At 37.2% G+C, this 113,956-nt stretch overlaps 6 protein-coding genes across 10 annotated transcripts; 5 read left to right on the forward strand and 1 right to left on the reverse strand.

Annotated features, from left to right (window-relative positions):
• The first annotated feature begins 3,636 nt into the window (after positions 1 to 3,636).
• On the forward strand, positions 3,637 to 6,557 carry LOC106167703 (piRNA biogenesis protein EXD1-like). 2 transcript variants are annotated; one of them, XM_013546541.2, is made up of 2 exons: positions 3,637 to 3,775; positions 4,537 to 6,557. In XM_013546541.2, exon 2 carries the CDS (start codon positions 4,561 to 4,563, stop codon positions 5,638 to 5,640), a length of 1,080 nt encoding a protein of 359 aa, XP_013401995.2. In that variant the 5' UTR covers positions 3,637 to 3,775; positions 4,537 to 4,560; the 3' UTR covers positions 5,641 to 6,557. The 2 variants fall into 2 exon arrangements, with proteins under 2 accessions (XP_013401995.2, XP_086850088.1); XM_086993962.1 differs by lacking the exon at positions 3,637 to 3,775 and adding an exon at positions 3,782 to 3,926.
• Positions 6,558 to 17,981: 11,424 nt separating this feature from the next.
• On the forward strand, positions 17,982 to 20,489 carry LOC147760527 (piRNA biogenesis protein EXD1-like). Of its 3 annotated transcripts, none has more exons than XM_086994631.1 (2): positions 17,982 to 18,096; positions 18,754 to 20,489. In XM_086994631.1, the coding sequence occupies exon 2, from the start codon at positions 18,771 to 18,773 to the stop codon at positions 19,728 to 19,730; it is 960 nt and encodes a 319-aa protein (XP_086850757.1). In that variant the 5' UTR covers positions 17,982 to 18,096; positions 18,754 to 18,770; the 3' UTR covers positions 19,731 to 20,489. The 3 variants fall into 3 exon arrangements, with proteins under 3 accessions (XP_086850757.1, XP_086850755.1, XP_086850756.1); XM_086994629.1 differs by lacking the exon at positions 17,982 to 18,096 and adding an exon at positions 18,162 to 18,333; XM_086994630.1 differs by lacking the exon at positions 17,982 to 18,096 and adding an exon at positions 18,346 to 18,486.
• Positions 20,490 to 21,719: 1,230 nt separating this feature from the next.
• Positions 21,720 to 25,793, forward strand: LOC106151321 (piRNA biogenesis protein EXD1). Of its 2 annotated transcripts, none has more exons than XM_086994211.1 (2): positions 21,720 to 21,954; positions 23,730 to 25,793. In XM_086994211.1, the coding sequence occupies exon 2, from the start codon at positions 23,754 to 23,756 to the stop codon at positions 24,831 to 24,833; it is 1,080 nt and encodes a 359-aa protein (XP_086850337.1). In that variant the 5' UTR covers positions 21,720 to 21,954; positions 23,730 to 23,753; the 3' UTR covers positions 24,834 to 25,793. The 2 variants fall into 2 exon arrangements, with proteins under 2 accessions (XP_086850337.1, XP_086850338.1); XM_086994212.1 differs by lacking the exon at positions 21,720 to 21,954 and adding an exon at positions 22,600 to 22,985.
• An 809-nt stretch (positions 25,794 to 26,602) lies between these two features.
• LOC106172579 (uncharacterized) lies at positions 26,603 to 36,052 on the forward strand. The gene is made up of 3 exons (XM_086994214.1): positions 26,603 to 26,654; positions 27,283 to 27,414; positions 33,516 to 36,052. The coding sequence occupies exons 2-3, from the start codon at positions 27,297 to 27,299 to the stop codon at positions 34,769 to 34,771; spliced, it is 1,374 nt and encodes a 457-aa protein (XP_086850340.1). The 5' UTR covers positions 26,603 to 26,654; positions 27,283 to 27,296; the 3' UTR covers positions 34,772 to 36,052.
• Positions 36,053 to 66,254: 30,202 nt separating this feature from the next.
• Positions 66,255 to 89,470, reverse strand: LOC106151697 (bifunctional peptidase and (3S)-lysyl hydroxylase JMJD7). The gene is made up of 8 exons (XM_013525081.3): positions 89,067 to 89,470; positions 88,511 to 88,685; positions 83,733 to 83,886; positions 81,641 to 81,832; positions 77,234 to 77,366; positions 76,842 to 77,002; positions 75,874 to 75,996; positions 66,255 to 66,787 (listed from the first exon to the last, which is right to left on the reverse strand). The coding sequence occupies exons 1-8, from the start codon at positions 89,233 to 89,235 to the stop codon at positions 66,602 to 66,604; spliced, it is 1,293 nt and encodes a 430-aa protein (XP_013380535.2). The 5' UTR covers positions 89,236 to 89,470; the 3' UTR covers positions 66,255 to 66,601.
• A 97-nt stretch (positions 89,471 to 89,567) lies between these two features.
• LOC106151706 (platelet-activating factor acetylhydrolase 2, cytoplasmic) lies at positions 89,568 to 113,712 on the forward strand. The gene is made up of 9 exons (XM_013525090.3): positions 89,568 to 90,056; positions 99,895 to 100,009; positions 107,949 to 108,114; positions 108,667 to 108,835; positions 109,277 to 109,390; positions 110,014 to 110,105; positions 110,378 to 110,551; positions 111,043 to 111,191; positions 111,484 to 113,712. The coding sequence occupies exons 1-9, from the start codon at positions 89,907 to 89,909 to the stop codon at positions 111,567 to 111,569; spliced, it is 1,215 nt and encodes a 404-aa protein (XP_013380544.1). The 5' UTR covers positions 89,568 to 89,906; the 3' UTR covers positions 111,570 to 113,712.
• Positions 113,713 to 113,956: the final 244 nt, after the last annotated feature.

Consider the following 113,956-nt stretch of genomic DNA (forward strand, 5'->3'; position numbering starts at 1 on the left):
ACTGTTGCTCATTGGAAGCTTACAAAGTCTAACTGTTTAGGTATAGAAAATATCTAAATTTTCGAATACGATCATTTATTTAGATGAGTTAATTTCACTTACGCGATATATCTTTTCTTAATGAATGTGCGTTTGACACATCTATCGGTTGAGTTTTCTGAAAATGTAGGCAGTATTTTATAATCACGTTAGAACTAACCACACCCGTTATAATCATTTTACTAGTACCACATTACAGATGTTTGTTGTCAGTATAATTAAAGTGAAAAAACTCTTCATTTTGTTAGTAAAGCTGCCATAAAACGGATTTTCCTTGAGAAGCCAATTGATTGATATTTAAAGTTAATAGTTATTTATTTATTTATTTTTTTTTTTTTATTTATAACAATCTCTTAACGGAATGACAACTCTTTATTCAATGTTAGTTGATTGTTTTCTTAAAGTGATTTTTTGTAATAAACCCTCAAGGCATAATAATTCTTCATTTTAAGATTAAAATATTAAAAATATTAAGCAGGATAGCCAGCTATGATGGTCCAAATAGACCAATGACAAGCAAAGATGTCAGAATAATTGCTATAACCACCGTTTTGGTGGAAAAATGGAATTAATTATATTTCTGTGTGTTGTTTACAGTTTATTTAATAGAGTAGTTTGAATCGCAAATGAAAAGTTGTTATCCATTTTATGTGTAAATATAATTGATTTATGTTTTGTCGATTTTCGCTTTAAAATGTCTGCAATATTTGGTTGTATGGTTGGCCATTTGTTAAAAAAAAAGGATTTGAAAATCATTATATATATATGTGATTTTTAGCATAAACATGTGTGGCACATTTTCAATTAAAAGTTTCAGAAATATTTTAGAAAAAAATTGATATCATTCATGAATTAAAACTACTCCTACAGCTCATCACTGGCGCATGGCTCCTCTTGTATAGTGTTACCGCTTGTGGCAGGTTAAGAGTGTTTGCAACTTTCTGCAGTTTACTCTTCTCCCTTTTTGCTAGGAAAAGGTCCACTGTGGGTAAATCTGATCAAGGTAAACTTAGGTCTCATGACAAAAGGTCCACATTTTCAGAAAAAGAAACCCTCCATTTGCAATTGCTTGCTACGGGCCTGGGGCCGGTTTCACAAAGCAGTAGTTAGTTAGCGATCGGTATTTGGCCTCTCGCTAGTTATAGTGCCGTTTCACGAAGCAGTCGCTAGTTCTCTCGCTCGTTATTGTCTCGTTGTTGCCTTGGATATTTAACGACTGGTCAGACCAGTCGCTAACTCTAGAGTTTCATCGTACGCATGCGTAATGAGTGAAATAAAAAGGTTGCTTAGTTACCGTTGTCTGTCGTTTGTCTTTGTATCCAATATGGCGGCTACTTTTCTTGCTATCCGTACCGCCAGACGGCAACGTAGACTACGACGTTTTCATGAAAGGCAGAATCTATTAGAATATACACACGATGATGCAATTTACGAGAGGTTGCGCCTAGCTGTAACAAAAAGAGCGGCAAAAAGGTGGTGGAGATCCTTTACGACGACCTCAAAGCAGACGTTCGTATGCATTTTCAGCCACCAAAAATTGGAGAGTTAGTGCTTTCGTAACACTTTTACGCAAGAGTTCCACTTCCGGCAGACGGTTTCGAGACTACGGTGAGTAACGAGAGAACTAACGACCGAACTTTACGACCGAACTTATAGCGATAAGTTAACGACTGCTTCGTGAAACACCCCTCGAAAATCGCTAAGTTTGCTCGTTAGCGAGGTAGTTCAGTAGTTAGGCCTAGTTGTTCTAACTAACTACTGCTTTGTGAAATCGGCCCCAGGTATCTTCCAGGTTCTGCTGGGCTTGCATTATTGCTTGTTAATCTTTGAACCCCTAGTGCCCCCTTGCACATTTTTAGATTAATCTGTTCAAAAGGTAACTTATTAATTAATTAAGAAGTTGAATAACATTTTCTTTTGCTTAAAGACTTCTTGGTACTATACCTCACACCTGTAGGTTAGAATTGGTTTCATAAATTTATGGAAAAGTCTCATTGTTAATACGGGGTGTGCTACGTTTTGTGATTTTCAGGTTGCTTTGAGGGAATAAAGCCCTGACACCTTTTAGCTTAAAGTTTTCCATGGCCTTTTTAAGTGAGCCTCAGCTTGTAAATGTGATTCCAAAAAAAAATCTTTTACTATTTCAAGAGTGCTTCCATTTATAGTGAATTTTAGAAATGAATGGGAAATATAAACTAAAAAAAAACTAAATATTTGTTGGACAGTCAATATTTGTTTTCCTATAGAATTCTCGAGAATGGTATGTAAATATCGAGATCGTGACTTCAATTTACGGCTGCCAAAGGGGGGAATGGGGCGGGTGTTACCAGTCACGATAAAGACAGTGTGAATAAAATCAAATATCACCGATAACAAATAATAAATCGATTTACAAGAATAAACGTAATCAAATGATTGCTGATTCACAGCGTCATGGTCAACAAACAAACGTGTCTGGGAAAGTGTGGAATAGATTTCATCGATCACTGATTACGGATTTCACCCATCGCCATCCTCCCGTCACCTGGTTCCTTTTTGGGGAAATACATTCTTGTTTGTGATATCAATTATTTACGCATTCGAATTCTTGCCTTTATAAAGGAGTTGAGATATCAATTCCCGACAGTCTTTTTCGGAGAACTGATCAAAAGGCAATAGGTTCCTGTAGTCCACGGGCAGTTAAGCAACAGCCATAGGCGTCGACGTAGCATCGTGAAACAAGTTTTAGGGACACTGGTCTACATTTGTTATAAGTTGAATAAGGGTCATAAACTTTGTGTACGCAAGTACACTGTATAAGCAGAGCAGTAAAAACAAAAAACATTCTTTATTGAGCTATAATTACTTATTTGATCATTTGGGAGATTTAAAATATATCACCATATTCACGCCTTTTGATATTTCAATTACAGTTCATTATAATCAAGCTAAATCCTGCAGGGAATTCTTAAAAATCTTCATTTGTTCTGAGACAGACTAGAAGGTAAAGATGTAAGGGATGGTTATTCCGAAGCTGAAGGGGTGAGGCAGAGGTACGCCCCCCCCCCCCCCCCCCCCGATCCTCCATAGCTGTGAATAATGGTAGCCTACAGGTTAAATTTGATAGTTTTCAACTTGTTTAAAATGTGCACCTGAGTAACTTTTTAATGAAGGCTGTCATGTGTTTTACACTGAATCATAAGTCTGTTGATATGGTTTTGAGCTTATAAACTGATCAAAGTCAGGGAGGCATAATGCATATTCATATTACCCACATATCAGCAGAAATTAATAAAGAAAATCAATATAAAACATTTATTTACTGTTTTTCATCTGATTTTACATTTCATTTTCATCCTTCTGTTCATATTTATCCTGTATATCCATGAAAACACATATTCAGTACATAGGCTACAAGCACTGTTTGTCCCTAGCTTATTGTTTACGTTCGAAGAAAGCTGGAGTTAATGGAACTTACGCGGAAAGGTAAATCAAAATCTAAGTCAAAATATTGTACTTTATAAAACCGATCAAAAAAGCAGTCATGTGTTAACAATTAAAGCAAATACAATATTCAATAGACGTTAAACATTTTCGGAGAACTGTACAAAAGCCAACCAACCTATTTAATCGGTGTCTATGTCAAACCTTAAAGTATACACGGAAAGCTTAAGTCTAGTACAGTCATAGACCTTGCCTTAGCGTCATAAACCAGTTACAGTTTCAGGGACATTGGTGTGTACTCGTACATTGTAAGGTAAGATAGCGTTACAGGATTTGTAATACGAAATATTCTGTTAGGATATTGGTGATATTTTACGTTTTTCAAGCTATTTCATTGCTGGACTCCCGTTAATCCATTGATATTGGGAAAGATCTTTACTTGATCGTTGTACATTTGCCTACAGGTAACGATATTAAGTTATGGCTACAAAGAAAACAGTAGATTTTATTACGTAAAATTTTGTGAGAGAATTAATTCTTGATACGTAGCTTCCATTTTCGTATAATACTCTGTACACAAGGTCGTCCCTCTGATATACCAGTACGTGCAGTAATGACGTAGGCCTACATTTAGATCTATCGCATCAAACATAAATTTGCACCTTGCGTCATAAGTACAATGATCAGGACTACCCAACTACCAGACTCGGCACATAAGGATCCTGAATTAACCGGTATATCGGACCACACTACTCGTTTTTAATCCCAGAACAAATTTTTTAGGACGACCCCGGGCTCATCCTGTCGGTGTTCTGACTGATACTCCGAAATGCGATCTGTCACACACCTTGAAAAGGGGTAGTGTGGTCCGATATACCGGTTAATTCAGATCCGTATGTGCCGAGTCTGGTATAGTTTGGTAGGCCTGATGATTTTCCCTTCCGAGATTTAACGAGTTCCCCGGGTAAGCAACATTTCCCCTCGATTTTACAACCTTAAATCTTCCTTTCCTGACACTAACTTTCACTCTGCAACAATTTTTCTTGCAATGTTTCTATTTTGTTTCTATTCCAGATCGACGGGTGATCTCAGAAATCCATGATGTCCAAAAGTAAGGGACCATCGGCCAGTTCACTTGGTGCACGTGGACCGAGGGCACATCGTGCCAAAGAGTACATGTACACTTTGGTTAACACCAGCGAGCGCTTAGATTCAGCCCTTGAAACCTTGAGAAGCGTGAGTGAAGAAGGTCCGAATCTAGCTGTCGATGGCGAAGGTGTTAATTATTCCAGAAGAGGAACGCTGTCTTTAATTGTCATCGCAACAAGAGATCACGTTTTCCTGTTTGATATCCTTGAGCTAGGGAAGCGTGTTTTTGATCGCGGGCTTCGCGAGATTCTGGAGGATCCTACACGTGAAAAGCTGATGTTTGACTGCCGTGAAGATTCTGATATCCTCTGGCATCAGTACCACGTGAAACTCGACGGTGTCCTGGATTTGCAGCTTTTGCAAATTATGTTTTGTAATAGAGATAACTCGGATCTCTCGCCGTTTGGTCGAAACAGAGCTGCCGTAGCACCCTGCGTAAAGGTGCTTAGTTTGTTGCGTTGTCTTGAGCTTTACACCGACGATGTTACGTGTATTGAAATAAAAAAATCTGTTGGCTCAACCTTCGTGCAATCACCAGAGCAGTGGATGGTCAGACCTATTCCCAGCGACATGATCAATTACGCATGCGTCGACGTATCAACCCTGTTTATTCTCTACGAGAAAATGAAAATGGGCGATCTAGACATGAGGCGGTTGAAAGTTGCATCAACGTGCTACGTCAGTCTGAAGCGTTCGATAAAAAATCGCCGTTATGACAATTTTGAGAAAAACGGGTACCTTCCGCTTAATGTAATACCAGAAAAAGGATATGTCAATTTTTCACCCTATCAATCCTCTGAAGGCCCCGAGTGTGTGGGCTGTCAAAGATGCTTTCCGCGAGAAGCATTCACTAAAACACAGCTTAGAAATGGAGAACAAAAATGCAAAGTTTGCAGGAAGGTGAAATACAATATAGATGTCCAGAGAAACAAAGAAGAAAACTGCAAAAGTGATAGCTCTGAAGATGATAGCGATACCCCCGAAGATGATACTTCCATTTTGACCTCGGACTATGACTATGACTATTAGGAATAATTGGGATGCAACTTAAGTTTCTTCGGAATATTAATGTTCTTTGGGGGTTTGGCTGTGCCTGTGGGGAAGGGTGATTTTTTTCTTCTTTATATAAACTCTGCTATCTCCTCCTAGATCATTGGAATGAGGAAGTTGAGATTTTTGGGCTTGTTCTACTGGAGGTTTGGCTATCTCCGGGGGAGGAGGATTTTTTAAACGCTGTAATTGCTTTTACATTGTACCTCCACCTAGGCCGTTAATGTAAAAACTTGGAGGTTATTAAGAGTATTGTTATAGTGAGAAATGACGACAGCAGTTTGGGAGCTTTAGAACGTTTATTCACCGACTCTCTCTTCATACAACTTCACAAATATTTATACTCAATTTCTCCGTACTGATCACGCACTTACTTGTTTTCTTTTCCATTGTCTTTGCGTGATTACAAAATATTTTCCATTCGCATGTTGCAAGTCACCATGCAACATTTCCTTATTAGGTAATCCCTTAGATACTTGTTTTCAATTAAAGATATCTAAAATATTATTTGGATTACTCATGCTTGGACCTTATCCAAAACTCAGCTATCATGTGATAAATAGATGATCAAAATTATTATATGTTATGAAATTAACCAATCACATTAACTGTTACTGACTTTGACCTTTTCCATCTTTTTCTGACACTAAAAACATGTTCTACACTTGTTGACTCTTGGAGAAACTTAACTTACACTCAATAACTCTCTGTCCTTTTACTCTTTTGATTCCGCTTTAATTGTTATCTGTGATTAGTGAAAGTGTAAGTAATTTGCTTTACAACATACACCCCTTCTTCAAAAGAATTCGTCCTCGAATTCTAAAACTTTACAACATACGCTCCTTTTTCATTTTTTCTAAAGCAAAGCAAATACTAAATAACACAAAATACATAAATTTTCAAAAAGATTAAATGATAAGGTCACATATATGTCATCAATTTAAATGTTATACGCAAGTTCGTCAATTTCTGCAAAATGAAATAAAATAATAAGGAAAGAAAATAATGATTATCTTCCTTAAATACTTCATTTCTACCACAGAGTTAGGCAAAAATATAACTAAGAAAAGTAATTCTATATAATTAACTTATACATATAATTAGAAACACAGTCAACATGAAACAAAAAATATAACATGAAGGAAGATACATCAAATTTATTTCACATTGTCATGTACACTTTTTTATGTGTGGCCTAAGAGCTCAGATACTTTTTGTTTGTTTTCTCACGCGGATATTGAAATATATTGCTCTCTTATTATGGATATGACACACTTTATTATACAGTTTTCTCTTTCGGTTGCCATTTAAGACATAGTATTTAGGAATGCACTACATGAGACAATAGGGCCGATCGCTCCCTGTCCAATGAACAGCACTCACCACAACGTTGCGACCAGCGCATCGCTCATGATGAAGTACATATTCATCTTCATATTTGTCCACATTGTAGCTCTCCCCTGTGATGACTATAAGATAAATATTTTGTTCATGATACTTCAATCCACGGATTTTATAAAATCATACTGATAAATAATTAAATAGCAAAATGTAAAAATCTTCCTTAATGCATATCATCAGTTTCATGTCATCATTATTAAAAAATCAAATACACTTTTTAAATAACAAAAATCATCTGTTCAAATATTGATAACCAACAATCATAAGATCAATATGTAATATGTTTTTAACATGCAGTTACATTGTAAAGTAATTAAAATAAAGCATGTTAACAAATGATCATGGTTAAGACACAATAAAATGCTCATCATTATATATGATAGTACATATTGATTAAAAAAAATCATAATATTTGTCAAGACTTACAAGTGTCATGTTAATTCCGTGCATTTCGCACACTCTCAATAATAATAATCTGAAATGTCTGAAATCATTGAAGTAACAATAAGAATGAATCATAAAGTCATTAATATGTTGTGATCGTATACACACTTCTTATACCAAAAGTTCACTCGCAAAGATTAATCCGTTATGTTAATTATAGACACGTGTAACAAGTCAAGTCAAATTCAGATTGGATTAAAATTAATCTGCATTGTGATTATATGTTTCGAACTGAATATAGAAAAGTGCACAAGCATGTTTAATGCGCCAACATGTACAATATTCGTTCTTGAATAATTTTCTGGGATAACTCATTCTAAAATAACGTTTTTTGTTTATCATAATGTTTATATTTGTCAAGCCATGCCAATGTTTTGACAGATGTAGTCTGTAGATACAAATACTTAAATGAACTTTTCTAAATTATTATAGTTATTACTTCACTTCGTAATATGAATGAATCTGTGGTTCTAAGTTTCTTCGGCTTATTAATTTATTTTGTTGCGAAGTTTTATAATCACTACGGTAAAGTAAGCACTATATCGTTTACGTATACTTCTTTAAGTAAAGCCACTATTAGTACCAATTGCCTGACCTTGACAAACAGACCAAATTTCATCACGAGCAATAAGCTCTGTATCCCGAATAAATATTTGAGGTGAATCATCTGTAGGAAATATTTCGTCTGCTAGAATAACATCTGCCATACAAGTATAGGTTTGCTCTTAATTGTCTCTTGCTGTTTGAGCCATGTTTAGCAATCTCAAATGATAACATATCTTTGGCAAAAAAAATGAGAAAAAAATTGTGAATATAACTGAAGAAGAGCTGATTCTGAATTTAAAGGTTCACTAAATAAACCATTGTGTTTCATTGGTCGTTTTATTGTCATTTGATTTGCTGTCTTGCTCATTATTACTTTCATTCAGCCTTTCGTATTTATTGTAATCTTTAGGGTCATAATACATTTTCAATCTATTTGCATGAACAGGCGGTTTATGTTCCTTGTGTGTTTTACAATCTCTCAAATAATACGTGCACCCTGTTGATAAGATCTTTGTAATGTAATATGGTCCTTTGTATTTAATGTACAATTTAGAACTTAATCCTTTAGGTGTCATTGGAGTATATATCCAAACTCTATCACCTACTTTATAAATCGGTTGCTTTGATTTAAGGTCATACCTTTCTTTATACTGTTTCTGAGTTGCTTCCCTATTCTTTGTTGCAATTTCTTTTGCTGTTTCAAGGGTGTCTTTCAATTCTTTAATGTACTGAGGTAGATTTTTATTCTCATGAGATTCAGGTATCAAGTCACTATCTAATGGCGTACGCATTTCTCGTCCAAATACTAAATAATAAGGAGAAAACTTTGTGGACTGCGTACAAGGAGTTGCACGTAATGCCATCATTACTCCTGGAAGTATATCAGGCCAATTAGTTTGATCTTTCTCACAATATGCTCTCAAAGTTTGAGCAATTATTGAATTAGTTCTTTCACAGGCTGTGTTACTTTGTGGATGCCATGCACTAGTATGATAGCGCTTTATGTGGAATAATTTACATAACGATTGAATAATTTGAGATAAAAAATTCTTTCCTCGATCAGAAACGAGATATGACGGACAACCATATCTTATAAACATTTCTCTGTAAAGAGTCTTGGCTATTTCTCCGGCTTCCTGAGTTTTCAAAGGTATTGCTTCAGCAAAATTAGAAAAAGAACACGTTACCAACAAAATGTACTTATATCCTTCTTTTGATTTGATTAAGGGACCTAATATATCCATGTGCATTCTTTCAAACACGCCTGCGATGGGTAAAGGATTCAAAGGTGCTGGAGCATCTCTGCGTAAATGCTTAACCTTTTGACACACTTCACATGATTTGACGTACTCCATGACGTCTTTGTAAAGTGACTTCCAAAAATACTTATTCCTAATGGAGGCAAAAGTTCTATCACAACCTTGATGACCACCGGCCAGTATTGGTGGTGACATTAACGCTTCTTTTAGTGTTTGAAATGACGCTTCACATTCAGGACTCCATAAGAATTGTACATCTTTCCTTAAAAGTTTATTTAAGGGATCTGCTATTTTACTGAATCCTTGTTTAAAGATCTACCTCCATACGCAATAACTCTATCATGGTTGTTGTCATTCTTTTGACCTAAAATATAACCTATAGCTGTAGTAGATGCGTCCGTCGTTAGTGTAAACTCGCGCGACATATCTGGATAAGCCAGTATTGGTGGTGACATTAACGCTTCTTTTAGTGTTTGAAATGACGCTTCATATTCAGGACTCCATAAGAATTGTACATCTTTCCTTAAAAAATTATTTAAGGGATCTGCTATTTTACTGAAGCCTTTTATAAATTTTCTGTAGAAGTTACACAACCCTAAAAAAACTCCTGACGTCTCTTACAGCTTTTGGCATTGGAAATGATTTTATGGCTTCAAGATTTTTCTCATCTGGTCTTATTCCATTTTTATCTATTACATGGCCTAAATATTTAGCTTTTGGTGTTGCAAACATACATTTTGATAGTTTAAGTCTGAGATTTGCAGATCTTAGTTTTTGGAATACTTGATTTAAATGTTTTAAGTGCTCGTCAAACGTCTTACTCATGACCAAAATATCATCGATGTATATCAGTATTGTTTTCCAATTCATGTCTCTAAAAATGTGACTCATTAAGGCTTGGAAGGTAACACCAGCATTACGAAGGCCATACGCTAAACGTAAGAATTGAAAGTGACCGTGGTGTGTGATAAACGCAGTCTTGTGTTTAGTTTCAGGGTCAAGAGGTAATTGCCAGTATGCACCTGCCATATCTAAACTTGAGAAATATCTAGCACCTGACGTACCTATCGTTTCAAAAACATCTTCTAAACGTGGGAGTGGCCAATGCATAGGTTTTGTAACTTTATTTAACTTTCGGTAATCAATTGCAAATCTGTATTCTCCATTTTTCTTTTTTACAAGTACTACTGGACTACTGTACTCACTCATGCTTTCTTCGAATATACCGTGTTGTAACATTTCGTCTACTTGTATGACAATTTCATCTTTCAGCTTCGGTGACGTACGATAAAACGTTTGTTTGACAGGGATATCATTAATTGTGTCAATCCTATGTTGATACATATTTGCTGAACCTAATTCTGATAGATTGGTAGCAAAAACTTCACGATTACGTCCTAACAACATTTTTAATTGTTGTTTCTGATTTTCACTCATGTCTGAATCGGCAAATTTTATATTTAATTCATCTGCATTCCGCAATGCTTCTTGATCTGATAACCTATCACCTTTTTGTGCTGTATCTCCCTTTGACATTTCATTTAAAGCACTGACGCTTGCCAGACTCACTGAACTTGCAACAGCTAATATTGTTCTTTTGGAAACGAAAATACTTTCATCGCTAGGGTTCATTATTCTATAAGCGGATTTGTTTTTATCAATTGAAACCAAACATTTTGCTCCGATAAGTTTTTTCTTTGACTCAAGCTTTCGTACTGGTTCTAGTAAAGCTACTGAAATAGAGGAAGAATGTGATATTTTCACTGGTAGTAAGCATTCACATCTGGGTGGAATAAATTCTGATTTAAAGTTACGCACTAAACCTAATACATGTGGACTATACAAAGGTAAGAGCAAATTATAATCAGGCAATGCTATGCTATCAGACGATAAATCAATTTTTACATTGTGTTTTCTTAAGAAATCTGTGCCTAATATCAAACCTCTTGGCAACTGACTAAATACGTGGACTTTATGTTTTATGATTACATCACCAAAGCAAAGAGGTAGCTCTACTTTTCCTAGAACTTTAATCACAGATCCATCAACAACTGAAACTTCTTTTAATGACGGTTTTTCGTATGAATTTCGATCCTTTTTCCCTAATTTTGATAAGAAAGATTCCGATACACAAGATATGACTGCACCTGTGTCAACCAAAGCATTGACATGTTGTTTGTCGATTTGGATTGATACTAGATTATTAGCTTGGTAATCGGAAATAATAGAAATTGGCACTTTTCTATCTTCAATCTTGTTATAAAACCTTTTTCTTTTTCTTAGCCGTTTGTTTACACGTGCAGAATGACAGACTTTTGCTATGTGTCCTATTTTACCACAACAATAAGAGTTAAAATTGCGAGCAAAACAATTAGTTCTAAGATGCGTGTACTCACCACATCCCTGACACATCAGCCATTTTCTTATCGGATTTCGTTGTTGAGGATAGTTCGTATGTCCAGCTAATGTTAATTTGTACTCTGAGCGTCGCAGATACCTGCGTTGTGTCATACTTCTGGGACCTATGGTGTTGGGAGTGAATTTTCCTGGATACTCTATAGGGCTCGATCTTGGGGTTTCAAAGTTTGTTTCATTTCTGGTTTCGCTTGGTTCTTGCAATATATGGATTGCAGACTGCGCATTGGCGATGTCCTTAATTGAACTCTGAAGAGTGTCTATTTTCTCTGTTATCATTTTTATGTCATTTCGTTGACCTCTTCTCGTCGGCTGAACTGCGTTTTCTGCAATGCGCGCGTTGTGCATAAGAGAATCAAAGTCTGTGGGCTCCCTCTGCAGTACAAATGGGCGGATTTCGGGGAGTAACCCATTCATTACCACTGTAAATGCCGTCCCCTCATCTAAACGCGCACGTTTGGCGTCGTGACGCATCGACTCAATGTAACTCTGTACTGGTTCTTCTGGCAGATGTTGACGTCTGAAAAAATCTGAGGCTTTCTCCCAAGTTTCTCCGGATTTCAGTTCATATCGCTGTCGGAACTCGCGGACTAGCGATTTCCAGTCTTTTTGTACTTCCACTGTTAAACAATCGTACCAGTTTAAAGGGTTTGCTTCATGCCGTCAGAATGGCCTGAACGGAACATATTCTTCAGAAAACATGCCCAACTAACGATATCTTAATCCAAATACACAAATTAAAAGCTCATTTTGTAAATTTTCGGCTTTAAAAAACGTCCTATTTGCTCGGCCTGGGAGTTAATGAGCTACGTGGTCACGTGGTCCAATGACGACAATCGAGCCACTGGAGAACAGAGCGTGCTTAGCTGTCAAATTGAGCTGCATTGTCTACCTGTAAGATGACTTCTCTATCTGGCTTCTGATAAAAGTTTATACTCATTCAAATCTCTTACCCGAGGGGTCTAAATCCTCGTGAAGCTGTGTAAAACCATTTCCCTTCTAGTCATTTCTTTAACAAGCATTTCATTATGGTTATCCCAAGTTGTATAAAACACTGCATTTGAATGAGTTAAGGGAAATGTTGATTATTGCATATGAGGTCCATGTTATTTGTGAAATTCAATTTATTTTATTAAACCGCTGACACTCCGTCTTGCATACTTTTATTAAACTGAGGTAAACAATGCCCGTTACCTTGACAAGTCCTATCTTAATCATCCATCTAACTGGAACTTCCTTTACCTCTTAATTAGAGGGTTAAATGGCATTCAATTTGTCTTGCTTGTATCGAACGCACTCTCTATCTAAGCTTTACTCCAGTTATCTCAGGTAAAAATCTACCTGTGCGTTAGTTACAAAGCGCAGCTCCCGTAGACCTGGGGGTACTAGATAAAATCTGAACACCAGGTTTATCGAGGAGCTAGAGAAAGAAAGGAAGAATTTTTCCTGCACAACTTCATAGGAATTTTAACACGGACTTGATCCAGCTTAGACCTCCAAACTAACAGGGTGACATGGGCAATTTTCACAAACAAATCATAAAACTATATTTCAGTTAACCGCCTTTAAAATAAATATACCGTTCTGGGTAAATTAAAATAGTTATTAAATCGCAAGAATATTTTTGACTTAAATGATGATTTTATTATTAATGGAAATTAAGCTACTATATGAGGTACATTTGCTGTGATTATGGTACGCTGTCCTTCATGTTTTGCGTTAGTCTACATTTTGCTGTATGTGCTTGTAATCTTTTTAAATATGTGCGTACAATTTTTGCAGGTCTGGTTACCCCCCTGTTATGTGATGAGAGTATTAATTTGGCAATTAGTTCCTTAGCTTATTTGAATAGAATTGCAGTGTAAAATTTTCAACAAGATGTTGGCGAAATAGCCCATTACTCTTTGTAGGTATTTCCCCCGTCAAAGTTTGTCTAAAATTATCTTTCAATCTTTACTCTTTCAAAGACTGTATAAAGTTACCTGACATATTTTCGTGTAAACTTAATGACAAGCCAAGTGTCTCCAGTTCATTCCGTACTCAATTTTACCCAAGCAAATTTTTTTCTTGAGTAGATCTTTATAATAGCACGGTGTTATAAGCTTACAAATTTGCAAAAAAAAAAAAAAAAAAAAAAAATTGCGTACTGACGCAGAATTTGCGTTTCAAGTTATAAAATGATCAATCTTTTAAATTATTTAATATTTCAGATGAAATAATCTTCAGAAACAAATCCTCAAAGCATAAACGAATTAGGATAACGAACCATTTTATTATAGCAGTTCCCATTTTTTCTTTAATATAACGCTCTTTTTCCTGTTTTTCCTCAACACGTTTTCTTCCACGGAAGCTTCAAGATACCCTGAGAGCAATTTCTTTTATTAATGTTCGCGACCGTGTTTGAACTTAATTGTTTAAGTATTGATATTTAACGTCATTTACAAATACCAATAAAATAACCCCATGAAATAAATGAGATATATTGAAAAATATGAAAGCCCACCAAGACGAGTTTCATACCTGTTATTACCTGGCTTGGGAATTGCAGCGGTGCATAATTAACAGGTTTGTTGTAAACGAGCTTTTGGTCAACTACAATGCATTTAAAATGCATCAGCAATCAGTAAGTTTGCCAACTGATGACAGTTAATCTGAAAGACTACCAGCTCTTGATATGATCTAAACCACCTGAGGTGACCATGATCTAGAGCATCGCAACTATTGTCACCGAAGTTAGTAAGTAAGTCACGGAAGACCGTCACAGACAAAGAAAGATTGTCAACGAGAGCTGCAATTTTGATGAATCCCACGGCAACACACCGAGGCATAACGAAAATTCCTCAACTCCGTTCTACACAACTTTCCTTAACTTCTCCGTCTGTATGCAACATGCAGCTCAGAGTCTCATAGACCTTTATCGTGATTGTCGTCACAGTACCACGTGACCCAGATCTGTTGCTTCATTTTTGCATATTGAGGTGAGGTTTACTAAAACGCTTTTTTTTCTACTAATAGATTGTTTTTATAATTTTTAAATGGCGGGGATCGATTAAAACATACCTCTAGTGTATAGATTGAGTGCTGTATCTTCAAAATTCGAGAAATGGATTTTTACATGAACATTGTCCTTTAACACTGTTGGATTCAGTAAGAGAGGAAATAAGGCGGTGATTTGTTCATCTTCTAGTTTTTTATACTGGGTGTAGTTTTCAAATGGATTTAACCACCTTTCTACATCTTCGTTTGCGTTACCAGTAAACTCTTCTGGCGCTAAAGTCAAATCTGACAACATTTTCATTTTTTTTTTTTCAGTTATTAATTGTTGCTTGGGTAATGACTTTTGGCGATTTTCAATACCCAGCATACTCAGTTTTCGCTGCACTGGGGCACTGACGATGTTTGCCCTTGGGTGGATGGCATGAACCCATCGGTGTCTACGCTCCTGCTGCCGTTATCACCATAACTGTATCGCCGTTCCGCTTGCCTCTGTAGAGCGGGGATCGATTTTCCTCCACCACTTGTTATAGTGAGGAATGACGACAGCAGTTTGGAGCTTTCGAACGTTTATTCACCGACTCTCTCTTCATATAACTTCACAAATATTTATACTCAATTTCTCCGTACTGATCACGCACTTACTTGTTTTCTTTTCCATTGTCTTTGCGTGATTACAAAATATTTTCCATTCGCATGTTGCAAGTCACCATGCAACATTTCCTTATTAGGTAATCCCTTAGATACTTGTTTTCAATTAAAGATATCTAAAATATTATTTGGATTACTCATGCTTGGACCTTATCCAAAACTCAGCTATCATGTGATAAATAGATGATCAAAATTATTATATGTTATGAAATTAACCAATCACATTAACTGTTACTGACTTTGACCTTTTCCATCTTTTTCTGACACTAAAAACATGTTCTACACTTGTTGACTCTTGGAGAAACTTAACTTACACTCAATAACTCTCTGTCCTTTTACTCTTTTGATTCCGCTTTAATTGTTATCTGTGATTAGTGAAAGTGTAAGTAATTTGCTTTACAACAGTATCAAGGGAGATATGCATAGGCACTTAGGAATTTATGTGTGATTGGGGGTAGAGCTGTACCTGGTGGGTGGATGATTCTAATTTAACGTTGTCATTCCTGCCATCTCATTCTAGACCGTTTGATCGTGGAACTTAAAACTTGAGTGACTGAACGACCTAACATCATGGATGTTAATAAGCAATTCGGAATATTAATGGGATTGGGATTGGGCTGTCCTGGGGTGAGGGATGATTCTTATTTTGCACAAAAATTCCAAATATATATCCATGTATATCCCCGATGGGGAAATGAGGAAATATATGATACAGTGTAGCTACCCGTCGGCATCATCTACATCTTATTGCAAAAGATACAGACTGAAAGAGTGATAAATATATGGACTGCTAATGATTTCCATATACATTCTCAGAGAAGTGTATCGGGCAATGTATGCATCAGTTTAATTACCTAAATATATCGTATTTGGTACAGGTTCTTGCATGATAATACTTAATAATTATTAGGCTCTCTTTTAATACAATTATTACCAAAGATCAAGTTTTTTTACTTTCCTGAAGTTGGCTTGTCGGCATGCTGCTATGCTTCAGTCATGACAAAACGTTTGAGCTTTTTTTAAATTTTCTGTGAGAGCTACCATAATTGCATGAGCAAATTAAACATACTTTGCATATGTCAAGGCATCGACAGGCGGACAGATTTTAATGCTATTTTGAACATTTTCTAGAACGTCTTAGAAATGAATAAACTTTACAGACTGCTCTTTCAGTTTTCACAAGGATCATTTTTGTAAAATACCTGGCATATTCACTAAATAAAATAGTTATGATATATAAAAGAGTAAATTGCTAGATTTATCTCAAGGCGGGTAAATTGGGTAAAAAGGAGAAAATCGTGTTTTGGGGATTTTTTTTTTTTTTTTTTTTTTTTTTTTTTTTTTTTTTTGATGTTAATAATTATCAAAAACGTATCTAAACACTGGATGAAATCATACTTTTTGTGTCTAGACCAAAAGCCGTGTCTTTTGATGAGTATTTCAACTGCACGTGCCCCAGGCAGACTAACTTGTAAACCACGCCCCCGTTGTTAAGGTCTTTGTTATGAGGGGGCGGAGCAAAGTTACAGAGACCGCATTTAGATTCAGACATCAAACCAGCTGGGTCGATCCAGCTCTGCGAGGGATTCTCTCTAAGTGCTCTCAGTGAAACAAGTTTAATTGTCCGACCGAAAATTACCGACACACTTGGCGTTTATCTTCATATGTCAGAGTGGTTATTATTTATAGAATAGCATCTGATAGCTTGTGAAATGTCGGAAGTACAGTAGTTTATTCTGGAAAATATTTGTACATCACACGTCTTATTCTAAGGTATTAGTGAAAAACCAGTCTTTCCACAAGCGAGAATCTGTAGAACTAAACAAAAACATCACTACTTACATGTGTATATACTGTATATCAAAATGTACAACTATCGGTAAGTAACAAATAATGATTATTAATGAACTTAACTCATTGATAAAGACTACATGTAGGCCTAAATGTAACCACAAAATAAAAAAAAAACATGCTACAGTGAAAAGGGTAGGTAAAGATAAAAAAGAATACAAAGGGAGAAAATTTGACTAAGAAAACTTGAAATGGAAAGGAATTTAGAAAGAGTTAATGCTACCTAGAAATACAATTTAATCTTATTATATAGGACTTCTGTGAGGCAGGGCCAACTACAAACGTAGCACACACATGGCTTATCTCCGGGCAAGAAAAGTGAAAGAGAAAATAAAGACCAAAAGTTTAAAGAAATATAATAAGAAATAAGCCTATCACTTATACTATATTTACTTACTCACTTACTTACTTGATCATTCGGGTGATTAAAAATATATTACCTTACACGGTATTTCACGCCTTTTGATATTTCAATCACAGTTAATTACGAATAAGCTAAATCCTGCAGGAAAATCTTTAAAACCTGCATTTGTTTTGAGACAGACGAGAAGGAAAAAATGTAAGGGATGGTTATTCCGAAGCTAAAGGGGTGGGGCAGAGTCACGTGACCCATCGCCCCCAACCCTGATCCTCCATAGTTGTGTAGGTGAATAATGGTACAGGTTAAATGTGATAGTTTTCTTCAATTTGTTTAAAATGTGTACCTGAGTATTTTTTTAATAAAGGCTGTCAAGTGTTGTACACTGAATCATAAATGCGTTATCCACGAAAACACATTCGGAACAAAGGCTACAAGCGCTGTTACTCCCTAACTACTTGTTTACGTTCGAAGAAAGCTGAGTTAATGGAACTTACGCGGAAACGTAAATCGAAAGTAAGTACTTAGGTCAATCTATTGTATTTTATGAAGCGATCATTATTGCATTCATGCCTTCATAATTAAACCAATGGAATTATCAATAGACGTCAACCTTTTTCGGAGAATTGATCAAAAGCCAACAAACCTTTATAATCGGTGGCACTTAAGTCAGGTAACAGTCATAGACCTTGCTTTTCCGTCATAAACCAGTTACGATTTCAGGGACATTCGTATATACTGGTATATTGCTAGGTAAGACAGCGTTACAGAATTTGTTATACGAAATATTCCGATTGAATATTGATAATATTTACGCCTTTCAAGCTATTTGATTACTGGACTCCCGTGAAGCTTTTGATACTGGGATAGATCAAATTTGCTTGATCCTTGTACATTTGCCAACAGGTAACGATAAGTTATGGTTTCAAAGTGAACAGTTTTCTTAAGTATGGTGTTGACGCTTGTGTCAAGAGTTTAAGTTTGATATTCGTGAAATTTTGTGAGAGAATTAATTCTTGATAAGACGCAGCTTCCATTATCGAAAAGATATTCTGTACACACGGTCGCCCCTCTGATATGCTAGTACGTTCAGTAATAACACACATTTAGATTGATCGCATCAAACATAAATTCGCCACCTTGCATCATAAGTACAATTATTTTCCCTTCCAGAGGGAATCATTGAAACTATGTCAGAAACTAGACACTCGGCAATGGTTGGCTCCAAACCTTACACTTTGGTTGACACCAACGATGGCCTTGAAACTGCTCTCAAATCCCTGAAAAGTGAGAGTAAAGAAGGACAAAATCTTGCCGTCGATGGCGAAGGCGATAATTATACCAGAAGAGGGACGATGTCTTTGCTTGCTATCGCAACAAGAAACCACGTGTTCCTGTTTGATATCATCAAGCTCGGAAAGCTCGTTTTTGATCGCGGGCTCCGCGAGATTCTGGAGGACCCCACACGCGAAAAGCTCATGTTCGACTGCCGTGAAGACTCTGATATCCTTTGGCATCAGTTCCAAGTGAAGCTCGACGGCGTCCTGGATTTGCAGCTTTTGCAAATAATACATAGTAAGAGGGACAACTCGGATTTCTCGCCAATCGGTCGAAAGCGAGGTGCAGTAGCATTCTGCGAAAAGGTATTTGGTCTAATGCGTTGCCTTGAGGTTTATACCAACGATTTTGCCTCTATTCAAACAAAGAAATCTATTGGCTCAACCTTTCCGCTATCAACAAAGCAGTGGATGATCAGACCTTTACCCAGCAACATGATCAAGTACGCATGCGTCGACGTATCAACCCTGTTTGTTCTTTACGAAAAAATGAAAATAGGCGATCAAGACATGAGGCGGTTAAAGGTGGCATCGGCTCGTTACGTCGATTTAAAGCGTTCGATAATCGCACGCCGTTACGACAGTTATGAGAAAAATGGGTACCTGCCATTGAATATAATACCTCCAAAGGGATGTGTTGGTTTTTCGGCCTCTCAGTCCAATGAAGGCCCCACGTGTACCGGTTGTCAACGGCGCTTTCCGCGGGGAGCATTTAACGACACGGATCTTAGCAAAGGAGAGCAAAAATGTAAAGTTTGCTTGAGGGTAAAAATGGAAACAAGTGACTGGAAGATAAGAGGGAGGAGATTGTAACGTGCCGAAGATAACGCGAACAGTCTGCTACATTGATTTTTCTAAATTTTGGTGATGATGACACTAAACCTCCGTACCTCCGTCAGTGAGGATTTGTTTTCACCTCTGTTTGTTAATTCGTCACCATCATATCTCAGTATAATTATAGATTCATGAAGTTTTCAGAAAATACTAAATGTAGGCAGTATTTTATAATCACGTTAGAACTAACCACACCCGTTTATAACCATTTTACTAGTACCACATTACAGATGTTTGGTGTCAGTATAATTAAAGGATAAAACAACTCTTCACTTTGGCGGGATAGTTGCCATAAAACGGATTTTCCTTGGGTAACCAATGGATTGACATTTAAAGTTAATAGTTTTTTGTAGTAATCTCTGAACGGGATGACAAATCTTTATTCAAAGTTAGTTGATTGTTTTCTTAAAGCGATTTTCTGTAATAAACCCTCAAGGCATAATAATTCTTCATTTTAAGATTGAAATATTAAAAATATTAAGGAGGATAGCCATCTATGAAGGTCCACATCGTCGAATGGCAAGCAAAGATGTCAGTATAATTGCTATAACCACCGTTTTGGTGGTAAAATGGAATTAATAATATTTCTGTGTGTTGTTTACAGTTTATTTAATAAAGTAGTTTGAATCGCAAATGAAAAGTTGTTATCCATTTTATGTGTAAATATAATTGATTCATGTTTTGTCGGTTTTTGCTTTAAAATGTCTGCAATATTTGGTTGTATGCTTGGCCTTTTGTTAAAAAGGATTTGAAAATCATTATATATGTGCTTTTTAGCATAAACACATTTTCAATTAAGAGTTTTAGAAATATTTTAGAAAAACATTGATATCATTCATGAATTAAAACTACTCCTACAGCTCATCCCTGGTGCATGGTTCCTCTTGTATAGAGCTACCCTCTCGTGGCAGGTTGAGAATGTTTGCAACTTTCTGCAGTTTATTCTTTTCACTTTTTGCTGGGAAAAGGTCCACTGTGGGTAAATCTGATCAAGGTAAACTTAGGTCTCATGACAAAAGGTCCACATTTTCAGAAAAAGAAACCCTCCATTTGCATTTGCTATCTACGGGCCTGGTATCTTCTTAGTTCTGCTCGGCTTGCATTAATGGTCGTTGATCTTTGAACCCCTAGTGCCCACTTGCACATTTTTAGATGAATCTGTTCAAAGAGTAACTTATTAATTAATTAAGAAGTTGAATAACATTTTCTTTTGCTTAAATACTTCTTGGGACTATACCTCACACCTGTAGGTTAGAATTGGTTTCATAAATTTATCGAAAAGTCTCATTGTTAATACGGGGTGTGCTATGTTTTGTGATTTTCAGGTTGTTTTGAGGGAAAATAATAACCTGGTACCTTTTAGCTTAAAGTTTTCCATGACCTTTTTAAGTGAGCCTCAGCTTGTAAATGTGTTTCAAACGTAATCAAATTCGTTTACTATTCCAACAGTGCTTCCGTTTATTGTGAACTTTAGAAATGGATGGAAAATAGAAATAAAAAAGTTTAAGCCAAATATAGAACAGCCCATATTTGTTTTCCTATAGAATTCTCGAAAATGGAATGTAAATGTCGTTCGAGATCGTGACCTCCATTTAAGGCTGTCAGAGGGGGGAATGGGGAGGGGATGTCACCATTCACAGTCTCACGATAAATACAGTGTAAATAAAATCAAATATCACCGATAACAAATAATAAATCGATTAACAAGAATAAACAATCAAATGAGTGCTGATTCACAGCGTCATGGTCAATAATCTGACGTGTCTGGGATAGTGTGGAATAGATTTGATCAATCATTGATCACTGATTTCACCCATCCCCATCCTCCCGTCACTTGGTGGGTTTTGGGGAAATACATTCTTGTTTGTGATATCAATTATTTACGCATTCTTGTCTTTATAAAGGAGTTGAGATATCAATTCCCGACAGTCTTTTTCGAAGAACTGATCAAAAGGTCACCCATCCCCATCCTCCCGTCACTTGGTGGGTTTTGGGGAAATACATTCTTGTTTGTGATATCAATTATTTACGCATTCTTGTCTTTATAAGGGAGTTGAGATATCAATTCCCGACAGTCGTTTTCGAAGAACTGATCAAAAGGCAGTAGTTTCCTGTAGTCCACGGGCAGTCAAGCGATAGTCATAGGCGTCGACGTAGCATCGTAAAACAAGTTTTAGGGACACTGGTCTACATTTGTTATAAGGTGAATAAGGGTCATAAACTTTGTGTACGCAAGTATAAGCAGAGCAGTAAAAACAACAAAAAAAAATTTTTTTTGAGCTATACTTACTTATTAACTTATTTGATCATTTGGGAGATTTAAAATATATTTCCTTATTTCACGCATTTAGATATTTCAATTACAGTTAATTATGAATAAGCTAAATCCCGAGGGAAATCTTTAAAATCTACATTTGTTCTGAGACAGACGAGAAGGTAAAAATGTGAGGGTTAGTTATTTCGAAGCTGAAAGGGTGAGGCAGAGGTACGTGACCCCCCCCCCCCCTCCCCGATCCTCCATAGCTGTGAATAATGGTACAAGTTATATTTGATAGTTTTCTACAACTTGATTTAAATGTGTACCTGAGGAGTTTTTAAATAAAGGCTGTCAAGTGTTTTACAATGAATCATAAGTGTGTTGATATGATTTTGAGCTTATAAACTGATCAAATTAAGGGGGGCAAAAATGCATATTCATATTACCTGCATATTTCACGTCATATTGGTGTAAGAAATGATTTGTCATCATCTAAGGTATATCAACAGAGATTAATGAAAAAATATCAACCCAAAACATTTTTTAAAACATATTTTCAACTGAATTTACATTTTATTCTCGTTATTCGAGTCAGATTTATCCAGTATATCCATGGAACACATATTCGGTATATAGGCTACAGGTACTGTTTATCCCTAGTTACTTGTTTACGTTCGAAGAAAGCTGGAGTTAATGGAACTTACGCGGAAACGTTAATCAAAATCTATGTCAACCTATTGTACTTTATAAAACCTATCAATAAAGCAGTAATGTCTTAACAATTAAAGCAAATACAATTATCAATAGACGTTAAATGTTTTCGGAGAACTGACCAAAAGCCAACCAACCTTTTTAATCGGTGTCTATGTCAAACTTTGAAGTATACACGGGAAGTCTAGTACAGTCATAGACCTTGCCTTAGCGTTATAAACTAGTTACAGTTTTAGGGACATTGGTGTGTACTCGTACATTGTTAGGTAAGATGGCGTTACAGAATTTGTAATACGAAATATTCTGTTAGGATATTGGTGATATTTTACGTTTTTCAAGCTATTTCATTGCTGGACTCCCGTTAATCCATTGATATTGGGAAAGATCTATACTTGATCGTTGTACATATTAACGATATTGAGTTATGGCTACAAAGAAAACAGTAGATATTCTTACGTAAAATTTTGTGAGAGAATTAATTCTTGATACGTAGCTTCCATTTTCGTATAATACTCTGTACACAAGGTCGTCCCTCTGATATACCAGTACGTGCAGTAATGACGTACATTTAGATCTATCGCATCAAACATAAATTTGCACCTTGCGTCATAAGTACAATGATCAGGACTACCCAACTACCAGACTCGGCACATAAGGATCCTGAATTAACCGGTATATCGGACCACACTACTCGTTTTTAATCCCAGAACAAATTTTGTAGGACGACCCCGGGCTCATCCTGTCGGTGTTCTGACTGATACTCCGAAATGCGATCTGTCACACACCTTGGAAAGGGGTAGTGTGGTCCGATATACCGGTTAATTCAGATCCGTATGTGCCGAGTCTGGTAGTTTGGTAGGCCTGATGATTTTCCCTTCCGAGATTTAACGAGTTCCCCGGGTAAGCAACATTTTCCCTCGATTTTACAACCTTAAATCTTCCTTTCCTGACACTAACTTTCACTCTGCAACAATTTTTCTTGCAATGTTTCTATTTTGTTTCTATTCCAGATCGACGGGTGATCTCAGAAATCCATGATGTCCAAAAGTAAGGGACCATCGGCCAGTTCACTTGGTGCACGTGGACCGAGGGCACATCGTGCAAAAGAGTACATGTACACTTTGGTTAACACCAAAGAGCGCTTAGATTCAGCCCTTGAAACCTTGAGAAGCGTGAGTGAAGAAGGTCCGAATCTAGCTGTCGATGGCGAAGGTGTTAATTATTCCAGAAGAGGAACGCTGTCTTTAATTGTCATCGCAACAAGAGATCACGTTTTCCTGTTTGATATCCTCAAGCTAGGGAAGCGTGTTTTTGATCGCGGGCTTCGCGAGATTCTCGAGGATCCTACACGTGAAAAGCTGATGTTTGACTGCCGTGAAGATTCTGATATCCTCTGGCATCAGTACCACGTGAAACTCGACGGTGTCCTGGATTTGCAGCTTTTGCAAATTATGTTTTGTAAGAGAGACAACTCGGATCTCTCGCCGTTTGGTCGAAACAGAGCTGCCCTTGCACCCTGCGTAAAGGTGCTTAGTTTGTTGCGTTGTCTTGAGCTTTACACCGACGATGTTACGTGTATTGAAATAAAAAAATCTGTTGGCTCAACCTTCGTGCAATCACCAGAGCAGTGGATGGTCAGACCTATTCCCAGCGACATGATCAAGTACGCATGTGTCGACGTATCAACCCTGTTTATTCTCTACGAGAAAATGAAAATGGGCGATCTAGACATGAGGCGGCTGAAAGTTGCATCAACGCGCTACGTCAGTCTGAAGCGTTCGATAAAAAAACGCCGTTATGACAATTTTGAGAAAAACGGGTACCTTCCACTTAATGTAATACCAGAAAAAGGATATGTCAATTTTTCATCCTATCAATCCTCTAAAGGCCCCGAGTGTGTGGGCTGTCAAAGACGCTTTCCGCGAGAAGCATTCACTAAAACACAGCTTAGAAATGGAGAACAAAAATGCAAAGTTTGCAGGAAGGTGAAACACAATATAGATGTCCAGAGAAACAAAGAAGAAAACTGCAAAAGTGATAGCTCTGAAGATGATAGTGATACCCCCGAAGATGATACTTCCCTTTTGACCTCGGACGATGATTATTATGTTTAATTGGGATGCCAATGAATTTTCTTCGAAATATTAGTGGTTCTGGGGGTTTGGCTGGCCCTGTGGGAATGGGCGATTTTTTCTCAATATAAATTCTGCTATCTCCTCCTAGATCATTGGAATGAGGAGGAGGTTTTTGGGCTTGATTGAATAGTGCTACTGGAGGTTTGGCTATCTCCGTGGGAGAATGTTTCTTTTCAACACTGCCATTGCTTTTATCTCCACCTAGGTTGTTAACGTAAAAACCTGGGGGGTATTAAGAGTATCAAGGGAGACATGCATAGACACTTTGAAATTTTAGTGTGGTTGGGGATAAGTTGTACCTGGTAGGTGGATGATTCTAATTTAACATTGTCCGTTCTGACATCTCCTGGACTGCTACATGTACGTGGAGGAACTTGAAATTTAAATGATTGAAAGAACTATCATCATCAGCATTTCGGAATATTTTAAATGAACTTAGGATTGGGCGGTCTTGGGTGATGGATGACTCTTTTGAGGTTATATCTACCCACCGGCACCATCTACATCTGGAAATTGGGAAATATAAACTGGAAGAGCGATAAGTATATATGTGAAGATGATACTGTTTTCCAATTATGAATTCTGAGAGAAAAGTATTGGACAATATATGTATCCGTTTAATTTCTTGAATATTTCCTATCGGTACATGTACTTGCAGGGTAATACTGAAAAACTATTAGGCCCTCTTTTAATACAGATATTACCAAAGAACAAGTTTTCTTACTTTGCTGAGGTTGGTTCGTTGGCCGCTATGCTTGAGTCATGAAAAATAGTTTGAGCTTTTTAATTTTCTGTGAGAGCTTCCATGATTGAACAACATTGGACATACTTTGCATATGTCAAGGTTTTCTCTTTAAGCATCGACAGGCGTACAGATTTTAATGCTATTTTGAACATTTTCTAGAACGTCTTAGAAGTGAATAAACTTTACAGACTGCTCTTTCGGTTTTCACAAGAAGGATAATTTTTTGTAAATGTTCTGGTATATTCACTTAAATATAATAGCTATGAAATATGAAAGACTGAATTGACTAGATTTATCTCAAGGCGGGTAAATTTGGTGAAAAGGAGAAAATCATTCTTTTAGTATTTTTGGGATATAATAATTATCAAAAACGTATCTTAACACTGGATGAAATCATACTTTTTGTGTCTATTTTAACCGCACGTGCCGCAGGCAGACAGACTTTTAAACCACGCCTCCGTTGTTAAGGTCTTTGTTATGAAGGAGCGGAGCAAAGTTACAAAGACGGCATATAGACTGGGTTCCCACAGATTTAGATCTATCCATAGGGATCAACCTAACTCCCTGGGGGTTCACGCCAAATTGCTAAATTGCGGAGGATTCTCACTAAGTGCTCTAAGTTATTTACAGTTTTTCAACTGATTTTACGTTATATTCTCATTATTCGGATCAGATTTATCCAGTATATCCATGAAAAAAACATATTCAGTACATAGGCTACAAGCACTGTTTGTCCCTAGCTACTTGTTTACGTTCGAAGAAAGCTGGAGTTAATGGAACTTACGCAGAAAGCTAAATCAAAATCTAGGTCAACCTATTATACTTTATAAAACCTATCAATAAAGCAATTATGGCTTAACAATTAAAGCAATACAATTATCAATAGACGTTAAACTTTTTCGGAGAACTGATCAAAAGCCAACAAACCTTTTAATCGGTGACTTTGCCAAACTTTGAAGTATACACGGGAAGTCTAGTACAGTCATAGACCTTGTCTTAGCGTCATAAACCAGTTACAATTTCAGGGACATTGGTGTGTACTCGTACATTGTTAGGTAAGATGGCGTTACAAAATTTGTTATACGATTGAATATTGGTTACACTAGTATTTTATGCATTTAATGCTATTTGACTACTGGACTCCCGTGAAGCCTTTGATATTGAGATAGATCAGATTCGCTTGATCGTTGTGCATTTGCCTAGATTACATTTCTATACGCCCCCGCACCAACACTCCCCCGCACCGATACTCCCCCGCAGTATTGATGCGGGGAAGCAATGATGTGGGGAAGTATCGGTGTGGGGGAGTAACGGTGCGGGGATGTACAGGTGCGGGGAGTATCGTTGCGTATATAATACAAAAAATAGCTAAGGGGAGTAACGGTGCGGGGGAGTATCGACATGACTCCCTTTGCCTACAGGTAACGATAATAAGTTATGGTTTCAAAGTGAACAGTTAATTTTCTTACGTATAGTGTTGACGCTTGTGTCAAGAGTTTCAGTTTGATATTTCGTGATATTTTGTGAGAGAGAGAGTGAATTCTTGATACGTAGCTCCCATAATCGTATAGATACACTGTACAAATGGTCGCCCTTTTGATATACCAGTACGTACAGTAATGACATACAATTAGATCAAACATAATTTCGCCACTTCGCGTTATAAGTACAATGATTTTCCAGATCGAGAGGAAACCATGGCAGAAATTAAACACTCGGAAATAACCAAGGAAGCGCCAAGGACGCCGAATGTTGAAGTTAAAGGGTCCGCTCTGGGAGACACCAAGAGCAGCGTTGCAGAGAGTGTGAAAAAAGGTAGGGATCTACGGCACACGTATCAATACTAGAGGTGGGCAAATGACAAATTTTTTTCAAACAAGATTCTGTGGCCATTTTGGCTGCTAAGCACAAATCCGACAATAATTTTTACTAAGGTTAAATATTTATATTGGTTTCTGCAATTTGTTTGTGAAAAAAGGCGGGAATGGCTTTTTAACAATATTTTCACGGAAAATATGCATAAAAAATTATGTGTAATACGTCTCTCCATATGTTTTGGGAGTTGCAGAGTTCAAATATTAGCATATTCAAGACAATAACATTTGTAGGGTGATATCTTTAAAATATGTTATTTAAAACAAACATATACAGAAAATATACACTTCGAGTCAAAGATAAATGCAAATAATGGCCATTTTGTACATACTGAATTTATGGATAACAGTTTGGTTTTAAAAACAATGCTGAAAATACCTTCATGCATGTGTACCAACTTATGTCATGCTGTATAAGGGAACATTCCCGCAGATATTTGGATCGAACTATCTCTTTTGGGAGTCTCACTAAATTGCTATCAACTAAACCGGCTTAAATGTCTGTCACGCCTAGTAAAGATGTTAGGAGGTAATTATCTTTACCCCCTAGCTGACTCGGTAGCCGTGACAGACATTTAAGACGGTTTAGTTGACAGCAATTTAGTGATCGGTCCAACCCAGAGAGTTAGACCGAACCAGATGGATCGATCTAGGTATGGGAACCCAGTTTAATTTTCCTTTTCTTTGGAACAGGTAAAACTTTGTCAGGTGGCATCAACTTTTAACAACCTCTAACCTCTTGACATTAGTACTTAGTTTCAGTTGCGTAGTTTAAGAGAATCTCACCACCACCATGGAAGCACCAGTAAGAGATACACTGAGACCAGAAAACACTGTAAAGCCCCCGTCACGCTTGTGTCAAGAGTTTAAGTTTGATATTTATTCGGAATCAGCAGTAATCACGCAGAACGAGTCGGAATGAACAATTTTCAAAATTGGCTCCACATACGGTGGGAAATTTCAAATTGACCATAAAATCTTGTGAACCTGCCTGGAATGATTTGTGCACATTTTGGGTGTATTAACTCTCAAATGCAGCTCGAATGTACTTGACACACATTAGGAATGCCGAAAGAATATTAAGAATGTGACTCATAGTGCAGTTATAATACACTTCGAATGCCATTCGATATTTCTCCACTTGGAATGCACTTCGAAAGTTTTGAGCACGAGCAAAACATTTGGACGGGACGCAAGAATGGGCCCATACATTTGGAATATGCTCAGAATTTTTAGAACGCACTTCGAATATCCAGGAATAAACAAAAAATTTTCATTCCGACGACATTCTAGCTCATTTCGCCTCTAGTGTGACTAGGGTATAAATGAAGACATTAAGGATATTGTCACCCTTCGCCTAAAACTCCTTATTTATTGCCTTACATACATTATTTTGGGTAATAAATAAAGCTTCGGTATTCAGTGATTATATAAATTAACATTTACACGCGTCATCTTACTGGTGACGTTATAATTGCGATTTTGGGGTAAAAACTGAAATTTGTTTTACCCAGAACACCCATGATAACCGCCAATTTAATGATATCATTAAGTACTCCAAAACGCTGCCAGCGATTTTTCTTAGTTTAGATTTTATCGTTGATAAAGCAAAATAATACCTTTGTTTAATGAAAATCTGCAATTACAAGCTCATAACTCCATAACAAAAGCATTTAAACCAAAACGCTGGCACAGGATTGTAGCTCATGCCCCTGCGGACCACTATGTCTTTTTTGTGATAAAATCGTGTTTAGGGATGAAATTACGCCCCATACAGATTACTATCTCACCTCATAAAAGAAAGGTGTCAAATAGACGATTAAAGCTTTGAGTTGCCTATGCTTATACATTGCACCGAAAAATATAAATGCCGATATTTCATATTTTCGAGAGTTTTTTCATTGTTTTGAATTAGCACAAAGATAGATACATTTTTGAATAATTAGATGAAGGAAAAAACTCATCTTCGGCATCTGGATGATAATAAAGGGTTATAATGTCCTTAATGTTCTGCTACTGAGTGTACTTCTATAAATATTCCTGTATGTAACTAACATTATGACTACTCTACATGGCAAGACTGTACACTTCATGAGAACCTTGAATAATATACCATATTTGTTATATTATTGTTTTTCCCAATTTAAAAAACCTTAGTTGCATAAAAATTAGTATTTTGCACATAAAAATGGTGATTTAGGGTGGTTTTTACCTCAAAATGACCAAAAATTCCTCTTTTTAAATAATTTTACCCAAATTGAAATAACCCAACATAAGTGATTTATCTATTTTACGCTCATTGATCATAAAATCATATGGTTAGACATATAACAAGCCATATTTGAACTGATATTTAAAGATTTACATGAGAACTCTATGATTTGATGGGGAGCCATTTTGAAAAAATCGCTTGATACCAATATAAGATGTAATCTGAAACAAAAAAACTTATTAGATTTGTATAGCCAAATTTGTATAGCCAAAATAACCACAGAATCCACTTGTTTGAAATCCCCCCCCCCCCAAAAAAAAAAAAAAAGAAGCTTTCATTTGCCCATCCCTATCAATACTGCACCATACAATAGTTTATTTCATGTGATCAGGCTTGAAAATATAACATTTTCTGCCCTTACCTAATTTCCTTTACGGCCCTAAAGGAAATTGACCCAATACCCCGTATACGATCCTATAGGACAAAAGTTTCTATCAGGATCATCATCATCATCATCATCATTTAGAGCCTATAGTGTTCCACTGTTGGACAAAGGCCTCAGCATGCTTTTTCCATTGTTTCCTATCCTGAGCCTCAGATTTCCAGTTTGGCCAAGGTTTCTTCTTCCAAGACTTCCAGTAGTCATCTAATTCATCCCTCCATCGTTTGACCGACCTTCCTCTTTTTCTTTCTCCATACCTTGGGGTCCATTCTGTAAGCCTGATTGTCCACCTATTGTCCTTCATTCTTTTGACATGTCCTGCCCACCTCCATTTCATTTCTTTAACTGTGAGTAGTACGTCCTTGACTTTGGTCTGTTCACGTAACCATACATTCGTTTTCCACTCTCTTGGATTGATGTTCAACATAATTCTTTCCATCTTTCTCTGAGATACTTGTAGCTTGTGTTCCATGGAGGCATTCAGAGCCCAGGTCTCTGAACCATAGGTGATTGCCGGCAGCACACAAGCATTGAACACTTTCTTTTTCAGGCAGGTAGGAAGGTTGCTCTTGAAGATGTCATTGTGCTTCCCATATGCTGCCCATCCTGCTTTTATCCTTCGTTGGATTTCTTTCTCCAGTGTTCGATCACTAAGGCTGAACCGTTGCCCAAGGTATATATACTCTTCCACTGCTTCTATCTCTTTGGTGTTGACTTTCACTGTGCAAGGGGTGGTTAGTGGTCCAAACATCACCTTTGTCTTGCTGGTGTTCATCTTTAGCCCACTTTTTGCGCTTTCATCTGCTAACGCCTGTAGCATTTCTTCTAGGTCTTTTGCAAACCGTCTGCAAACCTAAGGTGATTGAGCCTGGTACCGTCTATGTTTATGCCCTTGTCTTGCCAGTCTAGATCCCTGAATATACGTTCCAATGCTGCTGTGAACAGTTTAGGAGAGATTGTATCTCCTTGGCGTACACCTTTCTTGATCCTGATCTTATTGGAGGTCTTGTGTAGTTTGACTGTTACAGAGCTATTGGTGTATATGTCTCTGAGGACGTCTACGTATCTATCTTCGATCCCTAGATCTTGCAGGGATGCCAGTATATACTGGGTTTCTACTGAGTCGAAGGCTTTTTCATAATCAACGAATGCTACACATAGTGGAATGTTATACTCGAGACATTTCTCTTTGAGCTGGTTGACAGTGTGCATATGATCAGTAGTGGTGTACTGGCCTCTGAAACCTGCTTGCTCCTTTGGCTGCGCTTCATCTAGTTGTCTTGTTAGCCTTTCGGTCAATATTTTGGTGTAAATCTTGTACAGATTAGAAAGTAGGTAGATGGGTCTGTAATTCTTGATGTCTTTCCTATTGCCCTTTTTGAACATTATGATCATGTTGGCGTTCTTCCATGCTACAGGAATTTCCTTCAGATGTAAGCACTTTGTGAAGAGCCTGGCTAATTCCTGAGATAGGATATCTCCTCCTGCTTTTACCATTTCTGCTTTGATGTTGTCATTTCCTGCTGCCTTTCCGTTCTTCATTTTCTGGACTGCTGACTCTACTTCCCAAGCTGTTATGTCTGGTACATCGCATGCCTTTGTTGAGATTTCTATTCCCTTGTTGCTGTCATACAACTCTCCATAGAATTCTTCTACTCGTTCTAATATTTGGTCTTGTGTGGTGAGCTCATTTTCATCTTTGTCTAGAAGAGTCAGCATTCTATCCTGCCCTAGTTGAAAGGATCTCTTTGCTCTTTTCATGCTCTTTCCATTTTCGATGGTCTCTGCTATCTTCTTCATGTTCTGATTCCTGATGTCTTTCCTTGCCTTCTTCTTGATGGTCTTATCCAGTTCTGCATATTCGATGTTGTTTCTGATGTCCCTGTTGTTGTTTACCTCCGTTTTCTTCATCATCCGTCTTTTCTTCATGAGAATCCTCGTTTCTGTTGAGAGCTTTGAGTCCTTCATTTTACTGGCCGGTGCGACTTCTGATGCACATTCTAGGATGGTGGTCGTTATTCTATCGTTCATTTCATCTACTCCATCTTCACCTTCTAGCTCTAGTGCACTGAATCTGTTCGTTAGGAGGATTTGGAACTCTTCTTTCTTTATGACCAGTTGCTCGATACTAGGTCTCTTTGATGGATTTGACAGACATTTCTGTCTGTCCTTCCTGACATTGATCCTAATCACTCCCATAACTGCTCTGTGGTCACTTCCCGCATCCAGTCTGTTTAGCACTTTCACATCCGTGAAGATGTTCGGTCTGTTTGTCATGATGTAATCAATTTCGTTTCTTGTACATCCATCTGGGCTTTGCCATGTCCATCTTCTTGATATCTTCTTCTTGTAGACGGTATTCATGATCTTCAAGTTATTTGCTGTCGCCCATTCAATCAGTAAGTCTCCTCTTTCATTCCTCTGCCAAATTTCCCTGTGGCACGCTCTTGTTCGTCTGACTTTATCCCGATCTTGGCGTTGAAATCACCCATGACTATGTGGTAGTGGCAGTCTGTTGTCAACTGACGCTGTACTTCTTCATACAGTTGTTCTACTTCTTCATCTGGTCTGCTTGATGTTGGTGCATATACCTGAATGAGTTTCATTGAGAATCTCTGATTCACTTTGAGCTTGACTGTAGCCACCCTTGCGCTAATTTGCTTTACCTCGATGATGTTTTTGCTTAGCGCCTTGTGTATCAGAAATCCAACTCCTTGTTGGCCATTTGAAGCATTTGTATGGTGCAATATATGTCCGCTATTTAAGGTAATTAAGCGTTCTTCCGCTCGCCTAATTTCTGACAAGCCTGTCACATGCCATTTAACTCCGGTGTCCTGGAGTTCAGTTTCCAATTCTGCAAGTCTTTCATTGTTCTTCACAGTTCTAATTTTGTAAGTAATGATGTTGAAATTTTTCACTGGTCTTGATGTTCGGTGATCCTTGCTGCCCCAGAGATTCTTAGCACCTCCCGCACTCTGCTGGTCTGAACCAGGATCACCTCCTAAGTTCAGGGCGTTTGTGCGGCTGGGTACTGGAGGCCGTGTGTTTGTTGGTTGTTTCATGCTGTTTCTATCAGGATGTCTTACAGAATTCTTATGGAGTCCCATAAAGACCTGAAGCAGATTTATAGAGTCCTCTAGGAGTCCAGTAGCGTCCCACAGAGTCCATAGGACACCCTATAGTATATTTTAATAAGGGTGATGCCCATTCAAGCCAGTTGTCTAGCCAGCAATTTCAAAATATTGTATTTCATCTGAAAGAGTGGACCTTTTCGCTCCATTACCTAACTTGAGAAATGAAATAGGAACTAGATTAGAAGTTGGAAAGTTTAAAAATATAACATTAGCAGAAGCCACTCACTAGAAAATAATCAAATGCTCTATTTCAGAAAACGCCCTAGTTTTAAAGGAGGAAGCAGATGGCGCCAAACCATGCACTTTGGTTGACACTACAGAGAGCCTACAGTCTGCAAGTGGAGCACTCAGAGGTATGGGTACAAAAGACCCAAATCTTGCCGTCGATGGGGAAGGCGGTGTCTCCGAGTCCTACACTATGGTTGACACCAAAGAGGGCCTTGAAACTGCACTCAAAACCCTGAAAAGTGTGAGTAAAGAAGAACCAAATTTTGCCTTCGATGGGGAAGGCAGTGCCTCCGAGTCTTGCACTATGGTTGACACCAAAGAGGGCCTTGAAACTGCACTCAAAACCCTGAAAAGTGTGAGTAAAGAAGGCCCAAATCTTGCCGTTGATGGGGAAGGTTCTGATTATTCCAGAATGGGGACGCTGTCTTTACTTGCCGTCGCAACAAGAGATCACGCGTTCCTGTTTGATGTAATCAAGCTCGGACAACTCGTTTTTGATCGCGGACTCCGCGAGATTCTCGAGGATCCCACACGCAAAAAGCTGATGTTTGACTGCCGCGAAGATTCTGATATCCTCTGGCATAACCACCAAGTGAAACTTGACGGTGTCCTAGATATACAGCTTTTACAAGTTATGTATAGTAATAGAGATAACTCGGATCTCTCGCCATTTGGTCAAAAACGATGTGCCATAGCACCTTGCGAAAACGTATTTGGCTTGCTGCATTGCCTTGAGCACTACACCGACGACGTTACATCCATTAGAATAAAGAAATCGGTTAGGTGGTCATTTTTTCTATCAACAGAGAAGTGGATGGACAGACCCCTACCTGCGGACATGATTAAGTACGCATGCGTCGACGTATCAACCTTATTTGGCCTCTACGAAAAAATGAAAATGACGAGCTATTTGGACATGAGACGGTTGGAGATTGCATCATCGCGCTACGCCGATCTGAAGCGTTCGCTCACCGTACGCCGTTTTGACGATTTTGAAAAAAATGGGTACCTGCCACTACTTATAATACCTCCAAAAGGATCTGTTGGCTTTTCGGACTATCAGTCCAATAAAGGCACCGAGTGCACGGGTTGTAAAAGGCGTTTTCCGCGGGAAGCGTTCACTTACACACAGCTTAGAAAAGGAGAACAAAAATGCAGAGTTTGCAGGAAGGTGAAAAACGACAATGATGTTGAGAGTAACAGAGAAGACAATTGGGCACGTGACTGCTCTGACGACAGTGCTGTATACTACTCCACGGATGAAAATGAGGATTATTATTAGGAGGAACGGAAAAGTATTTTAATTTTCAGGGCCATTTGATTGACGCGCAGGTTGTACGTATATGTGTGGAAGCTTGAGTAAGCAAAAAAGCATAGTCTTCTTATATACAGATGATCCTCTACCATGGTCACAGATTGATTTTTTACGAGTTAAATATGTACCAAAACGAGCAGTGTATAAGTCTATACTAAATATATTCCGATTGCCGTTATTTTTTCCCTGAAAGACTTTGCTTGGCATAAATTCAGGGTGAGTTAAAAACAACAACAACATGATGTGACTATTTTACGGAACGTTATTGATATAGTTGTTTACTGCATGCACTTTGAACGTTCTCAGCATAATTTACTCGTTTCACTTTCAGTTTGCAGCGTTTTTTTTTTAATGATTTACAAGGAAACTACGGGGGGCAGTATGCACGACGGTAGGATGTTGACGTACTTCGTATTAGTATTTTTACAATGTTGTCCCCATTTTTGCCTCTTTGCAACCCCACAAATTGAAATGTGTGCACTGTTTCTTTGGAAATTTTATTTTAAATGTAGATATTTCAGGCGCACACATTAATGTTAAATGTCAACACTATTCAGTGTTTATTATTAGTCTGCTTCATTTCTCTTAGTATTGGGACTTTCAATTAATGCGGCCGTCACCGGCCAAATTTCGAACATCATACTTGAGTTTGTCACATTACTTTATAAGCATGTCGTTATATTCAAATTAGTTAGGATCAAGTAGACATAAAAAAAACTATGCTTTGTTTAGTGAAAGGGCAGGTTGGCTTCAAAAATAAACATGAATGGACCCATGAATGAATAATTTCCACAAATATTGCGTCAATGAAGTATTCAACTTTTTATGTAAAATTGTAAATAGTGTCGGTCAAATGAGGCTTAATAGCAAATAAAATGCAGGTAACCAAAGGAAATCAATAACAAGATGATAGAAATATCGGTAAATGTCAACATATTGAATATGCATTTGTGGTGCTTTTGCCACATCGAACAGAACAACAGGGTAGCCTCTTTTTAATTTTGTTTCTACCACTCAATAGTAATGTTTAAATTTGAAGAAATTATGATTTAAAAGGGCAGTATTGGTAAAATTCCCTATTTTCTCCCATTTAAAACATTGGGTAGTTACCATATTTAATGCCACTTATACCGCTGAATGAATTCACAGACAGCTTCAGTGTTCTTCTTTACATGTAACTATAAAATAATAACAAAATGAAATAAAACTGATTCAATAGATAAATGATATAAATTGTCTGTTTTATTGATATGAAATTTAATGGACTAATATAGTTTTAATACAAGACAAAAAATGGATGAAGTAAAATAATTATAAAACCTTTCACCATTTATTTCTATCTAAACATTTATAAATTACAAAAACGTACCACATCATGTTTTCAAGTGTATCATGCCAGTAACCATTCTAGAGTTACTGCACATCTCCATAATTTAAATGAAGATTTCCCTTTTATGTTCACTAACGAGTTCAAAGGTGAAAAAAGCAATAGCCCCATCGATAACGTAACCCCGAAGCATAATTTCATACTTTGTTTGAACAATAAAATTGACTCTATATTCTTCCATTGCAGATGTTTTTATTAATTTCCTTGTGTTTCGTGGACAATTCAAAGATTTTCCGGTTGGATATTCTGATATCTTGATCCTCTTTGGGTGCTGAAAGTGCAGTTGCTTTTTCATCGGCAGAGCAGCTTTGTGCGTCCGCCATTTTGTTTGCGGTAAGATCAAAGTAACTAATTATCTGAATTCTCTTACGGCCATTTCTTACCAAAATTTGACAAATAAATAACTCATTTGAACCGAGAATTAGTTTTTAAAAATATCTAGGTAGGGGTTGCAGAATTCTAAAAACTCGTTAATCTAACTCTAAAACACGATGTTTGCAAAAACTCACCGGAAACGTAAATCAAATTTAGGTCGATCTATTTTTCTATTGTTCTATAGCACCTTTTCGAGGAAGGGTTAAAAAGCGGTATAGTATGACGGCATGACTTCCATATAGGGCTGCATTTTAATGATTTTCGGTAAAAACCTATATTGCTTATGTGTAAAATCAATCATTAACACTTTCATACCTCAAATAAAACAATGTAAAAAAGATGTGACGCCAATCTCGTTCAGAGAACAAATCAAAAGGCAACAGGAGCTATATTCTGGTAACTTTTTCTAACCTTGTGATCCACGGGAAGTAAAGTGGCAGTCATAAACCTAGGGTTTAGTCGAGCAGCCAGAACGCTAACCCTGCAATGTTTTTTCCTGTAAACTTTTTTCGCTGAAATGCATTCTTTAGGTCGAGAGAAGTAAAATTAGCTTGGTTGCTATTTCCGAGTCGTTTTTTGAGCATTTTTCAATATGGCCGCCAATTTATGAGAAAAAATAGAAAAACGAGCAGAAGTTGCCGGGTAAACTTTATTGACAGCTTTTTCGAACGTGTATCCTATCAGGAAAGCACAACAGTACTAGTGAGTACACTTAAGCCCGTTGCATATAGCAAAATAGCCAAAATGGACGTCAAAACATATGGCAGAAAGTAAAAACAGCTGCAAAATAAGTTCGTTTTTTGGAAATTAAGTCTTATTAAAAACATTTCCGCCTTTTCTATTTATGTCCATTATAATAATTTGTGAGTCGTGATCCTAAACTCTCAGAAACTGCTTATTTGACATTAATCAGATGGTGGCAGACGGTGCCATCTCCTGAGAGTCCATTTGCCACTCCGACGAGCCCCATAGTCAAAGCTTGCTATGTTATATCTTGCAAGCTTTTTTAAAAGAAATTGTTTCATCTGGGTTACAAACTTAGAGAAGCTTATATTACGAGATATTTACAATTTTTCAAAATTCAAGATGGCCGTCAATTTGTTATGTGAATAGCGAGAGCCATACATTCAAATAAAAAAGTAATGATTCACTCCATTGTTCATCATTGCATATTTATATTTATATCCATGCAAAGTTTTTGTTCTGAAACTATTCATGAAACTTAAGATTTTTGGTTCTGTATACCAATGTCTTAAACAAATGATTCGTATGAAAATAATCCAGTTTAGAGCTTCAAAATAACAATCACTTTGAAAAATATGGCCTCAAAGATTTTAATGGCTGTCAGTATACCTGTATAACCAAGAGATTTGTAAGATGTTTTACTTATTGACACTTTAAAATGTAAAGTGAAAAAGTCCAGTAATAAGAAAAACTAGAAATGTTGTTATATACTGATGAAATATTCTTACACGTGCCAATCTCAATAAAAAGAATGGGAAGTTTTAAAGCTTAATTTTATGTCCATACTGAAAAAGTTATGATAAAGATATAAAATTAAAATATTAAGGTATGATCAATATAAAAACAAAAACAAAAAAAAAATAAGGTTAATATTCTGACAAAAGTTAAATTAAATTACACTCATCCCCTCCCACCCCCCGTCCCCACCTTGGTTGGACTCCGTGTAAATATGAGAGTCCCGATTGCAGATTAACATTTTGGACTCCCTGTGCCCAAATTCCTGCAGAACCCCCTGTAGGCCCTTAATAAAATTTCTGTATTAAAAAGAGAACTTACAGTACGTAATGGTCAGTCCTATCAATGATCCTCTTTTATAGAGTCTTAGTATAACTGTACCTTACAAGTACACTTTGTCAATAAATAACAGGGTTGGATATATTTTATTATACGCCGAATTATCAGTTTAAAACGTAATTTAACTGCTTTTTTTACCTTTTTTGGGCATGTTTTAGCGGTCATTTGAAATGCGGAATACCATGCACTTTAAACCCGACTCTTTGCTATGTTACATAATTATTCATTTATAATATAATATAATGATATCATAATATATTTTTATATTATTGACGGCCATCTTGAATTTTGAAAATTGATCAATGTTCCATATCTAGCTTCTGCCAAGAAGCCCAAATTAAATTGGCTTTTATACTCCCAAAGTGTTAAATTCTTTTTAAAAATTCAGGGAATATCATTTTAAGTATTTGACTATGGGACCCGGAGAAGTAGCAAACAGACTCTTGGGGGGTTATTGAACTGTCAGATAAGCTTAGTCCAAGAATTTCGGGTCATGACTAACAAAATATTATAAGTAACATAAATATAAAAAGGGGATATGGTTTTAATAAAAATAAATATGCAAAAAACAAACTGATTCTGCAGCTTTTATCATTTTCTGCCTTATGTTTTGACGGCCATTTTGGTTTGTTGCTAAGTGGTACGCACTTAAGCGTATTCAATAGTACTGTTGTGCTCTCCTGATAGGATACACGTTCAAAAAAGCTGTCAATAAAGTTTACCCGGCGACTTCTGGTCGTTTTTCTATTTGTCCTCATAAATTGACGGCCATATTGAAAAATGCTCAAGGTCTCGGAAATAGCAACCAAGCTAATTTTGCTTCTCTCGGCCTGAAGAATGCATTTCAGCAAAAAAAAGTTTAGAGGAAAGAACATTGCAGGGTTCGACAATTGGGCCTATGGGAGTGGCGACTCGACTACTTGTCAACACAAAATATTCAGATTTTCCGGGACAGTGGTATACACTATAAGGTAAGACAGTGAACAAAATAACGCATAGGCATTCCTATTAGATATTAGTGGGGCTACGACTTAGATTTTAAAAGACGTCGGTTTAGTTATGCACACCTTGGACATAATAATGAGTACACACGTTCTTATACCTTCCTTGGGATCTAACTGTTTCCTCTGGCCATTCCACAGTCATCGTTTTTCCTATCTAGGATTGTCGCTCCAAAAATTCACTAAGAAAAAAGGCTACTCACCAAACATTGCCCGGCCCAAACCGACATTTTAATTCGGTGTTTTATTTAATTTCTAATTAAATTATTCAGTTCTAATTGACTGGTTTCCATGTTTTCCTGTGTATTTCAAAGGGAAATATCGACATCAAGTAGTAGAGGGGTTTTGTCGTTTTAAGGGACATAGAAGTAGCCTTACAGGATGTGTAAATGTGTTAGGGATCATGACTGTGGGGAAAATGCTCAGTGGATGGTGGATGGTGCTCAGTCTCATGGTACAGTGTATATTACACCGAGGAAGGTCACAGAGTAGCAAAGAGTTTTGTAATGTCTGGCTTCCATTTAGTGTAGAAAGTGAACATTTTAAACTAATGATTATTACCAACAGACTACACAGATGAATTTCCATCAGAATACTTTATTGGAGACTCTATTACAAATGTTCATCTTTCATGTACACAAGCTTTTATACGTAATGCATAGTTTGTATCAATAACACATTTACAAGTAGCTTCTTTTCCAGACCTAATCATGTCAGAAGTTAAGTACTCCGTAACGATCAAGAAAGAGAACACCGAGACCAGCCTTGCAGGGTGCGGGAGAGAAAGTAAGAGAGGCGCTGGGGCAAGCGTTTTCAGTGCTGAAGAAAAACCCGCCATTTCGGAAAAGATCAATGAATGCTTTATTGGAAGGAATGAATCAGAGAATAAAAGAAGAAAGAGACGAGATAAATAGTGTAGCGGGACCCTCTGGTATTGATAAACCCCCGCAAGATGGCGCCACACCTGTCATGTATACTTTAGTTGACACCAAAGAGCGCCTTGAACATGCTCTTAGAACACTGAGAAGCGTGAGTAAAGAAGGCCCAAATCTTGCCGTCGATGGCGAAGATTCTTCCAGAAAAGGAACGCTGTATTTAATTGCTATCGCAACAAGAGACCATGCGTTCGCGTTTGATGTCACTAAGCTCGGAGAGCTCATTTTCGATCGTGGGCGTCGAGAGATTCTCGAGGACCCCACACGCGAAAAGCTGATGTACGACTGCCGTGAAGATTTATGATATCCTCTGGCATAACCACCACGTGAAACTTGACGGCGTCCTGGATCTGCAGCTTTTGCAAGTGATGCATAGCAAAAGGGACAGCTCAGTTCTGTCGCCAATCGGCCAAAAACGCGGTGATGTTGCAACCTGCGAAAGAGTGTATACTGTGGAGGATTGCCTTGAGCTTTATATCAACGATGCTAAGTCCCGTCAAAGAAGGAAATATATTGGCCTAGGTTATGTGCTATCAGCATGGCATTGGAGAAATAGACATTGTTTCATCCCCGATGACAAGTTTGCGTGCATGGACGTACCAACTCTTTTTATCCTCTACGACAAAATGAAAATGGACGATCAAGACATGAGGCGGTTGAAAATTGCATCAGAGCGTTACGTTGATCTGAAGCGATCGATAACCGAACGCCGTTATGATTATTTTGAAAACAATGGATACCTGCCACTTAATGTAATACCTGAAAGACGATGTTTTGGTTTTTCAGCCTGTCAGTCCTCTGAAGGCTCTGAGTGTATGGGCTGTAAAAGGCGCTTTCCACGGGAGGCATTCACCAAGACGCAACTCAGAAAAGGAGAACAAAAATGTAGAGTTTGTAGAAAGGTGAAAAACGACAAAGATGTCCAGATTAACAGGGAGAGAAACTGGGAAAGTGATGACGAAGAGCGCTGGGTACCAGGACAGCGCTGGGCACCAGAAATATATATAGACGAACACTAAGACCCCATTTCCAGAGATTAGATCGATCTACTTTAGATCGACTTAATTCCCTGGGCGGACACGAAAGTTAATTACCCCCTTACAGCTTGTAGTAGGCGGGACGGACATTTAAGCCGAATTATCTGACAGTAATCTATTGAGACTCCCCGCGGGGATAGATCGATCTAAAAGCTCTGGGAATACGGCAAGATGTATGTGCATGTATTTTAAAAGATTAAACTTTCCTATTCAGAAAACAAGAAAAACGTAGCAATGGCGAATCCACCGGAGGAAGGGGAAACAATGGACATGTTACCCCCCCTCCCTAGCAAAAAAGTAAATAAGAAACAAACCAAGCCATTGCACACCATATTTCACGCCTTAATTATTGATTATCGTTTTATATTAGCACGATGAAAGGAAGGAAAATATCCCACGATCCTGAGGCCGATGCAACTTTTCTTTGTTCTTCAAAACAACACATCGATCGAAAGCGATATCAATAATTGCCTTTTTTAATAATTCAAAACACTTATGTGAATTTATGCCCTCCAAGATGTAAAATATGCAGTGGGTTTTCGTTTTGTTATGTGAATATTATGATTGAATAATTTCTGCTTAATTGCTGTTTTCAGTGGTATCTTATCATTTCTTTTTGTTCGCTTCCTTTATGATAAATCTCTGTTGCATTATTTTAATTCATGATAGACTGCAACGGGTAATTTGAAGGTGTAGTCCAAAAACTATTTTTTTAATCTAAAGATAAAGAAATGATTGTCAACCTTTTTTCATGTTATCAGGATTATTGTCTTCGTGAAGGAGATCATTTATTTAATCAAAGTGATTTATGAGCTTGCTAACTGAGAGCTCATTCAGAACAGGGGACTAACAGATCCGCGGATCAAATATGGCCGACCTACACTGTACTTGCATGCTTGCTGTGTAATCCCCGCAGGATATCTGTTCAGTGTCTAATACTGAATTAAGCGGCAAGCTTTTTAGTGTTCTGAATGCGCTCTGAATTTAAGTCACTTCTCAGGTTTAGCATCCTTAATTAAGGATATTGTTACCCTTTATCATCCAGATACTGAAAATGAGTTTTTCCCGCATGTAATTATTCAATGATGCATCTATCTTTGTGCTGATTAAAAACAATAAAAACCTCTAAAATATGGTATATCGGCGTTTGTATTTTTCCGTTGCAATGTATAAGCATAGGCAACTCAAAGCTTTAATCGTCAATTTAACACCTTTCTATTTTAAAGTGAGATATTAATCAGTGTGGGGCGTAACTTCATCACTGAACAAGCCTTCATCAAGAAAATTGGCGGAGATGATCAGCAGAGTGTAAGTTACTAACCCCTTATTACAGATTTTCGTTTTGCTTTATAAAAGATAAGATCTTAACAAAGACTTTTAAGAAAAATCCCTTGATCAGGAGTACTAAATGGTGTCATTAAATCTGCGTTAAAACGGTGATCGTGGGTGCCCAGCTAAAAAAGAAATTTGAGAAAATGATTTTTCAGTTTTTACCCCAATATCGTAATTATGACGTCACCCGTAAGATAACATATCTGTAAATGTAAATTAATTTTGTCAATGAGCACTGAAGTATCATTTATTACCAAAAAGAATGTATGTAAGGCAGTAAATATGGAGTTTTGGGCGAAGGGTGATAATATCCTTAAGCGACACGTATTTCGCTTCTGGATATTAAATCTTTCGGTCAGTTATTGCAATCGTGGTGTTAGATCTAAACATCACTGGCGTTCTTCGAATATAACTAGGATTGATGTTTTCGAGAACATACTCTGAAACACATGCTTTTTTCTTCGTTACTTTATTTTAGTTTTATGATGACCATAAATTAATTGATGCTCTTGGTGGTCGACTGCGGTCGATATGATTGACTGGTTGACGGAAAAAGATCACGACCAAATATTTCCACGGCCAGTAGCGCATCTGAAATCTTAAGCGTTGTGTAAAGAAAAAAAGACACACTTTACAAAAAAATAAATAAAAATAAAATAAAATAACATCGAAAGTTTCAACAGTGTTGCAATGCACCAATTGTTGTGTAATTAATGATGTTGCCTTCACCAGCTCTGTTAAGTCAAAAACCACAAATTGTGTCATGGGACAAATATATGTTTGATGATTACGTCAGAGGTAAAGGTAGAGCTTTATCGGGTCTTCAGTGGCTGGATATAGACTTTTATTCTATGCTCATTTGATTATTATTATTATTATTATTATTATTATTATTATTATTATCATTGCTATTATTATTGAAAACATATTGAGCATGTTACTGTATTCCACCTCAAAGGCACACAATGCGCGTTACACATGACATGTATACATAACATTTACTTTTCTTGATTTTCAGCAAGATTTACTTTATTAGTATGTACATTATAGCCGCCGTTGACGGTATAAAGACAAACAGTCCTCTATAAAAGTTGAAAAATATTTTATGCACCTAAACTGACGCTACCACTACAGCTCATTCATGTGTGGTGGTTCCTTTCGGAACCCCCCCCCCCCCCCCCCCCCCCTTTTAGATTGAGAGTGTCCGCAACTTTTTGCAGTTTACTTTATGTTTTATTCAAAATTTCCATCGATGCAATTGCTTTTATGGAAATCGCACCAGTTATTACACATTTGAATGTTTTTTTCCTCTCTTCTAAGGGTCTCGCTAAAACTAAAACACGTCTGTTGTGAACCGCCTTTGATCCCATTGCACTCTTTAATGTCATGGGTAAAGCCAAAATCAATCTTAGTTTAAAACAAACTCCGAGCTCCGTGTTGGGTTCTCAAACACTCATGGCTTCCTGTACATCATGAGTTTTACCGTTCATGATAAACCATGGATTCTCGATTGGGATAGCAGATACACACATGTTCATCCAACCTGGCCCTCTCCGTGGCAAGGTTGAAAGTTCCCATCGAATCATTCCGCATCAACAAAGCTGACTTGGCTCCGTGGTAACTTTGCTGTCTCGTTTACCGACAGACACTGGTACGCTGGTTCGAGACCCAGCAAGTGTAGTACTTTTTATTTTCCAGAATTAAATTTTAGAAATTCCCATTGGTTACTATAAGAGGAAACTCGTAAGTACGGAGGGTGGGCGGTTCTCTCACGGTGCAGTCGGTAGCGTGCTTGGATGCAAATGAGATGCCCAAAGCGCCACCAACCATGGCAACGCAAAGTCACGAGTTCGAATCCCAGATGAGGCACGTCAGTCCATCACGACAACGACCGGGCCCTTGAATCGGGACCCGGATGCCACGAGAACGAATCTGGGCTCTCCTGGGTCCTAGCAAATTACTTTTGCATAAAAATACGGTATACTTTAGAAAGTTTACATTAAATGATCGATTTAAAACGAACATATTGCTGGTCATTAGAATAAAGACTGCGTCGTCAATAATATTTCCTTTCTCTTCAGTTAAAAGTCCTTAGATTGGTGCCACAGATCTTGTACTTGTATTGAGCTACATCTAACTCCGTATGTTCTGCATTTCATCAAAATGTGCTATCTTCTAGGTGGGATTATCAGAGAGAACATTTTTATTTATTTTTTTTTCTACAAAAGCCTCTATTGCTTTTCACAAGGACACATTTTGTCTTTTCATGCCCCTCCTTTCCATTCTTGCACCCTTGCTTCTTAAGACTGTTCATGTGTTCATACAGTACCCGGGGCAAGTTCGCAGTCGACATTCGAAAGAGTAAAGACTACTCAATACTAAAATCGCCCAGGTGCGAACAGCTGTGGGCCTCATCGCACTGTGTATCGTCAAAGGTAAAAGCAAACGTTATCTCAGTGCAAAACAAAATGAAAATAAAGGTATCTGAAGTTATCTGACTAGGAACGTTCCGAGCAGGCCTATCATTGAAAGCCAACGAACTTGAATCGATTCAGTAGCTTTCCCGGTATAACAGCACGTCACACTACCGTTAACCGTGTTCAGCAGAAAAATGATATCTTTATTTATAATTGCAAAATATAATTTATTCAAAATTTCCATCGATGCAATTGCCTTTATGGAAATCGCACCAGTTATTACACATTTGAATGTTTTTTTCCTCTCTTCTAAGGGTCTCGCTAAAACTAAAACACGTCTGTTGTGAACCGCCTTTGATCCCATTGCACTCTTTAATGTCATGGGTAAAGCCAAAATCAATCTTAGTTTAAAACAAACTCCGAGCTCCGTGTCGGGTTCTCAAACACTCATGGCTTCCTGTACATCATGAGTTTTACCGTTCATGATAACCCATGGATTCTCGATTGGGATAGCAGATACACACATGTTCATTCAACCTGGCCCTCTCCGTGACAAGGTTGAAAGTTCCCATCGGATCATTCCATATCAACGAAGCTGACGTGGCTCCGTGGTAACTTTGCTGTCTCGTTTACCGACAGACACTGGTACGCTGGTTCGAGACCCAGCAAGTGTAGTACTTTTTATTTTCCAGAATTAAATTTTAGAAATTCCCATTGGTTACTATAAGAGGAAACTCGTAAGTACGGAGGGTGGGCGGTTCTCTCACGGTGCAGTCGGTAGCGTGCTTGGATGCAAATGAGATGCCCAAAGCGCCACCAACCATGGCAACGCAAAGTCACGAGTTCGAATCCCGGATGAGGCACGTCAGTCCATCACGACAACGACCGGGCCCTTGAATCGGGACCCGGATGCCACGAGAACGAATCTGGGCTCTCCTGGGTCCTAGCAAATTACCTTTTGCATAAAAATACGGTATACTTTAGAAAGTTTACATTAAATGATCGATTTAAAACGAACATATTGCTGGTCATTAGAATAAAGTCTGCGTCGTCAATAATATTTCCTTTCTCTTCAGTTAAAAGTCCTTAGATTGGTGCCACAGATCTTGTACTTGAATTGAGCTACAGCTAACTCCGTATGTTCTGCATTTCATCAAAATGTGCTATCTTCTAGGTGGGATTATCAGAGAGAACATTTTTATTTATTATTTTTTTCTACAAAAGCCTCTATTGCTTTCACAAGGACACATTTTGTCTTTTCATGCCCCTCCTTTCCATTCTTGCACCCTTGCTTCTTAAGACTGTTCATGTGTTCATACAGTACCCGGGGCAAGTTCGCAGTCGACATTCGAAAGAGTAAAGACTACTCAATACTAAAATCGCCCAGGTGCGAACAGCTGTGGGCCTCATCGCACTGTGTATCGTCAAAGGTGAAAGCAAACGTTATCTCAGTGCAAAACAAAATGAAAATAAAGGCATCTGAAGTTATCTGACTAGGAACGTTCCGAGCAGGCCTATCAATGAAAGCCAACGAACTTGAATCGATTCAGTAGCTTTCCCGGTATAACAGCACGTCATACCACCTGTTAACCGTGTTCAGCAGAAAAATGATATCTTTATTTATAATTGCAAAATATGTTTTTTTCAAAATTTCCATCGATGCAATTGCCTTTATGGAAATCGCACCAGTTATTACACATTTGAATGTTTTTTTCCTCTCTTCTAAGGGTCTCGCTAAAACTAAAACACGTCTGTTGTGAACCGCCTTTGATCCCATTGCACTCTTTAATGTCATGGGTAAAGCCAAAATCAATCTTAGTTTAAAACAAACTCCGAGCTCCGTGTCGGGTTCTCAAACACTCATGGCTTCCTGTACATCATGAGTTTTACCGTTCATGATAACCCATGGATTCTCGATTGGGATAGCAGATACACACATGTTCATCCAACCTGGCCCTCTCCGTGACAAGGTTGAAAGTTCCCATCGGATCATTCCATATCAACGAAGCTGACGTGGCTCCGTGGTAACTTTGCTGTCTCGTTTACCGACAGACACTGGTACGCTGGTTCGAGACCCAGCAAGTGTAGTACTTTTTATTTTCCAGAATTAAATTTTAGAAATTCCCATTGGTTACTATAAGAGGAAACTCGTAAGTACGGAGGGTGGGCGGTTCTCTCACGGTGCAGTCGGTAGCGTGCTTGGATGCAAATGAGATGCCCAAAGCGCCACCAACCATGGCAACGCAAAGTCACGAGTTCGAATCCCGGATGAGGCACGTCAGTCCATCACGACAACGACCGGGCCCTTGAATCGGGACCCGGATGCCACGAGAACGAATCTGGGCTCTCCTGGGTCCTAGCAAATTACCTTTTGCATAAAAATACGGTATACTTTAGAAAGTTTACATTAAATGATCGATTTAAAACGAACATATTGCTGGTCATTAGAATAAAGTCTGCGTCGTCAATAATATTTCCTTTCTCTTCAGTTAAAAGTCCTTAGATTGGTGCCACAGATCTTGTACTTGAATTGAGCTACAGCTAACTCCGTATGTTCTGCATTTCATCAAAATGTGCTATCTTCTAGGTGGGATTATCAGAGAGAACATTTTTATTTATTATTTTTTTCTACAAAAGCCTCTATTGCTTTCACAAGGACACATTTTGTCTTTTCATGCCCCTCCTTTCCATTCTTGCACCCTTGCTTCTTAAGACTGTTCATGTGTTCATACAGTACCCGGGGCAAGTTCGCAGTCGACATTCGAAAGAGTAAAGACTACTCAATACTAAAATCGCCCAGGTGCGAACAGCTGTGGGCCTCATCGCACTGTGTATCGTCAAAGGTGAAAGCAAACGTTATCTCAGTGCAAAACAAAATGAAAATAAAGGCATCTGAAGTTATCTGACTAGGAACGTTCCGAGCAGGCCTATCAATGAAAGCCAACGAACTTGAATCGATTCAGTAGCTTTCCCGGTATAACAGCACGTCATACCACCTGTTAACCGTGTTCAGCAGAAAAATGATATCTTTATTTATAATTGCAAAATATAATTTATTCAAAATTTCCATCGATGCAATTGCCTTTATGGAAATCGCACCAGTTATTACACATTTGAATGTTTTTTTTTCCTCTCTTCTAAGGGTCTCGCTAAAACTAAAACACGTCTGTTGTGAACCGCCTTTGATCCCATTGCACTCTTTAATGTCATGGGTAAAGCCAAAATCAATCTTAGTTTAAAACAAACTCCGAGCTCCGTGTCGGGTTCTCAAACACTCATGGCTTCCTGTACATCATGAGTTTTACCGTTCATGATAACCCATGGATTCTCGATTGGGATAGCAGATACACACATGTTCATCCAACCTGGCCCTCTCCGTGACAAGGTTGAAAGTTCCCATCGGATCATTCCATATCAATGAAGCTGACGTGGCTCCGTGGTAACTTTGCTGTCTCGTTTACCGACAGACACTGGTACGCTGGTTCGAGACCCAGCAAGTGTAGTACTTTTTATTTTCCAGAATTAAATTTTAGAAATTCCCATTGGTTACTATAAGAGGAAACTCGTAAGTACGGAGGGTGGGCGGGTCTGTCACGGTGCAGTCGGTAGCGTGCTTGGATGCAAATGAGATGCCCAAAGCGCCACCAACCATGGCAACGCAAAGTCACGAGTTCGAATCCCGGATGAGGCACGTCAGTCCATCACGACAACGACCGGGCCCTTGAATCGGGACCCGGATGCCACGAGAACGAATCTGGGCTCTCCTGGGTCCTAGCAAATTACCTTTTGCATAAAAATACGGTATACTTTAGAAAGTTTACATTAAATGATCGATTTAAAACGAACATATTGCTGGTCATTAGAATAAAGACTGCGTCGTCAATAATATTTCCTTTCTCTTCAGTTAAAAGTCCTTAGATTGGTGCCACAGATCTTGTACTTGTATTGAGATACATCTAACTCCGTATGTTCTGCATTTCATCAAAATGTGCTGTCTTCTAGGTGGGATTATCAGAGAGAACATTTTTATTTCTTTTTTTTTCTACAAAAGCCTCTATTGCTTTTCACAAGGACACATTTTGTCTTTTCATGCCCCTCCTTTCCATTCTTGCACCCTTGCTTCTTAAGACTGTTCATGTGTTCATACAGTACCCGGGGCAAGTTCGCAGTCGACATTCGAAAGAGTAAAGACTACTCAATACTAAAATCGCCCAGGTGCGAACAGCTGTGGGCCTCATCGCACTGTGTATCGTCAAAGGTGAAAGCAAACGTTATCTCAGTGCAAAACAAAATGAAAATAAAGGCATCTGAAGTTATCTGACTAGGAACGTTCCGAGCAGGCCTATCAATGAAAGCCAACGAACTTGAATCGATTCAGTAGCTTTCCCGGTATAACAGCACGTCATACCACCTGTTAACCGTGTTCAGCAGAAAAATGATATCTTTATTTATAATTGCAAAATATGTTTTATTCAAAATTTCCATCGATGCAATTGCCTTTATGGAAATCGCACCAGTTATTACACATTTGAATGTTTTTTTCCTCTCTTCTAAGGGTCTCGCTAAAACTAAAACACGTCTGTTGTGAACCGCCTTTGATCCCATTGCACTCTTTAATGTCATGGGTAAAGCCAAAATCAATCTTAGTTTAAAACAAACTCCGAGCTCCGTGTCGGGTTCTCAAACACTCATGGCTTCCTGTACATCATGAGTTTTACCGTTCATGATAACCCATGGATTCTCGATTGGGATAGCAGATACACACATGTTCATCCAACCTGGCCCTCTCCGTGACAAGGTTGAAAGTTCCCATCGGATCATTCCATATCAACGAAGCTGACGTGGCTCCGTCACTTTGCTGTCTCGTTTACCGACAGACACTGGTACGCTGGTTCGAGACCCAGCAAGTGTAGTACTTTTTATTTTCCAGAATTAAATTTTAGAAATTCCCATTGGTTACTATAAGAGGAAACTCGTAAGTACGGAGGGTGGGCGGGTCTGTCACGGTGCAGTCGGTAGCGTGCTTGGATGCAAATGAGATGCCCAAAGCGCCACCAACCATGGCAACGCAAAGTCACGAGTTCGAATCCCGGATGAGGCACGTCAGTCCATCACGACAACGACCGGGCCCTTGAATCGGGACCCGGATGCCACGAGAACGAATCTGGGCTCTCCTGGGTCCTAGCAAATTACCTTTTGCATAAAAATACGGTATACTTTAGAAAGTTTACATTAAATGATCGATTTAAAACGAACATATTGCTGGTCATTAGAATAAAGTCTGCGTCGTCAATAATATTTCCTTTCTCTTCAGTTAAAAGTCCTTAGATTGGTGCCACAGATCTTGTACTTGAATTGAGCTACAGCTAACTCCGTATGTTCTGCATTTCATCAAAATGTGCTATCTTCTAGGTGGGATTATCAGAGAGAACATTTTTATTTATTATTTTTTTCTACAAAAGCCTCTATTGCTTTCACAAGGACACATTTTGTCTTTTCATGCCCCTCCTTTCCATTCTTGCACCCTTGCTTCTTAAGACTGTTCATGTGTTCATACAGTACCCGGGGCAAGTTCGCAGTCGACATTCGAAAGAGTAAAGACTACTCAATACTAAAATCGCCCAGGTGCGAACAGCTGTGGGCCTCATCGCACTGTGTATCGTCAAAGGTGAAAGCAAACGTTATCTCAGTGCAAAACAAAATGAAAATAAAGGCATCTGAAGTTATCTGACTAGGAACGTTCCGAGCAGGCCTATCAATGAAAGCCAACGAACTTGAATCGATTCAGTAGCTTTCCCGGTATAACAGCACGTCATACCACCTGTTAACCGTGTTCAGCAGAAAAATGATATCTTTATTTATAATTGCAAAATATGTTTTATTCAAAATTTCCATCGATGCAATTGCCTTTATGGAAATCGCACCAGTTATTACACATTTGAATGTTTTTTTTCCTCTCTTCTAAGGGTCTCGCTAAAACTAAAACACGTCTGTTGTGAACCGCCTTTGATCCCATTGCACTCTTTAATGTCATGGGTAAAGCCAAAATCAATCTTAGTTTAAAACAAACTCCGAGCTCCGTGTTGGGTTCTCAAACACTCATGGCTTCCTGTACATCATGAGTTTTACCGTTCATGATAACCCATGGATTCTCGATTGGGATAGCAGATACACACATGTTCATCCAACCTGGCCCTCTCCGTGACAAGGTTGAAAGTTCCCATCGGATCATTCCATATCAATGAAGCTGACGTGGCTCCGTGGTAACTTTGCTGTCTCGTTTACCGACAGACACTGGTACGCTGGTTCGAGACCCAGCAAGTGTAGTACTTTTTATTTTCCAGAATTAAATTTTAGAAATTCCCATTGGTTACTATAAGAGGAAACTCGTAAGTACAGAGGGTGGGCGGTTCTCTCACGGTGCAGTCGGTAGCGTGCTTGGATGCAAATGAGATGCCCAAAGCGCCACCAACCATGGCAACGCAAAGTCACGAGTTCGAATTCCGGATGAGGCACGTCAGTCCATCACGACAACGACCAGGCTCTTGAATCGGGACCCGGATGCCACGAGAACGAATCTGGGCTCTCCTGGGTCCTAGCAAATTACCTTTTGCATAAAAATACGGTATACTTTAGAAAGTTTACATTAAATGATCGATTTAAAACGAACATATTGCTGGTCATTAGAATAAAGACTGCGTCGTCAATAATATTTCCTTTCTCTTCAGTTAAAAGTCCTTAGATTGGTGCCACAGATCTTGTACTTGAATTGAGCTACAGCTAACTCCGTATGTTCTGCATTTCATCAAAATGTGCTATCTTCTAGGTGGGATTATCAGAGAGAACATTTTTATTTATTATTTTTTTCTACAAAAGCCTCTATTGCTTTCACAAGGACACATTTTGTCTTTTCATGCCCCTCCTTTCCATTCTTGCACCCTTGCTTCTTAAGACTGTTCATGTGTTCATACAGTACCCGGGGCAAGTTCGCAGTCGACATTCGAAAGAGTAAAGACTACTCAATACTAAAATCGCCCAGGTGCGAACAGCTGTGGGCCTCATCGCACTGTGTATCGTCAAAGGTGAAAGCAAACGTTATCTCAGTGCAAAACAAAATGAAAATAAAGGCATCTGAAGTTATCTGACTAGGAACGTTCCGAGCAGGCCTATCAATGAAAGCCAACGAACTTGAATCGATTCAGTAGCTTTCCCGGTATAACAGCACGTCATACCACCTGTTAACCGTGTTCAGCAGAAAAATGATATCTTTATTTATAATTGCAAAATATGTTTTATTCAAAATTTCCATCGATGCAATTGCCTTTATGGAAATCGCACCAGTTATTACACATTTGAATGTTTTTTTTCCTCTCTTCTAAGGGTCTCGCTAAAACTAAAACACGTCTGTTGTGAACCGCCTTTGATCCCATTGCACTCTTTAATGTCATGGGTAAAGCCAAAATCAATCTTAGTTTAAAACAAACTCCGAGCTCCGTGTTGGGTTCTCAAACACTCATGGCTTCCTGTACATCATGAGTTTTACCGTTCATGATAACCCATGGATTCTCGATTGGGATAGCAGATACACACATGTTCATCCAACCTGGCCCTCTCCGTGACAAGGTTGAAAGTTCCCATCGGATCATTCCATATCAATGAAGCTGACGTGGCTCCGTGGTAACTTTGCTGTCTCGTTTACCGACAGACACTGGTACGCTGGTTCGAGACCCAGCAAGTGTAGTACTTTTTATTTTCCAGAATTAAATTTTAGAAATTCCCATTGGTTACTATAAGAGGAAACTCGTAAGTACGGAGGGTGGGCGGTTCTCTCACGGTGCAGTCGGTAGCGTGCTTGGATGCAAATGAGATGCCCAAAGCGCCACCAACCATGGCAACGCAAAGTCACGAGTTCGAATTCCGGATGAGGCACGTCAGTCCATCACGACAACGACCAGGCTCTTGAATCGGGACCCGGATGCCACGAGAACGAATCTGGGCTCTCCTGGGTCCTAGCAAATTACCTTTTGCATAAAAATACGGTATACTTTAGAAAGTTTACATTAAATGATCGATTTAAAACGAACATATTGCTGGTCATTAGAATAAAGACTGCGTCGTCAATAATATTTCCTTTCTCTTCAGTTAAAAGTCCTTAGATTGGTGCCACAGATCTTGTACTTGTATTGAGATACATCTAACTCCGTATGTTCTGCATTTCATCAAAATGTGCTATCTTCTAGGTGGGATTATCAGAGAGAACATTTTTATTTATTTTTTTTTTTCTACAAAAGCCTCTATTGCTTTTCACAAGGACACATTTTGTCTTTTCATGCCCCTCCTTTCCATTCTTGCACCCTTGCTTTTTAAGACTGTTCATGTGTTCATACAGTACCCGGGGCAAGTTCGCAGTCGACATTCGAAAGAGTAAAGACTACTCAATACTAAAATCGCCCAGGTGCGAACAGCTGTGGGCCTCATCGCACTGTGTATCGTCAAAGGTGAAAGCAAACGTTATCTCAGTGCAAAACAAAATGAAAATAAAGGCATCTGAAGTTATCTGACTAGGAACGTTCAGAGCAGGCCTATCAATGAAAGCCAACGAACTTGAATCGATTCAGTAGCTTTCCCGGTATAACAGCACGTCATACCACCTGTTAACCGTGTTCAGCAGAAAAATGATATCTTTATTTATAATTGCAAAATATGTTTTTTTCAAAATTTCCATCGATGCAATTGCCTTTATGGAAATCGCACCAGTTATTACACATTTGAATGTTTTTTTCCTCTCTTCTAAGGGTCTCGCTAAAACTAAAACACGTCTGTTGTGAACCGCCTTTGATCCCATTGCACTCTTTAATGTCATGGGTAAAGCCAAAATCAATCTTAGTTTAAAACAAACTCCGAGCTCCGTGTTGGGTTCTCAAACACTCATGGCTTCCTGTACATCATGAGTTTTACCGTTCATGATAACCCATGGATTCTCGATTGGGATAGCAGATACACACATGTTCATCCAACCTGGCCCTCTCCGTGACAAGGTTGAAAGTTCCCATCGGATCATTCCATATCAACGAAGCTGACGTGGCTCCGTGGTAACTTTGCTGTCTCGTTTACCGACAGACACTGGTACGCTGGTTCGAGACCCAGCAAGTGTAGTACTTTTTATTTTCCAGAATTAAATTTTAGAAATTCCCATTGGTTACTATAAGAGGAAACTCGTAAGTACGGAGGGTGGGCGGGTCTCTCACGGTGCAGTCGGTAGCGTGCTTGGATGCAAATGAGATGCCCAAAGCGCCACCAACCATGGCAACGCAAAGTCACGAGTTCGAATCCCGGATGAGGCACGTCAGTCCATCACGACAACGACCGGGCCCTTGAATCGGGACCCGGATGCCACGAGAACGAATCTGGGCTCTCCTGGGTCCTAGCAAATTACCTTTTGCATAAAAATACGGTATACTTTAGAAAGTTTACATTAAATGATCGATTTAAAACGAACATATTGCTGGTCATTAGAATAAAGACTGCGTCGTCAATAATATTTCCTTTCTCTTCAGTTAAAAGTCCTTAGATTGGTGCCACAGATCTTGTACTTGAATTGAGCTACAGCTAACTCCGTATGTTCTGCATTTCATCAAAATGTGCTATCTTCTAGGTGGGATTATCAGAGAGAACATTTTTATTTATTATTTTTTTCTACAAAAGCCTCTATTGCTTTCACAAGGACACATTTTGTCTTTTCATGCCCCTCCTTTCCATTCTTGCACCCTTGCTTCTTAAGACTGTTCATGTGTTCATACAGTACCCGGGGCAAGTTCGCAGTCGACATTCGAAAGAGTAAAGACTACTCAATACTAAAATCGCCCAGGTGCGAACAGCTGTGGGCCTCATCGCACTGTGTATCGTCAAAGGTGAAAGCAAACGTTATCTCAGTGCAAAACAAAATGAAAATAAAGGCATCTGAAGTTATCTGACTAGGAACGTTCCGAGCAGGCCTATCAATGAAAGCCAACGAACTTGAATCGATTCAGTAGCTTTCCCGGTATAACAGCACGTCATACCACCTGTTAACCGTGTTCAGCAGAAAAATGATATCTTTATTTATAATTGCAAAATATGTTTTATTCAAAATTTCCATCGATGCAATTGCCTTTATGGAAATCGCACCAGTTATTACACATTTGAATGTTTTTTTTCCTCTCTTCTAAGGGTCTCGCTAAAACTAAAACACGTCTGTTGTGAACCGCCTTTGATCCCATTGCACTCTTTAATGTCATGGGTAAAGCCAAAATCAATCTTAGTTTAAAACAAACTCCGAGCTCCGTGTTGGGTTCTCAAACACTCATGGCTTCCTGTACATCATGAGTTTTACCGTTCATGATAACCCATGGATTCTCGATTGGGATAGCAGATACACACATGTTCATCCAACCTGGCCCTCTCCGTGACAAGGTTGAAAGTTCCCATCGGATCATTCCATATCAATGAAGCTGACGTGGCTCCGTGGTAACTTTGCTGTCTCGTTTACCGACAGACACTGGTACGCTGGTTCGAGACCCAGCAAGTGTAGTACTTTTTATTTTCCAGAATTAAATTTTAGAAATTCCCATTGGTTACTATAAGAGGAAACTCGTAAGTACGGAGGGTGGGCGGTTCTCTCACGGTGCAGTCGGTAGCGTGCTTGGATGCAAATGAGATGCCCAAAGCGCCACCAACCATGGCAACGCAAAGTCACGAGTTCGAATTCCGGATGAGGCACGTCAGTCCATCACGACAACGACCAGGCTCTTGAATCGGGACCCGGATGCCACGAGAACGAATCTGGGCTCTCCTGGGTCCTAGCAAATTACCTTTTGCATAAAAATACGGTATACTTTAGAAAGTTTACATTAAATGATCGATTTAAAACGAACATATTGCTGGTCATTAGAATAAAGACTGCGTCGTCAATAATATTTCCTTTCTCTTCAGTTAAAAGTCCTTAGATTGGTGCCACAGATCTTGTACTTGTATTGAGATACATCTAACTCCGTATGTTCTGCATTTCATCAAAATGTGCTATCTTCTAGGTGGGATTATCAGAGAGAACATTTTTATTTATTTTTTTTTTTCTACAAAAGCCTCTATTGCTTTTCACAAGGACACATTTTGTCTTTTCATGCCCCTCCTTTCCATTCTTGCACCCTTGCTTTTTAAGACTGTTCATGTGTTCATACAGTACCCGGGGCAAGTTCGCAGTCGACATTCGAAAGAGTAAAGACTACTCAATACTAAAATCGCCCAGGTGCGAACAGCTGTGGGCCTCATCGCACTGTGTATCGTCAAAGGTGAAAGCAAACGTTATCTCAGTGCAAAACAAAATGAAAATAAAGGCATCTGAAGTTATCTGACTAGGAACGTTCAGAGCAGGCCTATCAATGAAAGCCAACGAACTTGAATCGATTCAGTAGCTTTCCCGGTATAACAGCACGTCATACCACCTGTTAACCGTGTTCAGCAGAAAAATGATATCTTTATTTATAATTGCAAAATATGTTTTTTTCAAAATTTCCATCGATGCAATTGCCTTTATGGAAATCGCACCAGTTATTACACATTTGAATGTTTTTTTCCTCTCTTCTAAGGGTCTCGCTAAAACTAAAACACGTCTGTTGTGAACCGCCTTTGATCCCATTGCACTCTTTAATGTCATGGGTAAAGCCAAAATCAATCTTAGTTTAAAACAAACTCCGAGCTCCGTGTTGGGTTCTCAAACACTCATGGCTTCCTGTACATCATGAGTTTTACCGTTCATGATAACCCATGGATTCTCGATTGGGATAGCAGATACACACATGTTCATCCAACCTGGCCCTCTCCGTGACAAGGTTGAAAGTTCCCATCGGATCATTCCATATCAACGAAGCTGACGTGGCTCCGTGGTAACTTTGCTGTCTCGTTTACCGACAGACACTGGTACGCTGGTTCGAGACCCAGCAAGTGTAGTACTTTTTATTTTCCAGAATTAAATTTTAGAAATTCCCATTGGTTACTATAAGAGGAAACTCGTAAGTACGGAGGGTGGGCGGGTCTCTCACGGTGCAGTCGGTAGCGTGCTTGGATGCAAATGAGATGCCCAAAGCGCCACCAACCATGGCAACGCAAAGTCACGAGTTCGAATCCCGGATGAGGCACGTCAGTCCATCACGACAACGACCGGGCCCTTGAATCGGGACCCGGATGCCACGAGAACGAATCTGGGCTCTCCTGGGTCCTAGCAAATTACCTTTTGCATAAAAATACGGTATACTTTAGAAAGTTTACATTAAATGATCGATTTAAAACGAACATATTGCTGGTCATTAGAATAAAGACTGCGTCGTCAATAATATTTCCTTTCTCTTCAGTTAAAAGTCCTTAGATTGGTGCCACAGATCTTGTACTTGAATTGAGCTACAGCTAACTCCGTATGTTCTGCATTTCATCAAAATGTGCTATCTTCTAGGTGGGATTATCAGAGAGAACATTTTTATTTATTATTTTTTTCTACAAAAGCCTCTATTGCTTTCACAAGGACACATTTTGTCTTTTCATGCCCCTCCTTTCCATTCTTGCACCCTTGCTTCTTAAGACTGTTCATGTGTTCATACAGTACCCGGGGCAAGTTCGCAGTCGACATTCGAAAGAGTAAAGACTACTCAATACTAAAATCGCCCAGGTGCGAACAGCTGTGGGCCTCATCGCACTGTGTATCGTCAAAGGTGAAAGCAAACGTTATCTCAGTGCAAAACAAAATGAAAATAAAGGCATCTGAAGTTATCTGACTAGGAACGTTCCGAGCAGGCCTATCAATGAAAGCCAACGAACTTGAATCGATTCAGTAGCTTTCCCGGTATAACAGCACGTCATACCACCTGTTAACCGTGTTCAGCAGAAAAATGATATCTTTATTTATAATTGCAAAATATGTTTTATTCAAAATTTCCATCGATGCAATTGCCTTTATGGAAATCGCACCAGTTATTACACATTTGAATGTTTTTTTTCCTCTCTTCTAAGGGTCTCGCTAAAACTAAAACACGTCTGTTGTGAACCGCCTTTGATCCCATTGCACTCTTTAATGTCATGGGTAAAGCCAAAATCAATCTTAGTTTAAAACAAACTCCGAGCTCCGTGTTGGGTTCTCAAACACTCATGGCTTCCTGTACATCATGAGTTTTACCGTTCATGATAACCCATGGATTCTCGATTGGGATAGCAGATACACACATGTTCATCCAACCTGGCCCTCTCCGTGACAAGGTTGAAAGTTCCCATCGGATCATTCCATATCAATGAAGCTGACGTGGCTCCGTGGTAACTTTGCTGTCTCGTTTACCGACAGACACTGGTACGCTGGTTCGAGACCCAGCAAGTGTAGTACTTTTTATTTTCCAGAATTAAATTTTAGAAATTCCCATTGGTTACTATAAGAGGAAACTCGTAAGTACGGAGGGTGGGCGGTTCTCTCACGGTGCAGTCGGTAGCGTGCTTGGATGCAAATGAGATGCCCAAAGCGCCACCAACCATGGCAACGCAAAGTCACGAGTTCGAATTCCGGATGAGGCACGTCAGTCCATCACGACAACGACCAGGCTCTTGAATCGGGACCCGGATGCCACGAGAACGAATCTGGGCTCTCCTGGGTCCTAGCAAATTACCTTTTGCATAAAAATACGGTATACTTTAGAAAGTTTACATTAAATGATCGATTTAAAACGAACATATTGCTGGTCATTAGAATAAAGACTGCGTCGTCAATAATATTTCCTTTCTCTTCAGTTAAAAGTCCTTAGATTGGTGCCACAGATCTTGTACTTGTATTGAGATACATCTAACTCCGTATGTTCTGCATTTCATCAAAATGTGCTATCTTCTAGGTGGGATTATCAGAGAGAACATTTTTATTTATTTTTTTTTTTCTACAAAAGCCTCTATTGCTTTTCACAAGGACACATTTTGTCTTTTCATGCCCCTCCTTTCCATTCTTGCACCCTTGCTTCTTAAGACTGTTCATGTGTTCATACAGTACCCGGGGCAAGTTCGCAGTCGACATTCGAAAGAGTAAAGACTACTCAATACTAAAATCGCCCAGGTGCGAACAGCTGTGGGCCTCATCGCACTGTGTATCGTCAAAGGTGAAAGCAAACGTTATCTCAGTGCAAAACAAAATGAAAATAAAGGCATCTGAAGTTATCTGACTAGGAACGTTCAGAGCAGGCCTATCAATGAAAGCCAACGAACTTGAATCGATTCAGTAGCTTTCCCGGTATAACAGCACGTCATACCACCTGTTAACCGTGTTCAGCAGAAAAATGATATCTTTATTTATAATTGCAAAATATGTTTTTTTCAAAATTTCCATCGATGCAATTGCCTTTATGGAAATCGCACCAGTTATTACACATTTGAATGTTTTTTCCTCTCTTCTAAGGGTCTCGCTAAAACTAAAACACGTCTGTTGTGAACCGCCTTTGATCCCATTGCACTCTTTAATGTCATGGGTAAAGCCAAAATCAATCTTAGTTTAAAACAAACTCCGAGCTCCGTGTTGGGTTCTCAAACACTCATGGCTTCCTGTACATCATGAGTTTTACCGTTCATGATAACCCATGGATTCTCGATTGGGATAGCAGATACACACATGTTCATCCAACCTGGCCCTCTCCGTGACAAGGTTGAAAGTTCCCATCGGATCATTCCATATCAACGAAGCTGACGTGGCTCCGTGGTAACTTTGCTGTCTCGTTTACCGACAGACACTGGTACGCTGGTTCGAGACCCAGCAAGTGTAGTACTTTTTATTTTCCAGAATTAAATTTTAGAAATTCCCATTGGTTACTATAAGAGGAAACTCGTAAGTACGGAGGGTGGGCGGGTCTCTCACGGTGCAGTCGGTAGCGTGCTTGGATGCAAATGAGATGCCCAAAGCGCCACCAACCATGGCAACGCAAAGTCACGAGTTCGAATTCCGGATGAGGCACGTCAGTCCATCACGACAACGACCAGGCTCTTGAATCGGGACCCGGATGCCACGAGAACGAATCTGGGCTCTCCTGGGTCCTAGCAAATTACCTTTTGCATAAAAATACGGTATACTTTAGAAAGTTTACATTAAATGATCGATTTAAAACGAACATATTGCTGGTCATTAGAATAAAGACTGCGTCGTCAATAATATTTCCTTTCTCTTCAGTTAAAAGTCCTTAGATTGGTGCCACAGATCTTGTACTTGTATTGAGATACATCTAACTCCGTATGTTCTGCATTTCATCAAAATGTGCTATCTTCTAGGTGGGATTATCAGAGAGAACATTTTTATTTATTTTTTTTTTTCTACAAAAGCCTCTATTGCTTTTCACAAGGACACATTTTGTCTTTTCATGCCCCTCCTTTCCATTCTTGCACCCTTGCTTCTTAAGACTGTTCATGTGTTCATACAGTACCCGGGGCAAGTTCGCAGTCGACATTCGAAAGAGTAAAGACTACTCAATACTAAAATCGCCCAGGTGCGAACAGCTGTGGGCCTCATCGCACTGTGTATCGTCAAAGGTGAAAGCAAACGTTATCTCAGTGCAAAACAAAATGAAAATAAAGGCATCTGAAGTTATCTGACTAGGAACGTTCAGAGCAGGCCTATCAATGAAAGCCAACGAACTTGAATCGATTCAGTAGCTTTCCCGGTATAACAGCACGTCATACCACCTGTTAACCGTGTTCAGCAGAAAAATGATATCTTTATTTATAATTGCAAAATATGTTTTTTTCAAAATTTCCATCGATGCAATTGCCTTTATGGAAATCGCACCAGTTATTACACATTTGAATGTTTTTTTCCTCTCTTTTAAGGGTCTCGCTAAAACTAAAACACGTCTGTTGTGAACCGCCTTTGATCCCATTGCACTCTTTAATGTCATGGGTAAAGCCAAAATCAATCTTAGTTTAAAACAAACTCCGAGCTCCGTGTTGGGTTCTCAAACACTCATGGCTTCCTGTACATCATGAGTTTTACCGTTCATGATAACCCATGGATTCTCGATTGGGATAGCAGATACACACATGTTCATCCAACCTGGCCCTCTCCCTGACAAGGTTGAAAGTTCCCATCGGATCATTCCATATCAACGAAGCTGACGTGGCTCCGTGGTAACTTTGCTGTCTCGTTTACCGACAGACACTGGTACGCTGGTTCGAGACCCAGCAAGTGTAGTACTTTTTATTTTCCAGAATTAAATTTTAGAAATTCCCATTGGTTACTATAAGAGGAAACTCGTAAGTACGGAGGGTGGGCGGGTCTCTCACGGTGCAGTCGGTAGCGTGCTTGGATGCAAATGAGATGCCCAAAGCGCCACCAACCATGGCAACGCAAAGTCACGAGTTCGAATCCCGGATGAGGCACGTCAGTCCATCACGACAACGACCGGGCCCTTGAATCGGGACCCGGATGCCACGAGAACGAATCTGGGCTCTCCTGGGTCCTAGCAAATTACCTTTTGCATAAAAATACGGTATACTTTAGAAAGTTTACATTAAATGATCGATTTAAAACGAACATATTGCTGGTCATTAGAATAAAGACTGCGTCGTCAATAATATTTCCTTTCTCTTCAGTTAAAAGTCCTTAGATTGGTGCCACAGATCTTGTACTTGTATTGAGCTACAGCTAACTCCGTATGTTCTGCATTTCATCAAAATGTGCTATCTTCTAGGTGGGATTATCAGAGAGAACATTTTTATTTATTATTTTTTTTCTACAAAAGCCTCTATTGCATTTCACAAGGACACATTTTGTCTTTTCATGCCCCTCCTTTCCATTCTTGCACCCTTGCTTCTTAAGACTGTTCATGTGTTCATACAGTACCCGGGGCAAGTTCGCAGTCGACATTCGAAAGAGTAAAGACTACTCAATACTAAAATCGCCCAGGTGCGAACAGCTGTGGGCCTCATCGCACTGTGTATCGTCAAAGGTGAAAGCAAACGTTATCTCAGTGCAAAACAAAATGAAAATAAAGGCATCTGAAGTTATCTGACTAGGAACGTTCCGAGCAGGCCTATCAATGAAAGCCAACGAACTTGAATCGATTCAGTAGCTTTCCCGGTATAACAGCACGTCATACCACCTGTTAACCGTGTTCAGCAGAAAAATGATATCTTTATTTATAATTGCAAAATATGTTTTTTTCAAAATTTCCATCGATGCAATTGCCTTTATGGAAATCGCACCAGTTATTACACATTTGAATGTTTTTTTTCCTCTCTTCTAAGGGTCTCGCTAAAACTAAAACACGTCTGTTGTGAACCGCCTTTGATCCCATTGCACTCTTTAATGTCATGGGTAAAGCCAAAATCAATCTTAGTTTAAAACAAACTCCGAGCTCCGTGTCGGGTTCTCAAACACTCATGGCTTCCTGTACATCATGAGTTTTACCGTTCATGATAACCCATGGATTCTCGATTGGGATAGCAGATACACACATGTTCATCCAACCTGGCCCTCTCCGTGACAAGGTTGAAAGTTCCCATCGGATCATTCCATATCAACGAAGCTGACGTGGCTCCGTGGTAACTTTGCTGTCTCGTTTACCGACAGACACTGGTACGCTGGTTCGAGACCCAGCAAGTGTAGTACTTTTTATTTTCCAGAATTAAATTTTAGAAATTCCCATTGGTTACTATAAGAGGAAACTCGTAAGTACGGAGGGTGGGCGGTTCTCTCACGGTGCAGTCGGTAGCGTGCTTGGATGCAAATGAGATGCCCAAAGCGCCACCAACCATGGCAACGCAAAGTCACGAGTTCGAATCCCGGATGAGGCACGTCAGTCCATCACGACAACGACCGGGCCCTTGAATCGGGACCCGGATGCCACGAGAACGAATCTGGGCTCTCCTGGGTCCTAGCAAATTACCTTTTGCATAAAAATACGGTATACTTTAGAAAGTTTACATTAAATGATCGATTTAAAACGAACATATTGCTGGTCATTAGAATAAAGACTGCGTCGTCAATAATATTTCCTTTCTCTTCAGTTAAAAGTCCTTAGATTGGTGCCACAGATCTTGTACTTGTATTGAGCTACATCTAACTCCGTATGTTCTGCATTTCATCAAAATGTGCTATCTTCTAGGTGGGATTATCAGAGAGAACATTTTTATTTATTATTTTTTTCTACAAAAGCCTCTATTGCTTTTCACAAGGACACATTTTGTCTTTTCATGCCCCTCCTTTCCATTCTTGCACCCTTGCTTCTTAAGACTGTTCATGTGTTCATACAGTACCCGGGGCAAGTTCGCAGTCGACATTCGAAAGAGTAAAGACTACTCAATACTAAAATCGCCCAGGTGCGAACAGCTGTGGGCCTCATCGCACTGTGTATCGTCAAAGGTGAAAGCAAACGTTATCTCAGTGCAAAACAAAATGAAAATAAAGGCATCTGAAGTTATCTGACTAGGAACGTTCAGAGCAGGCCTATCAATGAAAGCCAACGAACTTGAATCGATTCAGTAGCTTTCCCGGTATAACAGCACGTCATACCACCTGTTAACCGTGTTCAGCAGAAAAATGATATCTTTATTTATAATTGCAAAATATGTTTTTTTCAAAATTTCCATCGATGCAATTGCCTTTATGGAAATCGCACCAGTTATTACACATTTGAATGTTTTTTTTCCTCTCTTCTAAGGGTCTCGCTAAAACTAAAACACGTCTGTTGTGAACCGCCTTTGATCCCATTGCACTCTTTAATGTCATGGGTAAAGCCAAAATCAATCTTAGTTTAAAACAAACTCCGAGCTCCGTGTCGGGTTCTCAAACACTCATGGCTTCCTGTACATCATGAGTTTTACCGTTCATGATAACCCATGGATTCTCGATTGGGATAGCAGATACACACATGTTCATCCAACCTGGCCCTCTCCGTGACAAGGTTGAAAGTTCCCATCGGATCATTCCATATCAACGAAGCTGACGTGGCTCCGTGGTAACTTTGCTGTCTCGTTTACCGACAGACACTGGTACGCTGGTTCGAGACCCAGCAAGTGTAGTACTTTTTATTTTCCAGAATTAAATTTTAGAAATTCCCATTGGTTACTATAAGAGGAAACTCGTAAGTACGGAGGGTGGGCGGGTCTCTCACGGTGCAGTCGGTAGCGTGCTTGGATGCAAATGAGATGCCCAAAGCGCCACCAACCATGGCAACGCAAAGTCACGAGTTCGAATCCCGGATGAGGCACGTCAGTCCATCACGACAACGACCGGGCCCTTGAATCGGGACCCGGATGCCACGAGAACGAATCTGGGCTCTCCTGGGTCCTAGCAAATTACCTTTTGCATAAAAATACGGTATACTTTAGAAAGTTTACATTAAATGATCGATTTAAAACGAACATATTGCTGGTCATTAGAATAAAGACTGCGTCGTCAATAATATTTCCTTTCTCTTCAGTTAAAAGTCCTTAGATTGGTGCCACAGATCTTGTACTTGTATTGAGCTACATCTAACTCCGTATGTTCTGCATTTCATCAAAATGTGCTATCTTCTAGGTGGGATTATCAGAGAGAACATTTTTATTTATTATTTTTTTCTACAAAAGCCTCTATTGCTTTTCACAAGGACACATTTTGTCTTTTCATGCCCCTCCTTTCCATTCTTGCACCCTTGCTTCTTAAGACTGTTCATGTGTTCATACAGTACCCGGGGCAAGTTCGCAGTCGACATTCGAAAGAGTAAAGACTACTCAATACTAAAATCGCCCAGGTGCGAACAGCTGTGGGCCTCATCGCACTGTGTATCGTCAAAGGTGAAAGCAAACGTTATCTCAGTGCAAAACAAAATGAAAATAAAGGCATCTGGAGTTATCTGACTAGGAACGTTCCGAGCAGGCCTATCAATGAAAGCCAACGAACTTGAATCGATTATAACAGCACGTCATACCACCTGTTAACCGTGTTCAGCAGAAAAATGATATCTTTATTTATAATTGCAAAATATGTTTTATTCAAAATTTCCATCGATGCAATTGCCTTTATGGAAATCGCACCAGTTATTACACATTTGAATGTTTTTTTCCTCTCTTCTAAGGGTCTCGCTAAAACTAAAACACGTCTGTTGTGAACCGCCTTTGATCCCATTGCACTCTTTAATGTCATGGGTAAAGCCAAAATCAATCTTAGTTTAAAACAAACTCCGAGCTCCGTGTCGGGTTCTCAAACACTCATGGCTTCCTATACATCATGAGTTTTACCGTTCATGATAACCCATGGATTCTCGATTGGGATAGCAGATACACACATGTTCATCCAACCTGGCCCTCTCCGTGACAAGGTTGAAAGTTCCCATCGGATCATTCCATATCAACGAAGCTGACGTGGCTCCGTGGTAACTTTGCTGTCTCGTTTACCGACAGACACTGGTACGCTGGTTCGAGACCCAGCAAGTGTAGTACTTTTTATTTTCCAGAATTAAATTTTAGAAATTCCCATTGGTTACTATAAGAGGAAACTCGTAAGTACGGAGGGTGGGCGGGTCTGTCACGGTGCAGTAGGTAGCGTGCTTGGATGCAAATGAGATGCCCAAAGCGCCACCAACCATGGCAACGCAAAGTCACGAGTTCGAATCCCGGATGAGGCACGTCAGTCCATCACGACAACGACCGGGCCCTTGAATCGGGACCCTGATGCCACGAGAACGAATCTGGGCTCTCCTGGGTTCTAGCAAATTACCTTTTGCTTCTTAAGACTGTTCATGTGTTCATACAGTACCCGGGGCAAGTTCGCAGTCGACATTCGAAAGAGTAAAGACTACTCAATACTAAAACCGCCAAGGTGCGAACAGCTGTGGGCCTCATCGCACTGTGTATCGTCAAAGGTGAAAGCAAACGTTATCTCAGTGCAAAACAAAATGTGTTTCTTTTGCTGCATAGAACAGAACAGTAGAGTAGCCTGCTTTTTAATTTTGTTCCTACCACTCAGTAATAATGTTTTAATTTGAAAATATTATGACTTAAAAGGAGAGTTTCATGCCACTGATACTGTTGAATGAATTCAAAGATAGCTTCAGTGTTCTTTTTCACATGTAACTATAAAATAACAAAATGAAATAAAAATGATTTTTAAATCAATATATAAAAATACTTAAAAGATATCAATTGTGTGTTTTATTGATATGAAATTTAATGGACTAATATAATTTTTAATACAAGACTTACATAACCTTTCAGCATGTATTTCTTTCTCAACATTTATGAATTACAAAAATATACTCAAGCATGTTTTCAAGTTTATCATGAAAAAATACATGGCCATTCATAATAATCAATTTAATAGCCAGAGAGAAAAATATAAAATATACAGAGCAAATATTGATGGGATTTTTTTCTTCATAAATTAATTAACTTAAATATATCAACAGGGTCTTTCATAACAGTTGACTAACTTCTGAAATGTAAATAAATGATATGCTTCATGAATTCAAACTACATCTACAGCTCATCCCTGGGACGTGGCTCCTCTTGGATTGTGCTGCTGCCTTGTGGCAGGTTGAGAATGTTTGCAACTTTTTGCAGTTTACTCTTCTCCATTTCTAAAAGTTCTTTTCTAGTAAGGTAACTTTTGTCACTTGAGTTAAGAATTTGAAACACTTCATCTGCATCTGGAAAATCGTCCATCTGAAAATATCAAGAGGGGAAGACTAGAGTTGTCTGTATGTAGCTCTCTTTCACATGTCACTATTACTGAAAATAATAAACCTTAAAAAACTAATAATTAAGAACAATGGAGTGATAATTGTCATCTGATTGTAAAAAGCTGATCAACTCAATAAAAAATCATACAAACAAACTAACAAATAAATAAATAATAACCTGAGGCCTTTTCTTTCTCAGCAGTAACCCCCCGCCATTTCAACTTTTGAAGCAAATATTAATTTTGAAAATAAGAAAAACAGAGAGAAACAAGGCAGCAAAGCTGTCAAATGTACAGACAAAAAACAGATAATAAAGATGCAAAATAGGTCATTTTGTTAATTTTGATGCAATAATAAATAATGCTTATAATAACACAGTCAGTAAACACTGAATTTTAATCATGCACAACAGGTAACATGGTCAATAACAGGAGCAGATCCAGAGATATTTTCTGACAGTATTCCAAAGTATCTTTGTTGATCCATCCTCCACTTTTGATGGTCTTCCAACAGAAAAAAATTGATACCAGTCAATGTAAACTTTAAAATCTGACCGTCATCTGAAAGACCCAGAAGACGGCCTCAATCCACCCCTGCAATAAGATTAGTTTCTGGACTATGAGAGTTCAAATTCACATAATGAAAATCCCAATATTTGAAAAATGTTGACAGTGCATAAAATAATATTACATAATGTTTAAAGACATAAAAACCTATGCAACTGCTTATGTGGAAATACAGAAAATCTGAAGAGCTTCAGGTGGATGGGAGTTGAAAATGCCAGTGTTTAGAAAAAAAATTAAAAAGGAAACACACACAAAAAAAAATTCCAATAAAGCTGCTATTCAAACTTTTAATCTTGCTGTATTAACATGATATGAATAACCCCAACGTGTTTGAGGATAATAAGGCACTGTTATTCATCTATAGCATTAATGTTGGCATTACACAATTTTTTTTTCTTTTGTAAACTTATTTGCAATATTAAACAGCATTTACCTGCATAATTATCACCAATTTCTAATTATGTGACACAGTTAAGGAGGTTAACCTATAGAAAATGGGTCATTTTGTCAATTTTGATGCAATAATAAATAATGCTTATAATAGCACTGTCAATCAACACTGAATTTTAATCATGCACAACAGGTAACATGCTCAATAACTGGAGCAGATCCAGAGATATTTTCTGACAGTATTCCAAACTTTATTTGTTGATCCATCCTCCACTTTTGATGGTCTTCCAACAGAAAAAAACTGATACCAGTCAATGTAAACTTTAAAATCTGACCGTCATCTGAAAGACCCAGAAGACGGCCTCAATCCACCCCTGCAATAAGATTATAGTTTCTGGACCATGAGAGTTCAAATTCACATAATGAAAATTCCAATATTTGAAAAATGTTGACAGTGCATAAAATAATATTACATAATGTTTAAAGACATAAAAACCTATGCAACTGCTTATGTGGAAATACAGAAAATCTGAAGAGCTTCAGGTGGATAGGAGTTGAAAATGCCAGTGTTTAGAAAAAAATTAAAAAGAAAACACAAAAAAAAAAAAAAAAAAATTCCAATAAAGCTGCTATTCAAACTTTTAATCTTGCTGTATTAACATGATATGAATAATCCCAATGTGTTTGAGGATAATAAGGCACTGTTATTCATCTATAGCATTAATGTTGGCATTACACAATTTTTTTTTTCTTTTGTAAACTTATTTGCAATATTAAACAACATTTACCTGCATAATTATCACCAATTCCTAATTATGTGACACAGTTAAGAGAGCTTAACCTATAGGACTTGAATGGGAAATCTCAACGTGTGTTTTATGTAATCTTATTTAATGGGCACTTGAAAATCAATTAGGCAAGTAATTTTATAATAATAATAATAATAATAATAAGTTTATTGAGCACTAAATGATGTGAATACATTTGCAGGCTCTCTAGACTACAATATTTACATAATATATATATGGGTATACAATTATATATGTTTACATATGTAGTATGTTAAATCATACATGTGTTAATGCAAATTATGCTATAATATTAATTAATTAAGCTATTCACAGCATTATTGACAATAAGTGGCTGTGATATACTAGATTTCAGGTGAACTATGTATTTTAACAGCAGTCTTTACAAATTCTGCTATTACTTTGAGACTTTTATGACAGGGTGGATTAAGGAGAATTGACAATATCTGATCACTGTCATCTAGACCCACTACACTGATTTTCAGTAGTTCATCATGCATTCGTTGCCTCTCAACAGTGTATCTTGTGCATTCTGTGAGGAAATGTTTTTCATCCTCTACACAGTTGCAAGCTTTACATTTTCTCTCATCAAGTGGAGTTTTAGGGTTTGTGTATCGGCCCCTTTCTATTGCTAGGTCGTGGTCACTTAGTCTAATTTTTGCTAGTGTTTTGATATCTAAGGGTGAGACACTCATTTTGATGTAATTTTCACATTCATAAGATTTTTTAATTGTTTTGTATGTCCTTAATTTGTTTGAGGTCGAACTATTTAATTCCTGCCAAAAGAGTTTTTCGATTTTTATGTTCAATTTTTCTACTAGGTTTTCTATTTGATGTAATTTCTTTGGTGGGTTGTTATCTTCTGAGAAACCCCAACAATTGTGAAAAGATTGGATGGATTCTGTCCATGTGTTTCCCTTTGTGTCTTGCTCAAGATTGTACACCTGTTTTACAATTCTATTATCTGGTAGTTGTTCCAGTCTAAGACTATATCTTTGGACAAGTTTAGCTATAGTTGGAAAAATAGGGTACCTGCCGAGTTCGGCTCTAGACATGGTATTGCTAGCCTGCTTTCTTAGACCTAAAATCCATTTGCAAAATTTCAAGTGTACCTGTTCAAATGGCATTTTATTAATCTTTTTCAGAGACATGTTTTTCTGTTTTAGTATCTCCTGTGACCAGACCTCACTACCATAAAGCAAAATTGGTTTGATGAGTTTGTCAAATAAGTTCATGCACAAAAGAGGTTTGGAGATGTTTTGAGAGGCAAGTGCTCCTTTAAGGGAAAACAGGGCTTTTAGGGCCTTTTTCTTTAAATTTTCAATTGCTTCCTTTAATGAGCCAGTATTGGAGAAAACTATTCCCAAATATGGGTATTGTTTTACTTCTTCTATGGGTTCATCATTTATGTAAAATTTTGTTTGATGGTCAAGTTTGCCCTTCTTCCTAAACACCATTATTTTTGTTTTCTTTGTATTAATGTGTAACTTCCACTTTTGACAGTACTGTTCTAATTTGTTCAGTAGATTTTGCAGTCCATCCTTTGTTCTTGACAGTAGGACCAGATCATCGGCATAGAGTATGTGATTGATGCCATCTACCTTGTCTGTGGCTTTGCATGTGTGGAAGGATTCTTTTATGTCGTCTATAAATATATTAAAGAGTGTTGGGCTTAGATTATCCCCTTGGCGGATTCCAATCTTAGCAAAAAAAGGTTTGGTATAGCTGTTGCCTGTGGAGATTCCTAATTTAGTATTTTTGTACATATGTTTAATCAGATTGTAAAATTTTCCTCCTATTCCAAGTTTCTGTAATTTGAGTAATAGACCTTTGTGCCATACCGAATCAAATGCCTTTTTAAAATCAATAAAACATGCATAGACCTTCCTATTTTGATTTGTATATCTGTTAATAATTGATTTAAGTGTGAAAATGTGATCAGTTGTTCTGTAACTTGGTCTGAACCCACCCTGTTCTTCGCTGAGTTTGCCTTCCTTTTCAATCAAGTCAGTTAGCCTATTTGCCAGAATAGAATTAAATAACTTACCCAAACAGCTTGTAATGCAAAGACCCCTGTAATTTGAGGGATCCAGACACTCACCAGACTTATAGAGTGGTATGACTATGCCTAAATTCCAAGCATCAGGGATCTCACCAGAGTTTAAGACCAGGTTAAAAATTTTAGTCATCGCACCAGTTAGGTATGGTCGCCCAGTCTTAAGCATTTCATTTCGTATGCTATCTGCCCCAGGTGCTTTGCCATTTTTTAGCTTTCTGAGTGCTTTTTGGACCTCCAGAATGGTTATAGGGTCATCTAGTTTGGGATTCCCAGGGCAATCTTCATATTTTTTCAATTCATCATCAATATCATTGTCACCTGGAGGCGGGATACCACACAGTTGTTGGAAGTAATTGTGCCATACATCAGGGGCAATAAGGTTGTTCTGATCCTCTTCTTTTTTAAGTTTTTTGATAATTTGCCAAAATTCTTTGGGGTTCTTTTCTTCAATGTTCAAAAGCTTTTCAAGGAGGTTGTCTTTATGTTCTTGTTTTTTCTTTTTCAGAAGTTGTTTGTACTTTTTGCAAGCTTGATGATAAGTGTGAGAGATAAAGTGATTATTCGGGTTTTTGTGGAGTAGTCTCCCAAGGTGTTTAACATTCCGTTTTACTTCGATGCATTGATTGTCAAACCAGGGCTGTTTTTTATTCCCTTTTCTTGGATTACTATTTTTCTTTGACATTCTTTTTGTACGCAGTGATGCACTAGCCGCGCCATCTAGGATTTTATTAAAAGACTGACATGCCTTATTTACTCCCTCTTTAGTAGTTGGGAAGGTGGTAGTTTGAAATTCACATATGGCTTCTATGTTTTTTTCACTTTCCAGTTCACTAAGAAATTTATCTGCAGAGTCATTGCCCCAGATGTACTGATCTTTGAATTTTTGAAGCGGAATAATTTTTGGTGACTCCTTGAAACCCTTACTTGCAATTGTGAGATCTAGAAGACAGTGATCTGAGATATAGTCAATTGGGTGAACAGTGAAATACTTTACACTATCAACTAACTTATCACTCAAAACTGCATAATCCACTGCACTACAGCCATTTTGATTGTAACATGTGTAGTACCCTAATGAATTTCCTAACACTCTTCCATTCAGTATTCTCAAATTGCTGCTAATGCATAATTCTACAAGGGTTCTTCCCTGAGAGTTTATGATACTGTCTAAGTTGTTCCGAGCAGGAGTGAGCATATCTGTGGGGTGGCTACCAGGCACTGGGATACCGTGTGTGTTATCATTTTTGATATAATCTGGGAGTGTACCAGTTCTAGCGTTAAAATCACCCATGAGGCATATCATGCCATCTGATTGATACTGAGCTATTTCCTCTTCAAGGATGTCAAAGGTAGCTTCATCAAATCTCCCATTCTTTGGCTTAATATATACTGCACACACGAATAAGTCTTTTTGGAGACCGAAACACTGTCCTGGTAGCCTTATCCATAAGGTATTCTCACTTTTGCTAGACATTACATGAAGAGCACCACTAAATTGTTTTCTGTAATATATGACTATACCGCCGGATGGGCGTCCTTTTGTTTTCTTTTTTGTTTTTATTTTGTAGAAGTGGCCATGTGTTCCACTAGGTAGGACCATTTTTGATCTCAGGGTGCTAAAAGTTTCTACACATATGAATATATCAAAATTTTCGACCATCTCAACAAAGTTTTCATCAGTAAGTTTCTTTGCTAATCCTCTAATATTTCTCATACCGATGCGTAACATGTTTCTCTGTAATTATTGATATCTCTTTAAAAAACATACAAAAAGACCTATCCACACTACTTCAATGAACTTACTCAGTGTTATACTAGTAATTAATCAGGGAGAAAATCTTCTTTTTCTTTTTGTTGATATTCACTTACTAGTAGTAGTTTTCAGTATTTACTTAAAGCATTTAGTTGGTCACTTAAAGCTTTCAATTTAAAAAAAAAAAAAAAAAAAAAAAGTTATAGCTCTGAATTTAGCTAGTGATTATCCCAAGGGACAATTACCACCATCCATAAACAGTAGCCCCATATAGCAATCCATAGAGCTGCATTGCTTCCAAAACAGAAAACAATTACACTGATTTCCAACACAAGCTACACTTCAGTCCTATGAAACTTTTCAGTAAGTTAGAATATCATAAGTAAAATGGTTTTTCCTTAATGGTCATCCCAGCACCGATGTCCAAAAAAGGTGTTTTTTTTTCATCTTTTACGCAATTTAACATAATGCTTAACAGCACAATGGCCATCAATTTTTAATAATAAAGTAAATGTATCATAACTATTCAAAAGATGTGACTAGCAATGGTATTCAAGCCAATGGAAGTTCAAAGACTAAGTCACACCTTGAAAATGTCCATATGTGAAAATTTTTATTGTAACAAAAAACTATATAATTTCCAAGAAAGTTAACCGATATAACAGGTTTTCCAACTGAAGCTATAATTTAGTGCTATGCTACATTTCTGTAAGTTTGAGAAGAGTAAGTGACTTGGTTTTCCTTTAATGGTCACTGTGGAGGCATTGTCTAAAATGGAGTTGTCTTCAATTTTGATGCAATATTACATAATGCTTAACAGCATAATGACCATCAATTTTTAATAATAAAATAAAAGTATCATGGATATTCAGAAAATTTGATATGGAAAGGTCTTCAGGGCCATGGAAGTTCAGAGTCACAACTTCAAAATGCCAAAATGTAAAAATGTACACAAGAGATAACTGTACTGAAATGAATTTCTTTCCACTTTCAACACTTTTTTTACATATATCAAAATAATCAATTTACTGTCGTTTTTAAATGATCAACTAAGAAAGTTGTTGACATAGGAAAAATATCAATAGAACAATTTTAAATGTCCAATTTGTTCCATTCTGAGATTCTGAACATGGTGAATGATTGAATCTGACAAACTGTAAAGATATGAGTTTATTTCCATTTTTGACACTTTATTACACAATGCACAATAACAGGTTTACCATCATTTTTATATAATCAACTAACAATATTGTTAAGATGCAGAAAATGTCAAAAGAACACCTTTACATTACTAATTAGTTCACAAATGAGATTGTTAACATGACTAAGAATTAAATCCGAGGAAAAAAGACTTCTATACAAAAAAATACAGAAAATAGCACTTCTGGTGGATGGGAGTAAAAAATCACATCTTGAAGATGCTAGTGTTTGAAAAATAATTTTAAAAAAATTTTAAATAAAACGTAAAAAATTCCAATAAAGCTGCTATTCAAACTTTTAATCTAGCTGTATTAACTTGATATTAATAACCCCACCAAGTTTGAGAAAAATAAAGCACTGTTATTCATCTATAGCATGTTGGCATAACACATTCTTTTTGTTGTAAATTTATTTGCAATGTTAAACACCATTTATCTGCAAAATTATCACCAAATCCTAATTTTGTGACACAGTTAAGAGAGCTAAACCTATGGGACTTTACAGGGAAATCTCAAGGAGTGTTTTATGTAATCTCATTTAATGGACAATTGAAAATTAATGAGTAGGCAAGTGACTTTATAGACCTTAATTTAATTAGTGATCACCCAAGGGACAATTTTATAGACTAGCTGCCATCCATACAGTACCATCATATAGCACAATGGTGTTGCATACATGCTGAAAAAAGTGTAAAAACAGCATTACTTCCCTAAAAATGACCCGATCATGCTGATTTTCAAACTTGACCTGCGTATTATGAATATTCATCAGTTCTGTAAGTTTGAAACCAAAAGGTAAAATGGTTTTCCACTTATCATGTTATCGGTGCTGCATATATGCTGAAAAAAGTGAAAAAAACAGCATAACTACCCTAAAAATGACCCGATCATGCTGATTTTCGAACTTGACCTGCGTAATATGAATATTCATTAGTTCTGCAAGTTTCAAGCCAAAAGGTAAATTGATTTTTCACTTATCATGTTATCAGTGTTGCATATATGGTGAAAAAAGTGAAAAACAGCATAACTTCCCTAAAAATGACCCGATCATGCTGATTTTCGAACTTGACCTGCGTATTATGAATATTCATCAGTTTTGTAAGTTTCAAGGGAAAAGGTAAATTTTTTTTCCACTTATCGTGTTATCGGTGCTGCATATATGCTGAAACAAGACAGCACTGTTCTGCAATGGGTTTACTTCCATTTTTAAAACACTTTTTTAACATAAAACAAAATAAACAGTTTTCTACCATTTGTATATGATCAACGAAGAAAATTGATGAGATGGGACAAATATCAATAGAACAGTGTTAAATGTCCAATTTCCTCCATTCTGAGATAATGAATATAGTAGATGATTGAATCTGACAAACTGCAATGATATTTATTTCCATTTTAGACACTTTATAACATAATACACAATAACAAGTTTACCATCATTTTTACATAATCAACTAACAATGTTATTAAGATGCAGGAAATGTCAAACAAACACTTTTACGTATCTTATTAGTTCAATAATGAGACAGTTAACATGCCTAACAATTGAATCTGAGGAAATGTGAAAAAAACAGCATAACTTCTAAAATAATGGCCCAATTATGCTGATTTTCGAACTCAACCTGTGTTTTAGTTAGTTTGACTACTCCTGTGAGTATAATGACAATTGGCCTATCTGTTTTTCTTATATTGTGTTATTAGCGTTGCATATATGTTGAAAGAAGTGAAAAAACAGCAAAACTTCCCTAAAAATGGCCCGATCATGCCGATTTTCGAACTTTACCTGCGTATTATGAATATTCATCAGTTCTGTAAGTTTCAAGCCAAAATTTAAAATGGTTTTCCATTTATTGTGTTATCGGTGCTGCATATATGCTGAAAAAAGAGAAAAAATAGCCTAAATTCACTAAAAATGACCTTATCATGCTGATTTTCGAACTTGAACTGCGTATTATGAATATTCATCAGTTCTGTAAGTTTCAAGCCAAAAGGTAAAATGGTTTTCCACTTATCGTGTTATCGGTGCTGCATATATGCTGAAAAAAGTGAAAAAACAGCATAAATTCCCTATAAGTGACCCGATCATGCTGATTTTCGAACTTGACCTGCGTATTACGAATATTCATCAGTTCTGTAAGTTTCAAGCCAAAAGAAAAAACAGTTTTCCACTTATCGTGTTATCGGTAAAAGTGCACGGCGACGGCGACGACAGACGCAGATGATGGCTATATGTACAGACACATCTGTGTCTGTACATAAAAAGGAAGAAGGAAAAGTTACTAGTATGGAGTACCTGTGCCATAACTTCTTCATAAAATGCTGCCCAGCGCTCATATGAGAGAGATGAATCCATTCTTAGTAAAGCCAGAAGATGATGTCGTAGACTTTCTGAATTCAAACGAGCATTAGAAAGTTGCTGAAAAGTAAAACAATAAATTAAGATAAAATCTCAAGACTTTTTACTTTAATTAAGTAGCCAAAGACAAATTTGGCTAACCAAAGAAACCATCACAGGGCAAATACTACGTAGTAACCTTTTGAATGAGAACTTCTGGAACTAAATTAGAAAATTAACAGTAACTTGGTAATAAAATGCTGCCAGCATTATCTTTCTACAATTTAAATGCATGATAAAGAACTCGATAATAACTTTTAGACTGAGTTCCCATACTTAGATCAATCCATCTGGATCAATCTAACTCCCTAGGGGTTCACACTAAATTGCTACCGGCCTACTGTCACGCCGGTAAAGATAATTAGGGGTAAAGATAATTACCCCCTGACAGCTTTACTGGGCGTGACAGACATTTAAGTTGGTTACATTGATAGCAATTTAGTGAGACTCCCCAGGGATATAGATCACGACAACGACTGGGCCCCTGAATCGGACCCGGATGCCACGAGAACGAATCTGGGCTCTCCTGGGTCATAGCAAATTACCTTTTGCATAAAAATACGGTATACTTTAGAAAGTTTACATTAAATGATCGATTTAAAACGAACATATTGCTGGTCATTAGAATAAAGTCCGTATATTTAGCTGTCAATATCTGTGGGAATGGTCCCTTAGTTAGCAACTGACTTATCTCTATATAAATACACTGTAGTATCACTATACTTAATTATATATATTAAAATATAATCAGCATTTTAGAAGTATGAGGCTAGAGTCCTGGTAATAATAGTAATAATATTGGAAAATTATTCTAAAATATTAAGATGTCAAAAGAAGAAAAAAAAGACTGTGGCGAAACACTAAACCTTGTCTCCAGCGAAGTAGGCCCACGTAAAGGTGACCTCAGAAAGAGGAATGTCGCGGTCAGGTTTTCCCTCGCAATCAGAAGCAGAGAATTGTGGGACAGGTGCCCACAAGATGGTATACGATATGCTGCGACCATAAGAGCGCACTTGATGAAGGTGACCTGTACAGAAAATTAAAATGTGATCATGGTGATACTATTTGTTTTCTTTTTTTTTATTTATTTTGAAAATTTCAGCATCCCAAATGCAAAGGAAATAGGGATCATTTTTTCCTATTTTTTCCAACTTACTTAATCCTCTTTGTAAATGATTTCACAGAACACGGAGAGCCCTTTAATTATTTGGATACTCACACAAACAAATTTTGCACCCCGAGTTCCCCGGTTTCTTACCTGCAGGCACATATATACAGTCCCCTGGCTTGAGAGTGCTGTAAGTCCAGGGTATCTGGGTGATCTCAGGGTGTTTGAACACATTCACCATGTCCATGTCTATCTTAGAGTAGCCGTGACCAGAGTGAGCTGGCTGTGGTGAGTTAGAAAATATGGCCAAAACTTGAACATTTAGTTGATTTTGAACATTTTATTGGCAGACAATTCTCTGTTGTTGTTTTTTTTAACTTTGAAAATTTAGTCAAACTCGAAAATGGGCCTCTCAATAATTTTGAAAATTTTTGTCACCTAATAAGGCCTAGTCAGATTCAGGCATTTTAAAATATCAATTTATTGTTAAGTTAATCCAAAATTTTCAAGTTTTACTAAACAAATTAATTGACTTGATTAACCTTACAAATTTCAGCTTAACTGAACAATGCAAGCATTTTTTTTTTAATGACCTGAGGTTTATTTTCAAGTTTATCCTTATATATCAGATGTGTAAAAAATTGTTGTTTACATCCAATAACAAGGCAGCAAAGCTGTCAAATGTACAGACAAAAACCAGAAAATAAAAACGCAGGAAATAGGATACTGTCAATTCTGATGAACTAATGTATTATGCTTACTGTAACTGCATAGCCAACATCAAATTCTTATTCTGCATAACATTGGATTAGGATGAAAGTAAAATGTGTATCAAGCATTAGACTAAGTTCCCATACCTAGATCAATCTAACAGGATCAATGCAACTCCAAGGGGTTTCTCACTAAATTGCTTTCAGTTTGAGAGTCTTCGGATTCTGGCATGCCAGTTTCAGTAGGCGTGACAGACAACTAAGCCACTAACATTGATTGCAATTTAGCGAGAATTCCCATGGAGATAGATCGATCCACAGTTAGCGTGATAGGGTCTGAAAATAGTCCCTAAGGTGTCAGGCTGATAAGAGTTAAACTTTGGAAATGCCAGAATGAGGTACAGTGAAAATTACACACAAAAAAAAATGCTTAAACTCATTAATATATATATATATATATATATATATATATATATATATATATATATATATATATATATATATATATATATATAATCACTATATATTATTAATTTTTTTTTTTTTTTGGGCTGTATGTCAATCCTAAGAATCATTCTTGTAACTTAACAAAATACAGAAAATGTTACAAAGTAAGAGTACAGGGCTCCTGGCAGATGGGAGTGATAAGTCACAACTTGAAAATGCCAGTATAGCACTCTATAAACCTGCATTGCCTCCAAAACAGAAAACAAACACACTGGTTTTCAAACACAAGCTGCGCACTTCTGTCTTATGAAACTTTTCACTAAGTTTCAGTATCGTAAGTAACATGGTTTTCCCTTAATTGCTATCCTGGCAGCAGTGTCCAAAATAGGGTTTTCTTCAACTTTCATACAATAAAACATAATACTTAACAGCATAATGACCATCAAATTTTTTATAAAAAAATAAAAGTATCATGAATATTCAGAAAATGTGATTTGGGAAGGTCTTCAAGGCCATGGAAGTTCAGAGTCACACTTTCAAAATGCCAAAATGTAAACAAGAGATAACTGTACTGAAATGATTTTCTTTCCATTTTCAACACCTTTTTTAAAACAAAATGATCAATAAACTGTCATTTTTAAATGTTCAACTAGGAAAATTGCTGACATAGGAAAAATAGCAATAGAACAATTTTCAATGTCCAATTTGCTCCATTTGCAGATGCTGAACATAGTGAATGATTAAATCTGACAAACTGCAATGATAAGTTCCTTTCCATTTATGATACTTTATTACACAATGCACAATATTATAACAGGTTTACCGTCATTTTTATATAATCAACAAACAATATTGTTAAGAAGCAGAAAATGTCAAAACAACACTTTTACATATCTTATTAGTTCCATAATGAGACTGTTAACATGCCTAAGAATTAAATCTGAAGAAATAACAATTATATACAAAAATACAGAAAATGCACAGCACTTCTGGTGGATGGGAGTATAAAATCACATCTTGAAGATGCTTGTGTTTGAAAAATAATTTTAAAAAAAATTTTAAATAAAACGTAAAAAATTCCAATAAAGCTGCTATTCAAACTTTTAATCTAGCTGTATTAACTTGATATTAATAACCCCACCAAGTTTGAGAAAAATAAAGCACTGTTATTCATCTATAGCATGTTGGCATAACACATTCTTTTTGTTGTAAATTTATTTGCAATGTTAAACACCATTTATCTGCACAATTATCACCAAATCCTAATTTTGTGACACAGTTAAGAGAGCTAAACCTATGGGACTTTACAGGGAAATCTCAAGGAGTGTTTTATGTAATCTCATTTAATAGCCAATTGAAAATTAATGAGTAGGCAAGTGACTTTATAGACCTTAATTTAATTAGTGATCACCCAAGGGACAATTTTATAGACTGTCATCCATACAGTACCATCATATAGCACAAAGGTGTTGCGTACATGCTGAAAAAAGTGAAAAAACAGCATTACTTCCCTAAAAATGACCCGATGATGCTGATTTTCAAACTTGACCTGCGTATTATGAATATTCATTAGTTCTGCAAGTTTCAAACCAAAAGGTAAAATGGTTTTCCACTTATCATGTTTTCAGTGTTGCATATATGCTGAAAAAAGTGAAAAACAGCATAACTTCCCTAAAAATGACCCAATCATACTGATTTTCAAACTTGACCTGCGTATTATGAATATTCATCAGTTCTGTAAGTTTGAAACCAAAAGGTAAAATGATTTTCCACTTATCGTGTTATCGGTGCTGCATATATGCTGAAAAAAGTGAAAAAACAGCATAACTACCCTAAAAATGACCCGATAATGCTGATTTTCAAACTTGACCTGCGTAATATGAATATTCATTACTTCTGCAAGTTTCAAGCCAAAAGGTAAAATGATTTTTCACTTATCATGTTATCAGTGTTGCATATATGGTGAAAAAAGTGAAAAACAGCATAACTTCCCTAAAAATGACCCGATCATGCTGATTTTCGAACTTGACCTGCGTATTATGAATATTCATCAGTTTTGTAAGTTTCAAGGGAAAAGGTAAAATGGTTTTCCACTTATCGTGTTATCGGTGCTGCATATATGCTGAAACAAGACAGCACTGTTCTGCAATGGGTTTACTTCCATTTTTAGAACACTTTTTTAACATAAAACAAAATAAACAGTTTTCTACCATTTGTATATGATCAACTAAGAAAATTGATGAGATGGGAAAAATATCAATAGAACAGTGTTAAATGTCCAATTTCCTCCATTCTGAGATAATGAATATAGTAAATGATTGAATCTGACAAACTGCAATGATATTTGTTTATTTCCATTTTTGACGCTTTATAACATAATACACAATAACAAGTTTACCATCATTTTTACATAATCAACTAACAATGTTATTGAGATGCAGGAAATGTCAAACAAACACTTTTACGTATCTTATTAGTTCAATAATGAGACTGTTAATATGCCTAACAATTGAATCTGAGGAAATGTGAAAAAACAGCATAACTTCTAAAAGAATGGCACGATTATGCTGATTTTGGAACTCAACCTGCGTTTTGGTTAGTTTGACTACTCCTGTGAGTATAATGACAATTGGCCTATTTGTTTTTCTTATATTGTGTTATTAGCGTTACATATATGTTGAAAGAAGTGAAAAAACAGCATAACATCCCTAAAAATGGCCCGATCATGCTGATTTTCAAACTTGACCTGCGTATTTCGAATATTCATCAGTTTTGTAAGTTTCAAGCCAAAAGGTAAAATGATTTTCCATTTATGGTGTTATCGGTGCTGCATATATGCTGAAAAAAGAGAAAAAATAGCCTAAATTCACTAAAAATGACCCAATCACGCTGATTTTCGAACTTGACCTGCGTATTATGAATATTCATCAGTTCTATAAGTTTCAAGCCAAAAGGTAAAATGGTTTTCCACTTATTGTGTTATCGGTGCTGCATATATGCTGAAAAAAGTGAAAAAACAGCATAAATTCCCTATAAGTGACCCGATCATGCTGATTTTCGAACTTGACCTGCGTATTACGAATATTCATCAGTTCTGTAAGTTTCAAGCCAAAAGAAAAAACAGTTTTCCACTTATCGTGTTATCGGTAAAAGTGCACGGCGACGGCGACGACGGCGACGGCGACGGCGCCGACAGACGCAGATGATGGCTATATGTACAGACACATCTGTGTCTGTACATAAAAATGATTATGATAGATAAAATTCTGAAGGTAAACAATGTAGCAACTGAGTAAGTGTTTAATTTTTGGTTCGAAAATGACACTGATCCCATGGAGGCTAAGATAAGATACTTTTTTGACACTCGGCAACTTCTTTTGGACACTGAGCGTGCACTTACATGTTCAACCATGTCAAAAGTCTCCTTGTGTTCAGGGTGAATGAGAATAAAGTCCTTCCTTCCTGTCACTACACAGTGAAGGTTGTGGTCAGCGTGATAATGTAACATGGATGTTGTCCCACCGCTGGACATCCACAACTCGCTCTCCTGGAGATACTTCCTGAATGTCCCACACTGCAAACACTTTGGTAGCTGATTGGGGAAAATAGGAAATCAATTGAGTTAATGTACAAATAATGTGCAAATAATGACCTTTTCTAAAACTATTTTGGTTGTTTATAATTGAAATATTTTTATGAAACCTTGTTAATGTTCAGACTTAGTGGAAAAGTGTTTATTTGTGTTTGACATTTTTTCTTACTGAAGTCATCAGTGGTATGTGTGAAAATATTTAGACCCCATTTCTAGAGATTAGATCGATCTACTTTAGATCGACCTAACTCCCTGGGGGTTCACGCTAAATAGCTGTCAGCCGAGCGGACACCAAAATTAATTACCCTCTTCCAGCTTGTAGTAGGCGGGACGGACATTTAAGCCGGATTATCTGACAGTAATCTAGTGAGACTCCCCGCAAGGATAGATCGATCTAAAAGCTCAGGGAATACAGCCTTAAATTCTAGATATCAGAAAAGTGGTTTGTAATGTTTGTCAAATTTTTTTACTTCTGACCCCTCCCCCCCCCCCACTCCAAAACAAGGCAACAAAGCTGTCAAATGTACAGACAAAAAACAGGAAATAACAAAATGGGCTACTGTCAATTCTGATGCAAAAGTACATTATGTTAAACTGCAAATTCAACATCAAATTTTAATTATGCTAAACAGGTAATACCAAATGTAAGTAAAATGTGTAACAAGCATAAGGCCTCAGGCCCATGGGAGTTCAAGTTCACACTTTGAAAATGTAGAACTTCCAGAAAAAGAAGCCAATTAGACTGCTTTTCCAACTCCGGCAGCATTTTTGTCCTGTGTTTCTTTTTTAAAAGTTTGGCAATCATAAGTAACATGGTTTCCCATAATGGTCATCATGGTAGCAGCACCCAAAATTGTGTTTTCTTCTATTCTGATGCAATATTACATAATGGTTAACAGTATATTGACCATCACTTTTAAATAATAAAAGATAAGTATCATGGATATTAAGAAAATGGGACTTCAAAGTCACAACTTGAAAATGCCAAAATGTAAACAAGACAACACTGTGCTGAAATGTTTTTTCCATTTTTAACAATTTTTAAAATAAAACAAAATTAACAGTTTACTTCCATTTTTATATGATCAACTAAAAAAATTTGTTGAGATAGGAAAAATATCAATAGAGCAGTGTTAAATGTCCAGTTTCTTCCATTCTGAGATTCTGAACATAGTAAATAATTGAATCTGAATAACTGCAATGATATGAGTTTATTTCAATTTTTTAAACTTTATTACACAATACACGATAACAAGTTTACCATCATTTTTACAAAATCAACTAATGATGTTGTAAGGATGCAGAAAATGTCAAACAAACACTTTTATGTATCTTATAAATTAAATAATGAAACTGTTAACATGCCTAAGATTTGAATCTGAGGAAATGTCACAGCATAACTTCTGAAATAATAGCCCCATCATGCTGATTTTCGAACTTGACCAGCGTTTTAGTAAGATTGATTACTCCTGTGAGTTTTATGACAACAGGCTTATTGGTTTTCCTTGAAATATGTATACAGTGTTGCATATATACTTAAAAAGTGAAAAAACAGCATAACTTCTATAATAATGGCCCGATCATGCTGATTTTTCGAACTTGACCTACATTTTATGAATATTCATCAGCTCTGTAAATATAAAGCCAAAGGTAAAACTGCCCTCCACTTATCGTGTTTACAAGGAAAGTGCACGGCATTGGCAACGACGGCGACGACAGACGCAGGTGATGGCAATATGTACAGACACATCTGTGTCTGTACATAAAAAAAGAAATTTTTATCAGTTATTTGTTAAAATCAACTTAGATATACAGTATGTATTATCTTTTCAACAATATAGTTTTTACACTGATATAACATTTTCACTTATTACAGTATTTCATTAAAAAAGTAACCAACCACCAATTCTTGCATCATTTGCTGCGGTGCTGTAGTTGACAGGTACCAATTCTCGTACATGTAGTCGCTAAGGAACTGACTCAGTTTCATCTTTTTTGGTCCTTTTTTAAAGACTTCCTTTTTCACAGTGACTAAGACATCTAGATCTCCATATCTGAAACAAGGCATCAAATGCTGTCAAATGAATAAAATGAATTGGTATATGTGTTTATGTGATTGTGTGTGTGTGTGTGTGTGTATGTGTGTGTGTGAGAGAGAGTGAGAGAGACTGTGTATGTACCTGAGTGTGTGTGGGGGGGGGGGGGGGTGAAAGAGAGAGAGATAAAACTGCTTCAATGACAGTAAAACAGGGAAGGGGTTAATATCCATGTAAAAACAAAGTGACTGAGATAGAAGGGGAAGTCTGAGATCAAACCATCAGCACATTTGTGCCCACTGTGAGATTTATTATTCCGTTCCCAAATTGTTTTAAACTTTCAACACTGTTGCACCTATCACGCTAGAAACATCATTCACCGTCATACCTAACACAAGGCAGCAAAGCTGTCAAATGTACAGACAAAAAACAGAAAATAAAGATGCAAAAAAGGTCATTTTGTCAATTTTGATGCAATAATAAATAATGCTTATAATAGCACTGTCAGTCAACACTGAATTTTAATCTTGCACAACAGGTAACATGGTCAATAACAGGAGCAGACCCAGAGATATTTTCTATTTTAGAAAAAAATAGATACCAGTCAATATAAACTTAATAACCTGACTGTCTTCAGGAAGACCCAGAAGATGGTCCACCCCTTCAATAAAATTACAGTTTCAGGACCATGAGAGTTCAAATTCACATTATGAAACTCTCAATATTTGAAAAATGATGACAGTGCATAAAATAATATTACATAATGTTTAAAGACATAAAAAACAATACAACTGCTTATGTGGAAATACAGAAAATGTGCAGAGCCCCAGGCAGATGAGAGTTAAAAGTCACAAATGCAAGTGTTTGAGAAAAAATTATAAAGGAAAACATAAAAAAGCTAGAAAAGCACTTTGAGAGTGCAGACCTCTGCCAAGGCAGCAATTGTTGATTATTATTGATAATTGATTGATTATTGTTCCAGACCACCATCAAAAATTAATCATTGTCCTCTTTGGCCCACTTCCGACAGTTCTTGAAAATTTCTGCAAAATCAGTCCATAACTTTTTGTGTTATGTGGATGACAGACAAACGGGGGTGAAAATATGACCTCCTTGGCAGAGCTTGAGGTAAATATAATTCCAATGAAGATGCTATTCAAACTTTTAATCTTCCAGTTTGATATATATATATATATTATTTAAAACTTATTTGCAATATTAAACAAAATTTACCTGCATAATTATCACTGCTTCCTTATTATTAATCTAGCAGAGAGCTTTACCTTTGGGAGTTTACAGGGAAATATCAACAAGTGTGCTTTATGTAATCTCATTTAATGGCCTATTAAGGCAAATGACTTTATAACTCTGAAATTAATCTAGTGATACCCAAGGGTAATTTACAGACTGACCCACTCAAAGGTCTTTAGGCCCATAAGTCACACTCTAAGAAAAGCACAAAACTATAATGCCCAAAATAGGAGACTACCAATCCTGATGCAATAATACATTATGTTTAACTGCACAGTCAACATCAACTTATGCACAACAGGTAACACAGACGAAATTAAAAGCATAAAGCTTCAGGCCCATCGGAGTTCAAGTTTATACTAAGAAAGTGCCAGAATGAGAAAAATGAAAATTTCACAAAAAATGCATAAATTCAATAAAAATGATAATCCAATAGAGCTGGTTTTCTCATATGAGCTGAAGGCCAATCCTAAAAATCGTACTTGTAAGTTAAAAATGATAATAAGTAGCACAGTTTTCTTTTCATAATGTTTGCAGTAGCAGTGCAAAAAGATTGTTGTCAATTTTGATGTAACATTACATAATAAATTAGAGAATAATAATCACCAATTTTTGTTTATTGACTATAAATAGGATGGACATGTAGAAAATATGATTACCATTCGGCTTCATGTTCATGGGAGCTCTGAGTCCCACAATGAATATGCCAAAAAGATAATGAATATTACACTAAAATGTATTCCAGAAAAAGAAGCCAATTAGACTGCTTTTCCAACTCAGGCTGCATTTTAGTCCTGTGTTTCTTTTTTGAAAGTTTGACAGTCATAAGTAACACAGTTTTCCCATAATGGTCATCAAGGCAGCAGCACCCAAAATTGTGTTTTCTTCTATTTTGATGCAACATTACATAATGCTTAACGGCATAATGACCATCGATTTTTAATAATAAAATATAAGTGTCATGAATTTTCAGAAAATGTGACTAGCATGGGTCTTCAAGCCCGTGGAGGTTCTAAGTCACACCTTGGAAATGCCAATATGTGAAAAATTACATTTTCACAAAAAACTGTTTAATTGCCAGAAAAATTTACCAAACAGACTGCATTGCCTACTGAAGCTGTATTTTAGACTCATGTTTCTTTCCTGTAAGTTTGAGAACAGTAATTGACACGATTTTCCTTAAATGGTCATCATGGGAGCAGTGCCCAAAACAGGGGTTTCTTCAAATTTTGATGCAACATTACATAATGTTTAACAGCATAATGACCATCAATTTTTAATAATAAAATATTAGTATAACGCATATTCAGAAAATGTGACAAGCAAAGGTCTTCAGGATCATGGAACTTCAAAGTCATACATTGAAAATGCCAATATGTGAAAAATTAAATTTTCACAAAAAAACTGCTTAACTACCAGAAAAATTTACCAAACAGACTGCATTGCCTACTGAAGCTGTATTTTAGTCCCATGTTTCTTTCCTGTAAGTTTGAGAACAGTAAGTGACATGACTTTCCTTAAATGGTCATCATGGGAGCAGTGCCCAAAATAGGGGTTTCTTCAAATTTTGATGCAATATTACATAATGTTTTACAGCATAATGACCATCAATTTTTAATCATAAAATATTAGTATCATGGATATTCAGAAAATGTGACTAGCAAAGATCTGCAGGCTCATGGAACTTCAAAGTCACATCTTAAAAATGCCAAACTGTAAAAAAGACAGCACTGTTCTGAAATGGGTTTATTTCCATTTTAACACTTTTTAAACAAAACAAAATAAACAGTATACTTCCATTTTTATATGACCAACTAAGAAAATTGATGAGATGGGAAAAATATCAATAGAACAGTGTTAAATGTCCAATTTCCTCCATTCTGAGATTCTGAACATAGTTGATGATTGAATCTAACAAACTGCAATATGATATGATATGAGTTTATTTCCATTTTTGACACCTTATTACACAATACACGATATCAAGTTTACCATCATTTTTACATAATCAACTAACAATGTTGTAAAGATGCAGGAAATATCAAACAAACACTTTTACGTATCTTATTAGTTAAATAATGAGACTGTTAACATGCTTAAGAATTGAATCTGAGGAAATGTGAAAAAACAGCATAACTTCTAAAATAATGGCCAGATTATGCTGATTTTCCAACTCAACCTGCATTTTAGTAAGATTGACCACTCCTGTAAGTATAATGACAATTGGCCTATCTGTTTTTCTTATATAGTGTTATCAGTGTTGCATATATGTTGAAAAAAGTGAAAAAATAGCATAACTCCCCTAAAAATGGCTTGATCATGCTGATTTTTGAACTTGATCTGCGGATTATGAATCTTCATCAGTTTTGTAAGTTTGAAGCCAAAAAGTAAAGCTGTTTTCCACTTATCGTGTTATCGGTGCTGCATATATGCTGAAAAAAGTAAAAAAAAAAACAGCATAACTTCCCTACAAGTCACCCGATCATGCTGATTTTCGAACTTGACCTGCGTATTATAAATATTTATCAGTTCTCTAAGTTTCAAGCCAAAAGCCAAAACGGTTTTCCAGTTATCGTGTTATCGGTGCTATATATATATGCTGAAAAAAGAGAAAAAATAGCCTAAATTCACTAAAAAATGACCCAATCATGCCGATTTTCGAACTTGACCTGCGTATTATGAATATTTATCAGTTCTATAAGTTTCAAGCCAAAAAGTAAAATGGTTTTCCACTTATCATGTTATCGGTGCTGCATTTATGCTGAAAAAAGAAAAAAATAGCCTAAATTCATTAAAAATGACCCAATCACGCTGATTTTCGAACTTGACCTGCGTATTATGAATATTCATCAGTTCTGTAAGTTTCAAGCCAAAAAGTAGAACAGTTTTCCACTTATCGTGTTATCGGTGCTTCATTTATGCTGAAAAAAGTGAAAAAACAGCATAAATTCCCTATAAGTGACCCAATCATGCTGATTTTCGAACTTGACCTGCGTATTATGAATATTCATTAGTTCTGTAAGTTTCAAGCCAAAAGAAAAAACAGCTTTCCACTTATCGTGTTATCGGTAAAAGTGCACGGCGACGGCGACGGCGACAGCGACGACGGCGACGACAGACGCAGATGACGGCTATATGTACAGACACATCTGTGTCTGTACATAACAATCAACAACAGATAGCTGTCACACCTAACACACTTGTCACAATCACGTCACAATCCACAATCACAGCCAGCACAGCCACCACACTAGTCACAATCACAGCTAACACAATCACAATCTTCACATCTAGCTAAACTATGTCAAAATTAAATAAGAAAAAAATCTGACACTCGTGAGACACTTTATTGGTGTTTTGCCAATGGTGTGTGGTCCCCATCTGTACTTGCTTGTCATTGAGATATTTGTCTTCATCATCTTGGCCCCACTTGGTCAGGGCTGGGATGTCCATAATAGCTTTACGGAAAACAACAGGTTCCCCTCTATGCACGTGCATGTCGTAGAATTCCTGAGGTGTGAGCATCATTTCTTGTTCTACTTGACCGTCAGGTGACCTTTGGTGACCTAGTTTTGAAAAGATTTTGGTAAAAAATGTTTAACTGAACAAATGTGGATTTTATCACAGACAGGACAGCCTCAGGTTGTTTACTTGGAACATGAATATGTTAATAGCAGCATGCATGAACTTGCAAATATGAGCTACTAGTATTCTACGTACAGTTTATTATTCGTGCATATACATGTGTACTTTAGTACTAATTAATACATCATTTTCATACTCATTTTTAATGGGAAACTTAATAAGCCAAAACAAAGGTACAAATACTCTCCCTGTAAACTGAGTAGTTAAATATTCACCTCAAGTTCAGTTATAATGATGAAAAATCAAATAAAGAAATCAAATACAAATTTAAGATACATATAATTTTTATAATTTATACCAACCTAAGGGTCGAAGATGCCCCTCTGGTATCCCAGACCCGTGTCTCTTCACCAGTGGAGGAAACACCACGTTCATACCCTGGTCTTTAATAAACCCAGATTTTGAGCTACAGAAAGGAATCACAGCAAGCACAATAAAACACGACTTTGTTAGTCTCATAATGTTTCCCATCCTGGGCTATGTACAGTACTGCAAGTTGCTCAAACGAGTTCCTTCTTCTCTTTCGAGTTCTCTCCGGCTTCTACGTGGCTTATTTAGCCTTGTTTAAATCGTCACGTCACAGAAGCGGACGTGGCACAGTTTGTCCAAAGAAATCCGTTTTCCATTGAGAGTTTGTTTGTGCCTAGATTAGTGAAACACAGGTTTATCTTGACAGCAATGAAATGTGCACGGTTGTGATAGCGCATGGGAACTAGGTCAACTAGAGGTCAGCTCGTGACGTCACGTTTGACCTCTGTGGATTTCCTCTTGCCGTGCAAGCTTTCAGATTTTTGACCTAGTTCATCTTTGTGCGTAGGTGGCTTGTATAAATTCCTGTCACACCCCAGTCTCCTATCTACGAACGCCGTAACATGCTTTAATACATTCCAACAGCGAATTGCAGCTGGGCGGGGTCGCTTTGGAAAATTAGGTCAAAGGTGGAAATCAACGAGGCGATTACACGGGATAGCAACTACACAACTTTGAGTGCAAAGACGGAAGGCGAGATGCAGTTGCTCTCTTGAAGATCACAAGCATTTGACGACTTTCTTAGCGGGTCTTGCGACCGGAGTCTAGCCGTCTTTCACTAGATCTACCACAAGTGTGATATTTGTTCGTGGACTTCCAGATTTGAGAATAAAATGCCGATATTTGAACGTGATTCAGAACGAAAACATTTGCCCATTGGATCGGGACCTTACACCATCGGCTGTGTGGATTTTATGAACGATCACACCAAGGATGGGGTCCTCCTGAGGCTGTTCTACCCCACGGAACACAAGGATATAAAGGTGAGGAGTTCGCTACAGGGATTACCTCTAGCATTACGTATGCAAACATGTATTTATCTACGGGTCCGTGTCACCATGGTAATGTTGTGATTGTGCCGGAAGCACTCCCCGAACTACGGAGACGAGTCTAAACCACCTGGCGGGAGTGCAGTATATTAGTAGACTAAGAGCAGTTCGAGCCTCGACGCGAGAGGGTGCGGACTCGCCTACACACCTTTCTACGACTACTGTATATACCCACACAGTTACACAAGGAGCTTCGACCTGTGAATACGGAGAGCGGATCTGGCGACGTAGAGCAGAGCTAAATAAGGACACTCGGTGCGAGGAGAGGACACACGAGCCTCGAACGGAAGACAGATAGCTCGCATAAACACTTTATTGGCGACGAGGATCGTAAGAAAATACGCGGGAAGTTCAAAAACTTGAGGTCAGAAATTTCTTTGTTTTTTTTTTTAAAGGGAGGGGCAGGTGCATCAGGTAACTGAATTCATTTCAATGAAGTTTAGTTTGCAAGGGCCCATAAGGAATCCGTTTAGGGTAAATAAAGAAATTTTGACAAGTTTTTTGAAAATAATAACACCACATACTCGCTTTATTCGTTCTCCATGACAAACTCACTCAACTGTATCACAGGTGAGCTGTTATCATCTTAGGAGCTCATACATTCACGTGAGGCTAGCCAGCAACTCTGTTTCATACACTTGAGTTCACGCCTTGTGAATTTTCTTGTGAACTGTTCAACCACTTTTACCCCTTTAACCTTACATTACTCTAGTTTATTGGGACCAAGTTGAAATTCCAGGTGTGCTTCACACTGCTTTTCAATTGTTGTTGTGAACTGGTCAAATCCAGGAGTTTTTAATGCACTGGGACTTGTTTCACATTGGCTCAGCAATTTTATTCACTTGATATTATTGCAGTGAACTGATTATATTTCAGGAGCTTTTAATGCACTGTTAATTAGTCTCACTTAAGCCTAGCAACTTTTGGTCTCAGGTGTGTTGTTTGTAGTTTGCTGGTAATTGTTTCAGGTTCAACAAGTATCTCATTATCACATTCTCCATTGTAAATTTGTATATATTGTTTTATTTTGGACTTATTATTGTTCATATACTCATTGCAGTTATGGATGATAGGAGAAAGTGGAGATCACCTGCTTCAATGTACACCAATGCAACTACTCTCAGTCATGCTAAACTGGAGGAAAACGAAAGTTCTAGAGAACAGCTCTCCAATACACATTTAGAAAAACATATTTCGGAAAACTTTGCCAAATTATTACAATTAAGGAAAACTCTTTCAGAACTGAAAAAGGAAAGAGCCAGGTTGGCTTCTACAGAAAAATCAGATGAAGGGGCTATGGCTTCAGTGCCCAAATTTGATTCTAAATCAGTTCGAAGAGAAAGACTATCTTCTAAATGTCAATCGGAAACTGGCCATTTTCGGTTAAATTCGCAAAAACATCTAAAACCATCAAGCGAAATATTAAGTGAGCTGAAGTCTAGACTTTCTTCCCATGCTTGTTCTTCCAATGAGGAACAAGATACTTCTCGATCTAGGTGTCATTTTAAAACAGAATTACATGCTGCTAAAACACCATACAGTAGTGCTAACAATGACATTCAGGGGGCTTATTCTCATTCTGAAGCTGCTTGTTTTCGTAGCAGTGGAGATGAAGAAAACCTTTCTACCAATTGTCCTAGATCTTGTTTAAACCCTAGAAGAATAACATCATCTTCTGAGGAAGAGTGTGAATGGGATAGCAAACTAACATCAAAGGATCACTTTACACATTCTTTAAAACATCCAGCTCCATTACAAAAACCATCAAGCTGTAAATTCAAAAAATTTAAGAAAAACTCCAACTTTTCGAGGGAAGAGAGGGGAAATCCCAGTGATCTTCCAAATTCTCTTAAATATGATGGGAAAAGTAATTGGCAATCATTCAAACAAAAATTTGAGAGCTATAAAGAAGTGTATGGTTGGTCCGATATTCAATCAAAAGACTATCTAACATGGAGTCTAGAAGGAAATGCTCTAGACTACTACACACGCCTTACAAAATCGGGTAAAGACTTCTCATATTTGGAAATTTTGCAGAAGTTGGAAACTCGGTTTAGTGATGAAGTTTTGCCTGAAATTGCCCGGGTAGAATTTCAACACTCTTACCAACAACCAAATGAATCTCTCGGTGATTGGGCAGCAAGGGTCCTTTCTCTAGCAATGTCAGCCTATGTGGATCTGCCAGAATCTTTCAGTAATAAAGAGGCAATAACACAATTTTGTTTAGGTTGTTCAGACTGGGAGGCTGGAAAGTATGCTTGTTTAGAACTACCAAACAGCATAGAGGCTGCTATAAACAAAGTGAAATATTATCAGCATGTTTCTTTACTCTTCGAAAACAGAAAGAAAGAAAGTGTTAAATCTGCTGAAGTTCCACCTGTGCACAACCTTGAAAAAGTAGTGGAAACTGTGTTGAAATTAGCAACACCAATTTTGAGTAGAAGACAAACCTGTTTCTTCTGTCATAGTCCAGATCATTTTAAAAGGGATTGTGAAAAACACAAAATTTGGTTGAAGAAAAATAAGGAGAATGCTTTGAGAAATTTTACTCAACCTCACCAGCCTAACAGCCATGTTGCTACACGAATGGATGTGCATGTTAACAGCATAAGTGAGATTACTAATCCACTTATGCTGTTAACATGCACATCCATTCGTGTAGCAACATGGCTGTTAGGCTGGTGAGGTTGAGTAAAATTTCTCAAAGCATTCTCCTTATTTTTCTTCAACCAAATTTTGTGTTTTTCACAATCCCTTTTAAAATGATCTGGACTATGACAGAAGAAACAGGTTTGTCTTCTACTCAAAATTGGTGTTGCTAATTTCAACACAGTTTCCACTACTTTTTCAAGGTTGTGCACAGGTGGAACTTCAGCAGATTTAACACTTTCTTTCTTTCTGTTTTCGAAGAGTAAAGAAACATGCTGATAATATTTCACTTTGTTTATAGCAGCCTCTATGCTGTTTGGTAGTTCTAAACAAGCATACTTTCCAGCCTCCCAGTCTGAACAACCTAAACAAAATTGTGTTATTGCCTCTTTATTACTGAAAGATTCTGGCAGATCCACATAGGCTGACATTGCTAGAGAAAGGACCCTTGCTGCCCAATCACCGAGAGATTCATTTGGTTGTTGGTAAGAGTGTTGAAATTCTACCCGGGCAATTTCAGGCAAAACTTCATCACTAAACCGAGTTTCCAACTTCTGCAAAATTTCCAAATATGAGAAGTCTTTACCCGATTTTGTAAGGCGTGTGTAGTAGTCTAGAGCATTTCCTTCTAGACTCCATGTTAGATAGTCTTTTGATTGAATATCGGACCAACCATACACTTCTTTATAGCTCTCAAATTTTTGTTTGAATGATTGCCAATTACTTTGCCAAGAAATTTTACTCAACCTCACCAGCCTAACAGCCATGTTGCTACACGAATGGATGTGCATGTTAACAGCATAAGTGAGATTACTAATCCACTTGAATCCAATCACAAAATTGGCAATCCTGTACCTCAGTTGTCAACAAACGCCTGTAACATTTCTATACAAACAAGTGAAAGTGAACTAGATCTTCTAGGAGCTGTCACTAAAACACCTAACCCAGCTGAGCGTGCAAGAAAAAAACCAATTAATAAGAGAGATCAAAATTTAACACCAAAAACTCAAATTCACCAGACTGTTGCTTCAAATTCTTACGTAAAACTTAAGCTTGGAGGTTTACCAATCCATGCCCGAGTTGATACTGGGTCGGAGGTCACCATTCTCTCCACAAAAGTTTACGAAAAATTGAAAAGAAAACCATCAATATTGGGAGATGTTGCAATGAGTCTGGCAAGTGACAATGCAGTACTGAAGGGTTATTTCATCAATTCTCTGAAAATGAAACTTGGATCCAGTACTTTCCAAACACAGTACATAGCTCCCATTCATGATGAAATGATTTTAGGTCATGACGTTTTACAAAATTTGGGGGTGATAATTGACATAGAAGCTGGCACTCTTGTTGTGAGGGGTGAAATGATTAAAGTGAGAGAAATTTCAAATAAAGATCAAAAATCAATTATAGCAAGGGTGGGGCTAAGTGACTGTGAAAATCACAGATTTAACAGTGTGTCAAATTTTGAATTTTCTTCAGGCAATTCCATCGACCAAATCAAAAAAGTGAAAGGATACCAGGTTTGTTTGAAGAGTTACATGATAAAACCAACGTCCCAGGTAAAGATCAAAATAGAAAATCCCTCTATTCTGGCGAAAAACCTGTACTTGCTGATGACAAATTCCTGGCTGGTGAAGCTATGTCTGATAAAGTGAACATTGTCAGTTGCGCTTGTGATCACAATGACATCAGTTGTTTTGTATTTAAAGGGAAACTAGGGAGGTTTCAAGTTTTCAGAGAAATGGGCTATCCTAAAGGGAAGGGTAGATTAGATAAACTGGTGGTCATGTTGGAGGCAAAGTGGTCATTGCACGTTTTGCAAACACTTTTAAGTGCTACACATAGCTACAGAGGGACGGGACAATCATTTAGTACTGTACAATCAATTTTCTCAAATGTTAGCAATTGGCCTTATGATCCTGGTGGGTTTTTGTCTGTTCTTTTTGTTGTAAGATGTCTTTGTCTGCATTGATCTTTCAGGGCTTCTGCAGCAAATTGTGACATTTGTGGTCAGAATCAGACCTTGTGTTTGGATAATGACAATTGACACTCACAGGTGACAGGGGTCATTCTGCCAGCACAAGACGGAGCAAGTTTCTTGATTGCAATTAAATGACAGTAACACAATTTCAGCTTCAAGATGATGCTGCTTGTGAGATTGTTTCCTTTTAGTTTAATGTCTTTTTTATGGTCAGATGCTGGTGTGTCTAGACTTTATCAGATGTATTGTTATCTCTTCAGTCTGTTTCCGTCATTGTTATCTTATATTCCTTTAAGTTCTATTTATTGTCTGACATTGGTGTGTCTGGGCTGTATCATTTGTATCTTAATATTCGTTTGCCAAATTTACAGTCGTCATTTCTTAATATTTTGTTGCTCTTACTTCATTTTGTTAATCAAATCCATGCTCTGTTTTACCATAACCCGACTTTGACATCCCAGATTTCTTATCGATATTTGTTTGCCATTGGTCTTTTGAACAGTTAAGTTGTAATGTTTCTGCTCCAGTTGGTACACTTTCTGAAGTGAGTATTGCTGCTGCATGTTGGCAGATATTACAGTCACTGTGGTGAAGAAAAGGTATTCATGTTGATATTTTTCTGCAAATAAAGTTGAATGGTAAAGTCACTAAACAAGGCATTACGGTTATTTGGAGTTTGGTAGCCTTGGTAACGAAAGTCATATCTTTGAAGTTACTCTTGCTGGAAATTTGCAATATGGACTTTATTCATCATATTTGTCTTGTTAACTGTTATAAAGATCATTCTGACAAGTATTTTTCTGGGTCTTCATTTAAAAAATCTTGCCTTTTGAATAGTTCTAGATCTTGGCTTATACATTGTGCAATGAAATTCCAGTGATAGGACTTAACTTTTGGCAAGTGCAGAGGTAACACTTATGAGTGACGTGAACGTTTTGGTTTGTATTTGAAAACTTGTGATTCAAGCTGTATGGTATATATTGGAATCCGGAATCCTTATTACCATGTTTATAACGTGCAAGTGTCTATCTGGAATGTTACTGAATGGTCTGTAAAAAGGGGATATGTTACTGCTGGATTATAGCATTGAGGGACAGGAGTTTAGATGGACTAAGGATGTCTTAAGGTGAATGACAGGTGCATCTAAAGTGGTCTAATTGCTCATGCGGTAGCAGGTAACCCTAATTTCAGAAGGTTGTTTCATGAAAGTCTATATCTCTGAAAGGTGTTTCATTTCTGTTAATTACAATTTAAACCCTGGAGATTGAATGGATTTTGATTAGTTGACTGTTATCTCTGTCTGGTAGCTATATGTACATTTGGCCTTACTTTTTATTTTAAGGGGTAGGGATACTGGTTGTCTCTTTATGTGTGAAGTGAACTTGGATGATGGTACTGTAAGGACATGCTGCAGCCACTGGGGTAATGTCTAGTTGCATGTTTGGTTGTAGCCAGAGAGGGAGACTAAACGGTTATCTAACCAGTGATCTTAACCTATATGGGCAACATCTGTACTGTGGTTACCGTATAGTGTAACAGATTTATATTGTTGCACTCTAAAGAACAGTGTAGGAGATTTTACATCACTGCACTTAGCTCATATGTGACAGATATTATATCGTTACTGAGCTTCAATCTTTAGTGATAGATCAAGAGTGTGACGGTATGTCATGCAGATAATTGTCATATGACAGGCATTGGTCCTTTACTGTCTTTGACTTTATCCTCTAATGATCATTCACTTGGATTGTAAATATTCCCAGAGTCACAGTGATGAATCAAGAGTGATGCCTGTGTGACAGTTATAATATTGTCATGCTGGAATGGCAGAAGCCATGAGACGTCATTCTCAGAATTTGTCAATTGTGTTCTCTGAATTACAGGAATCTTTTGTTTTGTTTTTGTGGATTCCTGTGTAAATAATTATTTTTGTCCATGCTGGAGTTATTTTTGTTTTTGTAGACTCAGTCTTTGTAAATATGTAAAGTAACTTTGTTCATATTGGAGTCATTTGTTTTGATTTTGTGGACTCCCTTGTAAATCTGTACATGTACCGTTTCTTTGTGTAAATATCTTTTTAACTTGTATATATTTCAAGAATTTCAGGTGAGCACCGCTGGAATTGCTAAGGAACTGCTTGAATGATTCTATCAGGAAAAACTTGAAGTAAACTCATCTCTTTCAAATAAAGAGGGGAGGAGTGTTGTGATTGTGCCGGAAGCACTCCCCGAACTACGGAGACGAGTCTAAACCACCTGGCGGGAGTGCAGTATATTAGTAGACTAAGAGCAGTTCGAGCCTCGACGCGAGAGGGTGCGGACTCGCCTACACACCTTTCTACGACTACTGTATATACCCACACAGTTACACAAGGAGCTTCGACCTGTGAATACGGAGAGCGGATCTGGCGACGTAGAGCAGAGCTAAATAAGGACACTCGGTGCGAGGAGAGGACACACGAGCCTCGAACGGAAGACAGATAGCTCGCATAAACACTTTAGTAATTTTTGCTTAGATACTCCTGCAATTATCTCGAAGTCAAAACGTTTGCCTGAGTTCCCCCTCTTGTACCCCGCTCCCATTGCAAACGCACGCACACAAAAAAACACTAGAGCCTGCTCATTTGCACTAAGATGTAATTTACTTGTGCTTTTACAGTGCTGTAAATGACAATTTTTCATTGTATTTATTTATTTTTGTATGTACAAAATAGTTAGAATATGACTTTTTATGAAACCTTTGAAGTCTCTGCACTCTGAGAACTCAGATCTCTATAATAAAGGCTCAGCAGTATAAATTTAATAGGATACTGATAAGATGTCTTGAGCTAAGTTGTTATATATATCCTGTTTTGCCAGTTATGTTATGTTATGTTATGCCAATTTTACCCTAGCTAAAAAATATCCCCTAGCTGAAAAGTGTATCAAAGTTTATGAAGAACTTTTCGAGGTTTCCAATGAGGCACCTGCAAACAAACAGAGAAGAAAACATACTCCAGTAATCTATTTTTGAGCCAATATTATGGCAATTTTCTCTCAGTAACACTAATTCTGTTAAACTAGTACTGCACTAGCTATGCTAGCTTCACCTGCGCCACACAATCAGAATAATATTGTTCCTCAAATAAGCCAAAGAACAAAATACGGTAGACCACCAAACAACAATCATAAACTACAGTTAGGAACTGCGTGCCTCAGTGTATATTGTTGGAGTGCAGCTGAGCGTGTTTTATGAAAGGAGTGTTATGCAGCATTGTTTACCTGAAGTTAGGGGAGGTTGGGGGAAATTGACCTGTGTATTTGATGAACTTGGGTTTATGCAGTTTGTTGTTAAGACATCAAGGTTACCATCTGTATGGAAAAAAACATGTCCAGTATCTAGGCCATGGAGTACGTAGTACCAACTTCGTGGTTATAATAATGAGCAAAGTCAAGGTTTCCATCTTCATAGGGAAAAAAGTCCAACACTTAGGGATTTATAGGAAATTAAGTGTTGTGCCAAAATCTTCAGCTTTGTAGGAATTAATGGAGTCCATATCCAAGGTATCCATACCAGATTACTTCTTACAAAACTTAATTATTATTTCTCAAACCAGACACCATAAGACACCAGAATCCATAAGAAAATATAGCTTTTCATGAATAATTATGATTTTATTCACACCTTTATTTGGAGAAATTGTAAAGCACCACGTAACAAGATATTGAAGCCTAGTAGTCACAATATCATTGACACTCAGCTATGTATTTTTTTTTTTTAGTTCAGTATAACCCCAAAATTTTAAAAAAGAAATACAAAACAAAAACCACACACACAAACAAAAAACAACAACAACAATAATATCACACAAAGCCCACTTGTAATCCAACCAAACGTGGCGTGCACAGTGTCTTTGACAGTGAAGGTATCACACATATTTCACCTACTGATGATAGTGTTTTAAGTGTTACAATCACAGTGCAGCATAGATAACATTCCAGACTGATGGCTATAGCCACGGAGCTGCCATACTTAACACACGGTACAGTAGTGCTCTCTTGTACCATGAAATATCTATCTGCAGTAAGGAAGATAAAACCATGTCTGGTTTATTTTTACTGATGTCACAGAAATTAGGAAAGTAAACAGTTCCGTAGCAGTCCATCTGACAGATTGATTTACAGGTTGTTGTCTGTTTTTGACAAAAGGAAAAATGATAGACCTGTTCACTTGACAATATGAATCCTGAACTTTTTTTGATCTTGGCTGATTTTTCAACTTCTCGACTGACATATTCCAACAAAATGTTTAAGATATATTTTAGCATTTTAACATTAAAATACAAGAAAAAAATAATTCCATTTTAATTGGCAATTAAAGCAGCATTTCACCACATGCTCATGAGTCATAACCATTCCAAATAACAATAATAATTATCACTATTATGATAAAACATACATATGGTCTTACAGTATGAAGTTTACAAAATATAGTATAAAATAGAAACAAGATAAATAAAAAAAAAAAAACAGAAAACCTACACCAAACACCTTCACTGTCACCACTACAAGTGGGAGTATCTATCTCTATGTCCTGAATAAGTGCACCATTATATCATTTTGTCACAATCTGTATCTATTTTTGTATCCTTTTCCTGTCTACTGTGGACCACCCATATGTAATGAGTTGGGGTTTTTGTACATAAAGTAGGTGTAGGAAATGATGTAGCAATAAACTGTCCCTATCATCTCTGTTCTGCAAATATGCTTTTGGATGAAATGACTCTGTTTTAAACAGCCCAGTATAATGTAATTAAGTTTGCCTAATTTACATCAGATATGTATTACTGTTACGCAGCTGTGCAGTTAGCCAAGATAAAAGGCAGTAAAAAAAAAAGAACAATGCAGAAGTAAAAAAAAATAAAGATGAAAATAAGATTTAAAAAAATGTATCCAGAATAAAAATTAAACAAATGGTAATATTTTTTAGTAATTCATAAGCAAGAACTTTGAAGTAAAGGGGCTATTATATGTATATAATTTATATTATAAATTGTTTGATTAATGAATTACTAGTAGCTATTTAACTCTGATGTTTTATGTAACGGGATACCAAAAGCAAAATTTCATCTTTAGTTTAAAAAAAAAAATCTTTGTTTTTCAGAAATGCCAAATGCAATGGCCACTTTGGTTGCCACGCAAACAGTATGGGAAAGGCTATTGTTATTTCAGGAGGAAAAACACCAAAGTTTTTGGGAGGTTGTTTAATTGGATAGGAGGTGAGTAATAACAGTTACAAAAAACTCATGTAACTTTAACAGATTCTTGATGTGAAAAAGGGAGGTTTCATTAAGTGTTACATACATATATATCAGGGCCGTAGCCTGAGCAAAATGCCAGGGGGGGCAGTAAGCGGACACGAGGGGGTGAAGCCCCCGAGGAGGGAGGGTGTGGGAGGGGGTGTGGAAATTTTTTTAGAACTGTATGTATAATACTGCATTCTGGTGCATTTTAACTGTTATTTTTTGCTCAATCAGAAGTCAGAAATTGTGGGTTCATTTTGCCATAAGTACAGTCATTTTTTCAACACAACACGCCAATTGGACTTCATTTCTTAGATTGTCTCAGGATCAGAAATAACGTTTCTTCCTCTGTGGACAAGCAAGAGAGCCAATCCGCTAAGTACACACAAGTAAACAGAACACCTTTGTAAACAGATTGTTGAATGATTGTCTAGTGGCCATGAGTGCATTTTCTCACAGAATTGATACCAACATCGCAAAATTTTTTTTTTTTACCTTTGCGATTATTTTTTGGCATCTCAAATCCCAGGGGGGGCAGCTGCCCCCCCCTCCCCCCCCCCCCCCCTCTCCCCCAGAGGCTACGGCCCTGTATATATAAGAAGTAATTTAGAGATCTGGAATAATTGCTCAAGATTTCAGACCTTCAAAACAAAACTGCATTTTGTGATTTGGAGCCACAATTTAATAATCCAATTCTATCACTAACTTGTGAATCAAAGTCACAAGCAGTTTTCATTTATTAGGCCTGTTAATTGTTTCCTTTTTCATCTTGTATTTATTATACTACTACCATATGTTGAAATACAAAAGGTAGAATACTAGTAAACAGATTTGGCTTGGGCAATGTTTTGCAGCTGAAGTATGCAGTGTTCTACTAGTTCATTAACTTAGTATTAACAGCACACAATTGAAGTTCTGTGTCAAGTTGATGTTTTTCAAGGAATAAACTGCCTATAAAACTCATCAATTGAACATACATCACGGATAGTGTACATACCAATGCTAGTTAAAAGATCAAGGTTTATCTGTTTGAGGAAACACTTTCGACCCCCTTCTTTGGGTGGTGCATGTTAAACTTGAAGGTAAAAACTTTAAATTGCTGCAATCACGCACCTTGAATACAAATTAATGAAGGTTATCCAGGTGTATATAAACTTGGTACAGAGATTAAAGGAAAAGGGTTTGTTGTTTTAAAATTAATGTGCTTTTCCTCACATTTCGAGTAAGCTAACAAAAATGTAGCAATAACATGCTAGCTGTAAAACATGACAAGGACTTTGATGAAGGTTCTCCTTCTTATTTATTTATTTATTTATTTATTTATTTATTTTCAAAATAGTGAGTTGTAAATTTCTGAGTTGTCAAGGATTTGAATGATCTAATGAAATACTTCTGAACGAAATTACTCTATATTTCCTTTTAAGCCATGACTTTCTCAAAAAAGATGGGCTCAAGATCTTGAATAAACGTACTTGACAATTGTGTGTCATGCATATTTTTATTATTATACTTTGGGGGGAAAACATCTGCATAATAGATTAATTGTTTAAAAAGTAGTATATCTGCATCATATTATTTCAACATTCCACAGAGTCAGAGTATATATTTGGTGGCAGGGTCAGACAAGAATTTTGTTGTATGACGAATGATTTGTAACACACAACATTCTATTAAAATTACATACCATACCAGTATAGCAGATATCATTTAAAGGCAGCCTGACACATAAAATGACTTCCATGCCATCATCACCTGTGAAGGCTTACTGCATGACTCTTAATAATAGGTTTAAGTATTATATATATTACCAGTGTGAATGGCCATTACATATGCTATTCAACATATTTCATGTGGAAAACTTAAATTTTTCTGCAGCCTTACGTGAAATTATTATTACAACCTAGCTATACAAAGCGACTCATCATATACCATAATTCCTCAATCTTTTCAATGGAATAAATTGATAAATTTACAGATGCTGTATTTCAAAGCATAAAGTCTCAAGATTGCTGTTGGAGACAACTAAACCGAAAAACAGGCTACATTTGTACCTTATAGTTCTTTTCTATACATAAAATGTACCACAATTGCCTCACAGAAACATATTAATTTTAATGTTTCTAAAATTATGTATCTGAAAAATTGATAATTATTCCCCATTGAAAAGATGGAGTCTTATTACTGTAAGCTACACCGCAACTCACCTTTAATAAGATTAGATATTACCTTAAGTTTGTATCATAAATACGGATGAGATTTTCAACATTTCAGTCATGAAAATTTCACATTAAGCTACCCAGGAATTTCATGCAGGGGATTGTCTGTTTGTGTTCGAGTTTTACTATGTTTAACAAGTCATAAATTGGTGAGGAGAGGGAAATATGTCACATCTCTGTAACATTTAGAAGAACTGTCATGTGTAGGTGGGGGGGGGGGGGTCCAAAAGGGATGGGATGAGGCCATCATGAGGGGGTCAAAAATGTCCCTTCTGAGTAAAAATGTGAACTAGGTTTAAAGCCATTTCTCCTGTTGGGTCAACTAAGAGAGTTAAAGGTCCACATTTTCTGCAAAAGAAACCCCACCCCCATTCGCATTGCTGACTACAGCCCAGTAATATAAAGTGTCATTGTCATCAGCAGACTGATGGAATGTCTTTGAAGTGATATGAACTTACAGTGAACTTAGATGCCCACAGCTGGAGTATGGCATGTCTGATATGATGTAGAAATGTTCAGTTGATGAATGGTCTGTTGTTATTAGTGCAGAAGAGAAGTAGCTGGACTCCTGTATAAGTATGTTAATTCAGCCCCCCTCCCCCCCAAACTGCCTGTCTCTCACTCTTTCTTGACTTATGGCCCATGGAAACCTGAGTGTCTATTTGCTCTCTCTCTCTCTCTCTCTCAGACACATACAGTACACACAAATACACAGACACATGCCCTAGCTTTCTCTCTTTCTCTCTCTCTCTCTCATATTCCTCTCTCTCTCTCTCTCTCTCTCTCTCTCTTTATTTCTCTCTCTATCTTATATCCCCTCTCTCTCTCATACCAATACATACCCATACACAGAAAGACATACAGAATTATATTTGCAACAGTGTTAATAGAAAAAGGAAAGTAAAAAAAGGCTCTTGAAAATTAACAGTGCAGCACACCCAACCAGACAGGAATGGTAATTAACCACATAGTGCTGATATTTGTTTTGTCTAAGCACAGCTCTGGTATGTGAAGTGGGGTTCACCACACAGCTCTGAGTCCCCCCTCACTCTCCCACTACAGCAAATACAGTCTCTGTTGATATAGTACTGCTGGATGGATACCAAGGGGCCGTATCACAAGAGACATATATTTGCCCAAAAATTGGTTTAAATATTATGTCAGTAGATGCAAGTCAAAGGGTGCTTTCCCAGAGATTTAGATCGATCTAGAGATTAAGATTTAGATCGACCTAACTCCCTGGGGGTTCACGCTAAATTGCAGTCAGCCAAGCGGGCACCAGAGTTAATTACCCCCTTACAGCTTTTAGTAGGCGGGACAGATGCTTAAGCCGGCCAAGCTGACAGTAATCAAGTGAGACTCCCCACAGGGATAGATCGATCTAAGAATCTATGGAAATGGGGTGAAATTGTGTATACTGGTATTTTGTTTTGTCCAGTTTTAGTTAAAAACAATTAAACTATTTAGGAAAGGAGAAATTTTATTTAAATAGATCACATATTTGACAGAATATACAGATGTTATGACTTCGGACATTTCGTCTCTCTCACAAAGATTTCTACAAGGAACAAATTGTCACTGTTAATTGTCATATGACAGACAACAGAAAATTGTCCACCATGAGTTTTATTCTGAAACATTAGTCATGATTGTCCTCATATAAAATGGATAGATTACTTCATGTAATAAAACTAATACTGTTTTAAGCTTGACATTAACTTAGGTCAAAATATATATTGAAGTAGTGGTCTAAAAGTTAGACAAATTTTTAGGCTGACAATCTTCTGTGAAACATTTACCCCAGAACTATACATATTTTTTGCCCCAGGCCAATTTCTAGATCAAATATTCTCTACCATTTCTTTATTGTAAAGGCTGAGTACAGACATGTTTTCCTTTCTATTTGTTTTGCAAGCTCTACCTTTATTTGTTGAAGTATCAGTTTGTTGACTGGAGTCACTTGATGATTGTGAGAACACTGTTTACTTCTCATAAAAAGTGACTGATAGTCCAGTGGCTTAAGGCAAAAAAATGGCCGAATCGTGACACGGCGGATAAAAGCACCAAATTTTACATGTGGTTACCTTTTGATATACTAAATCAAATTAGAGCCGTAGCCCACGGAAAAAAATTACCGTTTGGCCAAAAAATCCAAAATGGCCGCCAATTTGTGAAATTCCGTAGAAATATATACATATTTATGTTGATTTTTATCAAATAAAGTATTTTCTCAATGTTTTCCACATCCTTATTACCCATATTATGCATATATGTCATAGAACAAACGAGTGTCCTTGGACTTTTTGAAAAACCCAAGATGGCCACCGTATGGCATAGGAATACTAGAACATGTACAAGGGTTTTCAACTAATGCCAACTAGGAAGATGCATTGCCCACTATCTAATTAATTTTGTTTTTGAGTGCCATATCACAGAAATGATATATTTGTGGTGAGTAACTAACCTTTATTCTCAGGCATTTCGAGAAAAATCCAAGATGGCCACCATATCAAAGGAACACTATACATGTAGTATACACATAGGGCTTCTTCTGCCATGGAGATATAATATTAATGGATAAATAAGGCTTGTTTCTGATTATTTTCCACATCCTTTTAAACCACATAATGTATATTTGATGAGATTGTTATATGTATCCTTTTTGAAAACAAAACAAAACAAAACAAAATGGCTGCCATTAGCCATAGAAGGTGGGGTTCAGTTAATACCTGCGAGAGATAGGCTTCCAAACAAAATGAAACTAAATTCAGTTGATTTTCTTGTATTATTATTATTATTATTATTATTATTATTATTATCCCATGATACATATCTGTTAAGTAATTAATGTCAATATTTGATCATTTTCGGGAAATCCAAGATGGCCTTCTTTTCCCCATAGGAAAACTGGTGCATTGGATTTTATAGGCACTTCCAAGGCAAATCAGGGTAATCATGATATTTTGTCAAAATACTTAAGGGTACACACTTGTTACCCACCAGATAGATATCTCAAAGTCCAAAAAGAATGTGGGAAATACCGAGAAACAAAATTCATTTTATATTGAACCCAATGTCTCTTTGCCACTAGTTGACTGTACTATTCCTATTTTGAATTGCAGCAATCTTGAATTTTCTCAAATACGCAAGATGCACCCTTGCTACACACCAGATTTATATAGAGTAAGGTTTATAAGGATGTCAACATGTTTGAACATCAAACGGCTTTATTTCATGTTGGAATCAATGCCTGAACTGTTCCATTAATTGACACCTATGTGCATTTGAATGATATATTCCTATGACAACTGGCAGTTATCTTGGGTTTTCTCTGAATAGTACTCAAGGATACATAAACTCTCTACACACACACAGAGTCTTTCATAAGGATAAATAGGATATAAAAACGATCTAAAGTTAACTACATTTAAATTGTACTCAGTGTATCTCTGGCATTATTTGATTATGTGTATGAATATTCTAATGACAAAAGGCAGACATCTTGAATTTTTTTCAGAATACCCAAAGATACACACATGCTACAGACGAGGTATACATCATGGGGGTAATAATAAATGGAATGAAAAATGTAAATTATTTTTAAAACAAACCCATGGTAATGTAATTGTATAAAGAACCACATGCCTCTCTAGCAGCAATTGAAACACACCCATTAGTATTCCTATGTCAAATTGTAGTTCTCCGAATATCCATGGATGCACACTATTTACCCACCAGATATATATCATAAGACTAATAAGGATGGGCAAAACTTGATAAGCAAACACAATTTCACCCTGGTAGTAGATGAAAAGCCATGGTTGTGCAGTTGCAATTCCAGTAGTATTCCTATGGCCAATGACGGCCATCTTGGATTTTCTCAAAATGATTAAATATGCACATTTATTACCTGCTAGATATGCATCACACTGAAAAAATAAACTTAATTTGATAGTGAATTTATGTTTTTCCTAGCTGGCATTAGTTCTAACCCTTTGTAATACTAGAAGAATTCCTATGACATATGGTGGCCATCTTGGACTTTCTCAAAATGCCCTAGAATACATGTTAGTTACTCACCACATACATATTGTGTGGGTGGAAAGGATGTGGAAAACACTCAGAAACAAACTTAATTTGATAGTGGAAAATTAATCTTTCCAGTTACCATTAGTTGAATCCCCCATATACTAGAATTCCTGTGGCACATGGCAGCCATCTTGTACTTCCCAAAATGCCCAAGAACACTTTGTAGTTCCTCACAACAAACATACGTGGGTAACAGAATTCTGAGAAACAGACGTAATTTGATAGTGGACAACGTATCTTTCAAGCTGGTATTAGTTGTGCACTAGTATTCCTATGGCTGTTTCTATGGCATATGACAGCCATCTTGGATTTTTTCAAAAAGTCCAAGGGAACTTGTTTGCTATCTGACATATATGAATAAAATGGGTAATTAGGATGTAGAAAACTCTGAGAAAAAAATCTATTTCATAAAAATCAACATGGGTATGTACATATTTCTATAGAATTCCATAAATTGGCGGCCATTTTGGATTTTTTGGCCAAACGGTAATTTTCTTCCGTGGGCTACGGCTCTAATTTGATTTAGTATGTCAAAAGGTACCCACATGCAAAATTTGGTGCTTTTATCCGCCGTGTCACGATTTTTTCCTTAAGCCACCGGACTATGAAATGAATTACATAAGTTGTATTGGGTGCAGTGCATGTACATGGAAAAGATTTATTCCTCAAACTGAAATAATATTTGAGTACTAGTACTAGTAAATGAACGAGAAGACATACAGTCAGGAAGGCAGACAGACAGACAGTAGAATGTGTCAATTTACTTGATAAACTTCTCCCTGACAACTGATAACAGATAATATATACACATTCTATAAATGCCACACTGAATGAGCAGCAAAAATTACCCTATTATACTATGATCAGTGTATTGATATGCTCAGTATGATGTATGTAAATATGACTGCTATAGACATCTAACAACATGATGTGATATCACAGACAGTGAACTCTAAAATTATCTATAATGCACCAGGAGCAGCTTCTGCTACTGCATGCTGAGTGAGATGCCTGTGGTATTTCTCTTTCCACCATCTTGTTTTGCCTTGAGCTCTTTTATGCACTATTAAATGAATAATGCAGGTTCTTTTCACATCTAGTGATACAGTTTTCTGTTTTGCACCAGTTAGATAAACTGACAATTTAATTCCCTGGTTAAAACATATTTAACCACCCACTCCCCCTGTGTTCTCCCCTTTGCTAGTACACAGCCAGTTCAATGGATGAATTTTTATTCATGCACTGAGGCTTGTGAAAGAGCGTAATACAACCCATAGAGTGTTAGGACCAGTCAAACTGCACTGCTTCGTGTGAAAAGCAGCTCTACACTGTGGGATACCCGTCTTATTAATTTTTTTTCCTACCTACCTTTTTTTCTATTTGCAGTACATTCAATGCATGTGAAGATATATGTGTGCCATATAAAAAAATGGGAAAAAATATGAATATTAGATGTTCTTTAGTTTAGTTTCTATGTGTAGTTTAGTTGATATTGGATATTGGGAAATTATTGCTACCGCCACATAATTTACTATTTGTAAATAAGTTTATTTCTTCACATCAGTTACAGTATACCACTTCTAAGTTGTGTCCATTCTTCTTCCCTGCAGGTGACATCTACGTACCAGCCCTGTGGCAAGCACCTGTTCTAAATAATGGCCAAAAGTTTCCTGTGATTGTCTTTTCTCATGGTCTTGGTGGTAATAGGACTACGTATACTACGCTGTGTAGTGATCTCGCCTCACAGGGCTTTGTAGTAGCCGCCATAGAACACAGGTGAGTTTGGAATGATGGATGAATTTTTCACTGGAGGGTTACTCTCTATAGCATAGGTCTTCTAGGGGTTACAGAAATTGTATACAAGGCTTTTGTACAATTTTGTATTTGCTAGAAGATCTGAGGTAGAGTGTATTATGGGGTCATACAAAAAGTAACATTTTTCATATCACATGGCACTTACATTTTCCATGTATAATTTTTATTCACTTTTTGGCATGTGTGCATTTTTCATCTCAGTTATATTATTTAATATTTGCATAACCCAAGCTCTTCACCAGCCACTTTCAAGATAATTTTTGGATAAAAAAATTTAAATAAATGTTTAACATCTTGTGAGCAGTGGTGGGATATAAATACTCCAGAAAAGTTTGGTGATGGAATAATAGTAAATGTGCTGAAATAATAATAATAATAACAGTGACAATAATAATCATAATAAGACAATATTAATAATAATCAGTGAATGAATAAAAAAAAAGTAAAAAGAAAAATGAAACATATTCTATATTGTTGACATACATACACTCTGTATAAATACATTTATTCCAGAGACGGCTCTGCCTCCATGACCTTTGTGCTCAAATTAATAGAAGAACACCTCCACCACAACCACAAGAACCACCACCACCGCCTCCACAGGGATCACAGCTTCACTGAGGAGTGGGTGAAATATGAGAGACAGGAGAAAGAAGATGATTTCCATATCAGAAATAAACAGGTACTTGTAAGAAATGCAAAGTGAAAGTAACTTGTGTAAGGAAAGAAGGAAAAGATTAGATAAAAACTGAAAGTACCTTTAGCTTCACTGAGGTGTGAGTGAAATATGAGAGACAGGAGAAAGAAGATGATTACTATATCAGAAATAAACAGGTACTTGTAAGAAATGCAAAGTGAAAGTAACTCAGGTAAGAAAAAGTAGATAAAATGTGAAAGCAAACTTCAGTTTTATGGGTTAGAGCATGATATATCAGAAATGGGAGAAGGAATTAAGACTATTTCTTTACAAAAAATGAACAGGTAAGATATGGAAAGTGAAAATAACATCAGATAGTGAAAACTTAGATATTAATATATCTGAAAGTGAATTTTAGCCTCACCAGATGAAATGTGAAAGACATGAGAAAAAAGATAATTTAATATACATATCTGTATATTCTAGTTGTACCACAGGATACAGGAGTGTTCACAGGTGGTAGATCTACTGGAGTCTGTGGAGCGTGGAGAAGAAACACATTCTGTGCTGGGAATTCACTGGGATATCACACAACTTCAGGTACACTCGCATTGTGCTGTATCACAACAAACGCAATCTATAGGCACAACAAACACAATCAAATGGTGCAGCAAACACAATCAGGTGTCACAACAAACACAGTGTGGCAGACTCTTATCTTAGAATTACACTAATATATAACTTACTGCTACAGGGCAAATCACATTTAAAAAACTTTTTAAAGATGATTGAGGTGGTACAATAAACACTATATAATGTGCTCATATTTTAAAAACATTTGAATTTCCCATTCAACAATTTAGTGGTAAGGCATGTAATATAAAACAAAAACAAGTATCACATAAAACACAATGTAGTGAATCCTGTTTGAGGACATCTTGGGAAATCTCACAAGTACAGGTCTAGCCTCAGTGGGTGCATTTAGACACACATTACTTGGTCAGCCATCATACCTAACAGAATCTAGTGTTCCATCCAACACAATTGAATGTCACACCAAGCACAATCTAGTGTTCCATCTAACACAATCTAATGTCACACCTAACACAATCAGCTGTCCAACCTTCCTTTTTTGGTTCCAAACTATACATGGTGTATATTCATCCTTGTTATTATTGAACGGATGGAAACCAGGGACATTTATAGTATCTGTGTCATTGCAGGGGAAGCTGGATCTTTCTCGATTAGCAGTGATGGGACATTCGTTTGGAGGTGCCACTTGTATAGCATCAGCAGCAAAAGATAAAAGGTTTAGGTAGGTACATTTAACAGCAAGGGACACAATTACATATTTATTTAAGAGCAGTGCTTTAAAAATCAGTTAGGAACAAAGACAAGTGTTTCTCTTTCAAATTTTCATCAAAAATAATAATAATGTATCTGAACACAGTAACAAATTTGGTTGTAAAATTCAGTTTCTGTTTTTTTCTTCAATCAACAGCTGATATTGAAATTGTTGACCTCTAATATCAGACATCAAAATATTGGAAGTAAACAAATTCAATATTCCCCATTGTTTTCTCACAGGCTGTCCGTGGCTCTTGACACTTGGATGCTTCCATTAGAAGAGAACATTTATAAAGATGTGACGCAGCCGGTTCTCTTGGTGAATACAGAAATATTCCAGTGGAAGGAGAACGTGAAAAGCATGTTTTATTTGCAGTCAATTAATCCTTCAGACACAATTATCATCACAGTAAAGTAAGTACTTGATGTGTAAATGATTATTAATGTGCAGCTTTGAAAATCCTGGATTTAAGTGTTGAATTTTGTAAGCATTATATTGTTAGGTATTCAAAAAGGTATTATAAATGCTCACTTTCAAGGTGTAAGTGTGTAGTAGTACAAGATTGCAGTCACATTAAAAAGCTTACACAGCCTTTAATTCATAGTTTTCAAAGTTAAACCTTTTTATGTACAAGTCTACCTGGAGAGATAAACTTATTATCAGTCTGTTTGATATTTTATATACAAATATCCCTGGTGGTCAATGTGAATTATATGTTGATTTATTATTGAGATTGTTCTGTAAATATCTGTCATTCAAAATCATAATGGTGATTCAAAAATAGTTTTGGAAAATAAGCAGTATAAGCTATTATAATGTTGCTACGTGAGCAAGAAGCTACAGATGCTTTTAAAAAGTGGTTCAACTTCTTCATCAGTCACATCTGTGATTTTTCATCTTATAGGGGTACGTGCCATCAGAGTCAGACGGATTTTCAGTTTGTTGTGAACGCTGCACTGGGCAGGTTCTTTGAGCTGCGGCACACTTTGGATCCTTACATTGCCATGGAGATAAACAGCAAGTCTTCTCTAGGGTTTCTATGGAAACATCTCAGTAAGTGGTATTTTAGACAGGGGATACTGGGGTTGAGATTATCATATAGTCCTTCTTAACTGGTTGTAATTCATTTAAGTTGATACAATTTTATGACAAGGTTAAGTCAAAAGTTTATAAATGGAGTTACATTACAAATTCTAATATTTTTCATTAAAAAAAGATGAATAAAGAAAAGATAAAGAATTAGAAGAAATTAAAGCAGTGTTCGCGACCTATAAGTTATCACTTTAGTAACTGATCAAAGAAAAATGGGAAGGAGAGTTTAATTTATGATGATATATTTTTTCAGACATTCCTGCAGAGACATATTATGAAGATATCCTCTCTGGAAACCATGATCTTGTGATAAAAGGTACCAATCTCAAACTCAGTTGAGCAGAAGTTCTTCCTTCCTTCCCATCATGCCATGCCTGCTCAAGATGATCTGGTGGCTAAGCAGATATACTGTCAAGAACTTGACTATGTGTGTTTGAGAATCAGATTGTGTGAGATTTGACAGCAGATAAGTCTTGATGTGAAAAAATCTGCAGTAATTCACTGAATAATTTGAACTAGATCAACTATGTTTATTTTCAAGACTGACAGACTCAGTGAAAGACTTGCTGAGCTTACCAACTGGCTAAATAGTTTGATCAAGTTATCATATGTCTCCATCAAGACAAAATTTATTTGATCTGAATAATTGAGCAGTTCAAATAATTCAGTCCATCTTTTGATATTGGAAAGTTGCTAAGCTCCAGCAATTATCTCGGAAGAAATCAAGACAGTAACTGGGTAACATATACTGCTGTTTCTTGCTCAAAAAGACTAGTGACACTGAACCAGAAGAGAAATGAAAAGTGTGATCATATTGTGAAGGAGCACCCAGTGTGTTAGGTGTGACAGCTATTGTGCTGGGTGAGATTGAATAGCCACACACAGCAGACTGACATGCTTTGGCAAAATCAGAAAAGCAGGGATTCACACAAAAATATACCGTTGTTTTATCACTTTAAGGAATAGCTTTTGGTATCAGGATGTGCCTTAATGAAGAAAAATTTGCCAAACACACAGATATAGAAAACTAAAGTGTGATAATATACATGTAACAGTAGACAAAACCGTTATAATATTTTATATATTGATACTTTTGTATCATTTTTCTAGCTTTTTTTGCCAACACACTCAAAAACTTTTTATTTGTAACTCACTGAGAAATTGTTTTTGATGCTTGTGGATATGTACAGCTTTTTATTTTGATTATTTGTTAATTTTAATTTTTTTATTTTTATTTTATTTATTATTATTATTATTATTATTATTATTATTATTATTATTTTGCTGTAACAGCTGCTCTTTCTACCTGTGTTGATATGGTGTTATTTGAAGTAGTGGTTTTTATGTCATGCTTGGTTTTAATGGCTTTTAAGGGCATTAATAGTTTGTGAAATAAGTTTTTGAAAATAGCATCTGTGCTTTATCAAGTATTTTAATAGAAATTGTGATATGCGCTCTCTTTTAATTTAGACTCAAGTTTTCTTTGTTTGGTTGTTGTATTCACAAACCCTTCATTTTACATACATGTACAACATGTAGTTGTGTTTTATCTTTTTGTGGCTAAATGCAATGTTTGAAAATAAAAAAAGTGATGAATTTCAGCTAAAGTGGTTAAGCATTCATTTGGCTGGCTATGGCATTGAAACAGTGTAATTTTATTTTAGCACTTTATATATATATTGTATTGAAACTGTTTTTCATGTATTTGCATTTCCCTTCAGATTTTATTCATCTTAAAAGATACTTAGTCATCTTTCAGACACAGTTACTGTGATACAGAATATTAACGATCTGGATGATGTGTTATATTTGAAGAGTGTTATCCTCTGATTGGGTACATTAGGATGATTAAGGTCATGACCTTGTTAAGATTCTTGCCTTGTGGCAATTTAATTTTTTGTAACCTTGGAAAAACTCAGTTTTGAAAAAGAAAAGACATCATTCTCAGGGCACATGTAGATATAGTTTAGTTCAGGATTTCTCAACTTGGTAAGGTGATGTCGATAAGAGTTAATCTTAGGAAAAAATTGAGTTGATTAAGATAAAATTAATTACAAGAGAATTTAGTGAAAATTGAGGATAAAATAGCAATGATAGAATGCAAAAATCGTACTCATTAGAATTTTATTTAGAAAATGTATTTCTAAATAATTGAAGATATTTAGCTGTAATATGGGCTTTTAGTCCACGTCAGAATATGTATACGATCTCAATTTGGCTTGTACTCCAAGTAGCGCAAATCAATGCAATGTTATATGTTTAATTAAACCTTTCTTTATAACTCGCATATTTTGATTTTATGATAGTATTACATATTAAAAGATCGGGCTTCCTAATACATGTACAGCTTCCAGTATGACGTGCCGATAAAAACGTGACTGATTTTGTGGTAATTATTTACAAGTTTCAGAACATATAATAATTCAACATGTAGTCTATGTATATCTTCAATAATTCTGAATAAACCAGCTTGTTCATTTCATTTTGCCAACAGCGTTGCCAATATTTTCTGCTTGCGTATTAATTGGGCCTATGTATTTTAATTGTTTTGTTAAATGAAAATGGGGAGGGAGTAAAGTTGGAAAATAAATAAATTGAATGGAAGAAAAAAAATTAACTCGTACTACACGATGCATAATGTTTGGAAGATACATCCCAAGTGTCAGAGAGAACTAAAAACGCGGTCGTCTCTTTAATCGAAATGCCTCTACTGTTTCTGTCACGTA

The sequence above is a fragment of the Lingula anatina genome, chromosome 8, assembly GCF_051362555.1.
Source record: "Lingula anatina isolate TDL-2025a chromosome 8, LinAna3.0, whole genome shotgun sequence".
Classification (NCBI taxonomy): domain Eukaryota; kingdom Metazoa; phylum Brachiopoda; class Lingulata; order Lingulida; family Lingulidae; genus Lingula; species Lingula anatina.

Excerpts from the sequence above, each read along its gene's own strand:
- LOC106167703 (XM_013546541.2), top strand. The coding sequence starts at position 4,561 with ATGATGTCCAAAAGTAAGGGACCATCGGCCAGTTCACTTGGTGCACGT.
- LOC147760527 (XM_086994631.1), top strand. The coding sequence starts at position 18,771 with ATGTCAGAAACTAGACACTCGGCAATGGTTGGCTCCAAACCTTACACT.
- LOC106151321 (XM_086994211.1), top strand. The coding sequence starts at position 23,754 with ATGATGTCCAAAAGTAAGGGACCATCGGCCAGTTCACTTGGTGCACGT.
- LOC106172579 (XM_086994214.1), top strand. The coding sequence starts at position 27,297 with ATGGCAGAAATTAAACACTCGGAAATAACCAAGGAAGCGCCAAGGACG. Across the intron at positions 27,415-33,515 it reads TGCAGAGAGTGTGAAAAAAG|AAAACGCCCTAGTTTTAAAG; the intron begins GTAGGGATCTAC and ends GCTCTATTTCAG.
- LOC106151697 (XM_013525081.3), bottom strand. The coding sequence starts at position 89,235 with ATGGGAAACATTATGAGACTAACAAAGTCGTGTTTTATTGTGCTTGCT. Across the intron at positions 83,887-88,510 it reads GACAAATATCTCAATGACAA|ATATGGAGATCTAGATGTCT; the intron begins GCAAGTACAGAT and ends GCCTTGTTTCAG. Across the intron at positions 81,833-83,732 it reads AAATGATGCAAGAATTGGTG|CTACCAAAGTGTTTGCAGTG; the intron begins GTTGGTTACTTT and ends TTCCCCAATCAG.
- LOC106151706 (XM_013525090.3), top strand. The coding sequence starts at position 89,907 with ATGCCGATATTTGAACGTGATTCAGAACGAAAACATTTGCCCATTGGA. Across the intron at positions 108,115-108,666 it reads GTAGCCGCCATAGAACACAG|AGACGGCTCTGCCTCCATGA; the intron begins GTGAGTTTGGAA and ends CATTTATTCCAG. Across the intron at positions 109,391-110,013 it reads GGGATATCACACAACTTCAG|GGGAAGCTGGATCTTTCTCG; the intron begins GTACACTCGCAT and ends GTGTCATTGCAG.